Source organism: Mchenga conophoros, linkage group LG19, assembly GCF_057382185.1.
Source record: "Mchenga conophoros isolate Kocher_MC1m ecotype Shallow Benthic linkage group LG19, M_conophoros_male_GT1.1, whole genome shotgun sequence".
In the NCBI taxonomy this organism is placed as follows: domain Eukaryota; kingdom Metazoa; phylum Chordata; class Actinopteri; order Cichliformes; family Cichlidae; genus Mchenga; species Mchenga conophoros.
In genome coordinates this window covers 8,275,558-8,418,958 of record NC_140544.1, presented here as the reverse complement: position 1 = coordinate 8,418,958, position 143,401 = coordinate 8,275,558, and the positions used below count along the sequence as shown (strand labels likewise).

General features: G+C 41.1%; 10 protein-coding genes and 1 long non-coding RNA gene across 12 annotated transcripts; 8 read left to right on the top strand and 3 right to left on the bottom strand.

Annotated features, from left to right (window-relative positions):
• Window positions 1-18,676: 18,676 nt before the first annotated feature.
• Window positions 18,677-19,703, top strand: LOC146551630 (interferon alpha-inducible protein 27-like protein 1). Its single transcript, XM_085256664.1, has 4 exons — window positions 18,677-18,788; window positions 18,902-18,925; window positions 19,000-19,167; window positions 19,276-19,703. Exons 1-4 carry the CDS (start codon window positions 18,770-18,772, stop codon window positions 19,383-19,385), a joined length of 321 nt encoding a protein of 106 aa, XP_085112790.1. The 5' UTR covers window positions 18,677-18,769; the 3' UTR covers window positions 19,386-19,703.
• Window positions 19,704-35,477: 15,774 nt separating this feature from the next.
• On the top strand, window positions 35,478-36,313 carry LOC146551629 (interferon alpha-inducible protein 27-like protein 1). The gene is made up of 4 exons (XM_085256667.1): window positions 35,478-35,512; window positions 35,627-35,650; window positions 35,725-35,892; window positions 36,001-36,313. Exons 1-4 carry the CDS (start codon window positions 35,494-35,496, stop codon window positions 36,108-36,110), a joined length of 321 nt encoding a protein of 106 aa, XP_085112793.1. The 5' UTR covers window positions 35,478-35,493; the 3' UTR covers window positions 36,111-36,313.
• Window positions 36,314-61,260: 24,947 nt separating this feature from the next.
• Window positions 61,261-67,019, bottom strand: LOC146551627 (transcription factor 7-like). 2 transcript variants are annotated; one of them, XM_085256655.1, is made up of 4 exons: window positions 66,313-67,019; window positions 63,419-63,841; window positions 63,176-63,283; window positions 61,261-63,039 (listed from the first exon to the last, which is right to left on the bottom strand). In XM_085256655.1, exons 2-4 carry the CDS (start codon window positions 63,506-63,508, stop codon window positions 62,905-62,907), a joined length of 333 nt encoding a protein of 110 aa, XP_085112781.1. In that variant the 5' UTR covers window positions 63,509-63,841; window positions 66,313-67,019; the 3' UTR covers window positions 61,261-62,904. The 2 variants fall into 2 exon arrangements, with proteins under 2 accessions (XP_085112781.1, XP_085112782.1); XM_085256656.1 differs by having other exon boundaries at window positions 63,419-63,575; window positions 66,313-67,018.
• On the top strand, window positions 64,726-66,194 carry LOC146551628 (uncharacterized). The gene is made up of 4 exons (XM_085256637.1): window positions 64,726-64,915; window positions 65,326-65,568; window positions 65,703-65,855; window positions 65,977-66,194. The coding sequence occupies exons 1-4, from the start codon at window positions 64,855-64,857 to the stop codon at window positions 66,135-66,137; spliced, it is 618 nt and encodes a 205-aa protein (XP_085112763.1). The 5' UTR covers window positions 64,726-64,854; the 3' UTR covers window positions 66,138-66,194.
• Window positions 66,139-68,204, top strand: LOC146551626 (serine/threonine-protein kinase pim-2-like). The gene is made up of 6 exons (XM_085258231.1): window positions 66,139-66,147; window positions 66,209-66,256; window positions 66,353-66,571; window positions 67,586-67,766; window positions 67,853-68,023; window positions 68,113-68,204. Exons 1-6 carry the CDS (start codon window positions 66,139-66,141, stop codon window positions 68,202-68,204), a joined length of 720 nt encoding a protein of 239 aa, XP_085114357.1.
• A 6,250-nt stretch (window positions 68,205-74,454) lies between these two features.
• Window positions 74,455-80,726, top strand: LOC146551625 (uncharacterized). Its single transcript, XM_085256634.1, has 3 exons — window positions 74,455-74,533; window positions 75,856-75,960; window positions 79,702-80,726. The coding sequence occupies exons 2-3, from the start codon at window positions 75,943-75,945 to the stop codon at window positions 80,554-80,556; spliced, it is 873 nt and encodes a 290-aa protein (XP_085112760.1). The 5' UTR covers window positions 74,455-74,533; window positions 75,856-75,942; the 3' UTR covers window positions 80,557-80,726.
• Window positions 80,727-105,410: 24,684 nt separating this feature from the next.
• LOC146551624 (interferon alpha-inducible protein 27-like protein 1) lies at window positions 105,411-106,437 on the top strand. The gene is made up of 4 exons (XM_085256663.1): window positions 105,411-105,522; window positions 105,636-105,659; window positions 105,734-105,901; window positions 106,010-106,437. The coding sequence occupies exons 1-4, from the start codon at window positions 105,504-105,506 to the stop codon at window positions 106,117-106,119; spliced, it is 321 nt and encodes a 106-aa protein (XP_085112789.1). The 5' UTR covers window positions 105,411-105,503; the 3' UTR covers window positions 106,120-106,437.
• Window positions 106,438-110,259: 3,822 nt separating this feature from the next.
• On the bottom strand, window positions 110,260-112,428 carry LOC146551623 (uncharacterized). The gene is made up of 5 exons (XR_014889890.1): window positions 111,921-112,428; window positions 111,070-111,171; window positions 110,953-110,982; window positions 110,716-110,877; window positions 110,260-110,431 (listed from the first exon to the last, which is right to left on the bottom strand). It is a non-coding gene; the product is annotated as an uncharacterized LOC146551623 (long non-coding RNA).
• A 688-nt stretch (window positions 112,429-113,116) lies between these two features.
• LOC146551622 (interferon alpha-inducible protein 27-like protein 2A) lies at window positions 113,117-114,603 on the bottom strand. The gene is made up of 4 exons (XM_085256670.1): window positions 114,521-114,603; window positions 114,356-114,385; window positions 114,064-114,225; window positions 113,117-113,416 (listed from the first exon to the last, which is right to left on the bottom strand). Exons 1-4 carry the CDS (start codon window positions 114,528-114,530, stop codon window positions 113,331-113,333), a joined length of 288 nt encoding a protein of 95 aa, XP_085112796.1. The 5' UTR covers window positions 114,531-114,603; the 3' UTR covers window positions 113,117-113,330.
• Window positions 114,604-116,355: 1,752 nt separating this feature from the next.
• On the top strand, window positions 116,356-117,387 carry LOC146551621 (interferon alpha-inducible protein 27, mitochondrial-like). Its single transcript, XM_085256657.1, has 4 exons — window positions 116,356-116,404; window positions 116,599-116,622; window positions 116,690-116,857; window positions 117,196-117,387. The coding sequence occupies exons 1-4, from the start codon at window positions 116,380-116,382 to the stop codon at window positions 117,306-117,308; spliced, it is 330 nt and encodes a 109-aa protein (XP_085112783.1). The 5' UTR covers window positions 116,356-116,379; the 3' UTR covers window positions 117,309-117,387.
• A 24,565-nt stretch (window positions 117,388-141,952) lies between these two features.
• LOC146551620 (interferon alpha-inducible protein 27-like protein 1) lies at window positions 141,953-142,970 on the top strand. Its single transcript, XM_085256661.1, has 4 exons — window positions 141,953-142,043; window positions 142,152-142,175; window positions 142,250-142,417; window positions 142,526-142,970. The coding sequence occupies exons 1-4, from the start codon at window positions 142,025-142,027 to the stop codon at window positions 142,633-142,635; spliced, it is 321 nt and encodes a 106-aa protein (XP_085112787.1). The 5' UTR covers window positions 141,953-142,024; the 3' UTR covers window positions 142,636-142,970.
• The last annotated feature ends 431 nt before the right edge of the window (window positions 142,971-143,401 follow it).

Here is a 143,401-nt window from a genome sequence, read left to right as displayed (position 1 = left end):
AATGTTTTATTCTGTTTGTTTAAGTTCCCCAAGAAGTATTGTTTTGAAGGAAGGAAGGTTCAGGGCTGAAGCAATCAGCATCATGGGCTCATCCGGTTAGAATAAGAAAAAGCAGTCATCATTTGCAGGTTTTGTCGTTTTATTGTATAACAGGTAAAGGAAAGAAAGACACACATGGACTGCTCTCTCTAAAAAGGACATAAAGTATGATTTAAGTAACTCAAAATGATACATGAACTCAGGAGACTCAAAGAGAAACTCACCTCAGCTGCCGCCCCATGTGGGAGTGAAGAAAGAGTGAGGGGTAGGTGAGTGCAGTCCTTATATAACGAGTGACAGGTGAGTGCAATTAAGGCCAAGAACCACACCCAATCAAAGGTGAGGAAAAGAAACAAGGTGCATCTGGTGAAGTGAATGTGCTAGAAGGTGAGCCTTTACAACAGCCGCCCCCATATTTCTACTGAGAAATATGTTCAAAGGATTAAAGATGCTCTTTTTCACAAAGCGGGGGCAGAGGAATCAGACATGCTACAGGTCTAATATAGGTTCAGGGGGTCGACCTAGAGGTCGACAATGCAGGCCAGACAGTTCAGGGGGCCGACCATGTAGCCAGCGGTGGCGGCAAAGCAGGTCCAAATGCCAACCACGTGGGATGCAGCGGCAGGCCCAGACCTGCAGACCGTTGGGCAGTTTTGCAGGTGCTGGGGGTAATGTACGGGGCTTGGCAGAGGCAGGACCAGGTGATGCAGGAGCAGGCAGCGCCCTGACCACTGGCGGAATGGCAGCCACAGGCGGTGGAACTGGTGATAGTGGCACTGCCGGTGACGACATAGGTACTGCTGATGGTAGAGTATGAGGTGGGTATGATCAGAGCCTATGAGCAGTAGTGGAGCTGCTTTGTTAGTAAAGGTTAATGGGATACCTTGAAGATGCTCGTATCTCCGTTGAAGAGAGGATACGGGGTAGGTGTGGTCTGAAAGTGCTAAGTGACTTGTAGCGAAGGCATTATTAATTGTGTATGTTTTCTCTGGATGTGCGATGGGAGAAATCTGGAAACTTACAGAAGAACCTTTAATAGTTTCAACTTCTTGATGGACAGTTCTGAGTGATAATTTTTCAGCTTTCCCAGTTAGTTGGAGATGCTTAGCTGCAGATGTCAGAAGCATGGTACGTTGGGAGCCATCATCAAGTATTGCATATGTTTCCAGGGTTCTTTTGCCATTACGCAGGAGCACTTTCACAACCTTTAAAAGGACACTAGGGCGATCGCTAGGTCTATCAAAGTACAGTGTCCTCACTACAGGATTAGTTTCAGTTCTAGGTCTCTGATTCACCTCACATAGGATCTGTAGATGTCTATCCATGCAGGTGGCACATGCTTTCCTCAGATCACACTTCGCAGCCTGATGAGTTCTAGCACAACGCCAGCACCGTTTGTTTCTCTTTATCCAGTTTATTTTCTCATCCTTTGTCTTGTTAATGAACTCAGGGCACTTGCTAATGTGGTGTTCAGGTGAGCAGCAATATGCACATCTAGCCTTAGTCATTATGATGGGTTGTGCTGCCTGTACAGGATCGGATGCATTTGTCCCATGTAATATTGTTGTGAGTGGAGAGGTGTACTTATGGGCAGGTCGTGGCTGGTTAAAGGATGAAACAGGACTGTCCTTTCTTGGTTGACACTTGCACTCTATTTGCAACCAGGATGAGAACAAAGGTAAGTCATACATCATATCTCCTTGTTCCCTGTAAATGTGCCGTTTGAAGCGACTGGAATGCTCTGCGGGCAACTTTTCTAACAAGCGATCGACATGGGAGCCACAATCTAGTTCTGCACGTCCTTGTTCTCCCATAGTGCTAAGCAACCCAACTAAAGCCTGTACTCGAAGAGCAAAATTATCAAGGCTCTGACCATCACCTGCTCTGATAGGAGGCAGTTCCAGTATATTCTTTAGCTCTTTCAATGCCAGCTGTCTTGGTTGCCCATAACGCTCATCAAGGGCTTTGATGGCTTGAGTGTATGGGTCAGGAGCGTAGGAAAAGGCAAGAGCTAATCGTTTAGCTTGGTCTACTTTCAGATGATCGAGGAGGACATGATATTTAAAGTGCTCCGTCTCATGAGGGTCAAGCAGGTTAGTAAGGGCCATTCGTAACAGCCTATACTGGATTTCATCTTCTCTGGTAAGGTCTGGGAAAGAAGGACCCTCAAGCTTATACACATGTGTTCTAGTGCTAACAGGGTGACTAGAACTAGCAGTAATGGGTACTGAAGGGTTTTGTGCATGCAAACCATCAGATGTAGCTGGTTGCTGCTTTACAGGAGGGTGCTGCCTTGGTTCCGGAATGCAGACGAGAGGTTGAGCGGGGTCTTCATCTAGAGGAACAGCAGGTTGAACACATGAAATCTGGTGGGGACCTTGCAGTGGCGTGGCCAGGAAATTAAAAGGAGTCTCATCGGGTGTCGGAAAAACTGGTCTAGGCAAACCACTTGAAGGAACTGCAGCATCTAATATTGTTGAATTAGGGAAAGGAGGGCTAGCAGCCAGAACTGCACCAGAGTGACGGCTAACCTGGGGGGGCTGAGAGGGTGATTGACATGTTGCTGGATCAATCACTGGGAACTGCTCATGTTGCTGATGTGTTTGGGGAATGGCTTGTAAACCGCAAACAGAGGATTTGCTTTCATCAGAGACAGTGTGAATTGAAGATCTGGAGGAACTGCGAGAATGGGGAGGAGATAACTGAATCATGAATTGCCTAATCTCCCTCATTGTCATCAGGAGTTCCCTCATCACCTCATCTTGATTGGTGGGTAAAGGAGCAGGGGATGTCTCTGGTTGTCTTTCTGACTCTCCGACAGGATCCTGCAGCCCATGTGTGTCTTTGTCACTATGTTGGCATTCTGTTTGACTCTCTGTCTCACATGTAGCTCTTCTAGCTCCAGGGTACTGAACGTCATACTGCTGCAGGTAGGTAGGAGGTCGACTATCACGACCGGAACGTCTCAAATCTTCAGTCAATGGCTGCTGTGAATCCATGACGCTAACGCTACTCCGGCTCGGAGGACCATGTTTTGGAGGAAGGAAGGCCAAGAACCACACCCAATCAAAGGTGAGGAAAAGAAACAAGGTGCATCTGGTGAAGTGAATGTGCTAGAAGGTGAGCCTTTACAACAAGTATGAGAAATGTTTTTTATGATGAATTTGTTCATACTTTTAGCTACATTTTTTATCCATAAATGTAAGTTTACTAACAAAACACCATATTTCTGTCATTATTTTAAGGATGTGGAAATGTACATACAATCAATATCAGACTCCACCAACACAAAGGCTCTCAAAACAATATATGTATGTGTATTCTTATAATTGTTACCTTTTTCTTTTACTCTTGGCTTTTTGTGTTCATGTTCTGTTGTTTTGTATACTTCATCTGTTCGTATGTTGTATACTCATTGTTTAATAAATAAAGTTTAAAAAAAGAAAAAAAAAGAAACTTAAAAAGGTTACCTCTAGCGGCAACATGAGGTATCAACCCAAAAATGGCTCCTACAAAAATAATGTCTTCTTTCAACTGGGATTAAGATTGTCTCATTTCCAGCAGGTGGCACCACAGTCCTATAACCCTCACAAGAGCTGGGAGAAACACTAACGTCTGTAGTACAATCATCCAGCGACGAGAGGATCTGTGTTCCAGCCTCAAATAGTGCTCCTGGGTGATGACCGCTGATTGTTGACAGGTGTGTGGGCCAAGGGCGGGAGCCCACAGTGAGCTCCGCCCAGGCAGAGAAAGAGAGAGAGAGAAAACCAAACAACACATGTAGCCTTGTGGGGCCGGCCGGGCAGGCACGGAGACCATGACAGTTCGAAAAGCAAACACACTTGGTCGATGCTGAGAGTGGTCCTGTTGCTGAGGTTGGGGTCATCCTGTAATCTCTTACAAACTACCTCCAACGCTTCTGTGACCACTGAACGCTTCTGCTCAGGTGGTTCCTGTAATCCGCCATCTTGCGTGCTGTTTGCTCATACTGACGTACAAGCTTTAGGCAGTCCTTGCCAAAGTGGTTTAAAACCTCTTGATGCATGCTCAATCATCCAGGTAAGTAAATCCCCAAAAGTCGATTCTGTTCATTTACATACATTACATTTGCATGATGACTGAAACTAGCACCACTGAAGGGACAATGGGCTGAGAGGTCAGTTCCTTCATCATGATTATGCAAATTCTCATGACCATTGATCAACAACCATTGATCAAAGCCCACTGATCATTGGCCATGAATACCATTGACAGAGAGTTGAGGAATGGCTGCAATCACAGTATTGTAAGATGGTGAAAGATGTACTCTTAGGCCCTCGTGAGAATTTGCCTTGAGGGCATCTTCTTTCTTACTTCAAAACAGGTTCTGTACTTTTAATTTGTCAAGGCAGGTTAGTTTGAGTGACCTGTTTTTTCTTTTGTTGTATGTTCTGTTTGCTTAAGAGGAAATTCCTTCTTGCATTCTGTCAGTCTGCCCCAGGGCAGCTGTGGCTACAACTGTAGCTGCCTCCACCAGTGTGTGAATGTGAGATTGAATGAATAGTGGAATTGTAAAGCGCTTTGAGGGCCCCGAAAAGCGCTATATAAATGCAATCCATTATTATTATTATTATTATTATTATTATTATTATTATTATTATTAAGAGCAGTGGGTTGGGTGAGCTCAACTATGTGTAACGTGACTGTGAAATATGAAGATTTACAGGTTGAACAAACATACACTGGCCTACAAATGTTTCCTCCTGTGACAAATGTCAATGCACTGTATGAAAATATATACTATATAAATATATGGAAATGTCGCATGATTTGAGAATGAAGTTACAAAAATGTCTGATAACCTTTGTTGCTCACTTTTACCCATCATTTTGAAATAAAATATCATTGTAGAGGATGAAGATGTTTTATCTAATCCAAAGACTGATATGATGCTTCTGTTGTCTTCACAAATTTAATGTGACAAATAAAAACACGTGCAAAGTCCAGACCTTAACTTGACTGTGGTGGAACCTTAAAAGATGTGTGAGTCATCGGGACCACGAGACAAAAACTGCATCCTGTAACTCAACCAGGGTTGCTCTCATGGTCACTAATACAGCAAGTCATTTGGTAAAGGTTAGAAAATAGGGGAAAAAAACCTTTAGTGCTTAGTGGCTGGGACTAGTTTGGGGCACCAACAAAGGGATAGTTTAGTGCAAACTATAATTTCTCCCCATCAGTTTTAACCAATCAGATAAACACAAATTCTCATATAAAACTTTGGGCCAACCAAGAACTGTACAGGGAGTGCAGAATCATTAGACAAATGAGTATTTTGTCCACATCATCCTCTTCATGCATGTTGTCTTACTCCAAGCTGTATAGGCTCGAAAGCCTACTACCAATTAAGCATATTAGGTGATGTGCATCTCTGTAATGAGAAGGGGTGTGGTCTAATGACATCAACACCCTATATCAGGTGTGCATAATTATTAGGCAACGTCCTTTCCTTTGGCAAAATGGGTCAAAAGAAGGACTTGACAGGCTCAGAAAAGTCAAAAATAGTGAGATATCTTGCAGAGGGATGCAGCAGTCTCAAAATTGCAAAGCTTCTGAAGCGTGATCATCGAATAATCAAGCGTTTCATTCAAAATAGTCAACAGGGTCGCAAGAAGCGTGTGGAAAAACCAAGGCGCAAAATAACTGCCCATGAACTGAGAAAAGTCAAGCGTGCAGCTGCCAAGATGCCACTTGCCACCAGTTTGGCCATATTTCAGAGCTGCAACATCACTGGAGTGCCCAAAAGCACAAGGTGTGCAATACTCAGAGACATGGCCAAGGTAAGAAAGGCTGAAAGACGACCACCACTGAACAAGACACACAAGCTGAAACGTCAAGACTGGGCCAAGAAATATCTCAAGACTGATTTTTCTAAGGTTTTATGGACTGATGAAATGAGAGTGAGTCTTGATGGGCCAGATGGATGGGCCCGTGGCTGGATTGGTAAAGGGCAGAGAGCTCCAGTCCGACTCAGACGCCAGCAAGGTGGAGGTGGAGTACTGGTTTGGGCTGGTATCATCAAAGATGAGCTTGTGGGGCCTTTCCGGGTTGAGGATGGAGTCAAGCTCAACTCCCAGTCCTACTGCCAGTTTCTGGAAGACACCTTCTTCAAGCAGTGGTACAGGAAGAAGTCTGCATCATGCAGGACAATGCTCCATCACACGCGTCCAAGTACTCCACAGCGTGGCTGGCAAGAAAGGGTATAAAAGAAGAAAAACTAATGACATGGCCACCTTGTTCACCTGATCTGAACCCCATTGAGAACCTGTGGTCCATCATCAAATGTGAGATTTACAAGGAGGGAAAACAGTACACCTCTCTGAACAGTGTCTGGGAGGCTGTGGTTGCTGCTGCACGCAATGTTGACGGTGAACAGATCAAAACACTGACAGAATCCATGGATGGCAGGCTTTTGAGTGTCCTTGCAGAGAAAGGTGGCTATATTGGTCGCTGATTTGTTTTTGTTTTGTTTTTGAATGTCAGAAATGTATATTTGTGAATGTGGAGATGTTATATTGGTTTCACTGGTAAAAATAAATAATTGAAATGGGTATATATTTGTTTTTTGTTAAGTTGCCTAATAATTATGCACAGAGTCACCTGCACACACAGATATCCCCCTAAAATAGCTAAAACTAAAAACAAACTAAAAACTACTTCCAAAAACATTCAGCTTTGATATTAATGAGTTTTTTGGGTTCAGTGAGAACATGGTTGTTGTTCAATAATAAAATTATTGCTCAAAAATACGACTTGCCTAATAATTCTGCACTCCCTGTATTGTCTTATGTAGTCTGGAAGATGAGTGGATGACGGGGTGGGTGCAGTTTTCTCTGTGGTGGGGTTGGGTGGACTGTCCCGGGCTCTGTGGGGCCGGGCGGCGCTGGTGCACTGGGCCCCGGCCCGGATGGACCTGGGCCCCCTTTCCCTGGCGGGTCGCGGAGTATGGGGGTGCCTACTGGGGTCAGCGGGGGAGCTGGCCCCAGGGAGGGGACACTTGCCCCTCCCTTCCTTCCCTCCCCATCTCCAGCTACCTCCCTCTTCCCGCTCCACCACAACCACCCACACATGCAGGGCTTTGGAGTAGGGGTATGTCACCAGGGTGCAGGGGAGGCACCACCCCTCTGTGCCCTTCTGGCTGCCTCTGCCTCAATTTTATCCCACAACTTAGACATTCACATTACTCACACTCTCATTACACATACATGTGTATGTGTAATGACCCTTGGGGGTGGGCACGCTACACGGAATCCAAGTTACCATCAGGGTGTACACCTCACCCCTGGCGTCGTTGCCCACCTCTCAATTTTAAATACACGTAGACATTGAGGGCTAGCAGGAGGGACTATGCGCTTACCTGCTGCTCTCTGGCAGGTAGCTCCATGCCCTCCTGGGTTTTAAATGCACCTTAGAACACACATGCATCAACACTACAATGAGCGGGTGGAGGGAGGTTTGGAGTCTTCACACACACCCGTTCTCTGTGACCTGCTGGAGCAGGGGGGGCTAGGAGGAGGAGTTGGGGTCTGGAGTGTGGGGCCTCCCTGCTGCTGCGGAGTCGGGGCGGTCTGCTTCTCCCCACCGCAGGGAAAAGGGTAACACCACCTGGGTCTGGGTGCAGTTCCCCCCTCCAGGGGCCTAGACCCGGTTCGTGAAGTACGCTTGGGGAGTGTGATCATGTGTACAGCGTCTCTTTATGTCTGTCTCCACGTTGGTTGAGTGTGGAGTAGGTGCATATGAGAGCATGAGGGTGGGAATGGATGTTTGTATATGTGTGTGCCTGTATGTCTGTGTCTATATGTCAGGTTGGGTATCAGACGCCACCTCTCTGGGGACATCTCAGGCCCTCCAAGGTTTGGAGGCCTATCTCCCCCTACCACCACTTCCCCTGCCAGTGGCGGACTCCCTCAGGTGTCGGTGCGTTGGTGGTTCTTTGTGTCCGGGGATGGACGTCCAGGTACACACCGGCTCACTCCTTGGCGGCCGCTTATCGGGGCCTGGAGCCTGGGGCTCGCTCGGGCCACTTCGGAGGTGGGGTGCCCCCGGCCCCTCGGCCTGGGGCTCGGTCACTCAGGCGCAGCTGGCTGCCGGCGGAGCTCACGGGCGCGTCACTGCAACTCCCCCTGGCTTCTGCTCCACGGCTGCTGAGTGAGCCCTCATCTGGGACTCTCCTCAGCTCTTTCTGGGACAGTGGCGCAGCTGCCCCTCCGTTGGTCTTCCTTGGTCTCTTGTGTTCTGAGGGCCTCTGGATGTCTGGAGTCTTGATCTCCTCCATACCTGCTTCATGCCCTGGAGGACGGGGCTGTGGCTCCCCCCACTCCCTAGCAGATCGTTACATGGAGAAACCTTTGGAATGCAAGCATGCTGATCCACACAGGTATGCACACAGGTGTACACACGGGTATTCACAGACGCGGACTACAGCTTTCTTGGCTGCTGCCTCAAAGCACATTGTGCGCTGTCTATCTTGCGTGCTGCACAATATCGTTTATTACTTAGTATCTACTGATATCTACTGCTAGCTAGCAGATCATTACATGAAGGAACCTTTTAAATACAAGCGCGTCTTTTAAAAAAAAACAAGCGCGTCCATGCTCACAGGTGTACAAACGGGTGATCACACCCACAAACTACACCCTTTTTGGCTCCTACCTCAAAGCACACTGTGTTCTGTTGATCTTATGTGCTGCACAATAATGTTTAATATTTAGTATTTATTGTCATATTCCCATATATCATTGTTATGTTGTTTATTCTATTACTCTTGTTTTCTTCTGCTTGTTTTCTTTTTTCTTTCTCAACAGGTGATCCAGGTGATCGATATATGCATTTTTTTTCTCTGCTTAATCTGTTGGTTTTTGTCTTTTGCCCTTCTCCCCCGTCCCTCTTCTCAGCTGTTTCTCTTTCCCTCTTTCTTTCTCCCCTTCTTTCCCCCAGTCAAGTCTGTCCCGTATTCAGTAAATGAAAATAAAATAAACAATAAAAGGTGAATCAAATGGACCATTACGGCAAGGCTGGGATGGTCAATTTGGTAAAGTAAATCCATTGGGCATCTTTCTTTGCCTTTAGACAATAATTCTGATGGCAAAAGGCCAAACGGGACAGGCAAAAAAAAAAGAAAAAAAAAAGAGAAACACAAATGAACTCAGAGACACAGACTGATGCGACAAAACAAGTTAGTAGGTGTACAGCGTAAACTGTAGTCTATAGCACACAGGAGTATTAGCGGGGCGATCGTGGCTCAAACAGTTGGCAGTTCGTCAGTCTTGGTCGTTGTGTCCTTGGGCAAGACACTTCACCTATTGCCTATTGGTGATGGCCAGAGGGGCCAATGGCACAATATGGCAGCCTCGCCTCTGTCAGTCTGCCCCAGGGCAGCTTTGCCTACAACTGTAGCTGCCTCCACCAGTGTGTGAATGTGAGAGTGAATGAATAGTGGAATTGTACAGCGCTTTGAGGGCCCGAAAAGCGCTATATAAATGCAATCCATTATTATGTACACGTTGATAAATTGTCTTATGGCAACTGACAAATTGAAACAAATGAGTGTGCTGTGTGTGTAACAGACATTACCTGTCCTTTTATTAACTGCGCAAGTAGTGCTGGTCATAACTGCTAGCTAACTGTGTAAGGCTGTAATGGGTCTGTAGCTCTGTCACCGTTTTAGTGAACATATTTAGTTTTAAAGTAAATTACGGGACTTTTCCTGCCTTTCTGGAGGGCTTATATTTCACTATGTCCACATAATTATGGATTATTATAATTATGATATTTAAACACACACTGTATTTTAATTAACATACCTTAAGAAACAGATTATATTAGATTTATATTTTAAATAAGACAAAATGCTTATTATACAGCAGCAATATTATTGTATTTCTACAGTTTAAACACTTAATAACCTTTCTGCCTGCACGGAGTGGATAGTCAAACATACAATATATATTTTTTTATTATTTTCTTTTTACTTAATTATTATAGCACTAGGAATAAATAATAAGGGAGGGATTCTGGATGAGCACCACGAGGGAAACTTGTGCCCATAGTATATACAGTATTGTGAAGAAGGTCAAAAATGTCACTGTGTGTGCGCTTGTGTGTTTTATGTATATAGATTTTTTTTAAATTATTACTCATGATATAACACAGTCCAGACATGCCTGGTAAGGATGTTTCTATAACATTTTCTATCATTACTTTATTATGGATTAGGTGCGAGAGTTATTAAGTGTGGACAATTAAATAATAGATTAATGCAATAGCAAATTGTGTCTTGTTCTCAGATAAGATAAGATAAGATAAGATAAGATAAGATAAGATAAGATAAGATAACCTTTATTAGTCCCACACGTGGGAAATTTGTTTTGTCACAGCAGGAAGTGGACAGTGCAAAAGTTATGAGGCAAAAATTAGAATACAATAAGAATAAATACAGTACACAACTGTACAGAATAGAATAAAATAAAATACTATATACAGTAGAATAAAATAAAATAAATATACAATAAGATAAAAATAGAATACAAATACAAATACTATATACAACTGAGTAAAAATACAACGATGACAGAAAGGATTATTGCACAGATGGACAGCATGTGGAGAGTTATACCGCAAATGAGGAGATGGAAGGAGGAAGAGAGGCAGAGTAAGTTTCTGGAGGATTTATATTTCACTAAAAACTTTCTAATATTCATGTCAAATTTCCCCTTGTGGGACAATTAAAGGGTTCTATTCTATTCTATTCTATTCTATGTCCACATAATTATGGATTATTAAAATTATGATATTTACACACACTGTATTTTAAACAACATACAGTAATAAACAGATTATATTAGATTAATATTTCAAATATGACAAAATGATGATTTTACAGCAGTACAATTATTGCATCTCTACAGTTTAAAAATTTAATAAGCTTTCTCCCTGCACAGTACTTTCTTTTTACTTAATTATTATAGCACTAGGAATAAATAATAAGGGAGGGATTCTGGATCAGCACCACGAGGGAAACTTGTGGCCATAGTATATACAGTATTGTGAAGAAGGTCTAAAATGTCACTGTATGTATGTGCGTGTGTGTGTTTATAGATTTTTCAAATTATTACTCATGATATAACATTGTCCAGACATGGCTGGTAAGGACATGAGGAGGAAACAGTAGGAGCTGTGTGAGGCTAAAGGCAGTGGGTCCCTCAGCAGCTGGATTACAAAGAGCACAGGTAACAATATCACATGTACCAGTTGTTGGAGATGTATTCCAGTATATAAATAATACTAAGCACAACTGGAATGTTTTGCTTCTATAACATTTTTCTGTCATCATTTTATTATAGATTAAGTGCAAAAGTTGTTGTGGATAACTAAATAATAGTTTATTGCAATAACAAACTGTGCCTTGTTCTCAGATGGACAGCAAGAGGAGAGTGATGGATGAGATGAGGAGATGAAGGAGGAAGAGAGGCAAAGAGTGATTCACAGGCAGAGCCAGCCGAGTTTATTTCTCACAGTTTTTTGTTGCCTTATGGTTTCAAGCACCGTCAACAATCTTTGCATTTTGTTATTATCTCATAACACTTGTTTAATCAGCTACCATCTCGCCTATGGAGTTTTTAATGTCTACAGTCTCAGATCAACACAGCCCTGGCCTTCAGCAATATCAGCAGCAGGAGCAGCAGAAACCCCTCAACAGCAACATTGTACCCTATCAGGTAAAACATAGGCTACGTTTGCTTTGCCTTGTCGCCACCTCACAACAGTGATATAGTATGAGGCGATCCCATATTAGATTCTTGATGAATGTGTGTTGTTGTTATTCAGCCTGGTTCAATGTGCCCCTCTTGAAATTCGAACCTTTAAACATCTTTGCACGGCCCTGCTGTGTGATACAGACTGTGGTGCTCTAACCTCCTTATCTGCAGACTTAAACATGGTATTATTTTAATAAAAAACACGATTAAAAAGCCGACTAAAGGGCACTTTACTGTGCTTTTCATAATGATTTCAAGTGTACTCAGAGCAGAGGTCTTTTACCCGAACTTGACTGCTGTGCCACAGTTCAGCTAAGATAAAAAAAAAAACCACTTTACTGATGTTTACTGAGGATTATTGAGCATTTCATTTATTCCTTGCGAAGGCTGCCAGTCACTACAACAGAGATACGTGGCTGCATCTGTGCGTAGCAGATAGTTAAGGGAAAAACTTTGCCGTTTTTTCCGCTGCTTGGAAATGAAAGACGAGATCTGAGAGTTAAGTAAAAAGTCAAATTAAGCACAAACAAACAAACAAACATCTCCTCACACCCATATATGGCTTAACTTTAATGGTTCACTATATATAGCATAGGCGAGCCCCTAAATGGCTGGGAGTGAACATCCTTTACCAGATAAGGAAACCAGAATCTCACATGGAATGTACTTGCAGTTAAAGCTATTGCATACCCTACCTAGATGGTGGGAGGAACCGAAGAATATCTAAACATGCAGTTCAAGGCAAGGTTTACAAATTTAAGTACAATAATGGCAACATTTAACAATTCACTCCAACACTGCCAATCAGCAAATATCAACTGTCAGAAATTGACTTACTGTTTCTCATCTTCTGAGAGAGTATCATGGGTGTTGGATGCACTGTGAAAATTTATCAGTGTTTCTGAAACTGTTCCATGAGCCAGCTGGAAAGAAATGCCAACCACAAATCAGCAAAAAAGTTGAAACATTTAGCATTCCTGAGATGTTCATCTGTCACTGTTATCTTGGTCTTCTGGGTTGCTGTAACCATGATGATGATAATCTGTGAGGTGAAATTAAAAAGGCCAGTCTTCCTTTTAACTATAAACTAAAAGAGAGAAAAACTAAAGAGATGCCAGTTATGTTCAGTTCTGTCTGCAACCCTAAACATGTATTATCAGTCTTCCATCTTTAAAAACCTGTACAAAAAAATTGTCCGGTCCTTATATTGATGGTTAAGTTAGTATTATTAGAGTTGCAAAGTACAAAGTCAAAGCAAGTGGAAAAAAACATGTGTTTTTCTTGGCTACGGTCAGTGGGCTAGCCAGTAATGATTTCCTCCCTACAAAGCTGTGGACAAACCACATTTACTCAGGGCTTTCTTGATGTAATAGTCTTCTCCTTCCTGCCAACCACTGTGTCTGTGCGGATCGTGTTCGCTCTGTGTTGTAGCGTCCTGATGACACCCAGTTTATGCTCCAGTGGATGATGAGACTCAAACCTTAAATACTAATCCATATGGGTAGGTTTACGGAAATCTCACAGTCTAAGAAGGCTTGGTGGTGTTCCAGGGTAGGATAACAAAGCCCTCTTTTCCACTTCTTTCATGTACAAGTTGGCCACGATGGGTGAAACTGGGGAGCCCAAGGCTCTGCCTGTAGAACTGACCCTTGAATGTGAAATAGGTGGAATGAAGACACAGTTCCTGTCACAATCTGGTAGTAGGAACTCAGAGCGGTAGGTGTCTCCAAAAAACATTTTATTTACAGCACCAGTGCACGATATATATAGTGAAGGGGAATCCAAACTCCAGGGGAAGGTCTCTCACACTCGCTCACGTCTTCTTGCCCAAACTCACACACGTTCACACGACTCAGGGTCACAGGTACGGGGAGGAAAGTCTGTCGCAGAAGAGAGGGAAGTCACACACAAATCACGAATCACAGGTTCACAAGAGCTGGGAGAAACACTAACGTCTGTAGTACAATCATCCAGCGACGAGAGGATCTGTGTTCCAGCCTCAAATAGTGCTCCTGGGTGATGACCGCTGATTGTTGACAGGTGTGTGGGCCAAGGGCGGGAGCCCACAGTGAGCTCCGCCCAGGCAGAGAAAGAGAGAGAGAGAAAACCAAACAACACATGTAGCCTTGTGGGGCCGGCCGGGCAGGCACGGAGACCATGACAGTTCGAAAAGCAAACACACTTGGTCGATGCTGAGAGTGGTCATGTTGCTGAGGTTGGGGTCATCCTGTAATCTCTTACAAACTACCTCCAACGCTTCTGTGACCACTGAACGCTTCTGCTCAGGTGGTTCCTGTAATCCGCCATCTTGCGTGCTGTTTGCTCATACTGACGTACAAGCTTTAGGCAGTCCTTGCCAAAGTGGTTTAAAACCTCTTGATGCATGCTCAATCATCCAGGTAAGTAAATCCCCAAAAGTCGATTCTGTTCATTTACATACATTACATTTGCATGATGACTGAAACTAGCACCACTGAAGGGACAATGGGCTGAGAGGTCAGTTCCTTCATCATGATTATGCAAATTCTCATGACCATTGATCAACAACCATTGATCAAATCCCACTGATCATTGGCCATGAATACCATTGACAGAGAGTTGAGGAATGGCTGCAATCACAGTATTGTAAGATGGTGAAAGATGTACTCTTAGGCCCTCGTGAGAATTTGCCTTGAGGGCATCTTCTTTCTTACTTCAAAACAGGTTCTGTACTTTTAATTTGTCAAGGCAGGTTAGTTTGAGTGACCTTTTTTCTTTTGTTGTATGTTCTGTTTGCTTAAGAGGAAATTCCTTCTTGCATTCTGTCAGTCTGCCCCAGGGCAGCTGTGGCTACAACTGTAGCTGCCTCCACCAGTGTGTGAATGTGAGATTGAATGAATAGTGGAATTGTAAAGCGCTTTGAGGGCCCCGAAAAGCGCTATATAAATGCAATCCATTATTATTATTATTATTATTATTATTATTATTATTATTATTATTATTATTATTATTATTATTATTAAGAGCAGTGGGTTGGGTGATCTCAACTATGTGTAACGTGACTGTGAAATATGAAGATTTACAGGTTGAACAAACATACACTGGCCTACAAATGTTTCCTCCTGTGACAAATGTCAATGCACTGTATGAAAATATATACTATATAAATATATGGAAATGTCGCATGATTTGAGAATGAAGTTACAAAAATGTCTGATAACCTTTGTTGCTCACTTTTACCCATCATTTTGAAATAAAATATCATTGTAGAGGATGAAGATGTTTTATCTAATCCAAAGACTGATATGATGCTTCTGTTGTCTTCACAAATTTAATGTGACAAATAAAAACACGTGCAAAGTCCAGACCTTAACTTGACTGTGGTGGAACCTTAAAAGATGTGTGAGTCATCGGGACCACGAGACAAAAACTGCATCCTGTAACTCAACCAGGGTTGCTCTCATGGTCACTAATACAGCAAGTCATTTGGTAAAGGTTAGAAAATAGGGGAAAAAAACCTTTAGTGCTTAGTGGCTGGGACTAGTTTGGGGCACCAACAAAGGGATAGTTTAGTGCAAACTATAATTTCTCCCCATCAGTTTTAACCAATCAGATAAACACAAATTCTCATATAAAACTTTGGGTCAACCAAGAACTGTACAGGGAGTGCAGAATCATTAGACAAATGAGTATTTTGTCCACATCATCCTCTTCATGCATGTTGTCTTACTCCAAGCTGTATAGGCTCGAAAGCCTACTACCAATTAAGCATATTAGGTGATGTGCATCTCTGTAATGAGAAGGGGTGTGGTCTAATGACATCAACACCCTATATCAGGTGTGCATAATTATTAGGCAACGTCCTTTCCTTTGGCAAAATGGGTCAAAAGAAGGACTTGACAGGCTCAGAAAAGTCAAAAAATAGTGAGATATCTTGCAGAGGGATGCAGCAGTCTCAAAATTGCAAAGCTTCTGAAGCGTGATCATCGAATAATCAAGCGTTTCATTCAAAATAGTCAACAGGGTCGCAAGAAGCGTGTGGAAAAACCAAGGCGCAAAATAACTGCCCATGAACTGAGAAAAGTCAAGCGTGCAGCTGCCAAGATGCCACTTGCCACCAGTTTGGCCATATTTCAGAGCTGCAACATCACTGGAGTGCCCAAAAGCACAAGGTGTGCAATACTCAGAGACATGGCCAAGGTAAGAAAGGCTGAAAGACGACCACCACTGAACAAGACACACAAGCTGAAACGTCAAGACTGGGCCAAGAAATATCTCAAGACTGGTTTTTCTAAGGTTTTATGGACTGATGAAATGAGAGCGAGTCTTGATGGGCCAGATGGATGGGCCCGTGGCTGGATTGGTAAAGGGCAGAGAGCTCCAGTCCGACTCAGACGCCAGCAAGGTGGAGGTGGAGTACTGGTTTGGGCTGGTATCATCAAAGATGAGCTTGTGGGGCCTTTTCAGGTTGAGGATGGAGTCAAGCTCAACTCCCAGTCCTACTGGCAGTTTCTGGAAGACACCTTCTTCAAGCAGTGGTACAGGAAGAAGTCTGCATCCTTCAAGAAAAACATGATTTTCATGCAGGACAATGCTCCATCACACGCGTCCAAGTACTCCACAGCGTGGCTGGCAAGAAAGGGTATAAAAGAAGAAAAACTAATGACATGGCCTCATTGTTCACCTGATCTGAACCCCATTGAGAACCTGTGGTCCATCATCAAATGTGAGATTTACAAGGAGGGAAAACAGTACACCTCTCTGAACAGTGTCTGGGAGGCTGTGGTTGCTGCTGCACGCAATGTTGACGGTGAACAGGGCCCTGTGCTTCGTACGTCGCTTACTACATCCAAGATCAAATGACACATCCAAGATCAAATCATCGCGCTAACTCTGAGCTCGCTATTCCGGTTCCCCGAACACACCTGTTGTTGACGATTAGTTAAGCTGGATGAAGTAATGTGAGATCACTGGGTGTCGTAAAAGGGGCTACGCATCGATAGTAGAAACATTGATCGGCAACCCTTTGATTGGTCGGCGAAAATGTCGAAGGAGCGCGCTCGGTATTTTTCGGCAGCAGAGCAAGAACTCTTGAGTGAGGGATTTCAGGAGTTTCAGAGTTTAATTAAAACGCAAGGGAACACTGCAAAGGCTGCAAAAGCAAGGAGAGAGGGCTGGCAGAAAGTTGCTGACAAATCAAACTCGTAAGTAATTCAATAATAACAATAATAATGGAGTGGATTTATATAGCGCTTTTCAAGGCACCCAAAGCGCTTTACAATTCCACTATTCATTCACTCTCACATTCACACACTGGTGGAGGCAGCTACGGTTGTAGCCACAGCTGCCCTGGGGCAGACTGACAGAAGCCAGGCTGCCATATCGCGCCATCGGCCCCTCTGGCCAACACCAGTAGGCGGTAGGGTAGATTTATCATATCACACCATATTATCCAATATTATATTACATTATATTATATTATAATATGTTATATTATATCCCCTTTCACATTAGAGCCACAACAGGACCCACTAGAACATGGGAACAAGTAAAAGTGAAATATAAGAATATTCTACAGAATGGTAATATTTATCACTTATATTGCTTTTCGTCTCTTGGAAAGAGACCCTGAAATAATCTGTTTGTTTGTTCATAACAGCAACCAAGAAAAGGGCAGAGCAAAAAAAAGACAGGTGGTGGTCCTGCACCCCCTCGTCAACAAGTTGGTTAAGTAAATAATACCCTCACGGGAATATCGATATCTCTCTATGAGCACACTGTCGCGCTGAGCTAAAGGATCCTGTCTGTCCCGCAATATACGCTGAATTCTGAGGACTCTCCTTATCAATCTTGCACCTTCCGCAATGGGCTGCTCGCGTAAACGGACAGGACATGACTGCGACAGACTTCCCAAATCCACCTTCGCTTTTATAGCCGTGGTCTCTCATCTTGATTACACGAAGTAATTTACAATTACTACTCTGAAATATGAATTACATCTGTAATAATCACATACATGTAATAGAATGTTAATAGTACATTTCCCTTTTTTAGGATATGACCTGTATGTATCTGTGTGAAATCAATAAAAGGATCAAGTGCTGCATTATCTTTAGTTACATTGATGTTATTTATTTATGGTGAAACAGTGGTGGAATATCGCTGTTGCTTTCGTATGAATGACGCGGACATACCTGCGTGGCCGCAATCTAATCCTGTTTACATAAAGTAAACCTGCTCCCCAGCAGGTTTACGCTTACGGCTCTGTTGCTATGACAGCAAGTCCCGGATGGGCTTCGGGGAACCGAACGATCCAGGATCACGCGAAATCGTCAACAATCTCATCCAGCTAACTCACTTAGCGCGGTACGAAGAACAGGCCCCAGATCAAAACACTGACAGAATCCATGGATGGCAGGCTTTTGAGTGTCCTTGCAAAGAAAGGTGGCTATATTGGTCGCTGATTTGTTTTTGTTTTGTTTTTGAATGTCAGAAATGTATATTTGTGAATGTGGAGATGTTATATTGGTTTCACTGGTAAAAATAAATAATTGAAATGGGTATATATTTGTTTTTTGTTAAGTTGCCTAATAATTATGCACAGTAATAGTCACCTGCACACACATATCCCCCTAAAATAGCTAAAACTAAAAACAAACTAAAAACTACTTCCAAAAACATTCAGCTTTGATATTAATGAGTTTTTTGGGTTCATTGAGAACATGGTTGTTGTTCAATAATAAAATTATTCCTCAGAAATACAACTTGCCTAATAATTCTGCACTCCCTGTACATGCCTGTGTTATTTTTTTAAGGTACATCCCTGTGCTCCTCCTCCTCTGTTCATATTTGGTAAATGGGAGAGGTAGTTCTTGGAAATAAAGTAAATAACATACATCAGGTTTGTTCAGTTGAGCTCTTGGTGTCATTTGAATGTTATCTTTGAAAGCACAGACATGGAATGGGAAGAAATATGTGAGTCTATTTTTTTTATAACAGTGTTATCCCATTATACAGTGGATATGAATTATTATTATTATTATTATTGTAAAGAATTTATTTGACATCTTTTTGTATTTCGTTAACAGGCAAGACGGTCCTTGTGTCTGCAGGTACGCCATGACATTAACCACAGCATAATTTTGAAATGAAAATCTTTAATATATGTTTTTTGGGGTTTTTTTAGGAGCTGGTGGAACTGTGATTCTGACTCCTGCCATTCTGGCTTCACTGGGGTTCACTTCAGCTGGAATAGCAGCAGGCTCCATCGCTGCCAAACTGATGTCATATTTAGCAATCGCTAGTGGAGGTGGAGTTGTAGCAGGAGGTCTCATAGCAACCTTGCAGTCCTGGGGTAAACTGAATAATTTACTATATATTATCTCTCTCTCTCTCTCTAAAAGCTTTGCTCATGTTGAATAAGCTAATAGAGCTAATAGTGTCTAACATGATTTCACTGTAGGTGCAGCAGGTATGTCATGGGCTGCCACTGCATTATTTGGCGGTGTTGGTGGAGCAGCGGCTTGGGTGCTCTCAACTGTGTGTAACGTGACTGTGGTTTATGAAGATTAACACGTAAAAAAACACAAACTGACCTACAAATGTTTTCTCCTGTGACAAATTTTAATCGCCTGGATGAAACGTTATTCTTATGTGTGAATGTCGAACACTGAGATTAAAGCATATTTTGAGAATTAAGTTACAAAAATGGTTCATAAAAATTTCATTCAGATTTTATCCATCATTAAAAACAAAAACAAAAAAAAACTGATATGGTGCCTTTATTCTCTTCATTAATTCAATGTGAAAATTAAAAGTCATGCAAAAATAAGTGTTTCCTTGCTTTTATTGTAAACAACTTAATGTAAAGCACAGTAACAATACCATATGTTTCTATAGTCCATAAATCTATCACTCTTACAGAGCCACAACTCTGACGGGAGACTATGTAGGACAGGGGTGTCAAACTCCAGTCCTTGAGGGCCGGTGTCCTGAAACTTTTCCATGTGTCCCTGATGCAACACACCTGAATATAACTGACTGTATGCTCAAGTAAATTTGACTAAAATTGACTTACTGTTTCCCCAACCTCTGAGAGTATCATAGGTGTTGGCTGGACGTAGTGAAAATCTATCAGCATTTTGGAAACTGTTACACAAGACAGCTGAAAGAAAATGCCACAAACAAATCAACAAAACAGATGTTCAGTAATCTTTCATTGTTATCTTGGTCTCCTGGTGATGATGATAATCTGTGAGGTGACATTAAAATGGCCAGTCTTCATTTTAACTGTAAACTGAAAGAGAGAGAAAAACTAAAGAGATGCCAGTTATGTTCAGTTCTCACTGCACCCTTAAACCTGCCTTATCAGTATTCCATCTTTAAAGCTGTTTCGTCCTTGTATTGATGGCTAATAGTACAATTAGTTGCAATAATGCTTTAATACAATATTATAACTGAGATCACCTAAAGTTTAAAACTTTGTATTGTTGTAATAATTAGTTTAAAGTAAGACAATGAGGTAATAAACATTGCAAATGTTTAAATGATTTTTATTGAAGCTAATATAATTTTCTAAAGTGTTTGCAAAAACTGGTGGGAAAAAACTTTAGCAGAATAACAAGACTTCCAGTTGTGCCTAATAAATAGATATCACTTCAGTCCTGCTGATATCATAGTGTACTGTATTATTATCATCATAAGAACGCATAGCATACATTTTCACTGCTATACAGATGACACCCAACTTTATCTATCCATGAAGCCAGATAACACACATAAACATAAAGGCCTGGATGGCCTCTAATTTTCTGCTTTTAAATTTAGCTTTAGGCAGTCCTTGCCAAAGTGGGTTAAAACCTCTTGATGCATGCTCAATCATTCAGGTAAGTAAATCCCCAAAAGTTGGTTGTGTTCATCTGGACGTAGCGTTTTGTGGGAGAAACGTTTCATCACTCATCCAAGTAACTTCTTCAGTCTCAGCTGACTGCAGGTTTCCCCAATCTTATAAACAGTACATTTGCATGATGACTGAAACTAGCACCACTGAAGGAACAATGGGCTGAGAGGTCAGTTCCTTCATCATGATTATGCAAATTCTCATGGCCATTGATCAACAACCATTGATCAAAGCCCACTGATCATTGGCCATGAGTACCATTGACAGAGAGTTGAGGAATGGCTGCAATCACAGTATTGTAAGATGTTGAAAGATGTACTCTTAGGCCCTCGTGAGAATTTGCCTTGAGGGCATCTTCTTTCTTACTTCAAAACAAGTTCTCTACTTTTAATTTGTCAAGGCAGGTTAGTTTGAGTGACCTGTTTTTTCTTTTGTTGTATGTTCTGTTTGCTTAAGAGGAAATTCCTTCTTGCATTAGAGCAGTGGGTTGGGTGATCTCAACTATGTGTAACGTGACTGTGAAATATGAAGATTTACACGTTGAACAAACATACACTGGCCTACAAATGTTTCCTCCTGTGACAAATGTCAATGCACTGTATGAATTTTTTTTTTAGACCTTTAGTTCCTCCTACGCCGAGCGGCGCATCGGGCAGCTAGTGATCTCCATCGATGTCGGTCAGCAGCGACTGCTTCAGCTTCGTCCCAGGCAATGTCGACAGTTCTCAGGTCGTCCATAAATGTTCGAGTTTAGTATGAAAATATATACTATATAAATATATGGAAATGTCGCATGATTTGAGAATGAAGTTACAAAAATGTCTGATAACCTTTGTTGCTCACTTTTACCCATCATTTTGAAATAAAATATCATTGTAGAGGATGAAGATGTTTTATCTAATCCAAAGACTGATATGATGCTTCTGTTGTCTTCACAAATTTAATGTGACAAATAAAAACACGTGCAAAGTCCAGACCTTAACTTGACTGTGGTGGAACCTTAAAAGATGTGTGAGTCATCGGGACCACGAGACAAAAACTGCATCCTGTAACTCAACCAGGGTTGCTCTCATGGTCACTAATACAGCAAGTCATTTGGTAAAGGTTAGAAAATAGGGGAAAAAAACCTTTAGTGCTTAGTGGCTGGGACTAGTTTGGGGCACCAACAAAGGGATAGTTTAGTGCAAACTATAATTTCTCCCCATCAGTTTTAACCAATCAGATAAACACAAATTCTCATATAAAACTTTGGGCCAACCAAGAACTGTACAGGGAGTGCAGAATCATTAGACAAATGAGTATTTTGTCCACATCATCCTCTTCATGCATGTTGTCTTACTCCAAGCTGTATAGGCTCGAAAGCCTACTACCAATTAAGCATATTAGGTGATGTGCATCTCTGTAATGAGAAGGGGTGTGGTCTAATGACATCAACACCCTATATCAGGTGTGCATAATTATTAGGCAACGTCCTTTCCTTTGGCAAAATGGGTCAAAAGAAGGACTTGACAGGCTCAGAAAAGTCAAAAATAGTGAGATATCTTGCAGAGGGATGCAGCAGTCTCAAAATTGCAAAGCTTCTGAAGCGTGATCATCGAATAATCAAGCGTTTCATTCAAAATAGTCAACAGGGTCGCAAGAAGCGTGTGGAAAAACCAAGGCGCAAAATAACTGCCCATGAACTGAGAAAAGTCAAGCGTGCAGCTGCCAAGATGCCACTTGCCACCAGTTTGGCCATATTTCAGAGCTGCAACATCACTGGAGTGCCCAAAAGCACAAGGTGTGCAATACTCAGAGACATGGCCAAGGTAAGAAAGGCTGAAAGACGACCACCACTGAACAAGACACACAAGCTGAAACGTCAAGACTGGGCCAAGAAATATCTCAAGACTGGTTTTTCTAAGGTTTTATGGACTGATGAAATGAGAGTGAGTCTTGATGGGCCAGATGGATGGGCCCGTGGCTGGATTGGTAAAGGGCAGAGAGCTCCAGTCCGACTCAGACGCCAGCAAGGTGGAGGTGGAGTACTGGTTTGGGCTGGTATCATCAAAGATGAGCTTATGGGGCCTTTTCGGGTTGAGGATGGAGTCAAGCTCAACTCCCAGTCCTACTGCCAGTTTCTGGAAGACACCTTCTTCAAGCAGTGGTACAGGAAGAAGTCTGCATCATGCAGGACAATGCTCCATCACACGCGTCCAAGTACTCCACAGCGTGGCTGGCAAGAAAGGGTATAAAAGAAGAAAAACTAATGACATGGCCTCATTGTTCACCTGATCTGAACCCCATTGAGAACCTGTGGTCCATCATCAAATGTGAGATTTACAAGGAGGGAAAACAGTACACCTCTCTGAACAGTGTCTGGGAGGCTGTGGTTGCTGCTGCACGCAATGTTGACGGTGAACAGATCAAAACACTGACAGAATCCATGGATGGCAGGCTTTTGAGTGTCCTTGCAAAGAAAGGTGGCTATATTGGTCGCTGATTTGTTTTTGTTTTGTTTTTGAATGTCAGAAATGTATATTTGTGAATGTGGAGATGTTATATTGGTTTCACTGGTAAAAATAAATAATTGAAATGGGTATATATTTGTTTTTTGTTAAGTTGCCTAATAATTATGCACAGAGTCACCTGCACACACAAATATCCCCCTAAAATAGCTAAAACTAAAAACAAACTAAAAACTACTTCCAAAAACATTCAGCTTTGATATTAATGAGTTTTTTGGGTTCATTGAGAACATGGTTGTTGTTCAATAATAAAATTATTGCTCAAAAATACGACTTGCCTAATAATTCTGCACTCCCTGTATTGTCTTATGTAGTCTGGAAGATGAGTGGATGACGGGGTGGGTGCAGTTTTCTCTGTGGTGGGGTTGGGTGGACTGTCCCGGGCTCTGTGGGGCCGGGCGGCGCTGGTGCACTGGGCCCCGGCCCGGATGGACCTGGGCCCCCTTTCCCTGGCGGGTCGCGGAGTATGGGGGTGCCTACTGGGGTCAGCGGGGGAGCTGGCCCCAGGGAGGGGTCACTTGCCCCTCCCTTCCTTCCCTCCCCATCTCCAGCTACCTCCCTCTTCCCGCTCCACCACAACCACCCACACATGCAGGGCTTTGGAGTAGGGGTATGTCACCAGGGTGCAGGGGAGGCACCACCCCTCTGTGCCCTTCTGGCTGCCTCTGCCTCAATTTTATCCCACAACTTAGACATTCACATTACTCACACTCTCATTACACATACATGTGTATGTGTAATGACCCTTGGGGGTGGGCACGCTACACGGAATCCAAATTACCATCAGGGTGTACACCTCACCCCTGGCGTCGTTGCCCACCTCTCAATTTTAAATACACGTAGACATTGAGGGCTAGCAGGAGGGACTATGTGCTTACCTGCTGCTCTCTGGCAGGTAGCTCCATGCCCTCCTGGGTTTTAAATGCACCTTAGAACACACATGCATCAACACTACAATGAGCGGGTGGAGGGAGGTTTGGAGTCTTCACACACACCCGTTCTCTGTGACCTGCTGGAGCAGGGGGGGCTAGGAGGAGGAGTTGGGGTCTGGAGTGTGGGGCCTCCCTGCTGCTGCGGAGTCGGGGCGGTCTGCTTCTCCCCACCGCAGGGAAAAGGGTAACACCACCTGGGTCTGGGTGCAGTTCCCCCCTCCAGGGGCCGAGACCCGGTTCGTGAAGTACGCTTGGGGAGTGTGATCGTGTGTACAGCGTCTCTTTATGTCTGTCTCCACGTTGGTTGAGTGTGGAGTAAGTGCATATGAGAGCATGAGGGTGGGAATGGATGTTTGTATCTGTGTGTGCCTGTATGTCTGTGTCTATATGTCAGGTTGGGTATCAGACGCCACCTCTCTGGGGACATCTCAGGTCCTCCAAGGTTTGGAGGCCTATCTCCCCCTACCACCACTTCCCCTGCCAGTGGCGGACTCCCTCAGGTGTCGGTGCGTTGGTGGTTCTTTGTGTCCGGGGATGGGCGTCCAGGTACACACCGGCTCACTCCTTGGCGGCCGCTTATCGGGGCCTGGAGCCTGGGGCTTGCTCGGGCCACTCCGGAGGTGGGGTGCCCCCGGCCCCTCGGCCTGGGGCTCGGTCACTCAGGCGCAGCTGGCTGCCGGCGGAGCTCACGGGCGCGTCACTGCAACTCCCCCTGGCTTCTGCTCCACGGCTGCTGAGTGAGCCCTCATCTGGGACTCTCCTCAGCTCTTTCTGGGACAGTGGCGCGGCTGCCCCTCTGTTGGTCTTCCTTGGTCTCTTGTGTTCTGAGGGCCTCTGGATGTCTGGAGTCTTGATCTCCTCCATACCTGCTTCATGCCCTGGAGGACGGGGCTGTGGCTCCCCCCACTCCCTAGCAGATCGTTACATGGAGAAACCTTTGGAATGCAAGCATGCTGATCCACACAGGTATGCACACAGGTGTACACACGGGTATTCACAGACGCGGACTACAGCTTTCTTGGCTGCTGCCTCAAAGCACATTGTGCGCTGTCTATCTTGCGTGCTGCACAATATCGTTTATTACTTAGTATCTACTGATATCTACTGCTAGCTAGCAGATCATTACATGAAGGAACCTTTTAAATACAAGCGCGTCTTTTAAAAAAAAACAAGCGCGTCCATGCTCACAGGTGTACAAACGGGTGATCACACCCACAAACTACACCCTTTTTGGCTCCTACCTCAAAGCACACTGTGTTCTGTTGATCTTATGTGCTGCACAATAATGTTTAATATTTAGTATTTATTGTCATATTCCCATATATCATTGTTATGTTGTTTATTCTATTACTCTTGTTTTCTTCTGCTTGTTTTCTTTTTTCTTTCTCAACAGGTGATCCAGGTGATCGATATATGCATTTTTTTTCTCTGCTTATTCTGTTGGTTTTTGTTTTTTGCCCTTCTCCCCCGTCCCTCTTCTCAGCTGTTTCTCTTTCCCTCTTTCTTTCTCCCCTTCTTTCCCCCAGTCAAGTCTGTCCCGTATTCAGTAAATGAAAATAAAATAAACAATAAAAGGTGAATCAAATGGACCATTACGGCAAGGCTGGGATGGTCAATTTGGTAAAGTAAATCCGTTGGGCATCTTTCTTTGCCTTTAGACAATAATTCTGATGGCAAAAGGCCAAACGGGACAGGCAAAAAAAAAAGGAAAAAAAAAAGAGAAACACAAATGAACTCAGAGACACAGACTGATGCGACAAAACAAGTTAGTAGGTGTACAGCGTAAACTGTAGTCTATAGCACACAGGAGTATTAGCGGGGCGATCGTGGCTCAAACAGTTGGCAGTTCGTCAGTCTTGGTCGTTGTGTCCTTGGGCAAGACACTTCACCTATTGCCTATTGGTGATGGCCAGAGGGGCCAATGGCACAATATGGCAGCCTCGCCTCTGTCAGTCTGCCCCAGGGCAGCTTTGCCTACAACTGTAGCTGCCTCCACCAGTGTGTGAATGTGAGAGTGAATGAATAGTGGAATTGTACAGCGCTTTGAGGGCCCGAAAAGCGCTATATAAATGCAATCCATTATTATGTACACGTTGATAAATTGTCTTATGGCAACTGACAAATTGAAACAAATGAGTGTGCTGTGTGTGTAACAGACATTACCTGTCCTTTTATTAACTGCGCAAGTAGTGCTGGTCATAACTGCTAGCTAACTGTGTAAGGCTGTAATGGGTCTGTAGCTCTGTCACCGTTTTAGTGAACATATTTAGTTTTAAAGTAAATTACGGGACTTTTCCTGCCTTTCTGGAGGGCTTATATTTCACTATGTCCACATAATTATGGATTATTATAATTATGATATTTAAACACACACTGTATTTTAATTAACATACCTTAAGAAACAGATTATATTAGATTTATATTTTAAATAAGACAAAATGCTTATTATACAGCAGCAATATTATTGTATTTCTACAGTTTAAACACTTAATAACCTTTCTGCCTGCACGGAGTGGATAGTCAAACATACAATATATATTTTTTTATTATTTTCTTTTTACTTAATTATTATAGCACTAGGAATAAATAATAAGGGAGGGATTCTGGATGAGCACCACGAGGGAAACTTGTGCCCATAGTATATACAGTATTGTGAAGAAGGTCAAAAATGTCACTGTGTGTGCGCTTGTGTGTTTTATGTATATAGATTTTTTTTAAATTATTACTCATGATATAACACAGTCCAGACATGCCTGGTAAGGATGTTTCTATAACATTTTCTATCATTACTTTATTATGGATTAGGTGCGAGAGTTATTAAGTGTGGACAATTAAATAATAGATTAATGCAATAGCAAATTGTGTCTTGTTCTCAGATAAGATAAGATAAGATAAGATAACCTTTATTAGTCCCACACGTGGGAAATTTGTTTTGTCACAGCAGGAAGTGGACAGTGCAAAAGTTATGAGGCAAAAATTAGAATACAATAAGAATAAATACAGTACACAACTGTACAGAATAGAATAAAATAAAATACTATATACAGTAGAATAAAATAAAATAAATATACAATAAGATAAAAATAGAATACAAATACAAATACTATATACAACTGAGTAAAAATACAACGATGACAGAAAGGATTATTGCACAGATGGACAGCATGTGGAGAGTTATACCGCAAATGAGGAGATGGAAGGAGGAAGAGAGGCAGAGTAAGTTTCTGGAGGATTTATATTTCACTAAAAACTTTCTAATATTCATGTCAAATTTCCCCTTGTGGGACAATTAAAGGGTTCTATTCTATTCTATTCTATTCTATTCTATTCTATTCTATGTCCACATAATTATGGATTATTAAAATTATGATATTTACACACACTGTATTTTAAACAACATACAGTAATAAACAGATTATATTAGATTAATATTTCAAATATGACAAAATGATGATTTTACAGCAGTACAATTATTGCATCTCTACAGTTTAAAAATTTAATAAGCTTTCTCCCTGCACAGTACTTTCTTTTTACTTAATTATTATAGCACTAGGAATAAATAATAAGGGAGGGATTCTGGATCAGCACCACGAGGGAAACTTGTGGCCATAGTATATACAGTATTGTGAAGAAGGTCTAAAATGTCACTGTATGTATGTGCGTGTGTGTGTTTATAGATTTTTCAAATTATTACTCATGATATAACATTGTCCAGACATGGCTGGTAAGGACATGAGGAGGAAACAGTAGGAGCTGTGTGAGGCTAAAGGCAGTGGGTCCCTCAGCAGCTGGATTACAAAGAGCACAGGTAACAATATCACATGTACCAGTTGTTGGAGATGTATTCCAGTATATAAATAATACTAAGCACAACTGGAATGTTTTGCTTCTATAACATTTTTCTGTCATCATTTTATTATAGATTAAGTGCAAAAGTTGTTGTGGATAACTAAATAATAGTTTATTGCAATAACAAACTGTGCCTTGTTCTCAGATGGACAGCAAGAGGAGAGTGATGGATGAGATGAGGAGATGAAGGAGGAAGAGAGGCAAAGAGTGATTCACAGGCAGAGCCAGCCGAGTTTATTTCTCACAGTTTTTTGTTGCCTTATGGTTTCAAGCACCGTCAACAATCTTTGCATTTTGTTATTATCTCATAACACTTGTTTAATCAGCTACCATCTCGCCTATGGAGTTTTTAATGTCTACAGTCTCAGATCAACACAGCCCTGGCCTTCAGCAATATCAGCAGCAGGAGCAGCAGAAACCCCTCAACAGCAACATTGTACCCTATCAGGTAAAACATAGGCTACGTTTGCTTTGCCTTGTCGCCACCTCACAACAGTGATATAGTATGAGGCGATCCCATATTAGATTCTTGATGAATGTGTGTTGTTGTTATTCAGCCTGGTTCAATGTGCCCCTCTTGAAATTCGAACCTTTAAACATCTTTGCACGGCCCTGCTGTGTGATACAGACTGTGGTGCTCTAACCTCCTTATCTGCAGACTTAAACATGGTATTATTTTAATAAAAAACACGATTAAAAAGCCGACTAAAGGGCACTTTACTGTGCTTTTCATAATGATTTCAAGTGTACTCAGAGCAGAGGTCTTTTACCCGAACTTGACTGCTGTGCCACAGTTCAGCTAAGATAAAAAAAAAACCACTTTACTGATGTTTACTGAGGATTATTGAGCATTTCATTTATTCCTTGCGAAGGCTGCCAGTCACTACAACAGAGATACGTGGCTGCATCTGTGCGTAGCAGATAGTTAAGGGAAAAACTTTGCCGTTTTTTCCGCTGCTTGGAAATGAAAGACGAGATCTGAGAGTTAAGTAAAAAGTCAAATTAAGCACAAACAAACAAACAAACAAACATCTCCTCACACCCATATATGGCTTAACTTTAATGGTTCACTATATATAGCATAGGCGAGCCCCTAAATGGCTGGGAGTGAACATCCTTTACCAGATAAGGAAACCAGAATCTCACATGGAATGTACTTGCAGTTAAAGCTATTGCATACCCTACCTAGATGGTGGGAGGAACCGAAGAATATCTAAACATGCAGTTCAAGGCAAGGTTTACAAATTTAAGTACAATAATGGCAACATTTAACAATTCACTCCAACACTGCCAATCAGCAAATATCAACTGTCAGAAATTGACTTACTGTTTCTCATCTTCTGAGAGAGTATCATGGGTGTTGGATGCACTGTGAAAATTTATCAGTGTTTCTGAAACTGTTCCATGAGCCAGCTGGAAAGAAATGCCAACCACAAATCAGCAAAAAAGTTGAAACATTTAGCATTCCTGAGATGTTCATCTGTCACTGTTATCTTGGTCTTCTGGGTTGCTGTAACCATGATGATGATAATCTGTGAGGTGAAATTAAAAAGGCCAGTCTTCCTTTTAACTATAAACTAAAAGAGAGAAAAACTAAAGAGATGCCAGTTATGTTCAGTTCTGTCTGCAACCCTAAACATGTATTATCAGTCTTCCATCTTTAAAAACCTGTACAAAAAAATTGTCCGGTCCTGGTTAAGTTAGTATTATTTGAAGTAAGAAAGTAAGTAAGAAAGAGTTGCAAAGTACAAAGTACAAAGTCAAAGCAAGTGGAAAAAAACATGTGTTTTTCTTGGCTACGGTCAGTGGGCTAGCCAGTAATGATTTCCTCCCTACAAAGCTGTGGACAAACCACATTTACTCAGGGCTTTCTTGATGTAATAGTCTTCTCCTTCCTGCCAACCACTGTGTCTGTGCGGATCGTGTTCGCTCTGTGTTGTAGCGTCCTGATGACACCCAGTTTATGCTCCAGTGGATGATGAGACTCAAACCTTAAATACTAATCCATATGGGTAGGTTTACGGAAATCTCACAGTCTAAGAAGGCTTGGTGGTGTTCCAGGGTAGGATAACAAAGCCCTCTTTTCCACTTCTTTCATGTACAAGTTGGCCACGATGGGTGAAACTGGGGAGCCCAAGGCTCTGCCTGTAGAACTGACCCTTGAATGTGAAATAGGTGGAATGAAGACACAGTTCCTGTCACAATCTGGTAGTAGGTAGGTAGTAGTCTTATTGCATTGGAGTCACACTGGGTTAAATATGTACACTTGGGTTTTAAGGGGTATTTATTATTTTCTTCTTTTTTTTTGGGTTGTATGGAAGCCCCAAACGCAATTTCATTGTTCTTGACAATGACAATAAATAAATAAATACTAAATACTAGGAACTCAGAGCGGTAGGCGTCTCCAAAAAACATTTTATTTACAGCACCAGTGCACGATATATACAGTGAAGGGGTCACAGGTACGGGGAGGAAAGTCTGTCGCAGAAGAGAGGGAAGTCACACACAAATCACGAATCACAGGTTCACAAGAGCTGGGAGAAACACTAACGTCTGTAGTACAATCATCCAGCGACGAGAGGATCTGTGTTCCAGCCTCAAATAGTGCTCCTGGGTGATGACCGCTGATTGTTGACAGGTGTGTGGGCCAAGGGCGGGAGCCCACAGTGAGCTCCGCCCAGGCAGAGAAAGAGAGAGAGAGAAAACCAAACAACACATGTAGCCTTGTGGGGCCGGCCGGGCAGGCACGGAGACCATGACAGTTCGAAAAGCAAACACACTTGGTCGATGCTGAGAGTGGTCCTGTTGCTGAGGTTGGGGTCATCCTGTAATCTCTTACAAACTACCTCCAACGCTTCTGTGACCACTGAACGCTTCTGCTCAGGTGGTTCCTGTAATCCGCCATCTTGCGTGCTGTTTGCTCATACTGACGTACAAGCTTTAGGCAGTCCTTGCCAAAGTGGTTTAAAACCTCTTGATGCATGCTCAATCATCCAGGTAAGTAAATCCCCAAAAGTCGATTCTGTTCATTTACATACATTACATTTGCATGATGACTGAAACTAGCACCACTGAAGGGACAATGGGCTGGGAGGTCAGTTCCTTCATCATGATTATGCAAATTCTCATGACCATTGATCAGCAACCATTGATCAAATCCCACTGATCATTGGCCATGAATACCATTGACAGAGAGTTGAGGAATGGCTGCAATCATAGTATTGTAAGATGGTGAAAGATGTACTCTTAGGCCCTCGTGAGAATTTGCCTTGAGGGCATCTTCTTTCTTACTTCAAAACAGGTTCTGTACTTTTAATTTGTCAAGGCAGGTTAGTTTGAGTGACCTGTTTTTTCTTTTGTTGTATGTTCTGTTTGCTTAAGAGGAAATTCCTTCTTGCATTCTGTCAGTCTGCCCCAGGGCAGCTGTGGCTACAACTGTAGCTGCCTCCACCAGTGTGTGAATGTGAGATTGAATGAATAGTGGAATTGTAAAGCGCTTTGAGGGCCCCGAAAAGCGCTATATAAATGCAATCCATTATTATTATTATTATTATTATTAAGAGCAGTGGGTTGGGTGATCTCAACTATGTGTAACGTGACTGTGAAATATGAAGATTTACAGGTTGAACAAACATACACTGGCCTACAAATGTTTCCTCCTGTGACAAATGTCAATGCACTGTATGAAAATATATACTATATAAATATATGGAAATGTCGCATGATTTGAGAATGAAGTTACAAAAATGTCTGATAACCTTTGTTGCTCACTTTTACCCATCATTTTGAAATAAAATATCATTGTAGAGGATGAAGATGTTTTATCTAATCCAAAGACTGATATGATGCTTCTGTTGTCTTCACAAATTTAATGTGACAAATAAAAACACGTGCAAAGTCCAGACCTTAACTTGACTGTGGTGGAACCTTAAAAGATGTGTGAGTCATCGGGACCACGAGACAAAAACTGCATCCTGTAACTCAACCAGGGTTGCTCTCATGGTCACTAATACAGCAAGTCATTTGGTAAAGGTTAGAAAATAGGGGAAAAAAACCTTTAGTGCTTAGTGGCTGGGACTAGTTTGGGGCACCAACAAAGGGATAGTTTAGTGCAAACTATAATTTCTCCCCATCAGTTTTAACCAATCAGATAAACACAAATTCTCATATAAAACTTTGGGCCAACCAAGAACTGTACAGGGAGTGCAGAATCATTAGACAAATGAGTATTTTATCCACATCATCCTCTTCATGCATGTTGTCTTACTCCAAGCTGTATAGGCTCGAAAGCCTACTACCAATTAAGCATATTAGGTGATGTGCATCTCTGTAATGAGAAGGGGTGTGGTCTAATGACATCAACACCCTATATCAGGTGTGCATAATTATTAGGCAACGTCCTTTCCTTTGGCAAAATGGGTCAAAAGAAGGACTTGACAGGCACAGAAAAGTCAAAAATAGTGAGATATCTTGCAGAGGGATGCAGCAGTCTCAAAACTGCAAAGCTTCTGAAGCGTGATCATCGAACAATCAAGCGTTTCATTCAAAATAGTCAACAGGGTCGCAAGAAGCGTGTGGAAAAACCAAGGCGCCAAATAACTGCCCATGAACTGAGAAAAGTCAAGCGTGCAGCTGCCAAGATGCCACTTGCCACCAGTTTGGCCATATTTCAGAGCTGCAACATCACTGGAGTGCCCAAAAGCACAAGGTGTGCAATACTCAGAGACATGGCCAAGGTAAGAAAGGCTGAAAGACGACCACCACTGAACAAGACACACAAGTTGAAACGTCAAGACTGGGCCAAGAAATATCTCAAGACTGATTTTTCTAAGGTTTTATGGACTGATGAAATGAGAGTGAGTCTTGATGGGCCAGATGGATGGGCCCGTGGCTGGATTGGTAAAGGGCAGAGAGCTCCAGTCCGACTCAGACGCCAGCAAGGTGGAGGTGGAGTACTGGTTTGGGCTGGTATCATCAAAGATGAGCTTGTGGGGCCTTTCCGGGTTGAGGATGGAGTCAAGCTCAACTCCCAGTCCTACTGCCAGTTTCTGGAAGACACCTTCTTCAAGCAGTGGTACAGGAAGAAGTCTGCATCCTTCAAGAAAAACATGATTTTCATGCAGGACAATGCTCCATCACACGCGTCCAAGTACTCCACAGCGTGGCTGGCAAGAAAGGGTATAAAAGAAGAAAAACTAATGACATGGCCTCCTTGTTCACCTGATCTGAACCCCATTGAGAACCTGTGGTCCATCATCAAATGTGAGATTTACAAGGAGGGAAAACAGTACACCTCTCTGAACAGTGTCTGGGAGGCTGTGGTTGCTGCTGCACGCAATGTTGATGGTGAACAGGGCCCTGTGCTTCGTACGTCGCTTACTACATCCAAGATCAAATGAAACATCCAAGACCAAATCATCGCGCTAACTCTGAGCTCGCTATTCCGGTTCCCCGAGCACACCTGTTGTTGACGATTAGTATAGCTGGATGAAGTAATGTGAGATCACTGGGTGGCCCAACAGGGGCTACGCATCGATAGTAGAAACATTGATCGGCAACCCTTTGATTGGTCGGCGAAAATGTCGAAGGAGCGCGCTCGGTATTTTTCGGCAGCAGAGCAAGAACTCTTGAGTGAGGGATTTCAGGAGTTTCAGAGTTTAATTAAAACGCAAGGGAACACTGCAAAGGCTGCAAAAGCAAGGAGAGAGGGCTGGCAGAAAGTTGCTGACAAATCAAACTCGTAAGTAATTCAATAATAACAATAATAATGGAGTGGATTTATATAGCGCTTTTCAAGGCACCCAAAGCGCTTTACAATGCCACTATTCATTCACTCTCACATTCACACACTGGTGGAGGCAGCTACGGTTGTAGCCACAGCTGCCCTGGGGCAGACTGACAGAAGCCAGGCTGCCATATGGCGCCATCGGCCCCTCTGGCCAACACCAGTAGGCGGTAGGGTAGATTTATCATATCACACCATATTATCCAATATTATATTACATTATATTATATTATAATATGTTATATTATATCCCCTTTCACATTAGAGCCACAACAGGACCCACTAGAACATGGGAACAAGTAAAAGTGAAATATAAGAATATTCCACAGAATGGTAATATTTATCACTTATATTGCTTTTAGTCGCTTGGAAAGAGACCCTGAAATAATCTGTTTGTTTGTTCATAACAGCAACCAAGAAAAGGGCAGAGCAAAAAAAAAGACAGGTGGTGGTCCTGCACCCCCTCGTCAACAAGTTGGTTAAGTAAATAATACCCTCACGGGAAAATCGATATCTCTCAATGAGCACACTGTCGCGCTGAGCTAAAGGATCCTGTCTGTCCCGCAATATATGCTGAATTCTGAGGACTCTCCTTATTAATCTTGCACCTTCCGCAATGGGCTGCTCGCGTAAACGGACAGGACATGGCTGCGACAGACTTCCCAAATCCACCTTCGCTTTTATAGCCGTGGTCTCTCATCTTGATTACACGAAGTAATTTACAATTACTACTCTGAAATATGAATTACATCTGTAATAATCACATACATGTAATAGAATGTTAATAGTACATTTCCCTTTTTTAGGGAATGACCTGTATGTATCTGTGTGAAATCAATAAAAGAATCAAGTGCTGCATTATCTTTAGTTACATTGATAATATTTATTTATGGTGAAACAGTGGTGGAATATCGCTGTTGCTTTCGTATGAATGACGCGGACATACCTGCGTGGCCGCGATCTAATCCTGTTTACATAAAGTAAACCTGCTCCCCAGCAGGTTTACGCGTACGGCTCTGTTGCTATGACAGCAAGTCCCGGATGGGCTTCGGGGAACCGAACGATCCAGGATCACGCGAAATCGTCAACAATCTCATCCAGCTAACTCACTTAGCGCGGTACGAAGAACAGGCCCCAGATCAAAACACTGACAGAATCCATGGATGGCAGGCTTTTGAGTGTCCTTGCAAAGAAAGGTGGCTATATTGGTCGCTGATTTGTTTTTGTTTTGTTTTTGAATGTCAGAAATGTATATTTGTGAATGTGGAGATGTTATATTGGTTTCACTGGTAAAAATAAATAATTGAAATGGGTATATATTTGTTTTTTGTTAAGTTGCCTAATAATTATGCACAGTAATAGTCACCTGCACACACATATCCCCCTAAAATAGCTAAAACTAAAAACAAACTACAAACTACTTCCAAAAACATTCAGCTTTGATATTAATGAGTTTTTTGGGTTCATTGAGAACATGGTTGTTGTTCAATAATAAAATTATTCCTCAGAAATACAACTTGCCTAATAATTCTGCACTCCCTGTACATGCCTGTGTTATTTTTTTAAGGTACATCCCTGTGCTCCTCCTCCTCTGTTCATATTTGGTAAATGGGAGAGGTAGTTCTTGGAAATAAAGTAAATAACATACATCAGGTTTGTTCAGTTGAGCTCTTGGTGTCATTTGAATGTTATCTTTGAAAGCACAGACATGGAATGGGAAGAAATATGTGAGTCTATTTTTTTTTATAACAGTGTTATCCCATTATACAGTGGATATGAATTATTATTATTATTATTATTGTAAAGAATTTATTTGACATCTTTTTGTATTTCGTTAACAGGCAAGACAGTCCTTGTGTCTGCAGGTACGCCATGACATTAACCACAGCATAATTTTGAAATGAAAATCTTTAATATATGTTTTTTGGGGTTTTTTTAGGAGCTGGTGGAACTGTGATTCTGACTCCTGCCATTCTGGCTTCACTGGGGTTCACTTCAGCTGGAATAGCAGCAGGCTCCATCGCTGCCAAACTGATGTCATATTTAGCAATCGCTAGTGGAGGTGGAGTTGTAGCAGGAGGTCTCGTAGCAACCTTGCAGTCCTGGGGTAAACTGAATAATTTACTATATATTATCTCTCTCTCTCTCTCTAAAAGCTTTGCTCATGTTGAATAAGCTAATAGAGCTAATAGTGTCTAACATGATTTCACTGTAGGTGCAGCAGGTATGTCATGGGCTGCCACTGCATTATTTGGCGGTGTTGGTGGAGCAGCGGCTTGGGTGCTCTCAACTGTGTGTAACGTGACTGTGGTTTATGAAGATTAACACGTAAAAAAACACAAACTGACCTACAAATGTTTTCTCCTGTGACAAATTTTAATCGCCTGGATGAAACGTTATTCTTATGTGTGAATGTCAAACACTGAGATTAAAGCATATTTTGAGAATTAAGTTACAAAAATGGTTCATAAAAATTTCATTCAGATTTTATCCATCATTAAAAACAAAAACAAAAAACAACTCATATGGTGCCTTTATTCTCTTCATTAATTCAATGTGAAAATTAAAAGTCATGCAAAAATAAGTGTTTCCTTGCTTTTATTGTAAACAACTGTGGAGCAGGGAAATTATTTTACTGCTATTGTTAAATAATTGTCATCATTACCATTGCATTAATAATAAAATCTGGAGTTTATATTGCATTCAGGGGTTAAACAGCGTCTCTTTCAGAAAGACTGAGTTGCAGGCTGACAGGAAGTTGTATGCAGAAGTGAAAGCAGATAGTTATTTTGAGCCGCAGGCTAAGACGAGGCTTTAACAATGTAACAGATAGCTTTAAGAAGGCCTTAAGCAGTTATGACTATTTTATACACAATGCATATCTGTGCTTATTAAAGAGTTGGAGCTCGGTCAATTAATTGGGGGTCGGAAGCTTTGTTCGGCGCGATGTTCGGACAATCTATTGTGCAAGTGACTTGGAGCCATAGAAGGAATTGCAATACATGCTTACAAAACACTTATATATCAGATCATTTTATATTAAGGTTTTAGTAGAGGTTCTTGGTTAAAACATTTATTTAGTAGAAGACATACACATAGTCTCAGTGAGCTTCTGGTCAGGTAAAAGGTCAGAAGTGCAACAGGTGAATTGAGAAAGAGCATGTGAGGTCGTGACACACACACATAGAGTTAAATTTATTTAGAGGAACCGTCCTTGTTGTCTCGGCAAGAAAGAGGAACAATTCATTTTAAGATAAGAACGGAAAGTACCAAGCCATGAAAATAGAAGATGATTTTCTGGGTGAAAAGTCATGATGATGTTGATCTGATCTATGTATAAAATGTAACGGTGACGCATGAAGGGGCGTCAGTAAATAAACCCTGATGCTATAAAATATCTGTTCATGCTTTGATTAAGTCGAAGACTACTTCCTGTCTGCGTACAGAGTTGTCTTCCCACACGTGTGTTCATTAAAATCATTGTTTGACCAAAGACCTACTGGACCATGGGTGGTGTGTACTCTCCTTCCTCAACTTTGAATCTTAACATTTGGGGGCTTCGTCCGGTGGTTGAGGAGGGAGAATTGGAGGTTTAGATGGAGAAATTTGGTGGTCTCTGAGGTGGTCTGACGGGCAGACATGAATTCCAGTGGTCTAAGTGAGTGGGCATAAGCCGGCTTATCCAAAAGGTAAGGCACTACCTGTTGAATTATTTCCAAAGTGTGCCAAATTGAATATGATAAAATTTAAGTCTACTCACTGAAGTTACTGGTGGATGTCTGTTTTGATTTTGATGAGAATGTCATGACAGTACTGAGGATTTAAAGCAGTTGGACTGCTGGAAAGGATTTAATGCGGTTGGACCGCGGGAAGCAGTTGGACTGCTGGAAATGATTTTAGTATGTTAGGGAATTTGGTTATTTTTTGGTTATAAGGTTGGACCTGCTTCAGTCTTACACTTTGTTGGGTGTTTTACTGTTGTTCCAAAGTATTATAAATTACTCAAGAACGCCAGTTGGACTGGTAGGAAGCGCAGAGCCCGGAGGTTACGCTCCCTCCTTGTCGTGGACGCGCGACATTGACCTCTCGGCGAAGAGGGATAGTTCAGTGTGGCTTAACTGTGGGGTACAGGGCATCCTGGAATTAAGCTAGGAGTTAGAGTCTCCTTACCGTTTGGAACGGTATCTGCGCTTTTTTGGGCAGCAAAGGTTGGACCTTGGGTGTTGGACACTTTTAAATTGAGTTAGGGATTTTAGAAATGAGGCCAGAAACAGTTAAAGTCTTGATACTGGTTAATTGGTCGCAAAAAACTCAGGGAGTTTATCCGCTGGGCGGTTATTTTAAATTTGTCTAAAATTGTGTAGGCGCTAAAGCTGGCAGATCTGACAGTGGTTGTAAATATAAGACGTCTCTGTAATAAAAAAGATCTCTGTGTGTCGAGTCAGTAATGCACTGACTTCCTGCTGCTATTCTTAGATGAAGAGTGTGTGTGCATGCAAATGAGGCAACTGATGCAGAGCGCATGAGAGGACTATGCTTTCGGTTTTGTGTGATTATTCAGCCCTATAACTATTGTTTGCAAATGTGGATAAATGTCTGCGATTAAAATGCTGGCTTAGTAAATAATAACATTGTAAATATATGAATGGTGACAGCGTTTCAAAATAGAATATAAGAATTGTTTGTGTTTAAAACCAACGTTTAGGTAAGAAGATTTAAGGTGGATTTGAAGGCATAAACAAAAAATAAAAGGGTTCCAGTCTGTAAGTGTTGTTAATTCATGAGCTGACTGGATGCAGAGTAAGTGGAGTGGTCATCCTGAGAGGATTGAATGATACTCTAACTCTGTGGTCAAGTCAGACATAGGTTTTAAGTAACCATGAGCCACTAATAAGCGTGACAGATTAATGAATATGTGTAAATTGAACTTGTTAAATAGCCTTAATAGAAGTATCTCAATGAACACGCAATGAAGTGGACTTTTTAGGGGTAGTTTACCATTGATACCATAAAAAGCAACTTAATTAGTAGTTCAATAACAAATTTTAAAGATAACCTTTGTTATTTGATAAGAGAGAGAAAAATTCAGGTTACATATAGTAAATAAATAAGGGAATGTTAATGTCTGCGTCATTCCACACTGAAATTTCAATTGTAGGGGATCATTTGGAGGTGAATTGTGTAGGACACGGGGAGACAGAAGAATCTCCCCATGAGTTTCCGGTGTGCATAGAAATTGAGGAGGCTGAACTGGAAGCCTGACTGGGTCGTTGTTTTTGTTTATTTGAGGGTCTGCTGGAAATTTGTGAGAACGACCACCTTGATATGTGGGAGCCTTCTCGGGCAGCGATTTTTTGTTAAACATGTGGCAGGCTGTGCAAAATGGAGAAAGCTTTGACATGATGAATAAAGGTGTGAGAGGTATTTCTTGGGTGATGTAAGGTAGGATGTTTTAAAGTTTAAAAGTGTTTTTAATTTGAGAGAGGCATGAGTGATGTTATAAGAGTTTGAGTTTCTTTTTCTTTCAGTTTAAAACACATAAGTACATACACTTGGTACACCTGTTTACTCTTTGACTTTATTAAAACAAACGGTGTATTTGAGTTTGAATTTCAGTAATTGTATGTTGATATGGTAATTTAGTTTTATGTTAGGTGAAGGAGATGTCCATCTCTGCGTCTTGCAGGATTGAAAGTGAAAGTTGAAGGTTGTGATGTGAATGCTGTGAGTACTCGATTTGAATGATTCTGTGTGAGGTGTACAAAATACTAAATAATAATAACACTATGAAAGTTGATAGTAGAGTGAGTGCAAGGTGATGTGTGAACAGAGGAAGTCTGAGAGAGAAGTGTGTGCGTAGGCAAAATGCAGAGTGTGTGCGTGAAATAAGGGAGTATTGTTTTTACATCAAGGTTTAGTAGAACTAAAGTAGAACGTTACAAACAAACAGAAGAAGGAGTCAGAAGTGAGATAGTTTAATATAAGATGCAATGAAGGAAGCAGCTTACATTCCTTTAATTCCCAGAGCCAGTGTGTTCCCTCCCCTGCCCACTTGGGCCCCGTATCAGGCGAGTATGGAAGGCTGGATAGCCCATGACGGGTAAGATCCCACCTCGAAACCCTGGGACAACCTAAGGCAGGCACAGTCACGATTATTCGCCTCACTCAGTCCCGGTGAGCTCCGACTCACTGGTGAGATGAAGTGAAGAGGATGGGACCTCAAGGGGTAAAGCCGCTGGGCTAAGGTGGAGGTGGAAAGTGGCAAGTGGAGCCCTACCTTCTGGCTGAGGACAAGGAATGCTGCTATTTAAGGTAGGAAATCAGAATTTGGGTTAGTAAATTTGGGGAGGAGAAAATTGACTGTTTAAAGGCAAAATTATGAAGGAGTCTGACACACTGCAAAAGCACCATATGCAAATTCACATACACAAACAGAAAATGCATTAACCTTATAAAGACAAGACAAGCTCATGGAGTTTAATGCAGAGATAGAGATTAAACCTGGCTAAGAACACAAACATATGCAATGAAGAACAGCTTGCTATTTTGTATGAATGATACAATGGTGTGAATGTTTAATAAAATACATTTGTGTTTGTAATTGAGGAATAGAAGAAGCCATATGACAAAGGGGGTTATGTTTTATGCTGAATTGAAGTATGTTACAGAGCATAAGGGGGTGATTTTTGTGTGCAAATTGTGTGGTTTTAATGAGACTTTTGGTGTATTGAGGAGGTGAAATTATGTGGTGGCAAGACTTGGGTGTTTAAGGTTGTTGTGGTGATGGGTTGATTCTGTCAGGTAGGTTGTTGTTGTTATTTTTGTTTTTAATAGAGGGAGTTTTAGGAAACATGGACATGTCTGGGAGGGGCCCATTATTTTGTAACAGTGCACTTAAAGAAAACCTGTCAGGGGATTTTGTTTTGTTTTCATGAGCTAACAATCAGCTCTATTTTTTCATTTCTGTTTTAAGCAGGCCTGCAACAGTGAATAACGGCGCTGAAAATTATCGGGAAGAGCAAATATAAGGTGGGCTTCCCAGATTACAATTGGCTGAGGAGAAAGCTACCTGTGGGGACTGATCAAGGTCGTAAGTCCCTGTAAAAAGGATTTTATGCGAGTCAATCCAGTCCAAAAGCATAAAGAAATATTTTCCTATGGAAAATAAAAAATGACTGAGCTCATTTTGCTGAGGGTGGAGTATCTGATCGTGCGGGAAGCTCCACTATCAGCAAATATATGGTGTGACTGCATGTGAGTGAATGTGAGGGTGAATAAATGTGGACAAACAATTTGCTTTTACCAGAAAAATTTTTGTTTTGTTGACTGGGGTTAGATTATGGGATTATAGTATATTGTTGGGAGAATGCCAAATGCTAAAGGGGAAATATTTTTTGATGTAACTCAGTTATCATTAATTGAAGAAACACATGACTGATAACTGTTCTGTTTTAAGTTTATTTTTATGACATAGATTGGATCATGAGTGGGGAAACTGAGCATTTTTAAGTTTTGTATAGTATCTTGACACATGAAATGTATCAAGATAAAGGGGGGTTTAGGGTTTAATAATTTAATTGTTTAATAATTTAGGATCATTTTAGGACCTTTTGGGTTTTTGATCATTTGGATATGGTAAAACTGAAACTGTTATTTTTAAGTTAAGGTTAAAGGATTAAAGGTGAACTTGTCACGGTTTGCGAGGCAAGCCGTGTGGAGTTGTAGAAAAGGACCCAAAAGGCGGCAGCTCTGGTGCAGGTGAATATTTATTTACAACGGTGGGCACAAAACAGCACTGGTGGAAAAACAAGAAACCGGAAACCTAAACTGGGTAAGCTAATAACACAAACCAGAAACGAGACGCAGGGAGACCGAGGGGAAACAACACAGACGAACCAGCAACTACCATAACAGAAGACACAACTTAAATACACCCAGAGAAAGTACGGGGAGAACATAGACATAACAGGCTGGGGGAAACATGGAATAAATACAAAGAGAGACGAGAGCTCATAAATACACAGAGGGGCACAAGGGGGTAAGAGTCACAAAGGGAAAAACACTTAGGGAACACCACAATAGGACACCTGAGAAAACCTGGCCTAAATAAGGAGCGAAAATACAAGGAACCAAGAATACTGGGCCAACATGGCCCAGGACCATGACAGAACTGAATCCTGTTTAGAAGATACAATGCTGGTTTTTCAAAGCTGTGAATAAATCTTAGAGGGAAAATTAGTGAGGGTTGAAGGAGTAGAACAGGTTTGATTTTTTGATCTTTAGAAGAAGTGGTTATAATGTAGGCTTACACATACAGATATTACATGGAAGGTATTTTTAGGATAAAGGGGGAGCTTCTACGTAGAAATGATTTTTATACATATTGCATTTTGTGCTTTTAAAGGAGTTGTGGCTCAAATTTGTCTCTGGAGGGTCACGAGCCTTTGGCTAGCGCTATGATTAGCCAATCTACTGTGAGGATAATATGAGTTCATGAAGGATTGCACACGCTTACAGACACAGAGTTAAGAAACACACATGACAGTATTGATTCCAGGCAAAAGGCCTTAAATTCATTTAGCTTTTAACTGAACTTAAAGAAGGACCAAAGAGGAAGGAAAGCATATATTTTGGTTAAGTCTGGTACATTAGAATTAGAAGGTATTGTTACATTAAAGGGAGAAAATGAAATATAAAGGCTATACCAAAATGGGTTATAACATAGGAAATGTGAGGTTAAAATGAAGTTAACACATAGGAGTTGTTTCAAGGCAGCATTTAGCTATGATGAAATGTATACAGGAGTAATTGCTTATATGCTTAAACTTAATTGATTAAAGTGGTTGTTTTCTTTTAGAGTAGAGGAACTTGCAGCAGCGACAATTTGTGCACAGGATGTTGATGATCAGATAAGGGAAAATAGAGCGAGCAACCGGACGTGAAAGCAGGGCTTAAAGAGTTTTAAAGGGATGAGTAACGTTGAAGAGTATACATAAATACAAGTCAATAAGTTAAGAAGATAATTAGGATCAGGCTTTTGATTAAAGAGTCCCAGATAGGATAAGTTAGGGAGGTGCAGGAAAAGGTGTTTTGTTTCTTTTGCAGAAGATCGATCTCGGCGACCACAGGAGGGGCGAGGATCCTGGAGATCTCGAGGCCTGCTGAACCACAATGTATTGCGACCTCTGGTGTTCCAGAGGTCGTGAGAGGGAGTGTGGAGCAGGGAAATTATTTTACTGCTATTGTTAAATAATTGTCATCATTACCATTGCATTAATAATAAAATCTGGAGTTTATATTGCATTCAGGGGTTAAACAGCGTCTCTTTCAGAAAGACTGAGTTGCAGGCTGACAGGAAGTTGTATGCAGAAGTGAAAGCAGATAGTTATTTTGAGCCGCAGGCTAAGACGAGGCTTTAACAATGTAACAGATAGCTTTAAGAAGGCCTTAAGCAGTTATGACTATTTTATACACAATGCATATCTGTGCTTATTAAAGAGTTGGAGCTCGGTCAATTAATTGGGGGTCGGAAGCTTTGTTCGGCGCGATGTTCGGACAATCTATTGTGCAAGTGACTTGGAGCCATAGAAGGAATTGCAATACATGCTTACAAAACACTTATATATCAGATCATTTTATATTAAGGTTTTAGTAGAGGTTCTTGGTTAAAACATTTATTTAGTAGAAGACATACACATAGTCTCAGTGAGCTTCTGGTCAGGTAAAAGGTCAGAAGTGCAACAGGTGAATTGAGAAAGAGCATGTGAGGTCGTGACACACACACATAGAGTTAAATTTATTTAGAGGAACCGTCCTTGTTGTCTCGGCAAGAAAGAGGAACAATTCATTTTAAGATAAGAACGGAAAGTACCAAGCCATGAAAATAGAAGATGATTTTCTGGGTGAAAAGTCATGATGATGTTGATCTGATCTATGTATAAAATGTAACGGTGACGCATGAAGGGGCGTCAGTAAATAAACCCTGATGCTATAAAATATCTGTTCATGCTTTGATTAAGTCGAAGACTACTTCCTGTCTGCGTACAGAGTTGTCTTCCCACACGTGTGTTCATTAAAATCATTGTTTGACCAAAGACCTACTGGACCATGGGTGGTGTGTACTCTCCTTCCTCAACTTTGAATCTTAACACAACTTAATGTAAAGCACAGTAACAATACCATATGTTTCTATAGTCCATAAATCTATCACTCTTACAGAGCCACAACTCTGACGGGAGACTATGTAGGACAGGGGTGTCAAACTCCAGTCCTTGAGGGCCGGTGTCCTGAAACTTTTCCATGTGTCCCTGATGCAACACACCTGAATATAACTGACTGTATGCTCAAGTAAATTTGACTAAAATTGACTTACTGTTTCCCCAACCTCTGAGAGTATCATAGGTGTTGGCTGGACGTAGTGAAAATCTATCAGCATTTTGGAAACTGTTACACAAGACAGCTGAAAGAAAATGCCACAAACAAATCAACAAAACAGATGTTCAGTAATCTTTCATTGTTATCTTGGTCTCCTGGTGATGATGATAATCTGTGAGGTGACATTAAAATGGCCAGTCTTCATTTTAACTGTAAACTGAAAGAGAGAGAAAAACTAAAGAGATGCCAGTTATGTTCAGTTCTCACTGCACCCTTAAACCTGCCTTATCAGTATTCCATCTTTAAAGCTGTTTCGTCCTTGTATTGATGGCTAATAGTACAATTAGTTGCAATAATGCTTTAATACAATATTATAACTGAGATCACCTAAAGTTTAAAACTTTGTATTGTTGTAATAATTAGTTTAAAGTAAGACAATGAGGTAATAAACATTGCAAATGTTTAAATGATTTTTATTGAAGCTAATATAATTTTCTAAAGTGTTTGCAAAAACTGGTGGGAAAAAACTTTAGCAGAATAACAAGACTTCCAGTTGTGCCTAATAAATAGATATCACTTCAGTCCTGCTGATATCATAGTGTACTGTATTATTATCATCATAAGAACGCATAGCATACATTTTCACTGCTATACAGATGACACCCAACTTTATCTATCTATGAAGCCAGATAACACACATAAACATAAAGGCCTGGATGGCCTCTAATTTTCTGCTTTTAAATTTAGCTTTAGGCAGTCCTTGCCAAAGTGGGTTAAAACCTCTTGATGCATGCTCAATCATTCAGGTAAGTAAATCCCCAAAAGTTGGTTGTGTTCATCTGGACGTAGCGTTTTGTGGGAGAAACGTTTCATCACTCATCCAAGTAACTTCTTCAGTCTCAGCTGACTGCAGGTTTCCCCAATCTTATAAACAGTACATTTGCATGATGACTGAAACTAGCACCACTGAAGGAACAATGGGCTGAGAGGTCAGTTCCTTCATCATGATTATGCAAATTCTCATGGCCATTGATCAACAACCATTGATCAAAGCCCACTGATCATTGGCCATGAGTACCATTGACAGAGAGTTGAGGAATGGCTGCAATCACAGTATTGTAAGATGTTGAAAGATGTACTCTTAGGCCCTCGTGAGAATTTGCCTTGAGGGCATCTTCTTTCTTACTTCAAAACAAGTTCTCTACTTTTAATTTGTCAAGGCGGGTTAGTTTGAGTGACCTGTTTTTTCTTTTGTTGTATGTTCTGTTTGCTTAAGAGGAAATTCCTTCTTGCATTAGAGCAGTGGGTTGGGTGATCTCAACTATGTGTAACGTGACTGTGAAATATGAAGATTTACAGGTTGAACAAACATACACTGGCCAACAAATGTTTCCTCCAGTGACAAATCTCAATATGCTGTATGAAAATATTAGTGATGGGATTTCCGGCTCTTATTAGAGAACCGGCTCTTTTGGCTCCCAACCGGCTCTTCAGGTTGTTTTGTTGCTTTAATTAATTTATTATTAACAATAATATAAAATTATGCACAAAAGGAATTACTAATGTAAAAAAAAGTTGGTTTTATTTATATATGTTTATATATAAGTATATGCGGTGGTCCTTAGAGACAAAACACGTAGAACCTCCAAAACACATTTCTAGCGTTAACTGAACTTCCAAACAGAGCTACCTAGATCACTTAAAAAATGTATTGGAAATCATCTTAGTCAGCATTGATCTTAAACAAGGTAAAATGCATCCTATACATAAGCAAATCAGTATCAACAATACAAAAGCAGGAATTAATATTTTCAAAAGAAGATGCCACCAAGGACCAGACAGTAACCAACCTATCCAGCCTTGTGGCGGATCTACTCCTGTCGTGCGATTCAAAGTCAAAGTCAAAGTCAACTTTATTTGTCGATTCTGCCACATGTACAGGACATACAGAGAATAGAAATTGCGTTACTCTCAATCCCTAGATAAATAGCAAATGAACATTTAAATATATTTAAATATAAAAGTGATTAAAAATGCAAGTAAAATAATTAAAAAGTAAAAATTTAAATAAATACAATTTTACATATAACAAGAAAGCTATATAATATACAATATAATGGGTAAGTGACATTGAGTGTAAACCAGGCAGAGTAGTGCAAATAGGCAAATAGTGCAAATGGAGATTTAGTAATGTACGGTAAGAGAAAGTGTAACAACAAAGTCTTATGAGGTAATGGCAGTCCAATGCTCCACAAAGTGACTGGTAACTGGTGCAGGCCAGTGAGTGAGTCAGAGAGTGTGTGTGTTTGTGTGTGTGTGACAGAGTTCAGTGAGACCGTGGAGGAGAGAGGGGAGAGGGGGCAGAATCGGGAGGGAGTTAAGCTTCCTGACAGCCTGATGGATGAAGCTGTCCTTCAGCCTGCTGGTCCTGGCCTGGAGACTCCGCAGTCTCCTCCCCGACGGCAGCAGCTTGAAGAAGCTTTGCATTGGGTGCGTGGGATCAGCCGCTATGCAAAGGGCTTTTTTAGTGAGACGGGTGCTGTAAATGTCCTGGAGGGAGCGGAGAGAGACACCAATGATCCTCTCTGCAGCTCTCACTATGCGTTGGAGGGTTCTATGACAGGACGCATTGCAGGCTCCAAACCACACAGTGATGCAGCTCGACAGGATGCTCTCGATGGTGCCTCTGTAGAAAGTGTACATGATGGGGGCTGGTGCTCCTGCTCTTCTTAGTTTGCGGAGAAAGAAGAGACGCTGCTGTGATTTCTTGGCCAGTGCTGTGGTGTTGTACGTCCAGGAGAGATCCTCTGTGATGTGCACACCCAAGAACTTGGTGCTGCTCACTCTCTCCACAGACGCTCCGTCATTATGTATTTCTGCAAGTAAACAACTGAATGTCAAAAGTCGAACAAGAAGAATCATCATTCTCAAAAATCATATGTCACTACAATCCAACTGTATATAGACATATGTATTTAAACACATCAGTTGACTTTATTGTTTGTCCATGTGGCTCTCAGCTAGCTTCAAAGCTGCAGCCTGGTCAACACCCTTCTTTATGACTCCTATCAACCCCCCAAATCTTCTCACTGTAGGCATCCTGTGGGGGTTAGAGTCAACTGGTGAATAATCTGCATTTACAACTCTTCTCCTGTCCTGTTGTCACCACAGAAAAAGCTTTGTAAAGGAAATTGGATCAAGCTGTTTTGATCTTCTTGGCTCAAAACCTCAAGTGTTCATGATGTAAACGTAGACAAAAGGCTTCTCTGTTTACATCCTTCTTGCAGAAGACAAAAGAATAGGTGATGTTGCCATGTTCCATGGTAAATCTCCAACTTGGACTAATCCATTGTCCTTCATACACATAGGCAATTGGCCTGTTTCCAGTTCGTTTAACTAAATAATGTCCTGCTACAAGTCATATTCATGAGTCATGAGCTTCCCTCCCTCCAAGACATCTACAGGAAGCGGTGCCTGAGGAAAGCGGGGAGGATCATCAAGGACTCCAGTCACCCCAGCCATAAACTGTTCAGACTGCTTCCATCAGGAAGGAGGTTCTGCAGCATCCGGTCCCGTACCAGCAGACTGAGAGACAGCTTCTTCCACCAGGCCATCAGACTGCTGAACACGTCATAGACACCTCAGCTTCACTACTGGAACTTCAACATTATGCACTCCATACTGTACAGTAACGCCACTGTTTTGCACATGTCTCACTTTGTATATTTTATTTTATTTATTTTATATATTTTATTTTACTCTATTTAATTTGTAAAATATGTGTACACACACACACACACACACACACACACACACACACGTAGAAAAATATTTAGTATACACATCCAGAAATGCATATACTATTATATATTGTACATATATTTATTAGTTTCAGATGTAGCCATTCTTGTATTTTGCTTGTTTACATTATTGTATTTTGCACAACTCTGTTGCTTGTGAAGCTCGCACACAAGAATTTCACTCACATGTGCTGTACCAATGTACCTGCACATGTGATGTGACAATAAAAGTGATTTGATTTGATTTTGATATTCTTTAAGTCAGATGAGCAGGTCTGTCTTACCAGAGCAGTTCACCTTCCCAGCTACTGGTGAATCAACCTTCCATTCAGGTTCAGAGCAGTTGAAAAGTTGGCAGTGTTCCTGGATGTGTTGCTAAAGCAACCAAACAAACTGTCTCGCTCTCAGTGATGCTATATGGCCACAGTCCAGAAGAATGTGTAGCCAGTGGCATCACAAGCATAACCATTGGTCTCGTTCTTTATGTGAGCGGTTGTGTTCTTAAACTGCCACCAGTAGTTGTTGAAAACCCATGGGTGTGGTTTGCTCTGTTCCAGTGCGCTCCCTGTCATCCCACTCAGGGTCCACAGGCTCAAGAAGATGCACAGCACATTCCCAGCCATTCTGATGAGTACCTGTGGCTCAGTTGGTTTCTTCACCGGATTGAGACGAGGGGCCCTGTAGGCTTTCCCCACCCTTTGTTCCCGGTCTTCCTGCCACTTACTCCGAGCTGGCCTGGATGTGTGTCACCTTCTTGCAGTGCGCTTGATGTATCCAAGTGTTCCTTCCAGCAATCTTCACTGCTGTGGTCGTTGTCAGCAGCACCCGATAGGGACCTTTCCATCATGGACTGGACCAGCACTTCCTCTCCATGGCCTTATCAACATCCAATCTCCAGACTTCAGACTCTGCTCCTGCAGAGAAACAGAATCATCTGGCAGATCATTTGTTCTCATGATTTCTTTACTTTTAAACATTTTCAAGCATCTAATCTGCTAATATGCTCTCTCTTCTGCTTTTCTATCATCACTACAGAAGACTAGAACTCTAAATGCTCTAACATGTATAATCTCAAAGAGTCAGACCATTCTCTGCTGGAGTAATCCTCATGTACTTATTCTATACAGTCTAACCATGTCCTGCCTGTCTTCCTAAATCTTAACTTTACTGTTCCATTAGTTCTCTCTGCCTGCAAAAAGTTTTTTTTTTAAAAGAGTATTTAATAATCCTAGAGTGAGTATAAACTACTGCTCATCTCCCTCCTGTTTGAGACATGGTATAGCCCATGGCTCAAAACAGCAGCAGTCTTATACAAATTATTAGGCAGTACTGGTTTATCCCACAGATAATAAACACCATCCTATAAGCTCGCTCCCTCTGTAAGTCACAACTGTTTTCCTGCTGTAGGTGAGTGGGCCTGCATGTCTGCTGATGTTGTATTGATAAAAGGTTAACACCATGTTTAACTACAGCTGCCTCTTTTGCGATCTTATCTGCAAAAACTTTCCCTAATGCAACTGGATCTTTCCCTCACATGTGTGCTGCACATTTACAAACGGCAATTCTACTGGGTAATAACACTGCCTCCAGCAGATTTTGCAAGCGTTTGGTGTGTTCTACAGGTTTCCCTGTAGAGGTTGTCACACCTCGTCTCACTCACTGCACTACAAAGAAATGTACAGTAGCAAATACATACTGCCTATCAGGGTATATTGTCTCTCTACAGCTTTACACGCTTCCGTTAAAGCTAGCATCTCTGCTGCTCAAGCAAATATGAAACATGCTAGTTGTCCTACATAGATAACTCTCTCTCACTGTCTGCTACAGTAAAACCTGTTCTAGTCTGTCCCTCTGCTATTGTAAACTCAAACCATCAACAAACCAAACCTTTCCCTCAATGAGTGGCACATTTAGTAAGTCATCCCTCAGCTTACACTTCTTCTCCTCGCGCTCTCTACTCTCATGAGAAGTGCCCTCCTCTGTTGGCAAAAAGGGTTGGACAGATTCAGAATTGTGCACCACTTTATGGTAATATGTGTGGTTGTGAGAGTAACATTAACATTAAAGACAAGTGTCTTGTAGGTGACAGAAATGTAAGTTTAGTAAACATCTACCTCGTGTGGAACTAACAATTTCAAAGGTGAAATAAACTATTGAAACATTGTACAGCTTAAGCTGCTGCACATACTGATCTCACGCATGGAGGTAAAGCACGAGCAACTAGAGCTAATCTTTTAGGATAGTAAGTTACTGGCTTCACTTGTGGAAAAAGTGCTGTTAGTTATTTTACAGTCACCTGGCATTTGTGCTGTTCACAGAACCACAAGTCCATCGCTGGACCTCCTCTGCGCTGTCACTTTTTGGAGCTTGGCACGCTCCCTCAGGTTCCATTTTCCAATGCTGCTGAAGATTTAAGGCAGAGCACGTCGTACCCCGTAGTTGTCTTCCTTAACGTCAACATCGAAACTCTTTCATCTTATTTAAGATTTTGCTGTGCAAAGTCTCCTCGTGACGATCCTTTGGAAGCCCAGTAGCACAGCTCTCTGTGCTGAAGGTGATCTCTGATCCTCCTGAAGACTCTCTCCAGGCCTCAGCTTCCATCTTGTGGACGATCCTCTGAGTCACTCCTTCTCGTCATGGCACCTCACGACATCTACAAATCAAAAAGACGACACTCCTCTCGCCACACGGCTTTCGCCCTGTGTCAACTCCCCAATGAGACATGTACAAGAATGTTGCACAGTCTGCCTAAAACAATCTCCAGGGTTGGCCCCTTGGAGCAGCTTCACTCCAAGCTGTAACCCTGTGTAAAAACATTAGCACTAGGAAGGCCCAGAGCCCAGCCATTTGGCTTTTCTACCTATAAAACCCGGAGAGTTGCCAAATGGCTTTTAGCTAGGCTTTAGCTTCAGCCAAGTGGAAGCTAAATTGGCTAGTCATTCATATGTAAATTGGGTTGTTACCTGGGAATTCTGGAGGGAGGGGAGTGGGGGGGTGTGATTGAGGGGGTGGGGGAGCTGCTAAAAGCTGTGCACAGTCACCAACTTGGAGTGTTTCAGTTTGATGCATTCTCAATCATCCAGGGAAATAAATCTCCAAAAGTCACCAACTTGGAGTGTTTCAGTTTGCCATCTTAGGGAGAAATCAACACACATGGGTGTATGTCCTTTGTTGCTGAGATTTATTGATAAAAACAGTACAAAAAACCAACCATTTGTACACATTTTTACAAATAATAATAAAAAGTGAGTGAGTACATTCCAACATTTTCAGCAATCACTCACAATCCTGGCACTGCCATGGTATCTGTAGTCTGCATTTACCACATGTGTATCTGTTGCAGTGAACACATCGCACAGTGGCATGATTGTTCTTGCAATTGTGTTTGACCTGACACATGGCTCTTTTTCCAGGGCTCGGTGTGGAGGGTTGTGTCCGAAGCAACTGTTGTTTTCTTGCCTTCTTCGCAGCTACATGAGAGTGAGCCAACTCTCTTGCAAGCTCCACCAGGAAGTCCACCCGTCTTTCCTTCGTCCCGGTGCATGCTTGATACAGCACATGTGCATTCAGTGCTGCCATGTCAATCATGTTATAAAACACGGCAACTGGCCAGCGCCGTGTTCCTTTGCGGACAGTGTACTCCCGAACCATCTGGTCCATCACATCCACGCCACACTTTGTTTTGTTGTAAAGGGTGACAGTGTTTGGCTTCCTTTTGGTAGTGTTATCAGTCTGAACCACGCTGTGCATGCTGCTATAGACTGTCTTCTTCCGTTTGGCCACATACGCCGTCAACGTGGCAGCAGAGGTTGAAAACACCTAAGAAATAAGATAAATTGTTATTTCCATAGCCCTTTTACACACAATGAAACACATAAACATAGAACCACAAAAGACCTGCAACATACCTGAGTGGTGAATTCACTGCGATCTGTCTGTCTAGTGGATTGAGGAATTTCCCTGCGAATCTTGTTGACTGTGCTGAGGATGGTGGTTTTCCGTCCAAGAAGTTTTTGCACAAGTGAAAGCGATGTGAAGAAATTGTCCGTGGTAACATTTCTGCCCTTGTCTAGGAATGGTTCCATCAGCCTCATTACTACATTTTCAGAAAGTCTCTCCCCAGTGGGACGATTGGGGTCCTTGCCAAGATATGGGAAGACATTGCAAATGTACTTGGATTTTAGGTCGCAGGCCACCCAAAACTTGATCCCAAACTTGTCCGGTTTACTTGCAATATACTGCAGGAAACTGCACCGAGTCTTTGATGGGAAAAGGGTGTGATCACATTGATGCCACAATGGACGACTGATCAAGCCCTGTCACCCTTTACAACAAAACAAGGTGTGATCACATTGATGCCACAATGGACGACTGATCAAGCCCTGTCATCCTTTACAACAAAACAGGGTGTGATCACATTGATGCCACAATGGACGACTGATCAAGCCCTGTCACCCTTTACAACAAAACAGGGTGTGATCACATTGATGCCACAATGGACGACTGATCAAGCCCTGTCATCCTTTACAACAAAACAGGGTGTGATCACATTGATGCCACAATGGACGACTGATCAAGCCCTGTCATCCTTTACAACAAAACAGGGTGTGATCACAGGGCTTTGCTTCCTTTTGGTAGTGGACAATTGATCAGGAAGCCAAGCCAAGGTAAATGCAGACTACAGATACCATGGCAGTGCCAGGATTGTGAGTGATTGCTGAAAATGTTGGAATGTACTCACTCACTTTTTATTATTATTTGTAAAAATGTCCTCCCTAAGACGGCAAACTGAAACACTCCAAGTTGGTGACTGTGCACAGCTTTTAGCAGCTCCCCTACGCCCTCAATCACACACCCCCACTCCCCTCCCTCCAGAATTCCCAGGTAACAACCTAATATACATATGAATGACTAGCCAATTTAGCTTCCACTTGGCTGAAGCTAAAGCTTAGCTAAAAGCCTACCAGCCATTTGGCTGGTGGCGGGTTTTAAAGGTAGAAAGGTAGAAGCCTGGTCCTCCTAGTAAACTATGGGTAATGACGTCGTTGCATTTAATCATGCAAATCTCTCATGATTGAAATCAACGCATTTTTTGTTTTATTTTATTTTATTTTATGCTATATAGAACTTTCCTGTCAGAAGCTACAGCCACAATGATACTGGTTTCTTTGTTTATACACGTAACCCCTTCATAAACGAAACACAAAAATACAGATACAGTTTGTGTTGCTCTCTGTCGCCCTCGGTTGTTCAGCTCTGAACATAAGGTTTTGTTACTGAGGAAAGGAAACCTTGCTTGCTATAAAAATCAGCCCATTTCAGAGCAGACGCAGGACAGAGGAGCTGTCATGATCCTGGGTCCTTTTGACCCAGCGTTTTGTGTTTTCTCTTCGCGATTTTGGTTCTGTTCTCTAATTGGTGTTTACCCTGTTCCCCCCCGTGTGTTCCTGTTTTATTGTGAAGGTCTGCGTCTTATGTGAGTGTTTTCAGTTTGCCTCCCTGGTCTCGTCATGTTAATCACTCCCAGCTGTGTCTCCCACCTGTGTGTAATCTCCCTGTGTTCTCTGATTGTATTTAAGTTGTATTTTCTGTCTTGGTAATCGCTGGTTCGTCTGTGTTGTTTCCCCTCGCTCTCCCTGTATGTATTTCTCCGGACCTCCCTGCATCCTCATTCTGGTTTGTCTTATTAGTTTACCCAGTTTAGGTTTCCGGTTTCATGTTTTGTCGCCACCGCTGTTTGTACTCACACCCCTGTAAATAAACACTCATCTGCACCAGAGCTGCCGCATTTTGGGTCCTATTTCATATTCCACACGGCTTGCCCCAGCAAACCGTGACAGGAGCAGTGGCAGCTGGACGTGTGGTGGCTGTTTTGCAGTCAGCAGGTAAGTTAATACTTAGATGTTTCATTAGGATTTTAACTTGTAACAAAGAAAAAGTTCATGAAAACATCATAATCTTAGATTAGATAATGACACTATGCTCTATCATTATAATAGTACATATAACAATGACATAATCAATGATCTAATTAATGATAACAATAACTGTGAATAATGATTCAATTCATTTTAATTTTATTTATACAGCACTAAATCACAACAACAGTTGCTGAGTAACTGAGTCCCAGGGCTGACATACTTGTTATACTTGCTATAGAAATAAAGCGATCACCAAAGCTTGAAGTGAAAACACAAAGTCGGACACACTCGAGTGTCGCACATGATACAAATTCTACTTGTAAGCACAAATTGTTTGGATTTTGTTTTATCAGTGCATTATTATGCACTGCTAACAAAGTGACATATTACCATCTGGTTATAAATTGATGGTCTGCCAAAAACTAATTTCCGACATTTAAACTGTTGTGAATGACACACTGGCGTTTAATCTGATGCAAATTTCTCATGAACGAAATCAAAAATTATTTATTTTATTTTATGCTATAAAGAACATTTCTTTCAGAAGCTACAGCCACAAAGACACTGGTTTCTTTATTTTATACATGTGACCACTTCATAAATCCTACTAACACCACGGCATTTACCAATATAAGCAAAGATAAGAAACACAAAAAGTAAAGAGAAATGACTCTCCAGTTTGTGTGGCTCTCTGTCGCCCTCTTTTTTTCAGCTCTGAACATAAAGTTTTGTTTCCGAGGAAAGGAAACCTTTCTTGCTATAAAAATCAGCCCATTTCAGAGCAGACGCAGAGCAGATAAAGACATGGACCCCGGTGAGTCATTTGAGTTGCTGTGCATGGATCGTCTTTGATTTAAAAAAATTATGGAATGTTAATGTGTGTTCTTATGTTGTGTTGTAGTGACAGCTGTGTGCAGTGCTGCAGGAGCAGGTAAGCACTTTATTCAATTTTAACTCATTTGAATCAAAGCCCGATCCATGTCTGATCCATGTCTTCTTCCTGCAGTAGGTGCCGTAGTCGCTGCTCCTGCTCTTCTGGGAGCTGCTGGTTTCACCTCAGCAGGAATAGCTGCAGGCTCCTACGCTGCAGGCATGATGTCGTCTGCTGCAGTTGCTAACGGAGGAGGAGTGGCAGCTGGAAGTGTGGTGGCTGCTTTGCAGTCAGCCGGTAAATAAATAATTAGACGTTTTATTCGGATTTTAACTTGCAACAACATGCAAAAAGACAATTTTCATGAAAATATCACAATTTTAGATTAGATAATGACACTATATTGTATCATTATGATAATAAATATAACAATGACATCATCAATTGTATCATTAATGATAACGATAACTGTGAATAATGACGATGATAATGATTCAGTACACTGTGATATCAGCAGGACTGAAGTTATATAGGCACAAAGTATAAGTATTTCTCAGCTTCTTTGTGTCATGGTGCTGCAGGTGCAGCTGGTCTGTCAGCTACTGCTGGTGCTGCTGTAGCTGGTGCTGGAGCAGCAGTGGGATGGCTGGCGAGTTTCATCAGCTGAAAATCATGAAGAACTCATATATTTGCTTTACCCATCTTTTTATGCCTAAAGACGAATAAAAATACTTAAGAAAAAAATCCTGATTGAAGTTGTCATAATTCATGCATGAAAGGCTTAAGTATTACATTAATAAAAAGATTTAAATTCCAGGTGATCTCAGCAATAATATTGTTTTTTAGCCGTTTGTAATACTAACTGTACTGTTAAACTTATATATAACAAGGACAACACAAGTTCTTACAGATGGACGACTGATGAGGCAGGTTTAAGAGTGCAGTCAGAAATGAACATAACTGCCATGTGTTATGTGTTTAGTTTATCTCTCTTTTAGTTTACAGTTAAAAGGAAGCCATTTTATCCAAAAAATCCAAATCATATTTAAAAACAGAAGGTTTCCCCAAAGTGCTGTACAGAAACAAAAGGGTAAAACACAAGATAAAACCACTGACACTCACATTGAAGCATAATAATATACATAATGAACATATCAACTCACACCAGTCTAGATGCTATCGACAAAAGGTGTTTTCAAAAGCGACTTAAAAACAGGAAACGAAGATGCCTGTCTAATATTTAAAGGCAGCATATTCCAAAGTTTGGGGGCCATAATCGAAAAGGCTCGTTCTCCTCTACGTTTTAGCCTAGATTTTGGGACAACCAACAGCTGCTGGTCAGCTTTTAATGTCACCTCACAGATTATCATCATCATCATGATTACAGCAACTGTTAGCGTGTTTATTTATTCACCTTGAGAACTCAAAGCCAAAACATTTCTTCTTTTGATAAATGTATTTGTTCAAGGTTCTTTATTTGTCACATGCATAGTTATACAAGTATATATATGTATATGTATGTATATGTATGTATATATGTATATGTATGTATATGTATGTATGTATATGTGTTTATGTGTATATGTATGTATGTATATGTGTTTATGTGTATATGTATGTATGTATATGTGTTTATGTGTATATATATATGTGTGTGTGTGTGTGTGTGTGTGTATATATGTGTGTGTGTGTGTGTGTGTGTGTGTGTGTGTGTGTGTGTATATATGTGTGTGTGTGTGTGTGTGTATATGTGTGTGTGTGTGTGTGTGTGTGTGTGTATATATGTGTGTGTGTGTGTGTGTGTATATATGTGTGTGTGTGTGTGTGTGTGTGTATATATGTGTGTGTGTGTGTGTGTGTGTGTATATATGTGTGTGTATATGTGTGTGTGTGTGTGTATATATGTGTGTGTGTGTGTATATATGTATGTGTGTGTGTATATATGTATGTGTGTGTGTGTGTATATATGTATGTGTGTGTGTGTGTGTGTGTGTGTGTGTGTGTGTGTGTGTATATATGTGTGTGTGTGTGTGTGTGTGTGTGTGTATATATATATATAGTGGTATTTACATTGGGTGAATATGCATTAGCAGCAGCAAGCAGGTGAATTCTGTACATTAATATGAATAGACATCTGACTATTTTACAGGATAGACAATATAAACATATTTAAAATTAAAGGAATTGAAATGTACATTGTGCCTTGGTTTAGTGTCTGGAAGAGTCCTGTCTCAGTCAATTATAGATGATGTGAGAGGGCGGGTGTGTGTGTTTAGGGCACGGATGGCTTGGGGATAGAAGCTCCTCTTGAGTCTCTCTGTCCTTGCCCGGAAGATGAGGAACCTTCTACCAGATTGCAGAAGTTGGAACAGTTTGTTGCCAGGATGGGACGGGTCCTTCAGTATCTGTAAGGCATTGAATGATTTATAAGGCATTTAATGATTAAAGATGAGCATGTACATGAGTCCTGTCAGGCTCATGTGCTGAACTGAACCAGAAACACACATGCAGAATCAACAATGACAATAAACTGAGAGAAACAGAGGGTTTAAATTAAACTGGGTAATGGTGATAAGAACAAGGTGATACACACAGCTGAACTAAATCTAAGTAATAACACAGGAAGTGGAACAAAAGATAACGCACACAGGTCGGAGCTAACATAATAAAACAGGAAACAGTGACAAAGTCCAAAACTGAAAAACACTGGGACAATGACCCAGGAACACTGACAGATCTCTTTTGTTCAGAAAACCACAGGCAGTTACCTGCAGCCAGTTTTCCCAAGAGAGAGTAACCTGGCTCAGCAGTATACAAAGTTTTATATGTGAATGTGTATACTGGTGTAACTGGTTAAAACTGATGGGGAGAAATTATAGTTTGCACTAAACTATCCCTTCATTGGTGCCCCAAACTAGTCCCAGCCTCTCAGCACTAACGATTTTTCCCTATTTTCTAGCCTTTACCAAATAACGTGTTGTCTTACTGACCATGAGAGCAACCCTGGCTGAGTTACAGGATACTGTTTTTGTCTCACGCAGTCCCGATGACCCACACACCACAGCATTTCAGTCAGGTTAAGCTCTGGACTTTAATTTGCATGTGTTTTTATTTTCACATTAAATTTGTAAAGACAACAGAAGCATGCAGTCATTGGACCAGATAAAACATCTTCATCGTGTACTGTAGCGAGTAAAAGCCACAGAGTAACCGCTAAGGGCCTCTATACTACTCGTGCAAACTTTCAGGCCCAAAGCTCTTACAGGAACGAGCCCAGAATAAACGGGACAAGAGGGTCAATATCAGTCAGATGCGTTAAAATTTATTATTTTAAAAGAAAACACAAAGGGTTTGCAAAAGGCCTAAAACATCAAAATGGAAAAGGTCACTAACGACCACAATATAGTCTTATTGGTGCAACCTGCCAGCAATGCAACTATCACTATATGCTAAAGCATATAGTTAGGGCTGGACCAGGTGACCCTGAATCCTCCCTTAGTTATGCTGCAATAGACATAGGCTGCCGGGGGATTCCCATGATGCATTGAGTTTTTCCTTTCCAGTCACCTTTCTCACTCACTATGTAGTAATAAACCTCTCTGCATTGACCTCTGTCTCTCTTCCACAGCATGTCTTTATCCTGTCTTCCTTCTCTCACCCCAACCAGTCGCAGCAGATGGCCCCGCCCCTCCCTGAGCCTGGTTCTTTTTTTTTTTTTTTCTTTTTTTTTTGCCTGTCCCGTTTGGCTCTTTTGCCATCAGAATTATTATTATTGTTGGGCAAAGAACGATGCCCAACGGATTTACTTTACCAAATTGACCATCCCAGCCTTGCCATAATGGTCCATTTGATTCGCCTTTTATTGTTTATTTTATTTTCACTTGTTGAATACGGGACAGACTTGACTGGAGGAAAGAAGGGGAGAAAGAAAGAGGGAAAGAGAAACAGCTGAGAAGAGGGACGGGGGAGAAGGGCAAAAACCAAAAACCAACAGAATGGGCAGTAAAAAAAAAAAGAAAAAAAAAGAAAAAAGAAAAAAAATGCATATTTCAATCACCTGGATCACCTGTTGAGAAAGAAAAAAGAAAACAAGCAGAAGAGAACAAGAGTAATAGAATAAACAACATCACAATGATATATGGGAATATGACAGTAAATACTAAATATTAAACATTATTGTGCAGCACATAAGATCAACAGAACACAGTGTGCTTTGAGGTAGGAGCCAAAAAGGGTGTAGTTTGTGGGTGTGATCACCCGTGTGTACACCTGTGAGCATGGACGCGCTTGTTTTTTTTGTTTTTTCAATTTTTTCAATTTTTTTTTATTTCGCTGAGCCTGGTTCTGCCGGAGGTTTCTTCCTGTTAAAAGGGAGTTTTTCCTTCCCACTGTTGCCAAAGTGCTTGCTCATACACAGCAAAATCTCCAGTGTTAAATTAACACTAGAGAGTGTCTATATGGGTCCACACCTCTGAGTGTTAAATACAACACTGTTGAGTGTTAAATTAACACTTTTGACAGTGTTATATGTTTAAAAGTAACCTAGTCAGTTTTGAAGATTAACAATGGCTAACACTGAGCAGTGCTGATTTTCTAACACTGGAAAATAACTCAAAATGTTAGAAATATTCCAGTGTTAGAAAATCAGCACTGCTCAGTGTTAGCCATTGTTAATCTTCAAAACTGACTAGGTTACTTTTAAACATATAACACTGTCAAAAGTGTTAATTTAAAACTGGAGATTTTGCTGTGTAGGGGGTCATATGATTGTTGGGTTTTTCTCTGTATCTATGAAGCGCCTTGAGGCGACTTATGTTGTGATTTGGCGCTATATAAATAAAATTGAATTGAATTGAATCACCTGAGGGCTTGCTCTCCCTCGGCGGTCCCAGATGCTCGTTGCTTTAAAAGAAACAAATCCACCCCAAATAAATACGAGCCCAACAGAACACTTATCGCATGCACTAAGTGTTTTAGTTCAGGCAATAATTGGTGGCACTAAAATCACTTAATATAACTTATTCACTGCAAATCCACACGGAGCACCTCTAAAAGACCTAATTCCCCTAAGGTAAGAGGGGATAAGCTCAGGAATTGCACATTGCCCGACTAATATTGCACCAGCCCATTGGAAATCAAAACAAACCCAGCATAAAAAACAAATAGTTTTAAAAGGTGACCCTACTCTAAAACCAACTTGGGAGAAAAACACAACGAAAAAGAGAAGGAGGAAAAAACAGTGACAAATTCACATGTGCAGCCTGTCCTGCAGGAGGCAATACAATATACAGGGAGTGCAGAATTATTAGGTGTCAATGGAAAATTGTATTTAGTAGTCAGTATAATCTTTTAGTGATATAAGTTTGCATATGGTAGAATACTGCATGTAGTTATTTGTATTAGGAAATATTCAACCATGTATACTTAGAGGCATATAATCAATTGTGTGTGATCTCTAGCAGGCTGCAGGCTTGGTGTGCACCCCAGGAATGCACCCCCACATCCTGGGAGCATGGGAGAGGTCGTACCTTGTTTTATTGTTTTACGGTAGGATTAACGTAGCTATGTCTGTTTTAGTTTAAGTGCTTCTTTACATATAGATGAACTGCTGGACAACCCAACAATCATATGACCCCCTATGAGCAAGCACTTGGGCGACAGTGGGAAGGAAAAACTCCCTTTTAACAGGAAGAAACCTCCAGCAGAACCAGGCTCAGGGAGGGGCGGGGCCATCTGCTGCGACCGGTTGGGGTAAGAGTAGGAAAACAGGATAAAAGACATGCTGTGGAAGAGAGACAGAGGTTAATAACAGATATGATTCAATGCAGAGAGGTCTATTAACTCATACTGAGTGAGAAAGGTGACTGGAAAGGAAAAACTCAATGCATCATGGGAATCCCCGGCAGCCTACGTCTATTGCAGCATAACTAAGGGAGGATTCAAGGTCACCTGGTCCAGCCCTAACTATATGCTTTAGCAAAGAGGAAAGTTTTAAGCCTAATCTTGAAAGTAGAGATAGTGTCTGTCTCCCGAATCCAAACTGGAAGCTGGTTCCACAGAAGAGGGGCTGTAGTCGCAAATTTTGAAGCCATCCTGATAATCTTCTTCCACCAACGATGTGGAGATCCAACCCTTTTAGAGCAAATTAAAATCAAGACACTCAAAAAGATGCTCTGTAAAAGAGTAGAAAAAATAGATACAGACATGTGCTGCATGAAAGACGTTAGGGAAGGTTAGTTAGCTGGAGAGCGAGTTATGCAGGAGAACTCTCAGCAGCATTAACTGCCCTGTTACTGCACCACCTTAATAAACCATGGTGAAGCAAAATGTCTTGTGCTTAAGACTCTACATGAAAGTTAAAATATATATGTTCAGTGCACATAGATATATAGTGTATAGTTATACATATCACACAAAAATCCACCACATTCCCCCTTGTGGTACCTGGAGGTACCACCTAAAAAGACCCAATGACTAAAGAAGAACAAAAATCGTGAAAACGAATGCGTGCGCTGTTTTTTTGCTAACATACTTTAAAGCAAGCTCTAAATAGAATATAAGAATTTGTATAAAGATCCCACACAGTTGTTGCTCTATTGAATAAACCCCAGAAACCTCATAGTCATCAACATAACATTCTTCCAACGCTTCATTTCTCTTAGTCAATTAATTTAAGACTAATTGATTCCTCTTCATTTGCAAATCATACTACACAGTATCCTTATCAGAATACTCAAGAAACTTAAAACTAGCCTAATTACAGTAAAATGAAAGTGAGGCATGAAACACATCAGCAGAGACACATAATACATACACGGATTACACAACACCATATGTGACATTAAAAATAATACAATAAAACAATTAATTCCCAATTTTGGATTTCATCTTGGTCAGGTTCAACTTCTTTTTCTGAACAACTTCTCAGTGTGGGCTTTGAAATGTTCTTTGACCATCACTTCATCTTCTTCATCTGACATAAACCCACCAAGAGCATTCTCTTTGTGGGCCGGTACTGCTCACCCGAGTAAACACGAGCTGACATTGACATGAATTAAACATAAAACATTATATACAGTATAAGATTTTGTAAGGTAAACCTAGTTCATACAAATGAAGTAAAGAAAAGTTATTAAAACAAAACGTGCCTTGCTGTTTATTCTTTCAGTGTCCCACAGTAGCACATTTCCTGCTAGGAAAATGTCAGAAGTCACATCATTTCTGTAAATTGGGAAGTAACTGTAATACATCAAGTCACCTCTGTCTCTTGTTACCAGGACTTTTTAAAATGAATGGTACAACATGGAAAGAGGCCCTACACAAGAGTTTAGCTTTGAGCTCAATATGCGATGATCCTTTCAGCCATGACATCTCTGACATGGGAAACCAGGGAATTTGATTAGAAAATGGTGAAGGATTTTCTTTTCAGTTAGAAACTGGATTTGTGTAACATGGTGGTGAAAAGCCCCCAAAGAAACCAGCATATGATCAGTCGCTATATTGCATTTAATACAAACGTCCTTCGTGTATCCTTTGAATACAGAACAGATCATTTCTGATATCTATGAGTAAACCCAACGAGCACGTGTCCCAAAAGACCCCACAGTGTTTTTATCTGGCTTTTCCCTGACAGTTAGTGGACACTGACAGATGTGTGCTGAATATGAAAGGAAACAAAAGAACTAAAGAAGGTTTGCAGTGTTAAAAACAAGAACTACATGAAGGTTGTTTCATCCTGCTGTAACTTATGACAGAAGCATCTTTTGTTTGTTTTTTCATTTATTTACACAAAGACAGATGTTGAAATAACAGGAGTAACAGTTTAATTCAATTGAAATCGGTCCAATCGTCTATAATGAAATTATTGTTTTTCATTAGTTGGCAAAAGATGGGGGTTGTTGACGGCAATTCAGTGAATGCAACAGGGCAGGACGCCAGTTTGGATGGAGGGGAATCAGCAGGACAGATGAGATTTTGTTTAGGAGTCGAGTAGTTGTGTGAATGAGGAGAGGAGAGCACATTAGACTGCTGAGAGACGGGGAGGTAGTCAAGCACTGACCACATGTCTTCTTGGATTTCAGCAAAACAGATGGGCTCATCTCGGTCTTGAAATAATTCAACTCGGGGTTGAACTGATGCAGTTTGAGAGGCATCTACAGGAGAGGCAGGGGTGGGTGAGGGCTGCTGAGACTGCGCAGTGATGGGGAGGGGGTCGAGCTCTTCCAGCACTGACAGCAGTTCTTCCTCACTGTCTGCGACAAAGGCTTCCTCTGTCTGGAACTGAAGGGCTGCAACAGGGGAGTCCAATGAGGAAAACAAACAAGAGTTTTCATTAGCTGATACAAACTCTGTGCAGTGACTGTTTCATCATTCAGTGCAGTGATGCACACATGTGTGAACTGCATGTTGGCACTTTGGACATACATAGTTTTCTTTGGTCGACCAGGCTGGATGCTCTTTGGCATGATTCTGTCTTTCTGTTTCAGCCTGCTTGAAATATCTGGCTTTCTGGTCGTTTGAAAGCGACTTCCACTGTGGACAGAAGATCATAAGAACACACTGTGAGCACTGCTACTACACATAACTACAGGACAGCTGGGACACATGCAAAAACATGAGCAGACAACATTAACAGATGCATAAATGTATGCAGAGTTACACACTTACTCTCTGTCCCACCACTGCATTTACGGCTGCACTTCCAGGGATGTTGAGTTCAGCAATGACCTTTGGCCTCTGCTCTTTGAGATAGAGCATGAAGGCATTTGGCGGCTTCTTGACGTATGGCCCATCTTCATCCTGCTGGGCTGGGCACTTTCTTTTTCTTCAGGAATAAAACACAGAGTAAGAGCACATGTTAGCACTGTGTACAACTGTGAGGGAAGCAGTTCAAAAACACGAGACAAGCTGTAAAACTGAATGAAATCAGGCACCATTAATGGATCATTACAATAATTCCTGCAGACATCTGCAAACAAATGACAGATACTTGCAGATCAGTGAACCAAAGCAGCAGAGCAAACTTAGTTTGGAGTGGAGGTGTTAGGTGGAGGAGCAGGAGTGACATAATCATACATCTGTACACCGTTCCTACACAGATGAAGGGAGACAGATATGAGATAACAGGAAGAAGTTATGAATATAGAGATGTTCAGCAGCTGTGTTCACTCCAGTGTTTGTGTGTTTTACGTACAGTACTCCAACAGGACGCAGGTTCTGGAGCACACAAAACACACAACAGGTGATGAGACCAGCTGCAATACTATCATCTATCCACTAGGTGGAAGAATTGATCAGTAGAAAGAGGAGATGTGCTCAAAACGACATTCATACATAGATTTATTCTTCTTAGTTAGTCTTAAGAATTAGGATTCACTGACAGTGAAGAAGTTTCAGACGTGCACTCGCGTTTCCCCTTTTGCCTTTTCCTGCTCCAGCCAAGTCCTCCGCCTGCTCGACATCTCTCCTATTACCTTTTATTACGCTTGCACTCATGCCTTTGCCTTTCACCACTTCAAAACTGCGCCTTCTTCAATATTACCTTCATATGCTCTCTTTGCTTTTCGCCTTCCTCACTACACTAAGTACCATTTTTTAACGCTGTGTACTCACTCTTGCTAAGTACATGTGAACAGATCTTGAAGAAAAAAAACAAAACAAAACATACTTTTCTTTTCTCTTCTGATACTATTGAATGATCCTAACAGAAAAAAACAGAGTTAACACTGACTTAATAAAAAAGTGTTATATTTTATCTCAGATAAACTAGTCAGTGTTTATTAGTGTTTGCTCAACTAGAAGTCTTCATAGTAGCATCCACACATCAAGTCTTTAAACAAATAATGAAAGGATAATGAAAGAAAGTTTAATGTGAAATTACTGAATTATATGAAATGCCAGAGTGTTTTTCTTTAAACTACTTGCCTTTTAGTGATGTCACTAAAAGGCAAGGTTCTAATGTTGTGTTGCCATAGACTCCGGAGTTTACTTTTAAAGCTCACTTACAGAACTGACTTATACAGCTTAGTTAGAAAAGTCAAGCATCCAGACATTTGAAGGACTATTCACTCATTAAGGTGACATTTTCTATTTTAAAAATTAAGATGAAAAAGGAAACAAGAAAAGTTACGACTGAGGCAGATAAGAAAGATCCAGGAGATCAAAGTAAGTAAAAAAAAAAAAATCCCCTAAATAACAGAATGTACATTTCTAACAATGTTGAGGCTCTGTGTATAAAACGATTCATTTTTAGAGGATTTAAATCCTGGTTTTGATTGAAACTAACCTGAGTGCAACATGTCTAATCAAAGAAAGGTTACTGGGGCACTTTGTCTTTTGGTAAAATAATGTGACAAGTTTATTCTTGGACTGAGCAGTGAAAACAGAGCAACAAGTGTCATCAGTATCTAGACTTAGTAGACCTAGTATGGACTCGTTTTGGTGTGTTTTTTATCAAAAGGATAAACTTGTTATTATATTGTAAGCAATACTAATTTAAAATTCAATGACATCAAAATCCTTCTAGTCCTGATGTCGAGCGCTCTTTTTCACTAATGTGTTGTTGTTGTTTATAGATTGTAAGAGCAGGATGGCTAAAAGAAAGGCCAGTCCTGAAAAAACGACCCCCATAAAAAGAAGGAGGGTCACTGAGCAGGCTGGTCCTTCCACCAGCTCAGATGCTCATGTGGTCGGGGGAGTCAAGCGAAAGGTCCAACAAGATGAAGCGGGGACAACCAATACAGCAAAAAAGCGTAAACTTCTTGAGCATGTGAGCGGTGACAAGGGGCAGGCATCTTCCTGGTTGGACACTGGTAAAGGTAGGCTAATTAGTTGAGTGAGGGGTAGATTAAGTGTACATCTGGTTGCTAGTTTGAAGATATTAGTGTTTGGGAGATATTTGTGTCTATTATCTAATAAGCTGACGTGCTTTTGGTGTTTTCCACATCTGCAGACTGCAGCATAGAGATTTCAGAGAGCTGCAGTAAAAACAAAAAGGCTGGCAAAAGGAAAGCTGCGGGAGACACCAGGGACCCACCTAAGAAAAAGAACGTGGACCAGGACAAAACCAAAACCGTTGCCAAAAAGTCAGTGGCTGAACAGAAACGTAAGTAGCAAGCAGCTTAGCTTTTATATTCAGGTGAAGAGCAAAATGAACATTTAGGGTACAGCAGAGAGTAATTTGTGTGACAGCTGTAGTAAAACCCAATTTGTGTTTGTCTGTTTAGGAGACTTCCAAGCAAGATACGTGGAGGAGCACCGGCTTGGAGAAGGAGGATGCGGAGCAGTGCTTGCTGGCTACCGCATAAAGGATCATTTACCAGTAAGTGTTCAGATGGTGGTAGTAAGACAGGCAGTAATGCAGATAAGGGATAATATCGTAAGCTGAGATGTATGCTGTTTTACACCTTTAATGATGTCATACTGAGGAAATGCTCATCAATGCCCTGTGTCTTTTAGGTGGCCATCAAACACATCCCAAAGGGGAAAGTGTACTGCAAAGTGAAGGTAAATGTGCAAGACTTGAATTGTTTTTACATTAGTGGATTGCATGCAGCGTTCACCTGTCTGTGCCTCATCATCCACTTTGTTGAAATATTTCAGGATGATAACAGGAAGAATGTGTCAGTGGAAGTTGCCATCATGCTGAAGCTTGCAGCTGAAGCAGATGGATCAGTGGAAACATCAGCCCCAGTGTCTCTGTTGGAGTGGTTTGACTTTGGCAGAGAGCTGATCCTGGTGATGGAGAGACCTGTCCCCGCTGTGGACCTGGATAAATACATAGAAGAAAATGGAGGATTTTTGCCAGAGGACAAGGCCAAGGCAAGTTGACTTGCCTTAGAAGAGTCTTAGACTGTACATCATTCAATCAAAGCACAGAGTATTAGAGAAACATTAACCCATTGATTGATTATTGTCTTTTTCATCGTTTCCAGGTAGGGCTGGGCTATATCATACCATTCACGGTAATACCGGTGTAATTTTGGGCAACGATAGGAAAATGAAATATCGCGCTAGAATAGGTAAAACGCGCATGCGCAGTGCCTATGTTTACATACGCAGATGGCGGTGACGCAGAAAGAGAAGAGCAAAAGTGGATCGTTGAATGAAACGGATGAACCAGAACTGGTTTGTAAAAATGCTGCAACTTTAGTGGTGTGGAACTGGTTTAGCTTTCGTCCGTCAGATACACAACAAAGCACGATTTTTGGTAGCGCATGCTAGCGGGCCGTCGTTATTACCGTGTTGTTTGGAAAATACGGCACACTTAAAATCAATCCTTTGATTTTTCTGAAAGTCGACAGTGCCCCTTATAATCCCGTGTGCCTTATGTATGAATTCTGGTTGTGTTTACTGACCTCAAAACGATTTTATGTACACGGCGACTTTGCTAAGCTACAAAGCCGCACCGCTCGATGGATTGTCGGAGCATTACGGCTATCGTAGGCAGGCGCCTCGCGGAGTGATACGTACTGCACCTCAACGTGATATTACCGTATTGTGTGTGTATAACCTCTTTTTAAGCTTTGTGGATATTTTACATGGTTATGCTGAGGATATGTCGGCCAATTTCCACTGGAAATGCCTTTTGGTTAAACTGTCAGCGAGGAATTTGCATTTGCACTGTTACATTTTTATATAACTTTAATGCACATAAAAAACAGCTGCTTGTTTAAGTGAAAATACATTTATGGGGTTTTTTGCACTAATAAAGTTGTGGAGTTGTAAAGTATTTTGTCTAGTGTCAGTTATATCGTCAGTTATATCGTTATCGCAACTTTTCAAATGTATATCGTGATAAATATTTTTGGTCATATCGCCCTGCTCTATTTCCAGGTCATTCTGAAGCAGCTGGTTGATGCTGCGAAGCACCTGGAGGATAAACACATCTTTCACCGGGACATCAAGAGTGAGAACATTCTAATTGAGACCGGCTCAGATGTACCGCGTGTTCGTATCATCGACTTTGGACTGAGCTGCTTTGTTAAGGAGCAGTCGCAGTACCGCGTCTTCTATGGTAACATATTCTGCTCTTGCTCTTCACAGATGTCACAATTTTCGCCTTTTGTTTTAGAAGAAATTGCAATTGTGTCTGTTTATTAGGTACAGAAATTTACTCCCCTCCCGAGTGGTACGGGCGCAGTTGCTACAGGTGTGGACCCACCACGGTATGGCAAATGGGAGTGGTTCTGTACGAAGCGCTTCATGCCGGGGACTTTAACACCACGAGCTTCCTCAAAAAGCGCCTGAAATTCAAAAGACATCTGTCCAAAAGTAAGAAAACGTCACACTTCAAGACTGACTGATGGCTTGGACCACTGGAACTATCATCTTCATGTTTTTTCTCTTTCCTTTCTTTCCAGACTGCCGGGATTTCTTGGACGCGTGTTTAACCAAAGTCCCGGAGACGCGGCCGACGCTGGAGGAGCTACAGCATCACACTTGGCTGAGATAAGCCTATCACACACACACAAACACACACAATTCAGACGTTATCATTTATGTGTGATGTATGAATTACCTTTCTTTTTTTCAGGAAATAATTTTTTTTAATTGGCCCACTTTAAATTTCAGTGTTTTGGAATTCCTGTAACCCCCCCAGCCATCCCAGGAAAGGGGATCTCTCTTTGAATGGGCTTTCCCGAGGTTTCTTCCCGTCAGTCTGGCCCCCCCAGGGGAGTTTTTCCTCGTCTTCATAGAGAGCTTGGGCTGGCTCAGGAGCTCCATCAAAACTGTCTTTATTTAATTACTCTAATGTAATCATATACTTTAAAGTAATCAAATAAAAGACAGTAAAAATCTGAAGACTTGAAGTAAACTTCCATTAAAATAAAACTTGTTTAATTCATCTTTGCTGAGGATACTGTGTTATTACTATTTCAAGGATTATGTCAGAACACCGGATACTGGTACCCATCCCTACCCATCACTAGGGAACAGAACAAACCAGACATCAATTACAACAAAAATGACACTGACCCAGCCAGCATAACTTGTCTGCCTTAAGAAATGTTTAGCAATATTACAAATTGGGTGATATGCCTTAAAGTAGCTTCTCATGTGTTCAGCATTGTCAAAGGCTACATTTTAATTAAAACCACAATCTAGTAATGTTCTGTCTTTAACCTTCCTAATTTGTTTTTTGTCCTAACCTAACACTAAATTGCCAGTGAAAACAAAAGTTACATAAATAAAGAAGAGTAAAGAAAATTACGGTCTTTTTTATTGTAACAGTTTACCAGTGTACAGTTTGGTTTGTGACATATCTATCTAATAGACTCCAATTTGTGCATGTAAATGGAGAGTCCTCTTCACACACTGAGGTTAATTATGGAGTTCCACAGGGTTCAGTGCTAGGACCAATTCTGTTTACATTATACATGTTTCCCCTAGGCAGCATCATTAGAAGACATAGCATACATTTTCACTGCTATGCAGATGACACCCAGCTCTATCTGTCCATGAAGCCAGATAACACACACCAATGAGTTACACTGCAGGAATGTCTTAAAGACTTAAAGACCTGGATGGCCGCTAACTTTCTGCTTCTTAATTCAGATCAAACTGAGGTTATTGTACTCGGCCCTGAAAAGTTTAGAAATATGGTATCTAACCAGATTCTTACTCTGGATTAGGGCTGCTCGATTATGGCAAAAATGATAATCACGATTATTTTCACTGAAATTGAGATCACGATTATTTGACGATATTTATTTAACCCTTTAAGACCTACTATAGAACCAAGTCCACCAGAGCTTATATTATTTTTTTTACATGCTGTAGTGCCATTTGTGGGAGCATTTCAAGTTGCTATACATCAATACAACTGTTATAGCCCATATTTTAATAATATGTATGCATTAAGTCCATAGTAATTACATAAATTGCAAAAAAGTGCAATAAACTACAAAAAAAATTGAAAATCGCTTTTGTTTTGTTTACATATATTTCTACTTGGAGAAATTTAAGAGGTTTATCCCTCAAAACTTTAAATACAATAAAGTTGCAAAAAATAGTTTACAACAACAGGAAATTTATTTTGAGTGTCTTCATAGTTTTATTTTGGAGATACAGCAATTTTTATATACTGCAGGAAAAACAAAAAACAATCCTATGATGCAAATTTGCAAAGAAAACAGCATGTGCATCATTTCACTGTGGGAAGTGTTACGAACAGCTGATAGGAACGGCAAAGCGTGTTTCTGGAATATTATGTTTTTGTTCCTGCAAGCGCTTTTTATGCAATTTTTGCAAAGCTTATATGTGGAACGAAACCGTGACCGAGGACAAGCTGATGGCATCAGATGTAAGTACAACTCCTCCGGTTTCATATGCAAAACAAATTATTGCGCTAGCTTACACGGTTCAGGTTCTACAGGGATTTAAAAATAGTTACGCAAAACGGAGCGTGCTGCTCTGACCGGCTTTAAAGGGTTAACAATGACTTTAAAAAATAATATAAAATAGTGTGCAACACCACTGAAGTTTTTTTTTTTAAACTCTCTTTTCAACCAACGGCAGTCACTCTCCAAATAACTTCTGCTTAGCTTTCCGAGCTTCCCTCGGGTCCTCTTAATCAGCGGTCTCCAACCTTTTTTGCGCCACGGACCGGTTTATGCCCGACAATATTTTCACGGACCGGCCTTTAAGGTGTCGCGGATAAATGAGGGAGGGGCTAATAATCGGCTCAGTCATTTTTAATGATCGTTGAAAGCCCAGATCGTAATCGTGATTAAAATTCGATTAATTGAGCAGCCCTACTCTGGATGGCATTACCTTGGCCTCCAGTAACGCTGTGAGGAACCTTGGAGTCATTTTTGACCAGGACATGTCCTTCAACGCACATATTAAACAAATATGTAAGACTGCGTTCTTCCATTTGCGCAACATCTCTAAAATTAGAAATATCCTGTCTCAGAGTGACGCTGAAAAACTAGTTCATGCATTTATTGTGTGAATGTGTGTGTGAATGGGTGGATGACTGGATATGTAAAGCGCTTTGGGGTCCTTAGGGACTAGTAAAGCGCTATATAAATACAGGGCATTTACCATTTATTACTTCCAGGCTGGACGACTGTAATTCATTATTATCAGGATGTCCAAAAAACTCACTGAAAAGCCTTCAGCTAATCCAAAATGCTGCAGCAAGAGTCCTGACAGGGACTAGAAAGAGAGAGCAGATTTCTCCTGCTAAATCCAGAATTGAATTCAAAATCCTGCTCCTCACATACAAGGTCTTAAATAATCAGGCCCCATCTTATCTTAATGACCTTGTAGTACCATATCACCCTATTAGAGCACTTCGCTCTCGCTCTGCAGGCCTACTTGTTGTTCCTAGAGTATTTAAAAGTAGAATGGGAGGGAGAGCCTTCAGTTTTCAGGCCCCTCTTCTGTGGAACCAGCTTCCAGTTTGGATTCAGGAGACAGACACTATCTCTACTTTTAAGATTAGGCTTAAAACTTTCCTTTTTGCTAAAGCATATAGTTAGGGCTGGACCAGGTGACCCTTAGTTATGCTGCAATAGACGTAGGCTGCCGGGGATTCCCATGATGCATTGAGTTTTTCCTTTCCAGTCACCTTTCTCACTCACTATGTATTAATAGACCTCTCTGCATTGAATCATATCTGTTATTAACCTCTGTCTCTCTTCCACAGCATGTCTTTATCCTGTCTTCCTTCTCTCACCCCAACCGGTCGCAGAAGATGGCCCCGCCCCTCCCTGAGCCTGGTTCTGCTGGAGGTTTCTTCCTGTTAAAAGGGAGTTTTTCCTTCCCACTGTCGCCAAAGTGCTTGCTCATAGGGGGTCATATGATTGTTGGGTTTTTCTCTGTATCTATGAAGCGCCTTGAGGCGACTTTTGTTGTGATTTGGCGCTATATAAATAAAATTGAATTGAATTATCTGAGGAAGAAGCAGAGTTGGTTTGTTTCCAGCTGAAATCATCCAGGCTCAGGAATTTGAATCGATCCACATCATTTCTGCTTGAACTAGAGAACATGAGTGTCGACTTACATTTGGTCTGTGAGACACATGTCATAGTGACAGTATTTGGGTTAATATGGCATTACTCACCCTGGTCGCATTTCTTCAATATCAGGCACCAAGTTCAGGAACTCGTTCTTTGCAGCCCGCGCAAGGTAGGAGGTCTCCAGAGTGGGAACCATCGGGAAGTTTTCACAGTCTGAGCAGGAGGGACTGGAGGCACGTGAGCTGTTCTCAGGGGTCCTTTAACACAAATCACACCAAGTTAGAATCAAATGGATAACCTGTCAATAACCGTTTGCAGATCGAGGTCAATGTTCCTAAAAATATGTTTACTTCTGGCCCATGGAGCCACAGCGGGAGTCCGAGAGAGAGGGGCAGGTAGAGGAAGGGGTGAGGATGGCACTGCTGAAGCTCGTCACGGATGGATCACGTCCGATCGGTGAGATGAGAGAAAGCTGAAGTGAAACAACAGCAGGATGAGGTAGACGTCAATATAGGAACTCCCTGATGTGACACAGAAAGGCTATTTTTTAATTTCTTTGTATTATTTCTCACCTTGCAGTCACTGATGCTGTTCACCAGCTGGTTGTATTCAGTATTGAAGGTGTGTGTCAGAAGGCGCAGGCACTACAACACAACAGGAACAAGACCGAGCAGAGAAGGAAGAAGGCAGCAACAAGAACGCCCACTAAGCCCACGTTTTTCTCACCTTGGTGGCCAGCTCCTTCTCACGCTTTCAAAGGTGGTGCTGGAGATCTGCGAGGAGACGGAGGTGGATGTGGACAGAGTGCTGGAGCTCACGCTGGGGGACAGAGACTCACTCAGGGACTTGGTGGTGGGAGCTGTTCCCACGGGAGCCGCCACTCCCAGAAGGTGACGGGTCTTTTCCACCTGGAAGAAAGATGGGGGCTAATGTGAGGTAGGGAGAAGAGGGGACGTTAGTCATGTAAAGGCCATAGGTGAGGGTAGGGACGTAGATCGACCGGTAAATTGAGAGCTTCGCTTTTACACTCAGCTCCCTCTTCACCACGACGGACCGGTGCAGCATCCGCATTACTGCAGCTGCAGCCCCAATCCGTCTGTCGATCTCCGGCTCCCTTCTCCCATCACTCGCGAACAAGACCCCGAGATACTTGAACTCCTCCACTTGGGGCAGGAACTCATCCCCGACTCATCCTATATTTCCGTTTTTATATTTCTAATGTTTGCCTTGTTTTCTTCACTGTCTGGTCTGCCTCTGTCTTGCCTGTATGGATGCATTTACACCGAAATGTCCCCAACAAAGGATGTTTTAATTCACCACTATTCCAGTGAAACACGAGTCTCCCATCTTCCTGCTACCAGTCTGGCGTTTTTGTTCACCAAAGCACACACCAACTTCATACTGACGGACAGATCACTGCCCTTTTGCCGCCTTGTCTGACCGTGTTTTGTGGCTGTGGTTCACTTCACCTCACTCTTCCCCATTCTTGTCATTAAATCAGGCTGTTCTGCAACCATGGCAGCCATTCACTCTATGGCTTTATTCATGGTGTATTTTACCCCTTCACCAAAGGCCGTTCTCGTTTCCAACATTATATTTGCAGTGTTCGTCTATCTATCAATATCTGCGGAGTATTTTTTTTAACGAGTATCCTATTTTCTAAAGCACAGCATGTAAAGGGTAGCTCGGTTAGCAGGATGCTAGCATGTAGCGCTTAGTGAGACACGCCTCAGACGAGTTGTGTCTGTGTACTTTATACGTGAGCAACGGATTTAAATAAAATTAAGGTTTCAAAAGACAAACTTGAAGATAAAAAAATATATATATACTCACCGGAGAGCCGCCAGGGTTTGCCGCTGCCATCTTGGCGCTCCTAAATTCAAAACTGCCTCTGCAGTCAGGCAGGGGAGGTGTGGAAATTGTCTTTGAGTTAGTCAAACGTTTTCCTTAGTTCGAGTAGATGATAAAAAAAAAATAATAATAAATGGGATTTTAAGTAGGACTAGGCGTTCTGTAATGATCTCTATTTAGGAGAAAAACTTAATCACTCACCTTTAAACAGCTCTCTTTTAGGAGACACACTGCTGGCTAACGGTGTCATGTGATCAAACAGCGTAATTTAATTGGCTGAGAGCCACTCGACTCGATCTGGTGCTGATTGCTCTGGCTTGGGTCATTAAAGTTCATCACTTTTGCAGTTGAATTTTTGCAGGTGAATTTTTTTCAGGTGAATTTTTGCAGGTGAATTTTTTTCAGGTGAATTTTTGCAGGTGAATATTTTTGCAGGGAAATTTGGAGGATAAAAATTCAGTGTCATAAATTCAATGTCTAAAAATACTTGAATTCTGATGATACTATATTTCTTCCATATGACAGAGCCTTGAAAGAGTGACAGAGACACTTTTTATGAACTCATCTGTAATGTGTCACCTTTTCTGTAGAATGAAGAAGTGCTTCCCTTCTTTTAAAGTAAATACAGGCTTACAAAGATCCTCTAAACAAAAAATCCTCGCCTGCAGAGAGCAAAATCTCTTAAATAAATGGGGGTAAGCGTAAGCTGAAGCCATCTGATGTTTATGTTCATGAATATAACACACTGAAACATTTTGTCTTTGTTTTTATTGTTTATTAAAATACTTTTAAATGTCTAGTTTTAGTTTAAGAACCATCTAGTCCAGCAGGTGGCGGTAATGCACCTTAAAGCTCTAACCGCCAAAGAAAAACCCCAAAGAAGAAGAAGAAGCCGCGAAGTTTCCGCTTCATTGCGTTTGTGTTTTAGTTTATTTTTCTTCCTCATCTAAAGTGAAGCACTAAGGTAACTTTGATCTGAGTTCAGTCAATCTTGAATTTAGCTCCTGAGTGAAGTTTTCTGTTGCTCTCCTCGGTCTCTGTTGTCAGTTATTTGTGAACCAGTTGAAAGAAAAAGCCTCTACATCAAGTCAAGCTGCTATAAACTAATTTACAAGAAAATATTAACAAATGCTAATGAAACACAGAGAAGAAAACAGTGTTATTATTAGAAGAAAGCTTTTAAATTAGCTAAGTGTAATCAGAGTTTCTATTATTTTATTAGTCTGTTACTAAGCGCTAGTTAGCATCTCTGTCACTGTGTGGCACCTGCATAGTTTTTGAATGCAGCGTGCTATCCAAGCTAGCTAGCTAGCTAGCTAACGCCAGCCATCATCAATATAAGGTCACTTCCAGCGCCAAAAAATCCAAATATGTTGGCGGTAAAAGTGCTATAATGAAATCAATTTAAAAGAATGGAATACATTTATTTTTTACCTGACTAAAACACAGCTGCCTTTGTCTTATCAGCAAAGTTGTGTCAGCCCACAGGGCATGTGATTGTAAAAACTGGCCTCACTCTGAGAGGCCTGTTGTTAGAATCATTTCAAAGATAATTTGATAAATTCTGATCAGTATTCAGTAAATGAGCCTGATTAACTGTTAGCAAAATAATAATGATAGGCCAGAGATACCAGAGATTCATTTTTAAAACAAATACAGCCTCGAACCCCAAGAGGGGATCTGTGTTTTAAAAGTACTGCAGAGTTTTTAAAATAGAATAGAATAGTCTTTTATTGTCTTTGTACATATTCAACTAAATTGTGGGTGCTCCACACCAACCGTGCATGGAAAACAATATAAACAGTAAGACAATAAGAATAAATTAGAGGACAGGTTGCAGAATGCTTGAAAGTAGTGCAATGGACTTGATATAAGTAGAGAATCGGAGTGTGACTGAGTGATGAGGGTTACTCAGATCATGGCTCAGATTTCTACACCCACTCAGATAGGATAATCTTCCACGGCACACCTGATCAGTTCTCACGGCACACGTATATATGCCGCGGCACAGTGGTTGGGAAACACTGTACTCGTTTATGCAGGTCCATCGATTGTTCTGTTTTTGTTCTTTGCCAGGGCTTTTTTTAAAGAGGAATTGCTCTCCTGGTACTGGTGTGCCATACTGCTGAATTTGGTATCGGTGCTCAAACCTTTTGTGTATGTTTTAAACAAGTTGCTCACCCAGGGAAGCTAAAATTTGTTGTTTGTGCTCTCAGATGAACATATGAGACACTTTGACTCTTCAGTGCAGTGTGGAGCCTAACAAAGTTCTGTTTTGTGTCCCAGCTGATCAGGAGGAGGAGAAGAGTCTGACGGAGCAGCAGGGGAACATTTACGCTACTTGGACTCAGCTCAGCCACTGCAGAGAAAACAATGAGTTCGACAAAGAAGGTGACAGATACGAGTGTTAAGAAATACTCCATTAACCCTTTAAGGCCTATTGGAGCAGGAATGCTCCGTTTTGCGTAACAATTTTAAAATCCCGGTAGAACTGCACTTAAGCTAACACAATTATTTTATTTAGGAATAGTTGTACTTACATCTTATGCCATCAGCTTGCCCTAGGTCACGTTTCCTTCCACATATGTATTTGCAGAAATTGCATAAAAAGCACTTGCAGCAAAAAAACATAATATACCAGAAACACGCTTTGCTGTTCATAGCACTTCCTATGTTGGAATAGATGCCAGCGCGAACTATCACATGTCCAACTTTACCTGCCAAAACCTGCCTTCAGCGACACCTATACTGGTGTTTTTAAAAGTCATGTTTGACTTTATTCTTTTCTGTATTGTTTCTGGGATGCTTAGAACTCAAACTGCACTGTTGGTAATAGTTTATTTTGATGCACATGCTGTTTGTTTGCAAATTTGCATTATAATATTTATTTTTGTTTTTCCTCAAAAATGCTCAAAAACAAATTTCCTGTGGTTGGAAACAATGTGCAACTTTTTTAAATTTACAGTTTTGAGGGATACAATTTTCTAACTACAAATATGTGTAAAAAACAAAACAAAAACAATTTAAATTTTTTTGTATTTTATTGCAGTTTTTTTGCACTTTATGTAGTTACTATGGACTTAATGCATAGATATTATTAACATTTGGGATATAATGGTCATATTGATGTATAGCAACTTGAAATGCTCCCCAAAATGGCATTAAGGCAGGGCTCTAGACTAACTTTTTGCCGGTACGCCTAACTTTAAAAAGTTAGGTGTACCAGCACAAAAGTTAGGCGCACACAAATTTTATAATAATTTATATAATATAATGTGTTTTTCTGGATACACTGTGCTTTTTCAGCATTCAAAGATTGATGACACCGTGTCAGAGCACTGGCTATGAATTTCAGAAGGATCAGGCCTTAACTTAACAGAAAAGTTAGCAATAGTTCTTTTCCTATTACAGCTACATCCACTTCTGTCGTGCCTAGGCTGCTCACTAGGGCTGGGTATCATCACTGATTTCTATAATCCATTCGATTCCGGTTTTCAAAGTCCCGATTCGATTCAACTTAGCCTCAGACAGTCAGAAACATAATTCTGATCATTTATCAGTACTGACTTCATCAGAATTGTGGACATCACAGCAGATGCCTTTGTGTGAAAGTAACTGAGAATAAAACACAGAAAAACATGAAGGAGATTTTCCTTGTCTGGCTTTTTATAGCAGATAACCTTCAAAATATTCTACAATGTTCTGCATATAAAGTTTAAATTTCTTCAGTATTGAACAACAGAAAAAATAGGCTTTCTTGTCCGAGGTCATTTAAGTGAAAAAGAAAAGAAAAAGACAGCAGCCACAGCGCTGTAAACAGCGGTAGACTGGTGGGTAATAAGCGAATGAATAATACAGAAAACAGAGATTGGAGACGGGAAACTGTTCTTGAAGTACAGAGAGAGAGAGAGAGAGCTAGCTGTGCATGAAGTGTGATTTTAATAGTCGTGGAAGCAAAACAGCAAAATTCATGACGACATTGATCAAATGTGAAGCGCAGTTTGCTGCTTCTTTTGCTGCTGGCTCAGTGAATTTTGGTTGGAGAGAGACAAAACCTGCAGCTCAGAATCAGCGCAAAAAGACGTAATCACAGCGCGGACCGGACGCATCAGGATCGCTAAGCTGAGAAAGCAGAGAAAGACAAAGCTGATTCTGATGCGTTGGCTCTGTGTTTACGTCTTTGTGTGGAGTCCGTGTACCTGCTCTCATACCTGCTGTTTGGTTGTTGTTGAAATGGTTTTGTGAGCTTTAATCTGAGAATCTGGCGTTTCTGGCAAAACACAGTTATATTTAAAAGTCGATTCAGGATTTAATGAATTGATATCGCTTTATTCAAGCTACTCACCTCCCACTTCCACCTGCACTTTCAACTGGACCACGGCCAATCAGAGAGGTCCCGCCCCTTACTATCTCTGATTGGTTTAGTCCACGATAGGGGCATAATGTGTGTCTGTTGTTGACCACAGGGAAGGTTGCAGATTTTTTATTTTTTTGCTACCCGAACATTTGGTCGCACAGGTGCAAGCAAATATATTTTTTAGTCGCACCACTTGAAAAATTTGGTCGCATTTGCGACCAAATTGGTCGCACTCTAGAGCCCTGCATTAAGGGCATGTAAAAATTAGAGATGGACCGATCCGATATCACGTATCGTATCGGTTCGATACTGACGTAAATTACTGGATCTGATATCGGAGAGAAATAAAAAATGTAATCCGATCCATTAAATTTCAAAAAAGCACCTCACAAAACTTGCGACATGGCGTAACTCGGCTCATAACCGTAGCACGTCGGAGCAGTGTGCTCACGTGATAGAGCGGCTGTGTGTATTTGTAGCCTCGCTACCAATCCGGCATTTCATCTCCGAGGAAGTTATCCCAGAGAGAAGTAAAGCAAGTGTGTAAGTTCGTCTCTGAATGTTTGTAAAGCATTCCTGCGATGGAACATATATGGAGCGACTGCCTCTTCTCTCCCCCTCCCTCTCCTGCTGCTACTTCAGTCATGAAATCATGATCAGCTGATCGGCTTTTCTGTCGCGAGTCCGTCTCTCTTGTTTGTTTTTGGCCCACTTCGCGCCAGAAAGAGGAAACCAGCAGCTGAACAACAGCAGCACGTTTAACCTTGATAAGCTGTTGTTAGAATTTATTTAATATTACTTTCTACACCAGGATCCTTTTCTAGCTGACGGCTGGTAACTGTGCAGGGGCGGATCTAGCAAAGTTTAGCCAGGGTGGCCGATAGGGCATTAACAGGGAAAAGGGGGCACAAAGACATCCTTTTCTTTCTTATTCTCATTTAAAATGTCTAGATTTTAATAAATAATTATCTGAATCTTACACCCAAAGTTTTAATCTGATGTAAAATGTATAGAAGTCCATGACTGTATATAGTAACTAAGCCTAATATACCCTAGTAAGCTTTACTACTTTTTCCTTTGGGAAGGTACCATCTGTGCAGTCTGCAATTCTGTTGAAGAAAGATGTTGAATCTATTTAATTATTCTTGAAAAATAATTGATTTCTGTGAATCTTTTTTCACACTGCATCAAATTAAAGTTGATTATGTTGATTAAGCATCATGAAGTGGAGGGTGGGTGATTCCCTATCTATTTTTTTTTTTTTTGCTGGGAGTTTTAGAGCCCTATTATTTAGGTTACTTACTCCTTAAAATACCAGAATAGGGAGGATGGAGTAGGATTAAGTGTATTAGATTGATCACTATTACTGAACTATGAAATATTTGGGTGCTGTGTATTTTTTGCATACAGGTATAACAGAATAGCTTTAGTGTTTTGTTTTTTAACTTGAGTATGAACTTATACAAAAACAGCAAGATATTTAAAAAAAAAAACAGTTCTGTTGATTAAAAAATACACTATATCGGATTCATATCGATATCGGCAGATATCCAAATTTATGGTATCGGACATAAAAAAGTGGTATCGTGCCATCTCTAGTAAAAATATAAACATAAGCTCTTGGTTCTATGGTAGGTCTTAAAGGGGTAAAAGATGAAGTACTGATATATATTTTATGCAAAACTAACTGAACCTTGTGCTATATTAATGAAGCTTCAGTTTGTTTAATGACTGCATTTCACTCACTGCCTCTGCTTGTATCTCTGTCACTGCAGGACCAACGTGGACCGAGAAGTCAGCGCTCTCAGGAGGCCGACAAACCTCACAGAAGAAAGAGAGAGAAAAAAAACACCTGTGACGAGTGTGGGAAGGATTTTACCTGGAAGTTTAAACTAAAACAACATCAGCTCATCCATACTGGAGAGAGACCGTTCAGCTGTGACTTGTGTGGAAAGTCGTTTTCCTGGAAGAATGTCCTAAAAAGACACCAAGTCATCCACAGTGAAGTTAAAGCTTACAGCTGTGATCAGTGTGGCAAAGCTTTTACTCAAAGTAGCAACTTACAGAGTCATCTAGTTACCCACTCTGGAGTTAAGGCATACAGCTGTGACATCTGTGGAAAAACCTTCAGCCGGGTATGGAGCCGAAATATACACGTACGCATTCACTCCGGAGAAGATGTGTACTGGTGTGATCAGTGTGGGTCATCCTTCACCACTGCAAGTCAGCTTAAAACACACAAACGAGTCCACACAGGAGAGAAACCATACAAGTGCAGACACTGTGACAAAAGCTTCTCACATTCAGGTCATCGTAACAAGCATGAACGTACACACATGGAAGGAAACTACAGCTGTGAGCAGTGTGACAAGAGCTTCAGTAATCTCAGTTCATACTCTGCACACAAACGATCCCACGTTACTAATAAACTGTTTCACTGTTACCACTGTGCCAAAACATTCACTTCATTATCTGCTCTGTGCAAACATCAGCGCGATCACGCAGGGCTGAAACCGTTCCCATCACAGGATCAGAGTGAATCTGAAGAGAGAGAAACATCCTCTGGTTTCAGAGTCCAACTTAAAACCCTGGAGATCAGGCTCCACAGAGCTCAGGTCGGCTCTCCTTAAGTTTAAGTTAAAGTTCTAATGAGGCCATGAATCAAACTGTTCCTATAGTTCAATGTTAATCTTTATAAATTGTTCTTCTGTTTGTGTTCAGTCGTTACCTTTTTTTTCCAGTGGTTGGATGAAAAATCAGTTTCCTGTTGTTCAAGTTTTTATTGAATGTATTTTGTTAAAGTTCTTTTTGTTTAACTTCTTAAATAAAGTTTTTAAAAAAAAAAGTTAAATAAAGAATTGTTTGAACGACAAAGATTTTGAGCCATGATGTCATTTCCTGTATTTCAGAGTAAAGACTGAAGTGACAAATGGAAACATGTTTACAGTCATGGAATAAACACTGATGGGTCATCTGTAGGAAGTACTATTGCTGACCTGACAGACTCGACCTTGTTTACAAAGAAAGAAAGGAACTGATGACATGTGTCAGCAGAGGCTTTCAGGGTTGTCTAGAGTAGAGCTGATAGTCTTAAAGAGAACACGGCGATTATGACAATTTAACACAATGACCTGAGAAACATTCTTTTAACATTTCAAAAGAAACCTGCAATTTGTCTTTCTTCCACTTTCACTCTGCTCTCCTACACTGACGCCTGACTGCTTGGGTGGATTCATTTAACCAGGGCTGTGGAACACGTTTTGGGCGCCTGGTTTTTAATGGGTTCACAGGGTTTAGGGTCTGAGTACAGGTTTCCTGGAACTGCAAAAGCAGCTCATCTGGGGTGGATCCAGTAAGTAATCTAAGGCTATTCATCATCTCTCCCCTCAAAACAGGACTACAACAGTTCAAAATCAGGACTACTTAGGACTTAACCAAAACAGAACCAGAAACAGCTGGGGGAGCAGCACAGCAAAGGACTCATCCAGACTGGAAAAACGAATCGGGAAGGCTAGCTCTGTGGTCGGCATGAAGCTGGACACTTTGGTGATAGTGGGAGAGAAAAGGACATTAAAGAAACTGCTGGACATTATGGAAAATGCTGGGCATCCTCTGCACATGCTCGTAAATAATCAGAGGAGCCTATTCAGCGACAGGTTGCTTCTCTCAAAGTCAAGAACCAACAGGCTTAAAAACTCCTTTGTCCCACACGCCATCAAACTGTTTAACTCCTCGTTGGAGGGGAGAGGGAGGGGAAACAGGAGGACAAAGGCGAGTGGGAACAACTGAGCTGTAGTGCCTTTTCACTGTGCAATATTTGCAATATTTTTTTATATTTGACCTTTTTTGTGGGGCAAATAATATTGACACCAGTCATTTTGAGTTTTTCTGAAATGATTCTGTTGTTGTCTACAAAATATTAAAAAAATTAAGCTTTAGGGAAATCCTCTGGTTTAAAATCCTGTTTTAAAAAAAGCACTTGGGACAATTGTGGTGGAGACAGCTTTTGTTATAATATCAATAATATTTTTATGAATATGGGATACTGTTACATGTTTGCATAGACTTTTGTGGAATATGGAGACACTCCTGGCATTATATGAGCAAAGTGAAACTCATTTTTTAGGGTTCATGGAGATGAGTGTGAAGATCCAAACAATCGCTGTCAGTGATGGAGAAGCTTTGATGAAAAAATTTGGTAAAAAGTTCACCAGCATGAAGGAAATGAAGTTCTCAAACTTTCCTTAGGAGGAGCCCAGCACGCCTGCTTAAAGAAAAGTAAGTGTGCTGATGTGGATGCTTGCAGTGACTGCTGTATAGAGGCCATCACATGAAACATATCAGTGTCATAAATGTTAGTTTAGTCACGTGTTTGTTTATTATCCTTATTGTTTTATCTGGGACTGTTTGCAAACATCTCAGAGAGAGGAGACACCAGCATCTGAACAGAGACTCAAACCAGCAACCTGCAGCTCCCTGCTTGGCTGCTCCAGTTTTCTCCTCTCTCATGTTGCCCACCAGTGATTTCTAGCTGCCCACCCACACAGCAGGCTAGAATATGCACTGAGCCTCAGCACCATGGTTGCAATACTTGGACATGTTTTCTTTATTAAATAATGAACCAGACCCCAAAAAGTAAACAGCTGTTATTGCTAGGCAACGGGAGCAGCATTTGGTGATGCAGCACCTGACATTCCTGACCATGTGGGCGGAGCATGCATGGAATGGAATGTTTTGTAGAACTGTGCAACACAAGCACTTAGTTACAGCATTTTTCATTTTATCCAGACACAGCTAGAGACACATCTACAGCAGCATCTCTGTGCAGGACAGACGACGGTTGAAGGAAAAAAACACATCGAAAACTTCACTTCTCTACAAAACTTTGGTTCCTTTGTTTAAAAGGCCAAAATGAATCAAGGGAGATCGAGAAGAGGATTGGTGAGTGCGTCACCATACAGTACAGAACAGTCTGAGCTGATTAAACTACGAGAAGAATTTCAAATAATACAGGCTGAAAATGTCAAATTAAAAGAAGTGGCAGAAGAATCAAGAGAAGAAGCTAAAAATTCAAAGTTTGAAACCGAAGTAGTATTGAAGGAATTACTGCATGTGGGTCTAAAGCTTAAAGGAGAGAAGATGGGAAAACAACAAGCAGAAAATGAGAATGAAAACATCAAGAAAGAACTGTTGGAAGCTCAAAAAGCATTGCAGGAAGAGAAAAGCACAGCACAAGAAGCTAAAAATAAATATCAAACTGCAAAGAAGGAGGCAGAAAATGTGATGCAGGAATTACAGGAGGTGCAGGAAGCTTTTGAAGGGGAGAAAAGGAAAATGCAGTTGGCAACACAAGAAGCTGAAAATGTAACGGCTGAAGCTGAAATACTCAGGAAGGAATTACTGCATGTAAAGCAACAACTTGAAGAGGAGAAAAAACGTAAACATGAGGCAGAAAATGAGATTGAAAATATGAAGAAAGAATTGTTGGAAGCTCAAAAAGTGTTGGAGGAAGAGAAATTTAAAATACAGGAAGCAAAGAAAGAAATGGAAAATACAACGAGTTTCACTCAAAACATGAGGAAGAAGTTGCTGGAAACAGAGGAAGAAATAGAAAAAGAGACACATGGAAAATGGGAGGCAAAACAGGAAAGTGAAACTCTGAAGAAGAAACTGATGAAAGTGCAAGAAGAACTTGCAGAAGAGAAAATTGAGTTGAAGGTATTCAAGAAAGAAACGACAGCCTCTGAGGTGACCAAGAAAGGCTGCAAAGATGCACTTAAAGAAATGCAAAAGCACAAAAAGGAAGCTAAAGAGCTCCTGAAACAGAAAGTCAAACTGGCCAAACAGCAGCTGAAAGAAGCATTTAAAGACGCCGAGGAGCAGCTAAACAAAACCTTAAAAGAGCTGAAGGCAAAAGAAAAAGAAAAGAAAGCCGAGGACAGGAGTGGATTCTGGAGCAGACTGCTGAGAAAAAACTGACCCAGCAGCATCAAGTTTAAGGAGAGCAATAGTTTCTTCCTCCTTCCCCCTCTCTCAACCTTTCTTTCACAAAAATCCCCCCAAACTTGACTTGGGACGTTTGTTTGTTTTTAAAAACTCTATTCTGAATACATGTACTGAAATACACAAATAAAATTGCCATAACTTGACCTCACGTTGCCGGCTTCTTTTCTTGTGTGTCTGTGGATGTAAAACAGTAACACACTTTCTGCTCTGTGTGTTTTTAATTGTAAATAAATGCAATATATCTTCATTTTAAAAACTTCTGCTCTAAATCTTTTTTTAGCAAAATGCTTTTTTTGCCCCTTCCTGATTTCTTATGTTTTAACATGTTTGTTACATTTACATGTTTCCGATTTCAAGTGTTAACACAGATGGTCAGAGACAGAGGTCTGGACAGCTCTTTCCCTTTATTTGTATTTATTCAGGTTATTTTTATACTCAAAAATCCATCCACAAGCTTCAACGCGTCCAGAACTCTGCTGCCCGTATCATCACCAGGACCCCTTCTATCCACCACATTACTCCTGTTCTGCAGCAGCTTCACTGGCTCCCGGTCAAATATCGTATCAATTTCAAAATACTCTTGTACACATTTAAGGCTATTCATCATCTCTGCCCTCCATATCTTTCTGATCTGGTTAAGATCACCGCCCCATCTCGTTGTCTCAGATCTACTTCTTCCCTTTCACTCTCCGTCCCCTCCCCCCGTCTTGCCACCATGGGGAGCAGGGCTTTCAGCTGCTCTGCTCCACGACTCTGGAATCCCCTACCTCCTGATTTAAGAAATATCTCTTCCTTCTCTCTCTTTAAGTCCCAACTCAAAACTCACTTGTTCAAAATAGCTTATCCCACATAACCTCTCCACTCTGCTCTTTTAAATTAGTTTATGTCTTATGCTTTTACGATTGTGTAAACTGCTTGTTTTTATGTTGCTTTTTATTCTAATGTGTACAGTGACCTTGAGTGTTTTGAAAGGCGCTTTCAAATAAAATGTATTATTATTATCTTTGAAATATCTCAGTGTGACACTGATACTGTACATGAGTGTGGTAGGTTTTGAAAACAGCATCAGCAGAGTACACAGCAAAGGGGAAAGGAACAATTGTTCCTTTCAAATTTTATACAAAACATCCAATCCTGGATCATATCCATATCCACTTAGGATCGAGTGATCCAAATACACCACATTGTGACAATAACCACGGCATAGCAGCTGATGAGCAGCAGATAGATACTGCTCATGGCACCACTGGTGCAACTAGACTTGCAGTCAAGACTGCCAAAACCAAGACCAAGACCAGAGGGTATCGAGACCAAGACAAGACTAAGAACAAGTCGAGACGAGACCAAGACCAAGATGAGACGAAGTCGAGACGAGACGAGACCAAGACAAACAAAAGAGTCTTTAAACTGCAGCCAGATGCTGCTTCGTTTACGGGTGTCAGGCATATTTATGTGTTTTTGCTTTCACACAGCCCTCCTCACCACTGTCTACTGTCTCACTCACTTACTGAGAGGACAGACGCACCCTCCACTTGACTGTCGAGAAATGCAGATCCAAAAGCAACAACATGGCAGGTCAAGAGACAACAGCAGTATCCTGAGCAGCGAGGGGTCCAGCAGCAACAGCAGTATGTGCAAAAGGCATCAGCAAGGAGAAAACACCATCATCATGACTGGATGGATGGAGATGCATTTCCAACAAGCTGCAACTTCACTGTGTGTGAATGCAAATTGAGAACACTGTCTGAGTTGGACATTTGTTACGTTTGGAGTGAAACGGCAATGGAAGAGACAGTGGGCGTAGATTTCGTTTTGGCATTGGTGGGGACCAATGACCAATGATTCAGGGTTATTTTTCCTTTTTGTCCGTGCTTCTTGATAACAAAAGGAGAAATGGACTTGCCTAAATATCCTCTTCTACATGCTTTTAAACTATTTAAAATTTAGGGGTTAGGGTTAGTTACTGTACAACATCTTCAGCTATAAAATCAGAAAACAGGGCAACAGCAAGATGGTTTTTATTTTTAAAAAAGGGGGGAAAAGCTTTATGATCAGTATAACAGGGAACAAAAAACAAAAATTCAAGCGTAGGCGTGAAGCCACTGAGGTGGTTGTTAGCGGGGGTGACGCGATGCTTCTGGTATGCATGAATTAATTAAACAGTCCAATAACTCCAGCAGTACTTATCTTGTCCTTTTTGGTCTTTGTTCCAAACATTTTAAGATAAAAGCGCAGCGGTCACAAACGTTTTGCCTTCTTATGATTAACAACACACCTGACGCTGATTACGTGCGTCCACCTTAAATACCTTACATAAACCTACCATACAGGAACTTAAAAAGGTGGAATCCTCAGTGGTGCTTGGTGCCACACCCTCAGGGACTTTAATGTTATATAAAAACACTGACAGCTCAATATCTGCCTCAGTCACTCTCCCTGATCCAGCTGAGTCACCAATAGGAAAAATCTGCTTTTCACAGGAACTTGGTAACAGCAATAAGAGAATACGTAGTTTATTCCAAGAAGATATCGTCTCTCTCCCATATATAACATCTTATTGGAACCGATATGTTCCAGATATCAAGTGGAAGACAGTCTGGATGGTCCCCCATAAATATTTGATTGTAAATAAGGTGAAAGAAGTCTCATTTAAAATTCTACATAAATGTTATCCAGCCAGTCACTACATGGTCAAATGTAAAAGGGACATAAATACTAATTGTACTTTCTGTGGGGATCATCCAGAAACTGTGACGCATCTTTTTTGGTACTGTTCTTTTACACAGAGATTCTGGAAGGAATTTAGCAGGTTTGTTATTGTCCATATTTTAAGGGAGTTCTCTTTACGATGGGAAAATGTTTTATTCTGTTTGTTTAAGTTCCCCAAGAAGTATTGTTTTGAAGGAAGGAAGGTTCAGGGCTGAAGCAATCAGCATCATGGGCTCATCCGGTTAGAATAAGAAAAAGCAGTCATCATTTGCAGGTTTTGTCGTTTTATTGTATAACAGGTAAAGGAAAGAAAGACACACATGGACTGCTCTCTCTAAAAAGGACATAAAGTATGATTTAAGTAACTCAAAATGATACATGAACTCAGGAGACTCAAAGAGAAACTCACCTCAGCTGCCGCCCCATGTGGGAGTGAAGAAAGAGTGAGGGGTAGGTGAGTGCAGTCCTTATATAACGAGTGACAGGTGAGTGCAATTAAGGCCAAGAACCACACCCAATCAAAGGTGAGGAAAAGAAACAAGGTGCATCTGGTGAAGTGAATGTGCTAGAAGGTGAGCCTTTACAACAGCCGCCCCCATATTTCTACTGAGAAATATGTTCAAAGGATTAAAGATGCTCTTTTTCACAAAGCGGGGGCAGAGGAATCAGACATGCTACAGGTCTAATATAGGTTCAGGGGGTCGACCTAGAGGTCGACAATGCAGGCCAGACAGTTCAGGGGGCCGACCATGTAGCCAGCGGTGGCGGCAAAGCAGGTCCAAATGCCAACCACGTGGGATGCAGCGGCAGGCCCAGACCTGCAGACCGTTGGGCAGTTTTGCAGGTGCTGGGGGTAATGTACGGGGCTTGGCAGAGGCAGGACCAGGTGATGCAGGAGCAGGCAGCGCCCTGACCACTGGCGGAATGGCAGCCACAGGCGGTGGAACTGGTGATAGTGGCACTGCCGGTGACGACATAGGTACTGCTGATGGTAGAGTATGAGGTGGGTATGATCAGAGCCTATGAGCAGTAGTGGAGCTGCTTTGTTAGTAAAGGTTAATGGGATACCTTGAAGATGCTCGTATCTCCGTTGAAGAGAGGATACGGGGTAGGTGTGGTCTGAAAGTGCTAAGTGACTTGTAGCGAAGGCATTATTAATTGTGTATGTTTTCTCTGGATGTGCGATGGGAGAAATCTGGAAACTTACAGAAGAACCTTTAATAGTTTCAACTTCTTGATGGACAGTTCTGAGTGATAATTTTTCAGCTTTCCCAGTTAGTTGGAGATGCTTAGCTGCAGATGTCAGAAGCATGGTACGTTGGGAGCCATCATCAAGTATTGCATATGTTTCCAGGGTTCTTTTGCCATTACGCAGGAGCACTTTCACAACCTTTAAAAGGACACTAGGGCGATCGCTAGGTCTATCAAAGTACAGTGTCCTCACTACAGGATTAGTTTCAGTTCTAGGTCTCTGATTCACCTCACATAGGATCTGTAGATGTCTATCCATGCAGGTGGCACATGCTTTCCTCAGATCACACTTCGCAGCCTGATGAGTTCTAGCACAACGCCAGCACCGTTTGTTTCTCTTTATCCAGTTTATTTTCTCATCCTTTGTCTTGTTAATGAACTCAGGGCACTTGCTAATGTGGTGTTCAGGTGAGCAGCAATATGCACATCTAGCCTTAGTCATTATGATGGGTTGTGCTGCCTGTACAGGATCGGATGCATTTGTCCCATGTAATATTGTTGTGAGTGGAGAGGTGTACTTATGGGCAGGTCGTGGCTGGTTAAAGGATGAAACAGGACTGTCCTTTCTTGGTTGACACTTGCACTCTATTTGCAACCAGGATGAGAACAAAGGTAAGTCATACATCATATCTCCTTGTTCCCTGTAAATGTGCCGTTTGAAGCGACTGGAATGCTCTGCGGGCAACTTTTCTAACAAGCGATCGACATGGGAGCCACAATCTAGTTCTGCACGTCCTTGTTCTCCCATAGTGCTAAGCAACCCAACTAAAGCCTGTACTCGAAGAGCAAAATTATCAAGGCTCTGACCATCACCTGCTCTGATAGGAGGCAGTTCCAGTATATTCTTTAGCTCTTTCAATGCCAGCTGTCTTGGTTGCCCATAACGCTCATCAAGGGCTTTGATGGCTTGAGTGTATGGGTCAGGAGCGTAGGAAAAGGCAAGAGCTAATCGTTTAGCTTGGTCTACTTTCAGATGATCGAGGAGGACATGATATTTAAAGTGCTCCGTCTCATGAGGGTCAAGCAGGTTAGTAAGGGCCATTCGTAACAGCCTATACTGGATTTCATCTTCTCTGGTAAGGTCTGGGAAAGAAGGACCCTCAAGCTTATACACATGTGTTCTAGTGCTAACAGGGTGACTAGAACTAGCAGTAATGGGTACTGAAGGGTTTTGTGCATGCAAACCATCAGATGTAGCTGGTTGCTGCTTTACAGGAGGGTGCTGCCTTGGTTCCGGAATGCAGACGAGAGGTTGAGCGGGGTCTTCATCTAGAGGAACAGCAGGTTGAACACATGAAATCTGGTGGGGACCTTGCAGTGGCGTGGCCAGGAAATTAAAAGGAGTCTCATCGGGTGTCGGAAAAACTGGTCTAGGCAAACCACTTGAAGGAACTGCAGCATCTAATATTGTTGAATTAGGGAAAGGAGGGCTAGCAGCCAGAACTGCACCAGAGTGACGGCTAACCTGGGGGGGCTGAGAGGGTGATTGACATGTTGCTGGATCAATCACTGGGAACTGCTCATGTTGCTGATGTGTTTGGGGAATGGCTTGTAAACCGCAAACAGAGGATTTGCTTTCATCAGAGACAGTGTGAATTGAAGATCTGGAGGAACTGTGAGAATGGGGAGGAGATAACTGAATCATGAATTGCCTAATCTCCCTCATTGTCATCAGGAGTTCCCTCATCACCTCATCTTGATTGGTGGGTAAAGGAGCAGGGGATGTCTCTGGTTGTCTTTCTGACTCTCCGACAGGATCCTGCAGCCCATGTGTGTCTTTGTCACTATGTTGGCATTCTGTTTGACTCTCTGTCTCACATGTAGCTCTTCTAGCTCCAGGGTACTGAACGTCATACTGCTGCAGGTAGGTAGGAGGTCGACTATCACGACCGGAACGTCTCAAATCTTCAGTCAATGGCTGCTGTGAATCCATGACGCTAACGCTACTCCGGCTCGGAGGACCATGTTTTGGAGGAAGGAAGGCCAAGAACCACACCCAATCAAAGGTGAGGAAAAGAAACAAGGTGCATCTGGTGAAGTGAATGTGCTAGAAGGTGAGCCTTTACAACAAGTATGAGAAATGTTTTTTATGATGAATTTGTTCATACTTTTAGCTACATTTTTTATCCATAAATGTAAGTTTACTAACAAAACACCATATTTCTGTCATTATTTTAAGGATGTGGAAATGTACATACAATCAATATCAGACTCCACCAACACAAAGGCTCTCAAAACAATATATGTATGTGTATTCTTATAATTGTTACCTTTTTCTTTTACTCTTGGCTTTTTGTGTTCATGTTCTGTTGTTTTGTATACTTCATCTGTTCGTATGTTGTATACTCATTGTTTAATAAATAAAGTTTAAAAAAAGAAAAAAAAAAGAAACTTAAAAAGGTTACCTCTAGCGGCAACATGAGGTATCAACCCAAAAATGGCTCCTACAAAAATAATGTCTTCTTTCAACTGGGATTAAGATTGTCTCATTTCCAGCAGGTGGCACCACAGTCCTATAACCCTCACAAGAGCTGGGAGAAACACTAACGTCTGTAGTACAATCATCCAGCGACGAGAGGATCTGTGTTCCAGCCTCAAATAGTGCTCCTGGGTGATGACCGCTGATTGTTGACAGGTGTGTGGGCCAAGGGCGGGAGCCCACAGTGAGCTCCGCCCAGGCAGAGAAAGAGAGAGAGAGAAAACCAAACAACACATGTAGCCTTGTGGGGCCGGCCGGGCAGGCACGGAGACCATGACAGTTCGAAAAGCAAACACACTTGGTCGATGCTGAGAGTGGTCCTGTTGCTGAGGTTGGGGTCATCCTGTAATCTCTTACAAACTACCTCCAACGCTTCTGTGACCACTGAACGCTTCTGCTCAGGTGGTTCCTGTAATCCGCCATCTTGCGTGCTGTTTGCTCATACTGACGTACAAGCTTTAGGCAGTCCTTGCCAAAGTGGTTTAAAACCTCTTGATGCATGCTCAATCATCCAGGTAAGTAAATCCCCAAAAGTCGATTCTGTTCATTTACATACATTACATTTGCATGATGACTGAAACTAGCACCACTGAAGGGACAATGGGCTGAGAGGTCAGTTCCTTCATCATGATTATGCAAATTCTCATGACCATTGATCAGCAACCATTGATCAAAGCCCACTGATCATTGGCCATGAATACCATTGACAGAGAGTTGAGGAATGGCTGCAATCACAGTATTGTAAGATGGTGAAAGATGTACTCTTAGGCCCTCGTGAGAATTTGCCTTGAGGGCATCTTCTTTCTTACTTCAAAACAGGTTCTGTACTTTTAATTTGTCAAGGCAGGTTAGTTTGAGTGACCTGTTTTTTCTTTTGTTGTATGTTCTGTTTGCTTAAGAGGAAATTCCTTCTTGCATTCTGTCAGTCTGCCCCAGGGCAGCTGTGGCTACAACTGTGGCTGCCTCCACCAGTGTGTGAATGTGAGATTGAATGAATAGTGGAATTGTAAAGCGCTTTGAGGGCCCCGAAAAGCGCTATATAAATGCAATCCATTATTATTATTATTATTATTATTATTATTATTATTATTATTATTAAGAGCAGTGGGTTGGGTGAGCTCAACTATGTGTAACGTGACTGTGAAATATGAAGATTTACAGGTTGAACAAACATACACTGGCCTACAAATGTTTCCTCCTGTGACAAATGTCAATGCACTGTATGAAAATATATACTATATAAATATATGGAAATGTCGCATGATTTGAGAATGAAGTTACAAAAATGTCTGATAACCTTTGTTGCTCACTTTTACCCATCATTTTGAAATAAAATATCATTGTAGAGGATGAAGATGTTTTATCTAATCCAAAGACTGATATGATGCTTCTGTTGTCTTCACAAATTTAATGTGACAAATAAAAACACGTGCAAAGTCCAGACCTTAACTTGACTGTGGTGGAACCTTAAAAGATGTGTGAGTCATCGGGACCACGAGACAAAAACTGCATCCTGTAACTCAACCAGGGTTGCTCTCATGGTCACTAATACAGCAAGTCATTTGGTAAAGGTTAGAAAATAGGGGAAAAAAACCTTTAGTGCTTAGTGGCTGGGACTAGTTTGGGGCACCAACAAAGGGATAGTTTAGTGCAAACTATAATTTCTCCCCATCAGTTTTAACCAATCAGATAAACACAAATTCTCATATAAAACTTTGGGCCAACCAAGAACTGTACAGGGAGTGCAGAATCATTAGACAAATGAGTATTTTGTCCACATCATCCTCTTCATGCATGTTGTCTTACTCCAAGCTGTATAGGCTCGAAAGCCTACTACCAATTAAGCATATTAGGTGATGTGCATCTCTGTAATGAGAAGGGGTGTGGTCTAATGACATCAACACCCTATATCAGGTGTGCATAATTATTAGGCAACGTCCTTTCCTTTGGCAAAATGGGTCAAAAGAAGGACTTGACAGGCTCAGAAAAGTCAAAAATAGTGAGATATCTTGCAGAGGGATGCAGCAGTCTCAAAACTGCAAAGCTTCTGAAGCGTGATCATCGAATAATCAAGCGTTTCATTCAAAATAGTCAACAGGGTCGCAAGAAGCGTGTGGAAAAACCAAGGCGCAAAATAACTGCCCATGAACTGAGAAAAGTCAAGCGTGCAGCTGCCAAGATGCCACTTGCCACCAGTTTGGCCATATTTCAGAGCTGCAACATCACTGGAGTGCCCAAAAGCACAAGGTGTGCAATACTCAGAGACATGGCCAAGGTAAGAAAGGCTGAAAGACGACCACCACTGAACAAGACACACAAGCTGAAACGTCAAGACTGGGCCAAGAAATATCTCAAGACTGATTTTTCTAAGGTTTTATGGACTGATGAAATGAGAGTGAGTCTTGATGGGCCAGATGGATGGGCCCGTGGCTGGATTGGTAAAGGGCAGAGAGCTCCAGTCCGACTCAGACGCCAGCAAGGTGGAGGTGGAGTACTGGTTTGGGCTGGTATCATCAAAGATGAGCTTGTGGGGCCTTTCCGGGTTGAGGATGGAGTCAAGCTCAACTCCCAGTCCTACTGCCAGTTTCTGGAAGACACCTTCTTCAAGCAGTGGTACAGGAAGAAGTCTGCATCATGCAGGACAATGCTCCATCACACGCGTCCAAGTACTCCACAGCGTGGCTGGCAAGAAAGGGTATAAAAGAAGAAAAACTAATGACATGGCCACCTTGTTCACCTGATCTGAACCCCATTGAGAACCTGTGGTCCATCATCAAATGTGAGATTTACAAGGAGGGAAAACAGTACACCTCTCTGAACAGTGTCTGGGAGGCTGTGGTTGCTGCTGCACGCAATGTTGACGGTGAACAGATCAAAACACTGACAGAATCCATGGATGGCAGGCTTTTGAGTGTCCTTGCAGAGAAAGGTGGCTATATTGGTCGCTGATTTGTTTTTGTTTTGTTTTTGAATGTCAGAAATGTATATTTGTGAATGTGGAGATGTTATATTGGTTTCACTGGTAAAAATAAATAATTGAAATGGGTATATATTTGTTTTTTGTTAAGTTGCCTAATAATTATGCACAGAGTCACCTGCACACACAGATATCCCCCTAAAATAGCTAAAACTAAAAACAAACTAAAAACTACTTCCAAAAACATTCAGCTTTGATATTAATGAGTTTTTTGGGTTCAGTGAGAACATGGTTGTTGTTCAATAATAAAATTATTGCTCAAAAATACGACTTGCCTAATAATTCTGCACTCCCTGTATTGTCTTATGTAGTCTGGAAGATGAGTGGATGACGGGGTGGGTGCAGTTTTCTCTGTGGTGGGGTTGGGTGGACTGTCCCGGGCTCTGTGGGGCCGGGCGGCGCTGGTGCACTGGGCCCCGGCCCGGATGGACCTGGGCCCCCTTTCCCTGGCGGGTCGCGGAGTATGGGGGTGCCTACTGGGGTCAGCGGGGGAGCTGGCCCCAGGGAGGGGACACTTGCCCCTCCCTTCCTTCCCTCCCCATCTCCAGCTACCTCCCTCTTCCCGCTCCACCACAACCACCCACACATGCAGGGCTTTGGAGTAGGGGTATGTCACCAGGGTGCAGGGGAGGCACCACCCCTCTGTGCCCTTCTGGCTGCCTCTGCCTCAATTTTATCCCACAACTTAGACATTCACATTACTCACACTCTCATTACACATACATGTGTATGTGTAATGACCCTTGGGGGTGGGCACGCTACACGGAATCCAAGTTACCATCAGGGTGTACACCTCACCCCTGGCGTCGTTGCCCACCTCTCAATTTTAAATACACGTAGACATTGAGGGCTAGCAGGAGGGACTATGCGCTTACCTGCTGCTCTCTGGCAGGTAGCTCCATGCCCTCCTGGGTTTTAAATGCACCTTAGAACACACATGCATCAACACTACAATGAGCGGGTGGAGGGAGGTTTGGAGTCTTCACACACACCCGTTCTCTGTGACCTGCTGGAGCAGGGGGGGCTAGGAGGAGGAGTTGGGGTCTGGAGTGTGGGGCCTCCCTGCTGCTGCGGAGTCGGGGCGGTCTGCTTCTCCCCACCGCAGGGAAAAGGGTAACACCACCTGGGTCTGGGTGCAGTTCCCCCCTCCAGGGGCCTAGACCCGGTTCGTGAAGTACGCTTGGGGAGTGTGATCATGTGTACAGCGTCTCTTTATGTCTGTCTCCACGTTGGTTGAGTGTGGAGTAGGTGCATATGAGAGCATGAGGGTGGGAATGGATGTTTGTATATGTGTGTGCCTGTATGTCTGTGTCTATATGTCAGGTTGGGTATCAGACGCCACCTCTCTGGGGACATCTCAGGCCCTCCAAGGTTTGGAGGCCTATCTCCCCCTACCACCACTTCCCCTGCCAGTGGCGGACTCCCTCAGGTGTCGGTGCGTTGGTGGTTCTTTGTGTCCGGGGATGGACGTCCAGGTACACACCGGCTCACTCCTTGGCGGCCGCTTATCGGGGCCTGGAGCCTGGGGCTCGCTCGGGCCACTTCGGAGGTGGGGTGCCCCCGGCCCCTCGGCCTGGGGCTCGGTCACTCAGGCGCAGCTGGCTGCCGGCGGAGCTCACGGGCGCGTCACTGCAACTCCCCCTGGCTTCTGCTCCACGGCTGCTGAGTGAGCCCTCATCTGGGACTCTCCTCAGCTCTTTCTGGGACAGTGGCGCAGCTGCCCCTCCGTTGGTCTTCCTTGGTCTCTTGTGTTCTGAGGGCCTCTGGATGTCTGGAGTCTTGATCTCCTCCATACCTGCTTCATGCCCTGGAGGACGGGGCTGTGGCTCCCCCCACTCCCTAGCAGATCGTTACATGGAGAAACCTTTGGAATGCAAGCATGCTGATCCACACAGGTATGCACACAGGTGTACACACGGGTATTCACAGACGCGGACTACAGCTTTCTTGGCTGCTGCCTCAAAGCACATTGTGCGCTGTCTATCTTGCGTGCTGCACAATATCGTTTATTACTTAGTATCTACTGATATCTACTGCTAGCTAGCAGATCATTACATGAAGGAACCTTTTAAATACAAGCGCGTCTTTTAAAAAAAAACAAGCGCGTCCATGCTCACAGGTGTACAAACGGGTGATCACACCCACAAACTACACCCTTTTTGGCTCCTACCTCAAAGCACACTGTGTTCTGTTGATCTTATGTGCTGCACAATAATGTTTAATATTTAGTATTTATTGTCATATTCCCATATATCATTGTTATGTTGTTTATTCTATTACTCTTGTTTTCTTCTGCTTGTTTTCTTTTTTCTTTCTCAACAGGTGATCCAGGTGATCGATATATGCATTTTTTTTCTCTGCTTATTCTGTTGGTTTTTGTCTTTTGCCCTTCTCCCCCGTCCCTCTTCTCAGCTGTTTCTCTTTCCCTCTTTCTTTCTCCCCTTCTTTCCCCCAGTCAAGTCTGTCCCGTATTCAGTAAATGAAAATAAAATAAACAATAAAAGGTGAATCAAATGGACCATTACGGCAAGGCTGGGATGGTCAATTTGGTAAAGTAAATCCGTTGGGCATCTTTCTTTGCCTTTAGACAATAATTCTGATGGCAAAAGGCCAAACGGGACAGGCAAAAAAAAAAGAAAAAAAAAAGAGAAACACAAATGAACTCAGAGACACAGACTGATGCGACAAAACAAGTTAGTAGGTGTACAGCGTAAACTGTAGTCTATAGCACACAGGAGTATTAGCGGGGCGATCGTGGCTCAAACAGTTGGCAGTTCGTCAGTCTTGGTCGTTGTGTCCTTGGGCAAGACACTTCACCTATTGCCTATTGGTGTTGGCCAGAGGGGCCAATGGCACAATATGGCAGCCTCGCCTCTGTCAGTCTGCCCCAGGGCAGCTTTGCCTACAACTGTAGCTGCCTCCACCAGTGTGTGAATGTGAGAGTGAATGAATAGTGGAATTGTACAGCGCTTTGAGGGCCCGAAAAGCGCTATATAAATGCAATCCATTATTATGTACACGTTGATAAATTGTCTTATGGCAACTGACAAATTGAAACAAATGAGTGTGCTGTGTGTGTAACAGACATTACCTGTCCTTTTATTAACTGCGCAAGTAGTGCTGGTCATAACTGCTAGCTAACTGTGTAAGGCTGTAATGGGTCTGTAGCTCTGTCACCGTTTTAGTGAACATATTTAGTTTTAAAGTAAATTACGGGACTTTTCCTGCCTTTCTGGAGGGCTTATATTTCACTATGTCCACATAATTATGGATTATTATAATTATGATATTTAAACACACACTGTATTTTAATTAACATACCTTAAGAAACAGATTATATTAGATTTATATTTTAAATAAGACAAAATGCTTATTATACAGCAGCAATATTATTGTATTTCTACAGTTTAAACACTTAATAACCTTTCTGCCTGCACGGAGTGGATAGTCAAACATACAATATATTTTTTTTTATTATTTTCTTTTTACTTAATTATTATAGCACTAGGAATAAATAATAAGGGAGGGATTCTGGATGAGCACCACGAGGGAAACTTGTGCCCATAGTATATACAGTATTGTGAAGAAGGTCAAAAATGTCACTGTGTGTGCGCTTGTGTGTTTTATGTATATAGATTTTTTTTAAATTATTACTCATGATATAACACAGTCCAGACATGCCTGGTAAGGATGTTTCTATAACATTTTCTATCATTACTTTATTATGGATTAGGTGCGAGAGTTATTAAGTGTGGACAATTAAATAATAGATTAATGCAATAGCAAATTGTGTCTTGTTCTCAGATAAGATAAGATAAGATAAGATAACCTTTATTAGTCCCACACGTGGGAAATTTGTTTTGTCACAGCAGGAAGTGGACAGTGCAAAAGTTATGAGGCAAAAATTAGAATACAATAAGAATAAATACAGTACACAACTGTACAGAATAGAATAAAATAAAATACTATATACAGTAGAATAAAATAAAATAAATATACAATAAGATAAAAATAGAATACAAATACAAATACTATATACAACTGAGTAAAAATACAACGATGACAGAAAGGATTATTGCACAGATGGACAGCATGTGGAGAGTTATACCGCAAATGAGGAGATGGAAGGAGGAAGAGAGGCAGAGTAAGTTTCTGGAGGATTTATATTTCACTAAAAACTTTCTAATATTCATGTCAAATTTCCCCTTGTGGGACAATTAAAGGGTTCTATTCTATTCTATTCTATTCTATTCTATGTTCACATAATTATGGATTATTAAAATTATGATATTTACACACACTGTATTTTAAACAACATACAGTAATAAACAGATTATATTAGATTAATATTTCAAATATGACAAAATGATGATTTTACAGCAGTACAATTATTGCATCTCTACAGTTTAAAAATTTAATAAGCTTTCTCCCTGCACAGTACTTTCTTTTTACTTAATTATTATAGCACTAGGAATAAATAATAAGGGAGGGATTCTGGATCAGCACCACGAGGGAAACTTGTGGCCATAGTATATACAGTATTGTGAAGAAGGTCTAAAATGTCACTGTATGTACGTGCGTGTGTGTGTTTATAGATTTTTCAAATTATTACTCATGATATAACATTGTCCAGACATGGCTGGTAAGGACATGAGGAGGAAACAGTAGGAGCTGTGTGAGGCTAAAGGCAGTGGGTCCCTCAGCAGCTGGATTACAAAGAGCACAGGTAACAATATCACATGTACCAGTTGTTGGAGATGTATTCCAGTATATAAATAATACTAAGCACAACTGGAATGTTTTGCTTCTATAACATTTTTCTGTCATCATTTTATTATAGATTAAGTGCAAAAGTTGTTGTGGATAACTAAATAATAGTTTATTGCAATAACAAACTGTGCCTTGTTCTCAGATGGACAGCAAGAGGAGAGTGATGGATGAGATGAGGAGATGAAGGAGGAAGAGAGGCAAAGAGTGATTCACAGGCAGAGCCGAGTTTATTTCTCACAGTTTTTTGTTGCCTTATGGTTTCAAGCACCGTCAACAATCTTTGCATTTTGTTATTATCTCATAACACTTGTTTAATCAGCTACCATCTCGCCTATGGAGTTTTTAATGTCTACAGTCTCAGATCAACACAGCCCTGGCCTTCAGCAATATCAGCAGCAGGAGCAGCAGAAACCCCTCAACAGCAACATTGTACCCTATCAGGTAAAACATAGGCTACGTTTGCTTTGCCTTGTCGCCACCTCACAACAGTGATATAGTATGAGGCGATCCCATATTAGATTCTTGATGAATGTGTGTTGTTGTTATTCAGCCTGGTTCAATGTGCCCCTCTTGAAATTCGAACCTTTAAACATCTTTGCACGGCCCTGCTGTGTGATACAGACTGTGGTGCTCTAACCTCCTTATCTGCAGACTTAAACATGGTATTATTTTAATAAAAAACACGATTAAAAAGCCGACTAAAGGGCACTTTACTGTGCTTTTCATAATGATTTCAAGTGTACTCAGAGCAGAGGTCTTTTACCCGAACTTGACTGCTGTGCCACAGTTCAGCTAAGATAAAAAAAAAACCCACTTTACTGATGTTTACTGAGGATTATTGAGCATTTCATTTATTCCTTGCGAAGGCTGCCAGTCACTACAACAGAGATACGTGGCTGCATCTGTGCGTAGCAGATAGTTAAGGGAAAAACTTTGCCGTTTTTTCCGCTGCTTGGAAATGAAAGACGAGATCTGAGAGTTAAGTAAAAAGTCAAATTAAGCACAAACAAACAAACAAACATCTCCTCACACCCATATATGGCTTAACTTTAATGGTTCACTATATATAGCATAGGCGAGCCCCTAAATGGCTGGGAGTGAACATCCTTTACCAGATAAGGAAACCAGAATCTCACATGGAATGTACTTGCAGTTAAAGCTATTGCATACCCTACCTAGATGGTGGGAGGAACCGAAGAATATCTAAACATGCAGTTCAAGGCAAGGTTTACAAATTTAAGTACAATAATGGCAACATTTAACAATTCACTCCAACACTGCCAATCAGCAAATATCAACTGTCAGAAATTGACTTACTGTTTCTCATCTTCTGAGAGAGTATCATGGGTGTTGGATGCACTGTGAAAATTTATCAGTGTTTCTGAAACTGTTCCATGAGCCAGCTGGAAAGAAATGCCAACCACAAATCAGCAAAAAAGTTGAAACATTTAGCATTCCTGAGATGTTCATCTGTCACTGTTATCTTGGTCTTCTGGGTTGCTGTAACCATGATGATGATAATCTGTGAGGTGAAATTAAAAAGGCCAGTCTTCCTTTTAACTATAAACTAAAAGAGAGAAAAACTAAAGAGATGCCAGTTATGTTCAGTTCTGTCTGCAACCCTAAACATGTATTATCAGTCTTCCATCTTTAAAAACCTGTACAAAAAAATTGTCCGGTCCTTATATTGATGGTTAAGTTAGTATTATTAGAGTTGCAAAGTACAAAGTCAAAGCAAGTGGAAAAAAACATGTGTTTTTCTTGGCTACGGTCAGTGGGCTAGCCAGTAATGATTTCCTCCCTACAAAGCTGTGGACAAACCACATTTACTCAGGGCTTTCTTGATGTAATAGTCTTCTCCTTCCTGCCAACCACTGTGTCTGTGCGGATCGTGTTCGCTCTGTGTTGTAGCGTCCTGATGACACCCAGTTTATGCTCCAGTGGATGATGAGACTCAAACCTTAAATACTAATCCATATGGGTAGGTTTACGGAAATCTCACAGTCTAAGAAGGCTTGGTGGTGTTCCAGGGTAGGATAACAAAGCCCTCTTTTCCACTTCTTTCATGTACAAGTTGGCCACGATGGGTGAAACTGGGGAGCCCAAGGCTCTGCCTGTAGAACTGACCCTTGAATGTGAAATAGGTGGAATGAAGACACAGTTCCTGTCACAATCTGGTAGTAGGAACTCAGAGCGGTAGGTGTCTCCAAAAAACATTTTATTTACAGCACCAGTGCACGATATATACAGTGAAGGGGAATCCAAACTCCAGGGGAAGGTCTCTCACACTCGCTCACGTCTTCTTGCCCAAACTCACACACGTTCACACGACTCAGGGTCACAGGTACGGGGAGGAAAGTCTGTCGCAGAAGAGAGGGAAGTCACACACAAATCACGAATCACAGGTTCACAAGAGCTGGGAGAAACACTAACGTCTGTAGTACAATCATCCAGCGACGAGAGGATCTGTGTTCCAGCCTCAAATAGTGCTCCTGGGTGATGACCGCTGATTGTTGACAGGTGTGTGGGCCAAGGGCGGGAGCCCACAGTGAGCTCCGCCCAGGCAGAGAAAGAGAGAGAGAGAAAACCAAACAACACATGTAGCCTTGTGGGGCCGGCCGGGCAGGCACGGAGACCATGACAGTTCGAAAAGCAAACACACTTGGTCGATGCTGAGAGTGGTCCTGTTGCTGAGGTTGGGGTCATCCTGTAATCTCTTACAAACTACCTCCAACGCTTCTGTGACCACTGAACGCTTCTGCTCAGGTGGTTCCTGTAATCCGCCATCTTGCGTGCTGTTTGCTCATACTGACGTACAAGCTTTAGGCAGTCCTTGCCAAAGTGGTTTAAAACCTCTTGATGCATGCTCAATCATCCAGGTAAGTAAATCCCCAAAAGTCGATTCTGTTCATTTACATACATTACATTTGCATGATGACTGAAACTAGCACCACTGAAGGGACAATGGGCTGGGAGGTCAGTTCCTTCATCATGATTATGCAAATTCTCATGACCATTGATCAGCAACCATTGATCAAATCCCACTGATCATTGGCCATGAATACCATTGACAGAGAGTTGAGGAATGGCTGCAATCACAGTATTGTAAGATGGTGAAAGATGTACTCTTAGGCCCTCGTGAGAATTTGCCTTGAGGGCATCTTCTTTCTTACTTCAAAACAGGTTCTGTACTTTTAATTTGTCAAGGCAGGTTAGTTTGAGTGACCTTTTTTCTTTTGTTGTATGTTCTGTTTGCTTAAGAGGAAATTCCTTCTTGCATTCTCTCAGTCTGCCCCAGGGCAGCTGTGGCTACAACTGTAGCTGCCTCCACCAGTGTGTGAATGTGAGATTGAATGAATAGTGGAATTGTAAAGCGCTTTGAGGGCCCCGAAAAGCGCTATATAAATGCAATCCATTATTATTATTATTATTATTATTATTATTATTATTAAGAGCAGTGGGTTGGGTGATCTCAACTATGTGTAACGTGACTGTGAAATATGAAGATTTACAGGTTGAACAAACATACACTGGCCTACAAATGTTTCCTCCTGTGACAAATGTCAATGCACTGTATGAAAATATATACTATATAAATATATGGAAATGTCGCATGATTTGAGAATGAAGTTACAAAAATGTCTGATAACCTTTGTTGCTCACTTTTACCCATCATTTTGAAATAAAATATCATTGTAGAGGATGAAGATGTTTTATCTAATCCAAAGACTGATATGATGCTTCTGTTGTCTTCACAAATTTAATGTGACAAATAAAAACACGTGCAAAGTCCAGACCTTAACTTGACTGTGGTGGAACCTTAAAAGATGTGTGAGTCATCGGGACCACGAGACAAAAACTGCATCCTGTAACTCAACCAGGGTTGCTCTCATGGTCACTAATACAGCAAGTCATTTGGTAAAGGTTAGAAAATAGGGGAAAAAAAACTTTAGTGCTTAGTGGCTGGGACTAGTTTGGGGCACCAACAAAGGGATAGTTTAGTGCAAACTATAATTTCTCCCCATCAGTTTTAACCAATCAGATAAACACAAATTCTCATATAAAACTTTGGGTCAACCAAGAACTGTACAGGGAGTGCAGAATCATTAGACAAATGAGTATTTTGTCCACATCATCCTCTTCATGCATGTTGTCTTACTCCAAGCTGTATAGGCTCGAAAGCCTACTACCAATTAAGCATATTAGGTGATGTGCATCTCTGTAATGAGAAGGGGTGTGGTCTAATGACATCAACACCCTATATCAGGTGTGCATAATTATTAGGCAACGTCCTTTCCTTTGGCAAAATGGGTCAAAAGAAGGACTTGACAGGCTCAGAAAAGTCAAAAAATAGTGAGATATCTTGCAGAGGGATGCAGCAGTCTCAAAATTGCAAAGCTTCTGAAGCGTGATCATCGAATAATCAAGCGTTTCATTCAAAATAGTCAACAGGGTCGCAAGAAGCGTGTGGAAAAACCAAGGCGCAAAATAACTGCCCACGAACTGAGAAAAGTCAAGCGTGCAGCTGCCAAGATGCCACTTGCCACCAGTTTGGCCATATTTCAGAGCTGCAACATCATTGGAGTGCCCAAAAGCACAAGGTGTGCAATACTCAGAGACATGGCCAAGGTAAGAAAGGCTGAAAGACGACCACCACTGAACAAGACACACAAGCTGAAACGTCAAGACTGGGCCAAGAAATATCTCAAGACTGGTTTTTCTAAGGTTTTATGGACTGATGAAATGAGAGTGAGTCTTGATGGGCCAGATGGATGGGCCCGTGGCTGGATTGGTAAAGGGCAGAGAGCTCCAGTCCGACTCAGACGCCAGCAAGGTGGAGGTGGAGTACTGGTTTGGGCTGGTATCATCAAAGATGAGCTTGTGGGGCCTTTTCAGGTTGAGGATGGAGTCAAGCTCAACTCCCAGTCCTACTGGCAGTTTCTGGAAGACACCTTCTTCAAGCAGTGGTACAGGAAGAAGTCTGCATCCTTCAAGAAAAACATGATTTTCATGCAGGACAATGCTCCATCACACGCGTCCAAGTACTCCACAGCGTGGCTGGCAAGAAAGGGTATAAAAGAAGAAAAACTAATGACATGGCCTCATTGTTCACCTGATCTGAACCCCATTGAGAACCTGTGGTCCATCATCAAATGTGAGATTTACAAGGAGGGAAAACAGTACACCTCTCTGAACAGTGTCTGGGAGGCTGTGGTTGCTGCTGCACGCAATGTTGACGGTGAACAGGGCCCTGTGCTTCGTACGTCGCTTACTACATCCAAGATCAAATGACACATCCAAGATCAAATCATCGCGCTAACTCTGAGCTCGCTATTCCGGTTCCCCGAACACACCTGTTGTTGACGATTAGTTAAGCTGGATGAAGTAATGTGAGATCACTGGGTGTCGTAAAAGGGGCTACGCATCGATAGTAGAAACATTGATCGGCAACCCTTTGATTGGTCGGCGAAAATGTCGAAGGAGCGCGCTCGGTATTTTTCGGCAGCAGAGCAAGAACTCTTGAGTGAGGGATTTCAGGAGTTTCAGAGTTTAATTAAAACGCAAGGGAACACTGCAAAGGCTGCAAAAGCAAGGAGAGAGGGCTGGCAGAAAGTTGCTGACAAATCAAACTCGTAAGTAATTCAATAATAACAATAATAATGGAGTGGATTTATATAGCGCTTTTCAAGGCACCCAAAGCGCTTTACAATTCCACTATTCATTCACTCTCACATTCACACACTGGTGGAGGCAGCTACGGTTGTAGCCACAGCTGCCCTGGGGCAGACTGACAGAAGCCAGGCTGCCATATCGCGCCATCGGCCCCTCTGGCCAACACCAGTAGGCGGTAGGGTAGATTTATCATATCACACCATATTATCCAATATTATATTACATTATATTATATTATAATATGTTATATTATATCCCCTTTCACATTAGAGCCACAACAGGACCCACTAGAACATGGGAACAAGTAAAAGTGAAATATAAGAATATTCCACAGAATGGTAATATTTATCACTTATATTGCTTTTCGTCTCTTGGAAAGAGACCCTGAAATAATCTGTTTGTTTGTTCATAACAGCAACCAAGAAAAGGGCAGAGCAAAAAAAAGACAGGTGGTGGTCCTGCACCCCCTCGTCAACAAGTTGGTTAAGTAAATAATACCCTCACGGGAATATCGATATCTCTCTATGAGCACACTGTCGCGCTGAGCTAAAGGATCCTGTCTGTCCCGCAATATACGCTGAATTCTGAGGACTCTCCTTATCAATCTTGCACCTTCCGCAATGGGCTGCTCGCGTAAACGGACAGGACATGACTGCGACAGACTTCCCAAATCCACCTTCGCTTTTATAGCCGTGGTCTCTCATCTTGATTACACGAAGTAATTTACAATTACTACTCTGAAATATGAATTACATCTGTAATAATCACATACATGTAATAGAATGTTAATAGTACATTTCCCTTTTTTAGGATATGACCTGTATGTATCTGTGTGAAATCAATAAAAGAATCAAGTGCTGCATTATCTTTAGTTACATTGATGTTATTTATTTATGGTGAAACAGTGGTGGAATATCGCTGTTGCTTTCGTATGAATGACGCGGACATACCTGCGTGGCCGCGATCTAATCCTGTTTACATAAAGTAAACCTGCTCCCCAGCAGGTTTACGCTTACGGCTCTGTTGCTATGACAGCAAGTCCCGGATGGGCTTCGGGGAACCGAACGATCCAGGATCACGCGAAATCGTCAACAATCTCATCCAGCTAACTCACTTAGCGCGGTACGAAGAACAGGCCCCAGATCAAAACACTGACAGAATCCATGGATGGCAGGCTTTTGAGTGTCCTTGCAAAGAAAGGTGGCTATATTGGTCGCTGATTTGTTTTTGTTTTGTTTTTGAATGTCAGAAATGTATATTTGTGAATGTGGAGATGTTATATTGGTTTCACTGGTAAAAATAAATAATTGAAATGGGTATATATTTGTTTTTTGTTAAGTTGCCTAATAATTATGCACAGTAATAGTCACCTGCACACACATATCCCCCTAAAATAGCTAAAACTAAAAACAAACTACAAACTACTTCCAAAAACATTCAGCTTTGATATTAATGAGTTTTTTGGGTTCATTGAGAACATGGTTGTTGTTCAATAATAAAATTATTCCTCAGAAATACAACTTGCCTAATAATTCTGCACTCCCTGTACATGCCTGTGTTATTTTTTTAAGGTACATCCCTGTGCTCCTCCTCCTCTGTTCATATTTGGTAAATGGGAGAGGTAGTTCTTGGAAATAAAGTAAATAACATACATCAGGTTTGTTCAGTTGAGCTCTTGGTGTCATTTGAATGTTATCTTTGAAAGCACAGACATGGAATGGGAAGAAATATGTGAGTCTATTTTTTTTATAACAGTGTTATCCCATTATACAGTGGATATGAATTATTATTATTATTATTATTGTAAATAATTTATTTGACATCTTTTTGTATTTCGTTAACAGGCAAGACGGTCCTTGTGTCTGCAGGTACGCCATGACATTAACCACAGCATAATTTTGAAATGAAAATCTTTAATATATGTTTTTTGGGGTTTTTTTAGGAGCTGGTGGAACTGTGATTCTGACTCCTGCCATTCTGGCTTCACTGGGGTTCACTTCAGCTGGAATAGCAGCAGGCTCCATCGCTGCCAAACTGATGTCATATTTAGCAATCGCTAGTGGAGGTGGAGTTGTAGCAGGAGGTCTCATAGCAACCTTGCAGTCCTGGGGTAAACTGAATAATTTACTATATATTATCTCTCTCTCTCTCTCTAAAAGCTTTGCTCATGTTGAATAAGCTAATAGAGCTAATAGTGTCTAACATGATTTCACTGTAGGTGCAGCAGGTATGTCATGGGCTGCCACTGCATTATTTGGCGGTGTTGGTGGAGCAGCGGCTTGGGTGCTCTCAACTGTGTGTAACGTGACTGTGGTTTATGAAGATTAACACGTAAAAAAACACAAACTGACCTACAAATGTTTTCTCCTGTGACAAATTTTAATCGCCTGGATGAAACGTTATTCTTATGTGTGAATGTCGAACACTGAGATTAAAGCATATTTTGAGAATTAAGTTACAAAAATGGTTCATAAAAATTTCATTCAGATTTTATCCATCATTAAAAACAAAAACAAAAAAAAACTGATATGGTGCCTTTATTCTCTTCATTAATTCAATGTGAAAATTAAAAGTCATGCAAAAATAAGTGTTTCCTTGCTTTTATTGTAAACAACTTAATGTAAAGCACAGTAACAATACCATATGTTTCTATAGTCCATAAATCTATCACTCTTACAGAGCCACAACTCTGACGGGAGACTATGTAGGACAGGGGTGTCAAACTCCAGTCCTTGAGGGCCGGTGTCCTGAAACTTTTCCATGTGTCCCTGATGCAACACACCTGAATATAACTGACTGTATGCTCAAGTAAATTTGACTAAAATTGACTTACTGTTTCCCCAACCTCTGAGAGTATCATAGGTGTTGGCTGGACGTAGTGAAAATCTATCAGCATTTTGGAAACTGTTACACAAGACAGCTGAAAGAAAATGCCACAAACAAATCAACAAAACAGATGTTCAGTAATCTTTCATTGTTATCTTGGTCTCCTGGTGATGATGATAATCTGTGAGGTGACATTAAAATGGCCAGTCTTCATTTTAACTGTAAACTGAAAGAGAGAGAAAAACTAAAGAGATGCCAGTTATGTTCAGTTCTCACTGCACCCTTAAACCTGCCTTATCAGTATTCCATCTTTAAAGCTGTTTCGTCCTTGTATTGATGGCTAATAGTACAATTAGTTGCAATAATGCTTTAATACAATATTATAACTGAGATCACCTAAAGTTTAAAACTTTGTATTGTTGTAATAATTAGTTTAAAGTAAGACAATGAGGTAATAAACATTGCAAATGTTTAAATGATTTTTATTGAAGCTAATATAATTTTCTAAAGTGTTTGCAAAAACTGGTGGGAAAAAACTTTAGCAGAATAACAAGACTTCCAGTTGTGCCTAATAAATAGATATCACTTCAGTCCTGCTGATATCATAGTGTACTGTATTATTATCATCATAAGAACGCATAGCATACATTTTCACTGCTATACAGATGACACCCAACTTTATCTATCCATGAAGCCAGATAACACACATAAACATAAAGGCCTGGATGGCCTCTAATTTTCTGCTTTTAAATTTAGCTTTAGGCAGTCCTTGCCAAAGTGGGTTAAAACCTCTTGATGCATGCTCAATCATTCAGGTAAGTAAATCCCCAAAAGTTGGTTGTGTTCATCTGGACGTAGCGTTTTGTGGGAGAAACGTTTCATCACTCATCCAAGTAACTTCTTCAGTCTCAGCTGACTGCAGGTTTCCCCAATCTTATAAACAGTACATTTGCATGATGACTGAAACTAGCACCACTGAAGGAACAATGGGCTGAGAGGTCAGTTCCTTCATCATGATTATGCAAATTCTCATGGCCATTGATCAACAACCATTGATCAAAGCCCACTGATCATTGGCCATGAATACCATTGACAGAGAGTTGGGGAATGGCTGTAATCACAGTATTGTAAGATGGTGAAAGATGTACTCTTAGGCCCTCGTAGGAATTTGCCTTTAGGGCCTTTTCTTTCTTACTTCAAAACAAGTTCTGTACTTTTAATTATTAAGGCAGGTTAGTTTGAGTGACCTGTTTTTTCTTTTGTTGTATGTTCTGTTTGCTTAAGAGGAAATTCCTTCTTGCATTCTGTCAGTCTGCCCCAGCACAGCTGTGGCTACAACTGTGGCTTGCCTCCACCAGTGTGTGAATGTGAGAGTGAATGAATAGTGGAATTGTAAAGCGCTTTGAGGGCCCCAAAAAGCGCTATATAAATGCAATCCATTATTATTATTATTATTAAGAGCAGTGGGTTGGGTGATCTCAACTATGTGTAACGTGACTGTGAAATATGAAGATTAAACCATTGAATAACGTATACTGGCCTACAAATGTTTCCTCCTGTGACAAATCTCAATATCCTGAATGAAAATGTATTCTTATATGTAAATGTCAAAGACTGAGATTAAATCATGATTTGAGAATTACAAAAATGTTTGATAACCTTTGTTGCTGATTTTTACTCATGATTTTGAAATAAAATATAATTGTAGAGGATAAAGATGTTTTATCTGGTCCAATGACTGCATGCTCCTGTTGTCTTTACAAATTTAATGTGAAAATAAAAACACATGCAAATTAAAGTCCAGAGCTTAACCTGACTGAAATGCTGTGGTGTGTGGGTCATCGGGACTGCGTGAGACAAAAACAGTATCCTGTAACTCAGCCAGGGTTGCTCTCATGGTCAGTAAGACAACACGTTATTTGGTAAAGGTTAGAAAATAGGGAAAAATCGTTAGTGCTGAGAGGCTGGGACTAGTTTGGGGCACTAATGAAGGGATAGTTTAGTGCAAACTATAATTTCTCCCCATCAGTTTTAACCAGTTACACCAGTATACACATTCACATATAAAACTTTGTATACTGCTGAGCCAGGTTACTCTCTCTTGGGAAAACTGGCTGCAGGTAACTGCCTGTGGTTTTCTGAACAAAAGAGATCTGTCAGTGTTCCTGGGTCATTGTCCCAGTGTTTTTCAGTTTTGGACTTTGTCACTGTTTCCTGTTTTATTATGTTAGCTCCGACCTGTGTGCGTTATCTTTTGTTCCACTTCCTGTGTTATTACTTAGATTTAGTTCAGCTGTGTGTATCACCTTGTTCTTATCACCATTACCCAGTTTAATTTAAACCCTCTGTTTCTCTCAGTTTATTGTCATTGTTGATTCTGCATGTGTGTTTCTGGTTCAGTTCAGCACATGAGCCTGACAGGACTCATGTACATGCTCATCTTTAATCATTAAATGCCTTATAAATCATTCAATGCCTTACAGATACTGAAGGACCCGTCCCATCCTGGCAACAAACTGTTCCAACTTCTGCAATCTGGTAGAAGGTTCCTCATCTTCCGGGCAAGGACAGAGAGACTCAAGAGGAGCTTCTATCCCCAAGCCATCCGTGCCCTAAACACACACACCCGCCCTCTCACATCATCTATAATTGACTGAGACAGGACTCTTCCAGACACTAAACCAAGGCACAATGTACATTTCAATTCCTTTAATTTTAAATATGTTTATATTGTCTATCCTGTAAAATAGTCAGATGTCTATTCATATTAATGTACAGAATTCACCTGCTTGCTGCTGCTAATGCATATTCACCCAATGTAAATACCACACACACACACACACACACACACATATATATGTATATACATATACACATATACACACATATACACATACTTGTATAACTATGCATGTGACAAATAAAGAACCTTGAACCTTGAACCCTTGAACAAATACATTTATCAAAAGAAGAAATGTTTTGGCTTTGAGTTCTCAAGGTGAATAAATAAACACGCTAACAGTTGCTGTAATCATGATGATGATAATCTGTGAGGTGACATTAAAAGCTGACCAGCAGCTGTTGGTTGTCCCAAAATCTAGGCTAAAACGTAGAGGAGAACGAGCCTTTTCGATTATGGCCCCCAAACTTTGGAATATGCTGCCTTTAAATATTAGACAGGCATCTTCGTTTCCTGTTTTTAAGTCGCTTTTGAAAACACCTTTTTTCGATAGCATCTAGACTGGTGTGAGTTGATATGTTCATTATGTATATTATTATGCTTCAATGTGAGTGTCAGTGGTTTTATCTTGTGTTTTACCCTTTTGTTTCTGTACAAAATATCACTTTCTGATTTGGATTTTTTGGATAAAATGGCTTCCTTTTAACTGTAAACTAAAAGAGAGATAAACTAAACACATAACACATGGCAGTTATGTTCATTTCTGACTGCACTCTTAAACCTGCCTCATCAGTCGTCCATCTGTAAGAACTTGTGTTGTCCTTGTTATATATAAGTTTAACAGTACAGTTAGTATTACAAACGGCTAAAAAAAAAACAATATTATTGCTGAGATCACCTGGAATTTAAATCTTTTTATTAATGTAATACTTAAGCCTTTCATGCATGAATTATGACAACTTCAATCAGGATTTTTTTCTTAAGTATTTTTATTCGTCTTTAGGCATAAAAAGATGGGTAAAGCAAATATATGAGTTCTTCATGATTTTCAGCTGATGAAACTCGCCAGCCATCCCACTGCTGCTCCAGCACCAGCTACAGCAGCACCAGCAGTAGCTGACAGACCAGCTGCACCTGCAGCACCATGACACAAAGAAGCTGAGAAATACTTATACTTTGTGCCTATATAACTTCAGTCCTGCTGATATCACAGTGTACTGAATCATTATCATCGTCATTATTCACAGTTATCGTTATCATTAATGATACAATTGATGATGTCATTGTTATATTTATTATCATAATGATACAATATAGTGTCATTATCTAATCTAAAATTGTGATATTTTCATGAAAATTGTCTTTTTGCATGTTGTTGCAAGTTAAAATCCGAATAAAACGTCTAATTATTTATTTACCGGCTGACTGCAAAGCAGCCACCACACTTCCAGCTGCCACTCCTCCTCCGTTAGCAACTGCAGCAGACGACATCATGCCTGCAGCGTAGGAGCCTGCAGCTATTCCTGCTGAGGTGAAACCAGCAGCTCCCAGAAGAGCAGGAGCAGCGACTACGGCACCTACTGCAGGAAGAAGACATGGATCAGACATGGATCGGGCTTTGATTCAAATGAGTTAAAATTGAATAAAGTGCTTACCTGCTCCTGCAGCACTGCACACAGCTGTCACTACAACACAACATAAGAACACACATTAACATTCCATAATTTTTTTAAATCAAAGACGATCCATGCACAGCAACTCAAATGACTCACCGGGGTCCATGTCTTTATCTGCTCTGCGTCTGCTCTGAAATGGGCTGATTTTTATAGCAAGAAAGGTTTCCTTTCCTCGGAAACAAAACTTTATGTTCAGAGCTGAAAAAAAAGAGGGCGACAGAGAGCCACACAAACTGGAGAGTCATTTCTCTTTACTTTTTGTGTTTCTTATCTTTGCTTATATTGGTAAATGCCGTGGTGTTAGTAGGATTTATGAAGTGGTCACATGTATAAAATAAAGAAACCAGTGTCTTTGTGGCTGTAGCTTCTGAAAGAAATGTTCTTTATAGCATAAAATAAAATAAATAATTTTTGATTTCGTTCATGAGAAATTTGCATCAGATTAAACGCCAGTGTGTCATTCACAACAGTTTAAATGTCGGAAATTAGTTTTTGGCAGACCATCAATTTATAACCAGATGGTAATATGTCACTTTGTTAGCAGTGCATAATAATGCACTGATAAAACAAAATCCAAACAATTTGTGCTTACAAGTAGAATTTGTATCATGTGCGACACTCGAGTGTGTCCGACTTTGTGTTTTCACTTCAAGCTTTGGTGATCGCTTTATTTCTATAGCAAGTATAACAAGTATGTCAGCCCTGGGACTCAGTTACTCAGCAACTGTTGTTGTGATTTAGCGCTGTATAAATAAAATTAAAATGAATTGAATCATTATTCACAGTTATTGTTATCATTAATTAGATCATTGATTATGTCATTGTTATATGTACTATTATAATGATAGAGCATAGTGTCATTATCTAATCTAAGATTATGATGTTTTCATGAACTTTTTCTTTGTTACAAGTTAAAATCCTAATGAAACATCTAAGTATTAACTTACCTGCTGACTGCAAAACAGCCACCACACGTCCAGCTGCCACTGCTCCTGTCACGGTTTGCTGGGGCAAGCCGTGTGGAATATGAAATAGGACCCAAAATGCGGCAGCTCTGGTGCAGATGAGTGTTTATTTACAGGGGTGTGAGTACAAACAGCGGTGGCGACAAAACATGAAACCGGAAACCTAAACTGGGTAAACTAATAAGACAAACCAGAATGAGGATGCAGGGAGGTCCGGAGAAATACATGCAGGGAGAGCGAGGGGAAACAACACAGACGAACCAGCGATTACCAAGACAGAAAATACAACTTAAATACAATCAGAGAACACAGGGAGATTACACACAGGTGGGAGACACAGCTGGGAGTGATTAACATGACGAGACCAGGGAGGCAAACTGAAAACACTCACATAAGACGCAGACCTTCACAATAAAACAGGAACACACGGGGGGGAACAGGGTAAACACCAATTAGAGAACAGAACCAAAATCGCGAAGAGAAAACACAAAACGCTGGGTCAAAAGGACCCAGGATCATGACAGCTCCTCTGTCCTGCGTCTGCTCTGAAATGGGCTGATTTTTATAGCAAGCAAGGTTTCCTTTCCTCAGTAACAAAACCTTATGTTCAGAGCTGAACAACCGAGGGCGACAGAGAGCAACACAAACTGTATCTGTATTTTTGTGTTTCGTTTATGAAGGGGTTACGTGTATAAATAAAGAAACCAGTATCATTGTGGCTGTAGCTTCTGACAGGAAAGTTCTATATAGCATAAAATAAAATAAAATAAAACAAAAAATGCGTTGATTTCAATCATGAGAGATTTGCATGATTAAAAGCAACGACGTCATTACCCATAGTTTAAATGAGTTGTAATCAGTTTTTTAGCAGACCCTCTATTTATAACCAGATGGCAAAATATCACTTTCTTATCAGTATAATAATGCAGTGAGAAAATAAATCCAAATAATTTATGCTTACAAGTAGAATTTGTATCATGTGCGACACTCAGTGTGTCTGACTTCACTTCAAGCTTTGGTGATCGCTTTATTTCTGCCAGTTATAGAAACCAAATATGTCAGCTTTGGTACTCAATTATATAAAAATAATGATACATGTATTAGTATTTTCAGATAACATAAATAGAATAATAAAATATAAACAAAATAATAAAAATAACCAGAACACAACTTTAAAATGCTTTTCATTATTAGGGCTTTATTTAAAGTTGCACAATTTGACCGTGTTCATGTGTTTTGTAATAAAACACCACAGCATTACCAGCACTCACATTTCAGCCAAGCTTTACTGAAGCATGGCGCTGATACTATTGCAACTGTTTCCAATTGGCAGCAGTAAATATGTCATTTATTACTATTTTTTTTCTTTCTGATTATCATAATTTCCTGGTCTCAGATGAGAGCAGCCACCAATCCTCCAACAGCCCCTCCAACAGAGCCCACGGCTGCGGTGGTGGCCCCAGACAGACCTGCCATACCTGCAGAGAGAAAACAGGCTTCAGAACACCAGACAGCTGATCGAGCAGTTAGATGAAGTAACTGAGCTGCAGAGGAGAGGGGGAGGGTTTATCCTACGACGGAGTATTAGAGCCACAAGAAAAAAGTTGTTGATATGGACATTACTGTTTGAACACAAACTGCCACATGCGCTATATCCGCTAAAGAAAATTCCTTATTTAGATGAGTTAGTGAAACAAACTGATCAGCCGTCTTGTGATACAACATTCATCCTCTTTATTGCACGAGGATGTAACCATCGATAACCTCGCATCTGTCCATTACCAGCTTTTTGTACAACCTAACACTTATCACCACACTGTGTTTATGAGCTTAAAGAAAAATCATTTCTTTCTTTCTTACTAAAACCGATTCTGAAGCACAATTTCACAAACTCTGATGACATACAGTAGCAACCGTGGGAGCTTTTCTTCAGACACTTGTAATCTCCACATTTCGACTTTATTCTCAAAATGATTGATAATATTTTTTCTTTACGTGGACCTAATAGTCCGTCGTATTATCCTCACTGCAGCACAGTCACATGTTATTGTTTCTGGGATCTTTCAGGTTTATAATAAAGGTTTTTGAGTAATCACTGGTAAAATATTTATTTATTTATTTTTACCTGCTGACTGCAAAACAGCCACCAAACTTCCTGCTGCCACTCCTCCTCCATTGGCCACAGCAGCTGCAGACATCATGCTTGCAGCGTAGGAGCCTGCAGCTATACCAACTGAGGTGAAACCTACAGCCCCCAGGACAATAGGAGCAGAGACCACTGCTCCACCTGACAACAGGAAGAAACACCTGGTTACTGATCATCAGGATGTTTTAAAATGAATACATGTATGATATGTGTGACTTCACCTATGAGTGTTAGATGTAAAAATACATCAATAAACAAAGAGGTTTGTTACCTGCTCCGATTGCGATCGCTAAGCCTGTTACTGAAACATAAGAAAGAAAGGGAAAAAAAAACATCTTACCAAAGCTCAGCCTGAACTATTTAGACATTTTCAGTGATGCTACAATCATGAACTTATATGATGTAGAGATGATTTGAAAAAGGCAGCTGTACTCACACAGACCCATTGTTGCACTCAGGATCAGGAGCCTAAGCCTGGACTGTGTTGGACGACTGGACTTATATAGGAGTGTGAGGATCAGCTGTTTTCCCGGAAAATGAAACTCTTAGAATGGGCGTCACTGGGTCTGTGATGTAAATAAACTTTCTTTAGTCATCATGGAACAAGTGATTGTGAGGTTGGATCTCAGGGGTTTGACATATTTACTCATTTATTTAATGCCATCTTTATTACGGATTTTACACATGGATTATTTCAAGGGTTTTTCTTTCTGTTTTAATCCTTATGTTAAATCACTTGCTTAATATGAAAACAAACAAGAACAACCTTATCACAGGGAGCATATATAAACGTTACTTGGGTCACTGAAAATGTTTCTGTATTATGTGTGGGAGCAAAAAAGATCACTGGCAGATCTGTAAGGACGGCAGATATACTGCACTTCTTTAAACCTCTGACCTTCCTCAGAGAAAATAAATTACACATTTAAAATAATTAGAGGCCAAAAAGTTCTTCCTCAGGTGGAGACAGACACCAACATGCATCCAAGCACATTTTTGAAAGTGCTGGATTTTTAATGTCACAACTGGAACATTTCATGGAGACCAGAACAGAAACGTCTTTATTGCCTTACAAGAAATGTCTTAGGTGACCTGATTTAAACAAGCACTTTGGTTGTGTATTTATTTTGTTGCACAAAAGTTTCAGTTCATAAGAAATGGTTCTTGTAGTTGTTCAAAGATTGTCACACCACTGCAATGACGACAGCATTAAACCTCGCCCATACTGCAAACATGCATGACATACCGGCATAGTTTACATTCAGGTAAGTGATGATTGAAGGAACAGGACTTTGTCTTTCTCTTTCTCCTTTCAAAACAAGTTGTGTGCATTTATTTTCTCATGATAGCAAAGCTCGGCATTCCTCATGACATTAATGTGAATCAACACAGTTTAAGCTTAAAAAATGTCAACCTTAATATAAATGATGGTTTATAGGCTTTAAGTCTGTCTCATGGAGCTCTAACATCCTCATCTACAGACTTATAAACAAAAGGGTGTAAAAGTTGTGTGTTGGAACACATTTTGATTCAATAACCTTGTGAGCATTATTTAAAAGGTACTGCAGTGTAGAAAGTAGTGCTGTTATAAAAATGTGGAGAAGAAGCCAATCAACAATCATGACTATAACACTTAAAGGTTTAAGTCTTTGCTACAGAGAAACTGCAAGTGTTTTTATGTAACAACCCCCCCTGTTTTAGGGCAAGAGGCAGGGTACTGAGTCTGTCTCAGGGATCACTAACTCATAGACACAATCGTTCATAGTCAGATTCACACATATGGGCAATTCAGACTTTCCAACTGACCTAGGCCCACTAACTGCATATGTTTGGACTGTGCAGTTGAGCTCTTGGACTGTGGGAGGAAGGGAGAATACCTGGAGAGAACCTGCAGACTCCACACAGAAAGAAAGGTGGAACTGAACTCAGGACCTTGCTGTGAGGCATCACTGCTAACCAGCGTGCCACCGTGCTGCCCCAGGTTTGTTGTTATAATAATGAAGTTATTACTACACATAATTTGTTATTGTGCAGAGCCCATTGTTACTGCAATGAGATTATTTGGATCATTGCAAAGAAATGTTTCTTTCATTCTTTATGTGGTTTCCACAATCATAAGATGAATATGTTACTGTTTAGAAAAAAAAAACATCATGCTGCTCCTCCCCTGTCTAGTGTGTATTGTTCTTTCAGAAATGGGAGTGTCAACTCTTGAAAAAAAAAAAGTAAAAGACATGGATCAGCTTTCCATGACTGCAGTTGAGCTCTCGGTGTCTTAGTGTTATCATTGGAAGCATGGACACAAGCTTTGAAGAGATATGTGAGTATATATATATATATATATATATATATATATATATATATATATATTATATATATATATATATATATATATATATATATATATATATATATATATATATTATAACAGTGTTATCACATTATGCAGTGGATATGAATTATTTTTATAATTGTAAAGATTTTATTTGAAATCTTTTTGTATTTCATTAACAGGCAAGGCGGTCGTTGTGTTTGCAGGTATGCCATCACATTAACCACAGCATAATTTTGATATGAATATATGAATATAAACTTTTTTATCCAGGAGCTGGTGGAGTTGTGATTCTGACTCCTGCCATTCTGGCTACACTGGGGTTCACTGCAGCTGGAATAGCAGCAGGCTCCATCGCTGCCAAACTAATGTCAATTGTTGCCGTCAGCAGTGGTGGAGGTGGACTTCTAGCAGCTGTCATAGCAATCTTGCAGTCCTGGGGTAAACTGGATAATTTGTTACATATTCTCTCTCTCTCTCTAAATGTGTGTAAAAAAATCCGCAACCAAACAAATAGACATGTTTTCTTATAGAGCAGGATTACTGCCAGAAAAATTAGAAATTGTAATATTTTAGTCCACTTTGACTGTTGCTGTTTATCTAAATGTCAAAGATATGAAATGCTCTTCTTGGACACGTCTCTATAAATAAAGGTTCATGAGTAAGATAATTTATGTACATCATAAATTATTTTATGAAGAATTAAAACTTTGCACATGTTGAACAAGTATAACAAACAGCTAATGGTGTGTAATGTGATTTCACTTTATGTGCATCAGGTCTGTCATGGGCTGCCACTTTAGTGTTTGGCAGTGCTGGAGCAGCAGTGGCTTGGGTGCTCTCAACCGTGTGTAACGTGACTGTGATATATGAAGATTCACACAGAGAATAAACACAAACTGACCTATAAATGTTTCCTGCTGTGACAAATCTCAATCGCCTGAATGAAACTTTATTCTTATGTGTGAATGTCGAACACTCAGATTAAAGGATGATTTGAGAATTAAATTACAAAAACATTTAAAGAACATTTTGATTTGATTTGATTCTGGTGGTTGTTTGACATAACTGTGACGTCACACAACTGCAGTGACAACAGCAAAGGAATATAATGAAGCTTCGCCCATGAATAGTCCTCCTTTACATTCAGGAACCAGATGAATAAGGCATTAGGGCCTTTTCTAGCACCAGCTGAACACACTGAGAAGATTAGAGGCTGCAGAGGGACGTAACAAAGGTGATACACACAGCTGAACTAAATCTAAGTAATAACACAGGAAGTGGAACAAAAGATAACGCACACAGGTCGGAGCTAACATAATAAAACAGGAAACAGTGACAAAGTCCAAAACTGAAAAACACTGGGACAATGACCCAGGAACACTGACAGATCTCTTTTGTTCAGAAAACCACAGGCAGTTAACTGCAGCCAATCTTCCCAAGAGAGTAACCTGGCTTAGCAGTATACAAAGTTTTATATGAGAATGTGCGTCTGTGTAACTGGTTAAAACTGATGGGGAGAAATTATAGTTTGCACTAAACTATCCCTTCATTAGTGCCCCAAACTAGTCCCAGCCTCTCAGCACTAACGATTTTTCCCTATTTTCTAACCTTTACCAAATAATGTGTTGTCCTACTGACCATGAGAGCAACCCTGGCTGAGTTACAGGATACTGTTTTTGTCTCACGCAGTCCCGATGACCCACACACCACAGCATTTCAGTCAGGTTAAGCTCTGGACTTTAATTTGCATGTGTTTTTATTTTCACATTAAATTTGTAAAGACAACAGAAGCACGCAGTCATTGGACCAGATAAAACATCTTCATCGTGTACTGTAGCGAGTAAAAGCCACAGAGTAACCGCTAAGGGCCTCTATACTACTCGTGCAAACTTTCAGGCCCAAAGCTCTTACAGGAACGAGCCCAGAATAAACGGGACAAGAGGGTCAATATCAGTCAGATGCGTTAAAATTTATTATTTTAAAAGAAAACACAAAGGGTTTGCAAAAGGCCTAAAACATCAAAATGGAAAAGGTCACTAACGACCACAATATAGTCTTATTGGTGCAACCTGCCAGCAATGCAACTATCACTATATGCTAAAGCATATAGTTAGGGCTGGACCAGATGACCCTGAATCCTCCCTTAGTTATGCTGCAATAGACATAGGCTGCCGGGGGATTCCCATGATGCATTGAGTTTTTCCTTTCCAGTCACCTTTCTCACTCACTATAATAAACCTCTCTGCATTGAATCATATCTGTTATTAACCTCTGTCTCTCTTCCACAGCATGTCTTTATCCTGTCTTCCTTCTCTCACCCCAACCAGTTGCAGCAGATGGCCCCGCCCCTCCCTGAGCCTGGTTCTTTTTTTTTTTTTTTCTTTTTTTTTTGCCTGTCCCGTTTGGCTCTTTTGCCATCAGAATTATTGTCTAAAGGCAAAGAACGATGCCCAACGGATTTACTTTACCAAATTGACCATCCCAGCCTTGCCATAATGGTCCATTTGATTCGCCTTTTATTGTTTATTTTATTTTCACTTGTTGAATACGGGACAGACTTGACTGGAGGAAAGAAGGGGAGAAAGAAAGAGGGAAAGAGAAACAGCTGAGAAGAGGGACGGGGGAGAAGGGCAAAAACCAAAAACCAACAGAATGGGCAGGGAAAAAAAAAAAGAAAAAAAAAGAAAAAAGAAAAAAAATGCATATTTCAATCACCTGGATCACCTGTTGAGAAAGAAAAAAGAAAACAAGCAGAAGAGAACAAGAGTAATAGAATAAACAACATCACAATGATATATGGGAATATGACAGTAAATACTAAATATTAAACATTATTGTGCAGCACATAAGATCAACAGAACACAGTGTGCTTTGAGGTAGGAGCCAAAAAGGGTGTAGTTTGTGGGTGTGATCACCCGTGTGTACACCTGTGAGCATGGACGCGCTTGTTTTTTTTGTTTTTTCAATTTTTTCAATTTTTTTTTATTTCGCTGAGCCTGGTTCTGCCGGAGGTTTCTTCCTGTTAAAAGGGAGTTTTTCCTTCCCACTGTTGCCAAAGTGCTTGCTCATACACAGCAAAATCTCCAGTGTTAAATTAACACTAGAGAGTGTCTATATGGGTCCACACCTCTGAGTGTTAAATACAACACTGTTGAGTGTTAAATTAACACTTTTGACAGTGTTATATGTTTAAAAGTAACCTAGTCAGTTTTGAAGATTAACAATGGCTAACACTGAGCAGTGCTGATTTTCTAACACTGGAAAATAACTCAAAATGTTAGAAATATTCCAGTGTTAGAAAATCAGCACTGCTCAGTGTTAGCCATTGTTAATCTTCAAAACTGACTAGGTTACTTTTAAACATATAACACTGTCAAAAGTGTTAATTTAAAACTGGAGATTTTGCTGTGTAGGGGGTCATATGATTGTTGGGTTTTTCTCTGTATCTATGAAGCGCCTTGAGGCGACTTATGTTGTGATTTGGCGCTATATAAATAAAATTGAATTGAATTGAATCACCTGAGGGCTTGCTCTCCCTCGGCGGTCCCAGATGCTCGTTGCTTTAAAAGAAACAAATCCACCCCAAATAAATACGAGCCCAACAGAACACTTATCGCATGCACTAAGTGTTTTAGTTCAGGCAATAATTGGTGGCACTAAAATCACTTAATATAACTTATTCACTGCAAATCCACACGGAGCACCTCTAAAAGACCTAATTCCCCTAAGGTAAGAGGGGATAAGCTCAGGAATTGCACATTGCCCGACTAATATTGCACCAGCCCATTGGAAATCAAAACAAACCCAGCATAAAAAACAAATAGTTTTAAAAGGTGACCCTACTCTAAAACCAACTTGGGAGAAAAACACAACGAAAAAGAGGAGGAGGAAAAAACAGTGACAAATTCACATGTGCAGCCTGTCCTGCAGGAGGCAATACAATATACAGGGAGTGCAGAATTATTAGGTGTCAATGGAAAATTGTATTTAGTAGTCAGTATAATCTTTTAGTGATATAAGTTTGCATATGGTAGAATACTGCATGTAGTTATTTGTATTAGGAAATATTCAACCATGTATACTTAGAGGCATATAATCAATTGTGTGTGATCTCTAGCAGGCTGCAGGCTTGGTGTGCACCCCAGGAATGCACCCCCACATCCTGGGAGCATGGGAGAGGTCGTACCTTGTTTTATTGTTTTACGGTAGGATTAACGTAGCTATGTCTGTTTTAGTTTAAGTGCTTCTTTACATATAGATGAACTGCTGGACTTCCTCACCATGTTATTTAGGGTGAGGGTGAGACTGCCCTCTTTGTGACCAAGGATGTACCTTTTGTGCCTTCATGTTATATGACCCTTTGATCAGCAGGACACACACACACACACACACACACACACACACACACACACACACACACACACACACACAAGTATAAATAAAGACCGGGGCAGTTTCTTAGTGCGAGTCTCAGTCTGGAGGCTGCCCTTGCTAGCAAGAAGTTCTGTGTGTTTCTCTTCTCTGAGTCTTTACTGAAGAAGTGTTTTTTTCCCTAACATTAGGCAAATGAGTATTTTGTCCACATCATCCTCTTCATGCATGAGATATCTTGCAGAGGGATGCAGCAGTCTCAAAATTGCAAAGCTTCTGAAGCGTGATCATCGAATAATCAAGCGTTTCATTCAAAATAGTCAACAGGGTCACAAGAAGCGTGTGGAAAAACCAAGGCGCAAAATAACTGCCCATGAACTGAGAAAAGTCAAGCGTGCAGCTGCCAAGATGCCACTTGCCACCAGTTTGGCCATATTTCAGAGCTGCAACATCACTGGAGTGCCCAAAAGCACAAGGTGTGCAATACTCAGAGACATGGCCAAGGTAAGAAAGGCTGAAAGACGACCACCACTGAACAAGACACACAAGCTGAAACGTCAAGACTGGGCCAAGAAATATCTCAAGACTGGTTTTTCTGAGGTTTTATGGACTGATGAAATGAGAGTGAGTCTTGATGGGCCAGATGGATGGGCCCGTGGCTGGATTGGTAAAGGGCAGAGAGCTCCAGTCCGACTCAGACGCCAGCAAGGTGGAGGTGGAGTACTGGTTTGGGCTGGTATCATCAAAGATGAGCTTGTGGGGCCTTTTCGGGTTGAGGATGGAGTCAAGCTCAACTCCCAGTCCTACTGCCAGTTTCTGGAAGACACCTTCTTCAAGCAGTGGTACAGGAAGAAGTCTGCATCATGCAGGACAATGCTCCATCACACGCGTCCAAGTACTCCACAGCGTGGCTGGCAAGAAAGGGTATAAAAGAAGAAAAACTAATGACATGGCCACCTTGTTCACCTGATCTCAACCCCATTGAGAACCTGTGGTCCATCATCAAATGTGAGATTTACAAGGAGGGAAAACAGTACACCTCTCTGAACAGTGTCTGGGAGGCTGTGGTTGCTGCTGCACGCAATGTTGATGGTGAACAGATCAAAACACTGACAGAATCCATGGATGGCAGGCTTTTGAGTGTCCTTGCAAAGAAAGGTGGCTATATTGGTCGCTGATTTATTTTTGTTTTGTTTTTGAATGTCAGAAATGTATATTTGTGAATGTGGAGATGTTATATTGGTTTCACTGGTAAAAATAAATAATTGAAATGGGTATATATTTGTTTTTTGTTAAGTTGCCTAATAATTATGCACAGTAATAGTCACCTGCACACACAGATATCCCCCTAAAATAGCTAAAACTAAAAACAAACTAAAAACTACTTCCAAAAACATTCAGCTTTGATATTAATGAGTTTTTTGGGTTCATTGAGAACATGGTTGTTGTTCAATAATAAAATTATTGCTCAAAAATACGACTTGCCTAATAATTCTGCACTCCCTGTATTGTCTTATGTAGTCTGGAAGATGAGTGGATGATGGGGTGGGTGCAGTTTTCTCTGTGGTGGGGTTAGGTGGACTGTCCCGGGCTCTGTGGGGCCGGGCGGCGCTGGTGCACTGGGCCCCGGCCCGGATGGACCTGGGCCCCCTTTCCCTGGCGGGTCGCGGAGTATGGGGGTGCCTACTGGGGTCAGCGGGGGAGCTGGCCCCAGGGAGGGGTCACTTGCCCCTCCCTTCCTTCCCTCCCCATCTCCAGCTACCTCCCTCTTCCCGCTCCACCACAACCACCCACACATGCAGGGCTTTGGAGTAGGGGTATGTCACCAGGGTGCAGGGGAGGCACCACCCCTCTGTGCCCTTCTGGCTGCCTCTGCCTCAATTTTATCCCACAACTTAGACATTCACATTACTCACACTCTCATTACACATACATATAGGATCTTGGGGGTGGGCACGCTACACGGAATCCAAATTACCATCAGGGTGTACACCCCACCCCTGGCGTCGTTGCCCACCTCTCAATTTTAAATACACGTAGACATTGAGGGCTAGCAGGAGGGACTATGCGCTTACCTTCTGCTCTCTGGCAGGTAGCTCCATGCCCTCCTGGGTTTTAAATGCACCTTAGAACACACATGCATCAACACTACAATGAGCGGGTGGAGGGAGGTTTGGAGTCTTCACACACACCCGTTCTCTGTGACCTGCTGGAGCAGGGGGGGCTAGGAGGAGGAGTTGGGGTCTGGAGTGTGGGGCCTCCCTGCTGCTGCGGAGTCGGGGCGGTCTGCTTCTCCCCACCGCAGGGAAAAGGGTAACACCACCTGGGTCTGGGTGCAGTTCCCCCCTCCAGGGGCCTAGACCCGGTTCGTAGAGTACGCTTGGGGAGTGTGATCGTGTGTACAGCGTCTCTTTATGTCTGTCTCCACGTTGGTTGAGTGTGGAGTAAGTGCATATGAGAGCATGAGGGTGGGAATGGATGTTTGTATATGTGTGTGCCTGTATGTCTGTGTCTATATGTCAGGTTGGGTATCAGACGCCACCTCTCTGGGGACATCTCAGGCCCTCCAAGGTTTGGAGGCCTATCTCCCCCTACCACCACTTCCCCTGCCAGTGGCGGACTCCCTCAGGTGTCGGTGCGTTGGTGGTTCTTTGTGTCCGGGGATGGACGTCCAGGTACACACCGGCTCACTCCTTGGCGGCCGCTTATCGGGGCCTGGAGCCTGGGGCTTGCTCGGGCCACTCCGGAGGTGGGGTGCCCCCGGCCCCTCGGCCTGGGGCTCGGTCACTCAGGCGCAGCTGGCTGCCGGCGGAGCTCACGGGCGCGTCACTGCAACTCCCCCTGGCTTCTGCTCCACGGCTGCTGAGTGAGCCCTCATCTGGGACTCTCCTCAGCTCTTTCTGGGACAGTGGCGCGGCTGCCCCTCCGTTAGTCTTCCTTGGTCTCTTGTGTTCTGAGGGCCTCTGGATGTCTGGAGTCTTGATCTCCTCCATACCTGCTTCATGCCCTGGAGGACGGGGCTGTGGCCCCCCCCACACTCCCTAGCAGATCGTTACATGGAGAAACCTTTGGAATGCAAGCATGCTGATCCACACAGGTATGCACACAGGTGTACACACGGGTATTCACAGACGCGGACTACAGCTTTCTTGGCTGCTGCCTCAAAGCACATTGTGCGCTGTCTATCTTGCGTGCTGCACAATATCGTTTATTACTTAGTATCTACTGATATCTACTGCTAGCTAGCAGATCATTACATGAAGGAACCTTTTAAATACAAGCGCGTCTTTTAAAAAAAAACAAGCGCGTCCATGCTCACAGGTGTACAAACGGGTGATCACACCTACAAACTACACCCTTTTTGGCTCCTACCTCAAAGCACACTGTGTGCTGTTGATCTTATGTGCTGCACAATAATGTTTAATATTTAGTATTTATTGTCATATTCCCATATATCATTGTTATGTTGTTTATTCTATTACTCTTGTTTTCTTCTGCTTGTTTTCTTTTTTCTTTCTCAACAGGTGATCCAGGTGATTGATATATGCATTTTTTTTCTCTGCTTATTCTGTTGGTTTTTGTTTTTTGCCCTTCTCCCCCGTCCCTCTTCTCAGCTGTTTCTCTTTCCCTCTTTCTTTCTCCCCTTCTTTCCCCCAGTCAAGTCTGTCCCGTATTCAGTAAATGAAAATAAAATAAACAATAAAAGGTGAATCAAATGGACCATTACGGCAAGGCTGGGATGGTCAATTTGGTAAAGTAAATCCGTTGGGCATCTTTCTTTGCCTTTAGACAATAATTCTGATGGCAAAAGGCCAAACGGGACAGGCCAAAAAAAAAAAGAAAAAAAAAAGAGAAACACAAATGAACTCAGAGACACAGACTGATGCGACAAAACAAGTTAGTAGGTGTACAGCGTAAACTGTAGTCTATAGCACACAGGAGTATTAGCGGGGCGATCGTGGCTCAAACAGTTGGCAGTTCGTCAGTCTTGGTCGTTGTGTCCTTGGGCAAGACACTTCACCTATTGCCTATTGTTGATGGCCAGAGGGGCCAATGGCACAATATGGCAGCCTCGCCTCTGTCAGTCTGCCCCAGGGCAGAGTGAATGAATAGTGGAATTGTACAGCGCTTTGAGGGCCCGAAAAGCGCTATATAAATGCAATCCATTATTATGTACACGTTGATAAATTGTCTTATGGCAACTGACAAATTGAAACAAATGAGTGTGCTGTGTGTGTAACAGACATTACCTGTCCTTTTATTAACTGCGCAAGTAGTGCTGGTCATAACTGCTAGCTAACTGTGTAAGGCTGTAATGGGTCTGTAGCTCTGTCACCGTTTTAGTGAACATATTTAGTTTTAAAGTAAATTACGGGACTTTTCCTGCCTTTCTGGAGGGCTTATATTTCACTATGTCCACATAATTATGGATTATTATAATTATGATATTTAAACACACACTGTATTTTAATTAACATACCTTAAGAAACAGATTATATTAGATTTATATTTTAAATAAGACAAAATGCTTATTATACAGCAGCAATATTATTGTATTTCTACAGTTTAAACACTTAATAACCTTTCTGCCTGCACGGAGTGGATAGTCAAACATACAATATATATTTTTTTATTATTTTCTTTTTACTTAATTATTATAGCACTAGGAATAAATAATAAGGGAGGGATTCTGGATCAGCACCACGAGGGAAACTTGTGCCCATAGTATATACAGTATTGTGAAGAAGGTCAAAAATGTCACTGTGTGTGCGCTTGTGTGTTTTATGTATATAGATTTTTTTTTTATTATTACTCATGATATAACACAGTCCAGACATGCCTGGTGTTAAGATTCAGTATTGAGGAAGGGTACAAGAGGTGATCGAAGAATAACCACACCGATCCGGCCGGGTGAAGTCAAACGATGATTTTAATGAACACACGTGTGGGAAGACAACTCTGTACGCAGACAGGAAGTAGTCTTCGACTTAATCAAAGCATGAACAGATATTTTATAGCATCAGGGTTTGTTTACTGACGCCCCTTCATGCGTCACCAGTACATTTTATACATAGATCAGATCAACATCATCATGACTTTTCACCTAGAAAATCATCTTCTATTTTCATGGCGTGGTACTTTCCGTTCTTATCTTGTTCCTCTTTCTTGCCGAGACACCAAGAAACGGTTCCTCTTTTACCAAGACAATTTTGCAGTTACAGCCAAACATAACTAACCTCTTCCTCTAAATAAATCTAATTTAAAGTGTGTGTGTGTGTGTGTGTTGACCTCACATGCTCTTTGTGTCACCTCTTCACCTACTGTCTGTGTCTCGTCCTCAAATGCTCTTTCTCAATTCACCTGTTGCACTTCTGACCTTTTACCAGACCAGAAGCTCACTGAGACTATGTGTATGTCTTCTACTAAATAAATGTTTTAACCAAGAACCTCTACTAAAACCTTAATATAAAATGACCTGATATAAGTGTTTTGTAAGCATGTATTGCGATTCCTTCTATGGCTCCAAGTCACTTGCACAATAGATTGTCCGAACATCGCGCCGAACAAAGCTTCCGACCCCCAATTAATTGACCGAGCTCCAACTCTTTAATAAGCACAGATATGCATTGTGTATAAAATAGTCATAACTGCTTAAGGCCTTCTTAAAGCTATCTGTTACATTGTTAAAGCCTCGTCTTAGCCTGCGGCTCAAAATAACTTCCTGCTTTCACTTCTGCATACAACTTCCTGTCAGCCTGCAACTCAGTCTTTCTGAAAGAGACACTGTTTAAACCTTGGAATGCAATATCCATGCTGCAGATTATATTATTAATGCAATGACAATTATTTAACAATAGCAGTAAAATAATTTCCCTCCTCGACACTCCCTCTTTTGACCTCTGGAACACCAGAGGTCACAATACATTGTGTCCTCACGCAGACCCTTCTCTGGTGGTCTCGAACCTCGAGATCTCCAGGATCCTCGCCCCTCCTGTGGTCGCCGAGATCTTCTGCAAAGGAAACAAAACACCTTTTCTTGCATCTCCCTAACTTATCCTATCTGGGACTCTTTAATCAAAAGCCTGATCCTAATTATGCTCTTAACTTATTGACTTGTATTTATGTATATTCTTCAACGTTCCTCATCACTTTAAACTCTTTAAGCCCTGCTTTCACGTCCAGTTGCTCGCTCTATTTTCCCTTATCTGATCATCAACATCCTGTGCACAAGTTGTCGCTGCTGCAAGTTAATCTACTCCAAAAGAAAACAACCACTTTAATCAATTAAGTTTAAGCATATAAGCAATTACTCCTGTATACATTTCATCATAGCTAAATGCTGCCTTGAAACAACTCCTATGTGTTAACACTAACTTCATTTTAAAACCTCACATTTCCTATGTTATCACCTGTTTTGGTATAGCCTTTTTATTTCATTTTGCTCCTTTTAATGTAACAATACCTTCTAATTCTAATGTATCAGACTTAACCAAAACATATGCTTTCCTTCCTCTTTGGTCCTTCTTTAAGTTCAGTTAAAAGCTAAATGAATTTAAGGCCTTTTGCCTGGAATCAATACTGTCATGTGTGTTTCTTAACTCTGTGTCTGTAAGCGTGTGCAATCCTTCATGAACTCATATTATCCTCACAGTAGATTGGCTAATCATAGCGCTAGCCAAAGGCTCGTGACCCTCCAGAGACAAATTTGAGCCACAACTCCTTTAAAAGCACAAAATGCAATATGTATAAAAATCATTTCTACGTAGAAGCTCCCCCTTTATCCTAAAAATACCTCCTATGTAATATCTGTATGTGTAAGCCTACATTATAACCACTTCTTCTAAAAATCAAAAAAGAAATCAAACCTGTTCTACTCCTTCAACCCTCACTAGTTTTCCCTCTAAAATTTATTCACAGCTTTGAAAAACTTTGAAAAACCGGCATTGTATCTTCTAAACAGGATTCAGTTCTGTCATGGTCCTGGGCCATGTTGGCCCAGTATTCTTGGTTCCTTGTATTTTCGCTCCTTATTTAGGCCAGGTTTTCTGAGGTGTCCTGTTGTGGTGTTCCCTAAGTGTTTTTTCCCTTTGTGACTCTTACCCCCTTGTGCCCCTCTGTGTATTTATGAGCTCTCGTCTCTCTTTGTGTTTATTCCATGTTTCCCCCAGCCTGTTATGTCTGTGTTCTCCCCGTGCTCTGGGTGTATTTAAGTTGTGTCTTCTGATATTGTAGTTCCTGGTTCGTCTATATTGTTTCCCCTCGGTCTCCCTGCGTCTCTTGTGTATTTCCCCGGACCTCCCTGCATCCTCGTTTCTGGTTTGTGTTATTAGCTTACCCAGTTTAGGTTTCCGGTTTCTTGTTTTTCCACCAGTGCTGTTTTGTGCCCACCGTTGTAAATAAATATTCACCTGCACCAGAGCTGCCGCCTTTTGGGTCCTTTTCTACAACTCCACACGGCTTGCCTCGCAAACCGTGACAAGTTCACTTTTAATCCTTTAACCTTAACTTAAAAATACCAGTTTCAGTTTTACCATATCCAAATGATCAAAAACCCAAAAGGTCCTAAAATGATCCTAAATTATTAAACAATTAAATTATTAAACCCTAAACCCCCCTTTATCTTGATACATTTCATGTGTCAAGATACTATACAAAACTTAAAACTGCTCAGTTTTCCCCACTCATGATCCAATCTATGTCATAAAAATAAACTTAAAACAGAACAGTTATCAGTCATGTGTTTCTACAATTAATGGTAACTAAGTTACATCAAAAATATTTCCCCTTTAGCATTTGGCCTTCTCCCAACAATATACTATAATCTCATAATCTAACCCCACCTAATAAAACAAAAATTTTTCTGGTAAAAGCAAATTGTTTATCCACATTAATTCATCCTCACTCACATACAGTCTCACATTCACTCACATGCAGTCACACCATGTATTTGCTGATAGTGGAGCCTCCCGCACGATCAAATACTCCACCCTCAGCAAAATGAGCTCCGTCATTTTTTATTTTCCATAGGAAAATATTTCTTTATGCTTTTGGACTGGATTGACTCGCATAAAATCCTTTTTACAGGGACTTACGACCTTGATCAGTCCCCACAGGTAGCTTTCTCCTCAGCCAATTGTAATCTGGAAAGCCCCCTTATATTTGCTCCTCCCGAGAATTTTCAGCGCCGTTATTCACTGTTGCAGGCCTGCTTAAAACAGAAATGAAAAATAGAGCTGATTGTTAGCTCATAAAAACAAAACAAAATCACCTGACAGGTTTTCTTTAAGTGCACTGTTACAAAATAATGGGCCCAATTTTAGACATGTCCATGTTTCCTAAAACTCCCTCTATTAAAAACAAAAATAACAACAACAACCTACCTGACAGAATCAACCCATCACCACAACAACCTTAAACACACAAATCTTGCCACCACATAATTTCACCTCCTCAATACACCAAAAGTCTCATTAAAACCACACAATTTGCAAACAAAAATCACCCCCTTATACTCTTAAATTCAGCATAAGACCCCTTACGACATCATATAATCACTAAACTATAAATTCCCTACCCCAATCTGCACTTCTCGTCTCTGCTATGCTTCCTCTCCCTGAAAGTCACAGTCACACACACACTCCAGCTAATTTGCATACTGAGTCATCTCTCAAGAAGCTGTAACAACAGAAACATATGTTTAAACATTCCCAACTCATTAAATCATTTTATTTCTTCCAACAGTGATCACTAGTGTTGATCACTCAGTACGAGAGCACTCCTAAGTCACTCTTTTTTAAAACTACTTTAATCCCTTTTTCGTTTTCATAACTCCCTTTGTCATATGGCTTATTCTATTCCTCAATTACAAACTCAAATGTATTTTATTAAACATTCACACCCTTGTATCATTCATACAAGATAGCAAGCTGTTCTTCATTGCCTATGTTTGTGTTCTTAGCTAGGTTTAATCAGTGTCTATGCATTAAACTCCATGAGCTTGTCTTGTCTTTATAAGTTTAATGCATTTTCTGTTTGTGTGTGTGAATTTGCATATGGTGCTTTTACAGTGTGTCAGACTCCTTCATAATTTTGCCTTTAAACAGTCAATTTTCTCCTCCCCAAATTTACTAACCCAAATTCTGATTTCCTACCTTAAATAGCAGCATTCCTTGTCCTCAGCCAGAAGGTAGGGCTCCACTTGCCACTTTCCACCTCCACCCTAGCCCAGCGGCCTTACCCGTCAGGTCCCGTCTTCTTACTGAAGCCGAGAGTAATCGTGACTGTGCCTGCCTTAGGTTGTCCCAGGGTTTCGAGGTGGGATCTTACCCGTCATGGGCTATCCAGCCTTCCATACTCGCCTGATACGGGGCCCAAGTGGGCAGGGGAGGGAACACACTGGCTCTGGGAATTAAAGGAATGTAAGCTGCTTCCTTCATTGCATCTTATATTAAACTATCTCTATAATAAGCTATCTCAATTCTGACTCCTTCCTAGAATAATTTCACATATGGCACTTTGTGTATGTGTGTTTTCTATTCATTAATGTAATTGTCAGTTATTTTCTCTCTTTATTTTATTTTCTTTTGTTTGTTTGTGACGTTCTACTTTAGTTCTACTAAACCTTGATGTAAAAACAATACTCCCTTATTTCACGCACACACTCTGCATTTTGCCTACGCACACACTTCTCTCTCAGACTTCCTCTGTTCACACATCACCTTATATGGGCATGCAAACTTCCTGTCACCCACACCATTTCCTGTTACACACACACCGCACGCAGCTGCTCAGAGCAGCTCAAGCTGCTTTGCTGTTTCTCCAGGCTAATCAAACTTATTTTGTATTTACAATCTACAAACCCTCTGTAATTCTACTAACTTTTGACCTAAAATGTAGCATCATTCACACAATGATTTCATGATCCTCTCACACACACCTTTTAAATAAACTAAACTCTTATAACATCACTCATGCCTCTCTCAAATTAAAAACACTTTCAAACTTTAAAACGTCCTACTTTACATCACCCAAGAAATACCTCTCACACCTTTATTCATCATGTCAAAGCTTCTAGTCACCGCATTCACACTTAAACTGTGACTAGAGTTAAGGAATATAACTCAACACACTTTCCTAAGAGTATTTTAGACATGCTTGTCATAATCAAAAAGAGCAAGTAAAAAACAAACAAACAAAAATTGAAACCTCCATTAATTCTCACCGCACACACAAGAAATTGAAAAAATAAAACCCACCAGCAACTAATGCTGGAGAACAGTTACTACTGAAAGTGATGTGTTAGCCTTAAGTATATACAGTGCACTCAATATATTTATATATCTACATCCAAACTCAGTCAATTACTATACATCCACTACGGCAACTCAAAACTTTATTTATAGTCCTCTAATAAACATAAATGGCATTTGAAACACACACTCAACAATGTTTGCAGCAGTATTTGTAAAACCAACTGTGGCTTAAACAGTTCACTGCTTACTAATTTGCATTTTCACTCACACACACCGTCTAAAAATAGCAGCAGCATTGCCTCAGACTCCTTTCACACAGAGATCTCTTATTTTACAAAGACGTCTTATATTTACAACTACTGTCAGATCTGTCAGCTTTAGCGCCTACACAATTTAGACAAATTTAAAATAACCGCCCAGCGGATAAATTCCCTGAGTTTTTGCGACCAATTAACCAGTATCAAGACTTTAACTGTTTCTGGCCTCATTTCTAAAATCCCTAACTCAATTTAAAAGCGTCAACCAACCCAAACTTTGAAGTGTTAAGTTAAAGTTACACGCCCGAAGTCCACTTCTGCTGGCCAAAAAAGCGCAGATACCGTTTCAAACGGTAAGGAGATTCTAACTCCTAGTTATTCTGGAGTGCCCCAAGCTCCACAGTGACCAACTGACTATCCCTCTTCGAGGACAATGCATAAGCGTCCTTTGCATTGGCAAGCGTTACCTCTGAGCACTGCGCTTCCTAGCAGACTCTAACTGCCGTTCTAGAATAATTTATAATACTTTGAAACAACAGTAAAACACCCAACAAAGTGTATAACTGAGGCAGATCGACCCTGATGGACAATGGGGACTCTAACCCACAAATTGACCCACAGAGGTCTGACCTAATGACCAACCGGGACTTTAACCCACAAAATGACCAAATACCCTACCAAACTACTTGAGACTCTAACTCAATTTCTTTGGGACTTCAACCCATTATTTAAACTTTTCTTATCAGACTCTTAACTACTTTCATTTCTTCTTAGCAGAACTCTAACTGCATCAACTCATGAGATTTTCATCAAAATCAAAACAGACATCCACCAGTAACTTCAGTGAGTAGACTTAAATTTTATCATGTCCAATTTGGCACACTTTGGAAATAATTCAACAGGTAGTGCCTTACCTTTTGGATAAGCCGGCTTATGCCCACTCACTTAGACCACTGGAATTCATGTCTGCCCGTCAGACCACCTAAGACCCCGGATTTCTCCGTCTAAACCTCCAACTCTCCCTCCTCAATAACCGGACGAGCCCCCAAATGTTAAGATTCAGTATTGAGGAAGGGTACAAGAGGTGATCGAAGAATAACCACACCGATCCGGCCGGGTGAAGTCAAACGATGATTTTAATGAACACACGTGTGGGAAGACAACTCTGTACGCAGACAGGAAGTAGTCTTCGACTTAATCAAAGCATGAACAGATATTTTATAGCATCAGGGTTTGTTTACTGACGCCCCTTCATGCGTCACCAGTACATTTTATACATAGATCAGATCAACATCATCATGACTTTTCACCTAGAAAATCATCTTCTATTTTCATGGCGTGGTACTTTCCGTTCTTATCTTGTTCCTCTTTCTTGCCGAGACACCAAGAAACGGTTCCTCTTTTACCAAGACAATTTTGCAGTTACAGCCAAACATAACTAACCTCTTCCTCTAAATAAATCTAATTTAAAGTGTGTGTGTGTGTGTGTGTTGACCTCACATGCTCTTTGTGTCACCTCTTCACCTACTGTCTGTGTCTCGTCCTCAAATGCTCTTTCTCAATTCACCTGTTGCACTTCTGACCTTTTACCAGACCAGAAGCTCACTGAGACTATGTGTATGTCTTCTACTAAATAAATGTTTTAACCAAGAACCTCTACTAAAACCTTAATATAAAATGACCTGATATAAGTGTTTTGTAAGCATGTATTGCGATTCCTTCTATGGCTCCAAGTCACTTGCACAATAGATTGTCCGAACATCGCGCCGAACAAAGCTTCCGACCCCCAATTAATTGACCGAGCTCCAACTCTTTAATAAGCACAGATATGCATTGTGTATAAAATAGTCATAACTGCTTAAGGCCTTCTTAAAGCTATCTGTTACATTGTTAAAGCCTCGTCTTAGCCTGCGGCTCAAAATAACTTCCTGCTTTCACTTCTGCATACAACTTCCTGTCAGCCTGCAACTCAGTCTTTCTGAAAGAGACACTGTTTAAACCTTGGAATGCAATATCCATGCTGCAGATTATATTATTAATGCAATGACAATTATTTAACAATAGCAGTAAAATAATTTCCCTCCTCGACACTGGTAAGGATGTTTCTATAACATTTTCTATCATTACTTTATTATGGATTAGGTGCGAGAGTTATTAAGTGTGGACAATTAAATAATAGATTAATGCAATAGCAAATTGTGTCTTGTTCTCAGATAAGATAAGATAAGATAAGATAACCTTTATTAGTCCCACACGTGGGAAATTTGTTTTGTCACAGCAGGAAGTGGACAGTGCAAAAGTTATGAGGCAAAAATTAGAATACAATAAGAATAAATACAGTACACAACTGTACAGAATAGAATAAAATAAAATACTATATACAGTAGAATAAAATAAAATAAATATACAATAAGATAAAAATAGAATACAAATACAAATACTATATACAACTGAGTAAAAATACAACGATGACAGAAAGGATTATTGCACAGATGGACAGCATGTGGAGAGTTATACCGCAAATGAGGAGATGGAAGGAGGAAGAGAGGCAGAGTAAGTTTCTGGAGGATTTATATTTCACTAAAAACTTTCTAATATTCATGTCAAATTTCCCCTTGTGGGACAATTAAAGGGTTCTATTCTATTCTATTCTATTCTATGTCCACATAATTATGGATTATTAAAATTATGATATTTACACACACTGTATTTTAAACAACATACAGTAATAAACAGATTATATTAGATTAATATTTCAAATATGACAAAATGATGATTTTACAGCAGTACAATTATTGCATCTCTACAGTTTAAAAATTTAATAAGCTTTCTCCCTGCACAGTACTTTCTTTTTACTTAATTATTATAGCACTAGGAATAAATAATAAGGGAGGGATTCTGGATCAGCACCACGAGGGAAACTTGTGGCCATAGTATATACAGTATTGTGAAGAAGGTCTAAAATGTCACTGTATGTGTGTGCGTGTGTGTGTTTATAGATTTTTCAAATTATTACTCATGATATAACATTGTCCAGACATGGCTGGTAAGGACATGAGGAGGAAACAGTAGGAGCTGTGTGAGGCTAAAGGCAGTGGGTCCCTCAGCAGCTGGATTACAAAGAGCACAGGTAACAATATCACATATACCAGTTGTTGGAGATGTATTCCAGTATATAAATAATACTAAGCACAACTGGAATGTTTTGCTTCTATAACATTTTTCTGTCATCATTTTATTATAGATTAAGTGCAAAAGTTGTTGTGGATAACTAAATAATAGTTTATTGCAATAACAAACTGTGCCTTGTTCTCAGATGGACAGCAAGAGGAGAGTGATGGATGAGATGAGGAGATGAAGGAGGAAGAGAGGCAAAGAGTGATTCACAGGCAGAGCCGAGTTTATTTCTCACAGTTTTTTGTTGCCTTATGGTTTCAAGCACCGTCAACAATCTTTGCATTTTGTTATTATCTCATAACACTTGTTTAATCAGCTACCATCTCGCCTATGGAGTTTTTAATGTCTACAGTCTCAGATCAACACAGCCCTGGCCTTCAGCAATATCAGCAGCAGGAGCAGCAGAAACCCCTCAACAGCAACATTGTACCCTATCAGGTAAAACATAGGCTACGTTTGCTTTGCCTTGTCGCCACCTCACAACAGTGATATAGTATGAGGCGATCCCATATTAGATTCTTGATGAATGTGTGTTGTTGTTATTCAGCCTGGTTCAATGTGCCCCTCTTGAAATTCGAACCTTTAAACATCTTTGCACGGCCCTGCTGTGTGATACAGACTGTGGTGCTCTAACCTCCTTATCTGCAGACTTAAACATGGTATTATTTTAATAAAAAACACGATTAAAAAGCCGACTAAAGGGCACTTTACTGTGCTTTTCATAATGATTTCAAGTGTACTCAGAGCAGAGGTCTTTTACCCGAACTTGACTGCTGTGCCACAGTTCAGCTAAGATAAAAAAAAAAACCACTTTACTGATGTTTACTGAGGATTATTGAGCATTTCATTTATTCCTTGCGAAGGCTGCCAGTCACTACAACAGAGATACGTGGCTGCATCTGTGCGTAGCAGATAGTTAAGGGAAAAACTTTGCCGTTTTTTCCGCTGCTTGGAAATGAAAGACGAGATCTGAGAGTTAAGTAAAAAGTCAAATTAAGCACAAACAAACAAACAAACATCTCCTCACACCCATATATGGCTTAACTTTAATGGTTCACTATATATAGCATAGGCGAGCCCCTAAATGGCTGGGAGTGAACATCCTTTACCAGATAAGGAAACCAGAATCTCACATGGAATGTACTTGCATTTAAAGCTATTGCATACCCTACCTAGATGGTGGGAGGAACCGAAGAATATCTAAACATGCAGTTCAAGGCAAGGTTTACAAATTTAAGTACAATAATGGCAACATTTAACAATTCACTCCAACACTGCCAATCAGCAAATATCAACTGTCAGAAATTGACTTACTGTTTCTCATCTTCTGAGAGAGTATCATGGGTGTTGGATGCACTGTGAAAATTTATCAGTGTTTCTGAAACTGTTCCATGAGCCAGCTGGAAAGAAATGCCAACCACAAATCAGCAAAAAAGTTGAAACATTTAGCATTCCTGAGATGTTCATCTGTCACTGTTATCTTGGTCTTCTGGGTTGCTGTAACCATGATGATGATAATCTGTGAGGTGAAATTAAAAAGGCCAGTCTTCCTTTTAACTATAAACTAAAAGAGAGAAAAACTAAAGAGATGCCAGTTATGTTCAGTTCTGTCTGCAACCCTAAACATGTATTATCAGTCTTCCATCTTTAAAAACCTGTACAAAAAAATTGTCCGGTCCTTATATTGATGGTTAAGTTAGTATTATTAGAGTTGCAAAGTACAAAGTCAAAGCAAGTGGAAAAAAACATGTGTTTTTCTTGGCTACGGTCAGTGGGCTAGCCAGTAATGATTTCCTCCCTACAAAGCTGTGGACAAACCACATTTACTCAGGGCTTTCTTGATGTAATAGTCTTCTCCTTCCTGCCAACCACTGTGTCTGTGCGGATCGTGTTCGCTCTGTGTTGTAGCGTCCTGATGACACCCAGTTTATGCTCCAGTGGATGATGAGACTCAAACCTTAAATACTAATCCATATGGGTAGGTTTACGGAAATCTCACAGTCTAAGAAGGCTTGGTGGTGTTCCAGGGTAGGATAACAAAGCCCTCTTTTCCACTTCTTTCATGTACAAGTTGGCCACGATGGGTAAAACTGGGGAGCCCAAGGCTCTGCCTGTAGAACTGACCCTTGAATGTGAAATAGGTGGAATGAAGACACAGTTCCTGTCACAATCTGGTAGTAGGAACTCAGAGCGGTAGGCGTCTCCAAAAAACATTTTATTTACAGCACCAGTGCACGATATATATAGTGAAGGGGAATCCAAACTCCAGGGGAAGGTCTCTCACACTCGCTCACGTCTTCTTGCCCAAACTCACACACGTTCACACGACTCAGGGTCACAGGTACGGGGAGGAAAGTCTGTCGCAGAAGAGAGGGAAGTCACACACAAATCACGAATCACAGGTTCACAAGAGCTGGGAGAAACACTAACGTCTGTAGTACAATCATCCAGCGACGAGAGGATCTGTGTTCCAGCCTCAAATAGTGCTCCTGGGTGATGACCGCTGATTGTTGACAGGTGTGTGGGCCAAGGGCGGGAGCCCACAGTGAGCTCCGCCCAGGCAGAGAAAGAGAGAGAGAGAAAACCAAACAACACATGTAGCCTTGTGGGGCCGGCCGGGCAGGCACGGAGACCATGACAGTTCGAAAAGCAAACACACTTGGTCGATGCTGAGAGTGGTCCTGTTGCTGAGGTTGGGGTCATCCTGTAATCTCTTACAAACTACCTCCAATGCTTCTGTGACCACTGAACGCTTCTGCTCAGGTGGTTCCTGTAATCCGCCATCTTGCGTGCTGTTTGCTCATACTGACGTACAAGCTTTAGGCAGTCCTTGCCAAAGTGGTTTAAAACCTCTTGATGCATGCTCAATCATCCAGGTAAGTAAATCCCCAAAAGTCGATTCTGTTCATTTACATAGATTACATTTGCATGATGACTGAAACTAGCACCACTGAAGGGACAATGGGCTGGGAGGTCAGTTCCTTCATCATGATTATGCAAATTCTCATGACCATTGATCAGCAACCATTGATCAAATCCCACTGATCATTGGCCATGAATACCATTGACAGAGAGTTGAGGAATGGCTGCAATCACAGTATTGTAAGATGGTGAAAGATGTACTCTTAGGCCCTCGTGAGAATTTGCCTTGAGGGCCTTTTCTTTCTTACTTCAAAACAGGTTCTGTACTTTTAATTTGTCAAGGCAGGTTAGTTTGAGTGACCTGTTTTTTCTTTTGTTGTATGTTCTGTTTGCTTAAGAGGAAATTCCTTCTTGCATTCTGTCAGTCTGCCCCAGGGCAGCTGTGGCTACAACTGTGGCTGCCTCCACCAGTGTGTGAATGTGAGATTGAATGAATAGTGGAATTGTAAAGCGCTTTGAGGGCCCCGAAAAGCGCTATATAAATGCAATCCATTATTATTATTATTATTATTATTATTATTATTATTATTATTATTAAGAGCAGTGGGTTGGGTGATCTCAACTATGTGTAACGTGACTGTGAAATATGAAGATTTACAGGTTGAACAAACATACACTGGCCTACAAATGTTTCCTCCTGTGACAAATGTCAATGCACTGTATGAAAATTTTTTTTAGACCTTTAGTTCCTCCTACGCCGAGCGGCGCATCGGGCAGCTAGTGATCTCCATCGATGTCGGTCAGCAGCGACTGCTTCAGCTTCGTCCCAGGCAATGTCGACAGTTCTCAGGTCGTCCATAAATGTTCGAGTTTAGTATGAAAATATATACTATATAAATATATGGAAATGTCGCATGATTTGAGAATGAAGTTACAAAAATGTCTGATAACCTTTGTTGCTCACTTTTACCCATCATTTTGAAATAAAATATCATTGTAGAGGATGAAGATGTTTTATCTAATCCAAAGACTGATATGATGCTTCTGTTGTCTTCACAAATTTAATGTGACAAATAAAAACACGTGCAAAGTCCAGACCTTAACTTGACTGTGGTGGAACCTTAAAAGATGTGTGAGTCATCGGGACCACGAGACAAAAACTGCATCCTGTAACTCAACCAGGGTTGCTCTCATGGTCACTAATACAGCAAGTCATTTGGTAAAGGTTAGAAAATAGGGGAAAAAAACCTTTAGTGCTTAGTGGCTGGGACTAGTTTGGGGCACCAACAAAGGGATAGTTTAGTGCAAACTATAATTTCTCCCCATCAGTTTTAACCAATCAGATAAACACAAATTCTCATATAAAACTTTGGGCCAACCAAGAACTGTACAGGGAGTGCAGAATCATTAGACAAATGAGTATTTTGTCCACATCATCCTCTTCATGCATGTTGTCTTACTCCAAGCTGTATAGGCTCGAAAGCCTACTACCAATTAAGCATATTAGGTGATGTGCATCTCTGTAATGAGAAGGGGTGTGGTCTAATGACATCAACACCCTATATCAGGTGTGCATAATTATTAGGCAACGTCCTTTCCTTTGGCAAAATGGGTCAAAAGAAGGACTTGACAGGCACAGAAAAGTCAAAAATAGTGAGATATCTTGCAGAGGGATGCAGCAGTCTCAAAACTGCAAAGCTTCTGAAGCGTGATCATCGAACAATCAAGCGTTTCATTCAAAATAGTCAACAGGGTCGCAAGAAGCGTGTGGAAAAACCAAGGCGCCAAATAACTGCCCATGAACTGAGAAAAGTCAAGCGTGCAGCTGCCAAGATGCCACTTGCCACCAGTTTGGCCATATTTCAGAGCTGCAACATCACTGGAGTGCCCAAAAGCACAAGGTGTGCAATACTCAGAGACATGGCCAAGGTAAGAAAGGCTGAAAGACGACCACCACTGAACAAGACACACAAGTTGAAACGTCAAGACTGGGCCAAGAAATATCTCAAGACTGATTTTTCTAAGGTTTTATGGACTGATGAAATGAGAGTGAGTCTTGATGGGCCAGATGGATGGGCCCGTGGCTGGATTGGTAAAGGGCAGAGAGCTCCAGTCCGACTCAGACGCCAGCAAGGTGGAGGTGGAGTACTGGTTTGGGCTGGTATCATCAAAGATGAGCTTGTGGGGCCTTTCCGGGTTGAGGATGGAGTCAAGCTCAACTCCCAGTCCTACTGCCAGTTTCTGGAAGACACCTTCTTCAAGCAGTGGTACAGGAAGAAGTCTGCATCCTTCAAGAAAAACATGATTTTCATGCAGGACAATGCTCCATCACACGCGTCCAAGTACTCCACAGCGTGGCTGGCAAGAAAGGGTATAAAAGAAGAAAAACTAATGACATGGCCTCCTTGTTCACCTGATCTGAACCCCATTGAGAACCTGTGGTCCATCATCAAATGTGAGATTTACAAGGAGGGAAAACAGTACACCTCTCTGAACAGTGTCTGGGAGGCTGTGGTTGCTGCTGCACACAATGTTGATGGTGAACAGGGCCCTGTGCTTCGTACGTCGCTTACTACATCCAAGATCAAATGAAACATCCAAGACCAAATCATCGCGCTAACTCTGAGCTCGCTATTCCGGTTCCCCGAGCACACCTGTTGTTGACGATTAGTATAGCTGGATGAAGTAATGTGAGATCACTGGGTGGCCCAACAGGGGCTACGCATCGATAGTAGAAACATTGATCGGCAACCCTTTGATTGGTCGGCGAAAATGTCGAAGGAGCGCGCTCGGTATTTTTCGGCAGCAGAGCAAGAACTCTTGAGTGAGGGATTTCAGGAGTTTCAGAGTTTAATTAAAACGCAAGGGAACACTGCAAAGGCTGCAAAAGCAAGGAGAGAGGGCTGGCAGAAAGTTGCTGACAAATCAAACTCGTAAGTAATTCAATAATAACAATAATAATGGAGTGGATTTATATAGCGCTTTTCAAGGCACCCAAAGCGCTTTACAATGCCACTATTCATTCACTCTCACATTCACACACTGGTGGAGGCAGCTACGGTTGTAGCCACAGCTGCCCTGGGGCAGACTGACAGAAGCCAGGCTGCCATATGGCGCCATCGGCCCCTCTGGCCAACACCAGTAGGCGGTAGGGTAGATTTATCATATCACACCATATTATCCAATATTATATTACATTATATTATATTATAATATGTTATATTATATCCCCTTTCACATTAGAGCCACAACAGGACCCACTAGAACATGGGAACAAGTAAAAGTGAAATATAAGAATATTCTACAGACTGGTAATATTTATCACTTATATTGCTTTTCGTCTCTTGGAAAGAGACCCTGGAATACTCTGTTTGTTTGTTCATAACAGCAACCAAGAAAAGGGCAGAGCAAAAAAAAGACAGGTGGTGGTCCTGCACCCCCTCGTCAACAAGTTGGTTAAGTAAATAATACCCTCACGGGAAAATCGATATCTCTCTATGAGCACACTGTCGCGCTGAGCTAAAGGATCCTGTCTGTCCCGCAATATACGCTGAATTCTGAGGACTCTCCTTATCAATCTTGCACCTTCCGCAATGGGTTGCTCGCGTAAACGGACAGGACATGGCTGCGACAGACTTCCCAAATCCACCTTCGCTTTTATAGCCGTGGTCTCTCATCTTGATTACACGAAGTAATTTACAATTACTACTCTGAAATATGAATTACATCTGTAATAATCACATACATATAATAGAATGTTAATAGTACATTTCCCTTTTTTAGGGAATGACCTGTATGTATCTGTGTGAAATCAATAAAAGGATCAAGTGCTGCATTATCTTTAGTTACATTGATAATATTTATTTATGGTGAAACAGTGGTGGAATATCGCTGTTGCTTTCGTATGAATGATGCGGACATACCTGCGTGGCCGCGATCTAATCCTGTTTACATAAAGTAAACCTGCTCCCCAGCAGGTTTACGCTTACGGCTCTGTTGCTATGACAGCAAGTCCCGGATGGGCTTCGGGGAACCGAACGATCCAGGATCACGCGAAATCGTCAACAATCTCATCCAGCTAACTCACTTAGCGCGGTACGAAGAACAGGCCCCAGATCAAAACACTGACAGAATCCATGGATGGCAGGCTTTTGAGTGTCCTTGCAAAGAAAGGTGGCTATATTGGTCGCTGATTTGTTTTTGTTTTGTTTTTGAATGTCAGAAATGTATATTTGTGAATGTGGAGATGTTATATTGGTTTCACTGGTAAAAATAAATAATTGAAATGGGTATATATTTGTTTTTTGTTAAGTTGCCTAATAATTATGCACAGTAATAGTCACCTGCACACACATATCCCCCTAAAATAGCTAAAACTAAAAACAAACTACAAACTACTTCCAAAAACATTCAGCTTTGATATTAATGAGTTTTTTGGGTTCATTGAGAACATGGTTGTTGTTCAATAATAAAATTATTCCTCAGAAATACAACTTGCCTAATAATTCTGCACTCCCTGTACATGCCTGTGTTATTTTTTTAAGGTACATCCCTGTGCTCCTCCTCCTCTGTTCATATTTGGTAAATGGGAGAGGTAGTTCTTGGAAATAAAGTAAATAACATACATCAGGTTTGTTCAGTTGAGCTCTTGGTGTCATTTGAATGTTATCTTTGAAAGCACAGACATGGAATGGGAAGAAATATGTGAGTCTATTTTTTTTTATAACAGTGTTATCCCATTATACAGTGGCTATGAATTATTATTATTATTGTAAATAATTTATTTGACATCTTTTTGTATTTCGTTAACAGGCAAGACGGTCCTTGTGTCTGCAGGTACGCCATGACATTAACCACAGCATAATTTTGAAATGAAAATCTTTAATATATGTTTTTTGGGGTTTTTTTAGGAGCTGGTGGAACTGTGATTCTGACTCCTGCCATTCTGGCTTCACTGGGGTTCACTTCAGCTGGAATAGCAGCAGGCTCCATCGCTGCCAAACTGATGTCATATTTAGCAATCGCTAGTGGAGGTGGAGTTGTAGCAGGAGGTCTCGTAGCAACCTTGCAGTCCTGGGGTAAACTGAATAATTTACTATATATTATCTCTCTCTCTCTCTCTAAAAGCTTTGCTCATGTTGAATAAGCTAATAGAGCTAATAGTGTCTAACATGATTTCACTGTAGGTGCAGCAGGTATGTCATGGGCTGCCACTGCATTATTTGGCGGTGTTGGTGGAGCAGCGGCTTGGGTGCTCTCAACTGTGTGTAACGTGACTGTGGTTTATGAAGATTAACACGTAAAAAAACACAAACTGACCTACAAATGTTTTCTCCTGTGACAAATTTTAATCGCCTGGATGAAACGTTATTCTTATGTGTGAATGTCAAACACTGAGATTAAAGCATATTTTGAGAATTAAGTTACAAAAATGGTTCATAAAAATTTCATTCAGATTTTATCCATCATTAAAAACAAAAACAAAAAACAACTGATATGGTGCCTTTATTCTCTTCATTAATTCAATGTGAAAATTAAAAGTCATGCAAAAATAAGTGTTTCCTTGCTTTTATTGTAAACAACTTAATGTAAAGCACAGTAACAATACCATATGTTTCTATAGTCCATAAATCTATCACTCTTACAGAGCCACAACTCTGACGGGAGACTATGTAGGACAGGGGTGTCAAACTCCAGTCCTTGAGGGCCGGTGTCCTGAAACTTTTCCATGTGTCCCTGATGCAACACACCTGAATATAACTGACTGTATGCGCAAGTAAATTTGACTAAAATTGACTTACTGTTTCCCCAACCTCTGAGAGTATCATAGGTGTTGGCTGGACGTAGTGAAAATCTATCAGCATTTTGGAAACTGTTACACAAGACAGCTGAAAGAAAATGCCACAAACAAATCAACAAAACAGATGTTCAGTAATCTTTCATTGTTATCTTGGTCTCCTGGTGATGATGATAATCTGTGAGGTGACATTAAAATGGCCAGTCTTCATTTTAACTGTAAACTGAAAGAGAGAGAAAAACTAAAGAGATGCCAGTTATGTTCA

Bases quoted from the DNA above. Each gene is read 5' to 3' on its own strand.
- LOC146551630 (XM_085256664.1), top strand. The intron at 18,926-18,999 runs GTACGCCATGAC...GGGTTTTTTTAG, and splicing joins GACGGTCCTTGTGTCTGCAG to GAGCTGGTGGAACTGTGATT. The intron at 19,168-19,275 runs GTAAACTGAATA...ATTTCACTGTAG, and splicing joins AGCAACCTTGCAGTCCTGGG to GTGCAGCAGGTATGTCATGG.
- LOC146551629 (XM_085256667.1), top strand. The intron at 35,651-35,724 runs GTACGCCATGAC...GGGTTTTTTTAG, and splicing joins GACAGTCCTTGTGTCTGCAG to GAGCTGGTGGAACTGTGATT. The intron at 35,893-36,000 runs GTAAACTGAATA...ATTTCACTGTAG, and splicing joins AGCAACCTTGCAGTCCTGGG to GTGCAGCAGGTATGTCATGG.
- LOC146551627 (XM_085256655.1), bottom strand. From the start codon at position 63,508: ATGCTCTATCTCAAAGAGCAGAGGCCAAAGGTCATTGCTGAACTCAAC. The intron at 63,284-63,418 runs GTAAGTGTGTAA...TTCTGTCCACAG, and splicing joins ATGCAGTGGTGGGACAGAGA to TGGAAGTCGCTTTCAAACGA. The intron at 63,040-63,175 runs GTATGTCCAAAG...CCCCTGTTGCAG, and splicing joins GGTCGACCAAAGAAAACTAT to CCCTTCAGTTCCAGACAGAG.
- LOC146551628 (XM_085256637.1), top strand. From the start codon at position 64,855: ATGAAAAAGGAAACAAGAAAAGTTACGACTGAGGCAGATAAGAAAGAT. The intron at 64,916-65,325 runs GTAAGTAAAAAA...TGTTGTTTATAG, and splicing joins GAAAGATCCAGGAGATCAAA to ATTGTAAGAGCAGGATGGCT. The intron at 65,856-65,976 runs GTAAGTAGCAAG...TTGTCTGTTTAG, and splicing joins GTCAGTGGCTGAACAGAAAC to GAGACTTCCAAGCAAGATAC.
- LOC146551626 (XM_085258231.1), top strand. The intron at 66,257-66,352 runs GTAAATGTGCAA...GAAATATTTCAG, and splicing joins AAGTGTACTGCAAAGTGAAG to GATGATAACAGGAAGAATGT. The intron at 68,024-68,112 runs GTAAGAAAACGT...CTTTCTTTCCAG, and splicing joins CAAAAGACATCTGTCCAAAA to ACTGCCGGGATTTCTTGGAC.
- LOC146551624 (XM_085256663.1), top strand. The intron at 105,660-105,733 runs GTACGCCATGAC...GGGTTTTTTTAG, and splicing joins GACGGTCCTTGTGTCTGCAG to GAGCTGGTGGAACTGTGATT. The intron at 105,902-106,009 runs GTAAACTGAATA...ATTTCACTGTAG, and splicing joins AGCAACCTTGCAGTCCTGGG to GTGCAGCAGGTATGTCATGG.
- LOC146551622 (XM_085256670.1), bottom strand. The intron at 114,226-114,355 runs GTAACAAACCTC...TCCTGTTGTCAG, and splicing joins AGCGATCGCAATCGGAGCAG to GTGGAGCAGTGGTCTCTGCT. The intron at 113,417-114,063 runs GTAAAAATAAAT...TTCTCTCTGCAG, and splicing joins GGCTGTTTTGCAGTCAGCAG to GTATGGCAGGTCTGTCTGGG.
- LOC146551621 (XM_085256657.1), top strand. From the start codon at position 116,380: ATGGACACAAGCTTTGAAGAGATAT. The intron at 116,405-116,598 runs GTGAGTATATAT...TTTCATTAACAG, and splicing joins CACAAGCTTTGAAGAGATAT to GCAAGGCGGTCGTTGTGTTT. The intron at 116,623-116,689 runs GTATGCCATCAC...TTTTTTATCCAG, and splicing joins GGCGGTCGTTGTGTTTGCAG to GAGCTGGTGGAGTTGTGATT.
- LOC146551620 (XM_085256661.1), top strand. The intron at 142,176-142,249 runs GTACGCCATGAC...GGGTTTTTTTAG, and splicing joins GACGGTCCTTGTGTCTGCAG to GAGCTGGTGGAACTGTGATT. The intron at 142,418-142,525 runs GTAAACTGAATA...ATTTCACTGTAG, and splicing joins AGCAACCTTGCAGTCCTGGG to GTGCAGCAGGTATGTCATGG.